The 127,747-nt window shown below is 34.5% G+C and overlaps 16 protein-coding genes across 30 annotated transcripts; 7 read left to right on the top strand and 9 right to left on the bottom strand.

Moving 5' to 3' along the window:
• Positions 1-7,441: 7,441 nt before the first annotated feature.
• LOC18055242 (DNA polymerase I B, chloroplastic/mitochondrial) lies at positions 7,442-16,524 on the top strand. Of its 3 annotated transcripts, XM_006452180.2 has the most exons (12): positions 7,442-7,791; positions 8,279-9,446; positions 9,641-9,832; positions 10,610-11,316; positions 12,040-12,454; positions 13,248-13,343; positions 13,826-13,918; positions 13,991-14,176; positions 14,357-14,449; positions 14,545-14,757; positions 14,834-14,923; positions 15,990-16,524. In XM_006452180.2, the coding sequence occupies exons 1-12, from the start codon at positions 7,712-7,714 to the stop codon at positions 16,149-16,151; spliced, it is 3,495 nt and encodes a 1,164-aa protein (XP_006452243.1). In that variant the 5' UTR covers positions 7,442-7,711; the 3' UTR covers positions 16,152-16,524. The 3 variants fall into 3 exon arrangements, with proteins under 3 accessions (XP_006452243.1, XP_024033138.1, XP_024033139.1); XM_024177370.1 differs by lacking the exon at positions 14,357-14,449; XM_024177371.1 differs by lacking the exons at positions 14,357-14,449; positions 14,545-14,757; positions 14,834-14,923; positions 15,990-16,524 and adding an exon at positions 14,252-14,350.
• Positions 16,525-16,861: 337 nt separating this feature from the next.
• Positions 16,862-21,865, bottom strand: LOC18055240 (microtubule-associated protein TORTIFOLIA1). The gene is made up of 6 exons (XM_024177982.1): positions 20,752-21,865; positions 20,334-20,525; positions 19,779-19,878; positions 19,085-19,704; positions 18,122-18,997; positions 16,862-17,213 (listed from the first exon to the last, which is right to left on the bottom strand). The coding sequence occupies exons 1-6, from the start codon at positions 21,454-21,456 to the stop codon at positions 17,016-17,018; spliced, it is 2,691 nt and encodes an 896-aa protein (XP_024033750.1). The 5' UTR covers positions 21,457-21,865; the 3' UTR covers positions 16,862-17,015.
• A 4,293-nt stretch (positions 21,866-26,158) lies between these two features.
• Positions 26,159-28,568, top strand: LOC18055241. Its single transcript, XM_024192291.1, has 2 exons — positions 26,159-26,376; positions 27,333-28,568. Exon 2 carries the CDS (start codon positions 27,444-27,446, stop codon positions 27,921-27,923), a length of 480 nt encoding a protein of 159 aa, XP_024048059.1. The 5' UTR covers positions 26,159-26,376; positions 27,333-27,443; the 3' UTR covers positions 27,924-28,568.
• Positions 28,569-29,687: 1,119 nt separating this feature from the next.
• On the top strand, positions 29,688-31,149 carry LOC18055238 (protein LHCP TRANSLOCATION DEFECT). Its single transcript, XM_006452175.2, has 2 exons — positions 29,688-30,098; positions 30,645-31,149. Exons 1-2 carry the CDS (start codon positions 29,835-29,837, stop codon positions 30,900-30,902), a joined length of 522 nt encoding a protein of 173 aa, XP_006452238.1. The 5' UTR covers positions 29,688-29,834; the 3' UTR covers positions 30,903-31,149.
• Positions 31,150-37,619: 6,470 nt separating this feature from the next.
• On the bottom strand, positions 37,620-41,151 carry LOC18054300 (chloroplastic lipocalin). The gene is made up of 5 exons (XM_006452174.2): positions 40,463-41,151; positions 39,580-39,715; positions 38,917-39,156; positions 38,198-38,488; positions 37,620-38,034 (listed from the first exon to the last, which is right to left on the bottom strand). Exons 1-5 carry the CDS (start codon positions 40,540-40,542, stop codon positions 37,753-37,755), a joined length of 1,029 nt encoding a protein of 342 aa, XP_006452237.1. The 5' UTR covers positions 40,543-41,151; the 3' UTR covers positions 37,620-37,752.
• Positions 41,152-41,590: 439 nt separating this feature from the next.
• LOC18054299 lies at positions 41,591-46,771 on the bottom strand. Of its 7 annotated transcripts, none has more exons than XM_006452169.2 (9): positions 46,349-46,771; positions 44,293-44,471; positions 44,032-44,144; positions 43,720-43,798; positions 43,533-43,561; positions 43,122-43,215; positions 42,642-42,731; positions 42,351-42,540; positions 41,591-42,216 (listed from the first exon to the last, which is right to left on the bottom strand). In XM_006452169.2, the coding sequence occupies exons 2-9, from the start codon at positions 44,434-44,436 to the stop codon at positions 41,807-41,809; spliced, it is 1,149 nt and encodes a 382-aa protein (XP_006452232.1). In that variant the 5' UTR covers positions 44,437-44,471; positions 46,349-46,771; the 3' UTR covers positions 41,591-41,806. The 7 variants fall into 7 exon arrangements, with proteins under 7 accessions (XP_006452232.1, XP_006452234.1, XP_006452233.1 ...); XM_006452171.2 differs by having other exon boundaries at positions 46,345-46,749; XM_006452170.2 differs by having other exon boundaries at positions 44,293-44,468; positions 46,345-46,749.
• A 3,697-nt stretch (positions 46,772-50,468) lies between these two features.
• On the top strand, positions 50,469-53,131 carry LOC18054298 (septum-promoting GTP-binding protein 1). 3 transcript variants are annotated; one of them, XM_006452163.2, is made up of 6 exons: positions 50,469-51,111; positions 51,232-51,349; positions 51,452-51,548; positions 51,644-51,683; positions 52,092-52,175; positions 52,738-53,131. In XM_006452163.2, the coding sequence occupies exons 1-6, from the start codon at positions 50,761-50,763 to the stop codon at positions 52,900-52,902; spliced, it is 855 nt and encodes a 284-aa protein (XP_006452226.1). In that variant the 5' UTR covers positions 50,469-50,760; the 3' UTR covers positions 52,903-53,131. The 3 variants fall into 3 exon arrangements, with proteins under 3 accessions (XP_006452226.1, XP_024034290.1, XP_006452228.1); XM_024178522.1 differs by having other exon boundaries at positions 52,404-52,831; XM_006452165.2 differs by having other exon boundaries at positions 52,400-52,831.
• A 100-nt stretch (positions 53,132-53,231) lies between these two features.
• On the bottom strand, positions 53,232-55,072 carry LOC18054297 (putative F-box protein At3g29830). The gene is made up of 3 exons (XM_006452162.2): positions 54,128-55,072; positions 53,737-53,910; positions 53,232-53,625 (listed from the first exon to the last, which is right to left on the bottom strand). The coding sequence occupies exons 1-3, from the start codon at positions 55,043-55,045 to the stop codon at positions 53,326-53,328; spliced, it is 1,392 nt and encodes a 463-aa protein (XP_006452225.2). The 5' UTR covers positions 55,046-55,072; the 3' UTR covers positions 53,232-53,325.
• A 4,293-nt stretch (positions 55,073-59,365) lies between these two features.
• On the bottom strand, positions 59,366-67,078 carry LOC18054296 (FHA domain-containing protein DDL). Of its 4 annotated transcripts, none has more exons than XM_024178519.1 (11): positions 66,920-67,078; positions 64,811-65,792; positions 64,271-64,299; positions 62,454-62,523; positions 62,152-62,209; positions 61,450-61,542; positions 60,897-61,011; positions 60,764-60,811; positions 60,629-60,674; positions 60,474-60,544; positions 59,366-59,754 (listed from the first exon to the last, which is right to left on the bottom strand). In XM_024178519.1, exons 2-11 carry the CDS (start codon positions 65,762-65,764, stop codon positions 59,715-59,717), a joined length of 1,524 nt encoding a protein of 507 aa, XP_024034287.1. In that variant the 5' UTR covers positions 65,765-65,792; positions 66,920-67,078; the 3' UTR covers positions 59,366-59,714. The 4 variants fall into 4 exon arrangements, with proteins under 4 accessions (XP_024034287.1, XP_006452224.1, XP_024034289.1 ...); XM_006452161.2 differs by having other exon boundaries at positions 62,454-62,520; XM_024178521.1 differs by lacking the exon at positions 66,920-67,078 and adding an exon at positions 66,509-66,730.
• Positions 67,079-71,315: 4,237 nt separating this feature from the next.
• On the top strand, positions 71,316-73,190 carry LOC112095739. Its single transcript, XM_024177850.1, has 5 exons — positions 71,316-71,665; positions 71,966-72,197; positions 72,321-72,489; positions 72,604-72,797; positions 72,945-73,190. The coding sequence occupies exons 1-5, from the start codon at positions 71,316-71,318 to the stop codon at positions 73,188-73,190; spliced, it is 1,191 nt and encodes a 396-aa protein (XP_024033618.1).
• Positions 73,191-77,681: 4,491 nt separating this feature from the next.
• On the top strand, positions 77,682-81,056 carry LOC18054295 (tryptophan synthase beta chain 1). Of its 2 annotated transcripts, XM_024177969.1 has the most exons (6): positions 77,682-78,310; positions 78,382-78,738; positions 78,900-79,342; positions 79,439-79,533; positions 80,042-80,219; positions 80,941-81,056. In XM_024177969.1, exons 1-5 carry the CDS (start codon positions 77,984-77,986, stop codon positions 80,215-80,217), a joined length of 1,398 nt encoding a protein of 465 aa, XP_024033737.1. In that variant the 5' UTR covers positions 77,682-77,983; the 3' UTR covers positions 80,218-80,219; positions 80,941-81,056. The 2 variants fall into 2 exon arrangements, with proteins under 2 accessions (XP_024033737.1, XP_006452223.1); XM_006452160.2 differs by lacking the exon at positions 80,941-81,056 and having other exon boundaries at positions 80,042-80,387.
• Positions 81,057-82,299: 1,243 nt separating this feature from the next.
• On the bottom strand, positions 82,300-86,661 carry LOC18054294 (glucose-6-phosphate/phosphate translocator 2, chloroplastic). Its single transcript, XM_006452159.2, has 5 exons — positions 85,855-86,661; positions 85,210-85,435; positions 84,426-84,648; positions 83,512-83,725; positions 82,300-82,627 (listed from the first exon to the last, which is right to left on the bottom strand). The coding sequence occupies exons 1-5, from the start codon at positions 86,353-86,355 to the stop codon at positions 82,616-82,618; spliced, it is 1,176 nt and encodes a 391-aa protein (XP_006452222.1). The 5' UTR covers positions 86,356-86,661; the 3' UTR covers positions 82,300-82,615.
• A 3,604-nt stretch (positions 86,662-90,265) lies between these two features.
• On the top strand, positions 90,266-100,495 carry LOC112095738 (aspartic proteinase CDR1-like). Its single transcript, XM_024177848.1, has 3 exons — positions 90,266-91,244; positions 97,872-98,069; positions 100,098-100,495. Exons 1-3 carry the CDS (start codon positions 90,266-90,268, stop codon positions 100,493-100,495), a joined length of 1,575 nt encoding a protein of 524 aa, XP_024033616.1.
• Positions 100,496-114,996: 14,501 nt separating this feature from the next.
• Positions 114,997-116,397, bottom strand: LOC112095737 (putative disease resistance protein At3g14460). The gene is made up of 2 exons (XM_024177847.1): positions 115,715-116,397; positions 114,997-115,588 (listed from the first exon to the last, which is right to left on the bottom strand). The coding sequence occupies exons 1-2, from the start codon at positions 116,395-116,397 to the stop codon at positions 114,997-114,999; spliced, it is 1,275 nt and encodes a 424-aa protein (XP_024033615.1).
• A 5,738-nt stretch (positions 116,398-122,135) lies between these two features.
• Positions 122,136-123,275, bottom strand: LOC112095736 (putative disease resistance protein RGA3). Its single transcript, XM_024177846.1, has one exon. It carries the CDS (start codon positions 123,273-123,275, stop codon positions 122,136-122,138), a length of 1,140 nt encoding a protein of 379 aa, XP_024033614.1.
• A 2,033-nt stretch (positions 123,276-125,308) lies between these two features.
• On the bottom strand, positions 125,309-126,792 carry LOC18054292 (aspartic proteinase nepenthesin-1). The gene has a single exon (XM_006452157.2). The coding sequence runs from the start codon at positions 126,720-126,722 to the stop codon at positions 125,379-125,381; it is 1,344 nt and encodes a 447-aa protein (XP_006452220.1). The 5' UTR covers positions 126,723-126,792; the 3' UTR covers positions 125,309-125,378.
• Positions 126,793-127,747: the final 955 nt, after the last annotated feature.

The raw sequence follows: 127,747 nt of genomic DNA, 5'->3' as shown, positions 1-127,747 counted from the left end.
TTTTCGTTTTCTATCATTTTACGTGTAACTTTTCCTAATTAGTTTTTATGCATCATTTTCCCCATTTCTGCATGCATATTTTCCCTTTCATGTTTAGAATAGGTTGGGGGGTAGAATGTTGTTTACAAAAAAAACAAAATTAAAAAATTTGATTTGTTTTGGATGACATGATAATTTCAAATTTTAGTATTTGTATTATCTTTGGTCTTAAGTGATGTTACGCTATGTTTGCTACTTTACATGTTGATGTCGGAGACAAATGTGAGTTGCTTGAAGGAATGAACATGTCATAATAAGTACCAAGTGAGTTTTTGAGCTTATCATTTTTCTTGGAGAGTAACCCTTTTGCTCATTCTTTATACAGCTTAACAGTTTATTATTGTATACACGATCTCTAGATTTCTTTTGAGTTAACCCTTAATAAAAATAAAAATAAAAAAAAAGAAAAAAAAGTGTGTTGCTACATTTGGAGGCCCATCTAACTAGTAGATATGGAAGGTTATTTAGAGCTCTAAAAGACGATGGAAAGGCCATCTTTGATCCGTTTGAGCCTTTCTAGCCACCCCTTTTATTAAATATCCATAGTTAACCCTTTTGAGCCTTTAAAAAAAATATATATTTTCTTTGTCAACTTATCATCTTGACCCACTCCGATTTGGAGTATTACCCAATATCTTATAAGTTACATCACCTATTTATGTTTGAGAAAATGTAAATAATTATGTTGTTCAGTGAAGTTATAGCAAAAAAAAAAAAAACAACAAAACAAAAGTTGTTGTTTCAAAAGAATAAAAATAACAATAATAGGTGAAATCCACCTTGCAACTTCCAAAAAAAAAAAAAATTCTCTGCATTTTTCTCAAACATACACTTTGTTTTCCTTATTTCCTTTCTTTGTTAACCATATCCCTAGCCTACGTTACGTCCAAATAAAAGTCCTTCTTGATTTTAGGGAACTATAGTTTGAAGTAGAAGCTAGTTATATGGGCTAAAAAAATGTAGTGATGCATAATAAAAAAAAAAGATAAATAAATTGGGTTGACTAGCAATTTTGTTTGACTTGAGATCGTATTATTTCTAAGCTGAGGGCATATTTATTTCATCTTGGTGAGAGCATGTGATATCACTTCTTTATTATTTTCTCTCTCAATTACCATTCATTGGAGTGACTATTTTTATTGGTTTTAATTTCTTTGTGAGAGTGTCACTACTTCCAGTGAGATTTTGGGGTTTGACATGTCATTCTTGAAAGTAGCTATGACAAAGTCTACTGGGCTGATTCATGTGGATGGTTGATGTGGGTGTGATGTTGCTTTAGACTGGAGATAATGCTTATACTTTTATTTGATTGCTATCATTAATCTGACGGAATAAATACGGGTGTTTCTATTAAAAAAAAAAAAACAATATTTTGAATTTGAATTTTGTTTTCGCTTTATTTGCTAGGGACTAGCAATAAGCTGGTTGGGGGGTGTGTTGAGTGTTAAAAAATGCATATTTATAAAGGAGAAAACCGTCATTTTACATTTCAAGTCTTACTAACAATCCTTACTTTTATGTATTTAACCTTCTTGTGATTTAATTACATGTGTTTTATTTTAATTAAGTATTTTATGTATTTTAGGGGCATTATAGTCATTTCACAATAAATGAGAGATCAGACGGCAAAACGGACATCACTTTTGAACTCAGGACAGTCGAAAACCTTAGGAGGAGCATAAAAGGAAAAATGGCACTATTCATATGTACGGTACTATTCACGTGTACGGTACAAACTACGTTACTGTTCACAACACTGTTCACATAGACGGATCGATGACGTGGCATTGACCGATGATGTGGCATTGACTGATGAGGTGTCACGATCCTGTTGGGCTAAAATTCTTATGTACTGTTGATGGTGACGTGGCAGCATATCAGTGGATGAAAAATCTCGCGTACGGTACATGCATCACACAGGATTATTTTCAACCAAACCGCGTTACTGTTCATCCGAGTCAAACCGCGTTACTGTTCATCCGAGTCAAACCGCGTTACTGTTCATCCGAGTCAAACCGTGTTACTGTTCATCCGCGTGGTCAAACCGTGGACTGTTGACTGATGACGTGGCACAATCCTGAGCGTCCAAACTGTTTTTAATCCGATGGCCATGATTTACTCCACGTATCTATAAAAAGGGGGTCTCCCCCCCCTAATTTGATATCTCTGAATCCATTTTTGGGATCCATTTTATGTAATTTCTTCTCCATCTTGTATTTTCTTCGTATTTTAATAAATTCCCATTTTACCCCTAGTTCAACTATGAGTGGCTAATTTTCTTTCAAGCTTGGGTTGAAGGTGAAGTCTCAACATGTGTCATGGGCTTAATTTGGTAAATTTATTTTCTCTTCCCCTCTAAATTTTGTGGATGTTTTGACTTCTCATCGACAAATAATAATAGTCTTGTCTAGATACCGCCTTGGTTACACCGGTTCTCTAGTATAAGGTTATTATTATTTGGCACGATAAGCCCTTAGCACCATATTGATTAGAGCGTGGTCCATGAGGTGTGGATTCCCCCCTCATGATTTAATTGGCATTAATACGGATTATTTAGCCCATGATGCATGTTGATACGGATCCAGATACCCAAGTACGTCATTTCAATAGAATTATCTTCAATTTATTCTCGCCATTGCAATTCCAATTTTAGAATTTATTCTCGCCATTTTAATTTAAGTTTTAGCATATACCAAATCATTTCCACCATAAATCCAACAACCCATTTACAAAATTAATTCTATACACAATTAAAATCCACCTCCTCGTGGGATCGACACTCGTCACCATAGATCTATACTACAATAGATTCGTGCGCTTGCGAGTACATTAAAATTTGCACAACAGCGAGCCTAGCAGAAGCTAAAGCTTAGTAATACGAAGGAACGCAGTCCCCATACTGTCACTACGCAAGTAAACATCAACACCGGGGGGAGGGGGAGGGGCAGGGGCAGGGTGAATTTTTATAATATTGTCAAATGAGTTAAAAATTCATTGTCCAAAGTATTTGTCACCAAGAAAGTAAAAAATGAACTACCTTATAAAAGGTTTGTACTAAGGCTATGTCTGATTTAAAGAAAGGGGAGGAGAAGGTGAGCTTATGGTTGTTTGCGAGGGGTTGGAGCTCGCTACTCAACGTGGGTACTCTGCACTTGAGGTAGAATCAAACCCAACCACGGTGGTTTCTTGAATTCACTCCCAGGGCCTTGTTCGTTAGGATTATATTTACTTCTTACGTTGGGTGTGCCCTTTGATATCTTCCTTTCACATTGTGATTAGACATGTGCTTCGGGAGGCTACATCTGCTGCTGATTTTTTGGCCAATTGGGCTTACTCTCACCGGGTTAGCCGACATTTCTTGTGTGCTCAGGATCTACATGCGGGCTTATCTGGCATTCTTCATTTAGATGCGCAAACTTTCCCTCATGTCAGACGATAGGATTGTTGATTTATTGTTTCAATAGATGGTGTATTTTCTGTTTTATTTTTATGTATTTACATCTTCTTTGTGAGGTTTTCGGTTCTGTTACCCTCTTAATGTAATTACTTTTTTATTGATTTATCTGATAGGTAGGAGTCCTGCCTAACCCCCCACCTCTTTGGTGGTTATTAATTAAAAAAAAGGGGGGGAAGAGAAGGAAAAGAGTGGAATAAAGGAGTAGAGGAGGATAATGAAATTAAATTTCATTATTTAATTTGACATAAAATTGAATAGGAAAAATAATTACAATTTTTTTCTTTGGACAAATTTATCCTTTACCTTAAATACTAAACTCTCTATAAATACTAAATTATCTATATTAATAATGAAATACAATTTAATATCAATGCCAAATTTTTTTAATGTTAAAAAGTCCTTATATATATATATATATATGTATGTATGTATGTATGTATGTATGTATGTATGTATGTATGTATAATATCAATCCCTGACTTGATTAAAGTCAAAGATTAGCTAAAAGACAAAAAAATTAAATTTTAATATATTATATAACAAAATACAGTGCATTGGAGTCTGTGTTTATTTCGTCTTTTAACTAATCCCTTACTTTATTAAAGTCAGGAATCCCTGATTGGAAAATTACTATATATATATATATAAAACGTCGGTCCGGCAGAGTTCCAGCGACGGTCTAATAGAGTTTTGGCTATGGTCCCGCAGATATCGGGCGACTATATGGCGACGGTCTGTCAGAGTTCCGACAATGGTTAATTTATATTTTTATATTTTCATATTAAATAAATAAATAAACAAGTTTATTTATTTTGCTAAGTTTCTTAAATCATTCATTAAATTTAATTAAATAAACAAGTTAAAAAATTAAATGATAATGAAAATTAAATTCTTATATATTTTACCCAATCAAACAATGAAAATAAAAATAGAAATTAAATTATTTTCTTTTCCTCTATTCTCTCCTCCCAACTAAACACCACCAAAGAACTTGCAGTGGCAGCAATATGAGTCTGCAAGAAGAAGCTGGAACAAGGCCAAGATGAGCGATGTCGTAACCGCAATAGAGTATTTAGCTCACAAAAAAAGAAACAATAAAGAAATTACAACTACAACAAAGCATGATGGTGCGAGGGATGGCAAAAGTTTTCAAATAAGAAGAAGAATGCAAATGGATACTGTAATTGGCTTACAATCCTCTCGTAGTCTCTCCTATTTTTTTTTTAAATCTAATGAAAAAATTGGTTTAATTATAAATACAATGAAAAAAGTTTGTTCAATTGTTAGTATCAAAATTTAAAATTCAATTTTACCTATTTTTTTCACTAATAAGAAAGATTAAAAAAAAAACACTTAAAAAACAAATCGTTGTCCACTGCAATGATATTGTTTCAAGGTACATGTTTTCCACATTTTTGGGGATTTTTATTTATAAATCAGTCCCCATTACTATTAATTTAATAATCTTTAGTTTATTTATGGTTTTAGTTTGCTGGGAATTTTCTTGTGGTTCTGTTTGTTTAATGTAGCAGAAGAGCAACGACAGAGCCACAAGTTGAGCTAAAGATCATAATCAACAATGAAATCTTGATTAAGCTTTTTTTATGTTTATTTTGTTCAATTTATTTTTTCCAATTTTTCCATTTAAATTTTTTAAAATTATTTTTATTTCCTACATCAGATGTACCCCTTTTTTTTTTGTCCCAATAACTTCAACAAGTATTTTCAAATAGTTTCTACAATATTATGATTCTATTGTTCCACCAAATTGATGTTGGAATCATATGTCAAATCCTTAAGGCAAGGCATGATATCGAATATTGAAGAACAACCAAGGTTTTACTCAATGTACACTAATCTAGTATTAAGAAAACTTCAAATTAATAATGTGTATTATTTAATGTAATTATTCAATAAAATATATATTAATTGGTAAAATTTATTCTTTAAATTTTATTCACATTATTCACCAATCAAGCAGGTGTTTACTTTAAATTATGCAGTATTTGGGAAAAAATGTAATTAGTAACAATAATATATGCTAATTAGGTTGTGCAATCATTAAAAACTTCTCGAGGTAATGAAAATGTTTGAAATTTGGTTATGTTTGAATTTTATTCACATAAACATTTTAGAAGGAAATTTTTTTGCAAGACAAGCGTACCATTTTAATATGTTGAGATGGTGCAACCAACTAATAATGAAGCGCCAAAATAAAAAACTTATTGATTCTTTGATGAAATCACTACTAAGATTTGTGTGTTAAATATCTAAAGTTTGAAAATTTATGATTTTAAAATCTGACTTGTTTGTTTTTCTTATTTTATATATGAATTTTAAATAGATACCACTTAATAGTAAAAGTTAAATAACTTAACTTTAATTTATTTTAAATTTTAAACAATGCAAACACATCACCTCAGACAAAACTTTAATAAATCACGAAGGGATTTGATTTCCGTTTAAATACTTTTTTTTGGTTAAAAAGTGGGATTTATTATAAAAATTTTAAAAAATTAATAGAGAATCTGAAAAACTACACGGCCACACATGACAATTACCCACGTGGCAAAGTCGACGTCAATCACTGTATAAAATGTTTGTTCTCTTGTGCGTACTTTTTAGTAACCTCCCCTGAGGTATGATCTATTTGCAATTAGATGGAAAAAGTCATTTTATTGATTAAAATCCTCTTGTCGTCTGTTAAATTTTTTGTTGACCATCACTTAACTGAGAAAGTATCATAACGCCCTTAGATACAATGAAGGCCTGACTTGAGAGAGAAATCTTTGTAAAAGTGCATATGAAACAATTTAGGGGAAAAAAAAAAGCAAAATTCATACCAATACATAATAATAAATGATCATGATACTTTTAAGCTCCATTAAATATAGATTTTCAAATGAAACTTATTTAAGTAGAACTATTGTTAGTAAAACTTTTACAAATAGAGTGTTTTTTAAATATTTTTTAATTATTTAGTTGTCAATAAGAGCATTTAATAAAAGGTTTAAAATTATTTTAATAAATAAATTTTTAAAAAATTATTTTATAAAATAAATGAAATAAAATTATCAATGAACAAAGGATCTTTTAAACATTTTAATATTTAAATAAACTTCTACTCTAAAAGCCTAAAATTTGAGCTTTTGCAGATAGAAGTAAAATAACTTATTTAATTTTTAAAAATTCTATTTGAAAAATTTAAATACAAAAATAAATTTGAAAAGAGCTTATGAAATTAAATAATTACTTATGACTATTAAATAAGCCATATAAACAAAAAAATAGTTTCTTTAGATCCACTAGAAAAACCAAATCCAAAAATACTTTATGTCTATAGACAGTGACTTTTGCAATCAAAATGTGTTTAACAAAATTGATAGTCTTTTAACGAGCCATTCTTTATTTGTTGACTTACCATTGCATTTAATTTGATGTGAGAATTAGAAACATGATATTTCTTTATTTTTCATTTTTTTGTTTTAATTTTACCTCAAAAGTGACAGTTTTTGGCTTAGATTTTATCAAGAAAGAGCAAAGAGATGTAAACAGTCTATTTATTTAACAATTTTTATAAATAAATTAAGACAAAAAGTATTAACGTATTGAATTTAACCTGATATTTATTATGATTATATAATATTACTATACTAAGGGTCTAAGAATTTAATTTAAACTTAGTCTCAAACAAATAATAACTTATTATAATTATGAATGATTACATACGCAAAACTTGAGTATTTCACTTTGTCAAGTATTTCTATGATTTTACTCTTAACCAGTTAACAAATGTCGAACTTCAAAATTTTGCAGAGGGTTTTAAAAAATAAACAATGCTTGACATCTATTTTGCAAATACGCCATACCTGAACGGCTATTTTCAAAAATTACCCAAAAGCAAAAAATTGAAAAATAAAATAAAAAAGTAATAATAAAGGCGCCAGTGCAACGAAGGGTTTTAGCTGTAACCATTGTCGCTGGCTCGTCAAGTAGTGCCGACTGCTGAGTTCTGACCGTTGATGGCCACACTCGGTATTTCAGCTACAGAAACAGACACAGACCCGCCACACTCTTAAACCCCACCCTCAAAATCCCACCTTTATTACTGTTCTGCCCCCTCTTAAACCCTTCAAAACGGCTCTTACAAGCACAAGCACCGCTGGCAACAAGCTGCTGTTTAGCAGAACAAAAGTTGGGAACTTGATAACGGTCATGGGAGTCTCCACGAATCTCACCACCAGAAAGTGGTCTCCTTGCTCCTCTCCTAATGTCCCTCTCACTTCTTTTAAAAGGTTCGGTTCAATTCTTTTATATATATATAATTTTGGCTCTAATTTGTTATGTTATGAAATTATTTGTTGTGTTTTTGTGCTGTTTATTGCTTTTGCTTTCTGAGTTTTTAGGGTTATTTGATACCCACTTACAGTTTTGCTTTGTTCAATTGGAGAAGTTAAAGAGATTGTATTTTTGCGTGCATAGCTTTTGCTATCTGGGTTTTGACTTTTGAAGATTATGTAACATCCACAGTTTATTTATGTTAACTGGGTTTTGGTTTGCCATATTGTTGCTATTTGTGATTCTGATATGTTATGTTGTGAATGTCATCCTGTACTGATGTTCAGCTTTCAGCGGATTTTAGCTGTGCATACAGTTCTAAATTCTTATTGGCGCTGTTTGAGATGTTTCCCTTTCTTACTTGGCATGAAGCAAGTTGTATATTATCATGGTTGCTTGACCTTCTGCTGCCTTTGATATTATTTCCATTGAAAAAAATTTCAGGAGAGAAGGCTGCATAACCAACACTACCTTTCCCAACATTATGATGTCAAGTAGTTTTCCCCGATTTTATAGTTCTTTTAACAATGCTAGGAGATTTCCCATTAAAAAATATGCTTATAGACTTTCGGTGGGTGCTTCGTCAGCTAAGATGGTCCCTTTCTGCCAAGATCTCAACAGTTTTGAAGGAAACTACTCCTCGAAAGGAACTTTTGATCTGCCAAAAATAGATGAAAAAAGAGAAAAACTAAACGGAAAACAATTTCTGGAGTTTGCATCCTACTATCGTCCTAATCCTTCCATTTTCAGCAATGAAACATTTTCTGCAAAAAATACCATCCACAGTTCGAGAGGGTGGATGACAGAAACGACCAGACTGCATGTAATGAAAGAAGTAGAATCTTGTCAAACAAATACAGAGAGCTTGAGAGATGAGAAGGAAGATGCAAAAGCTCAAGATAGAAAAAGAGCTGCCATTTCTACTGTTATCAACATACTGGAGTCCAAGCACAACAGATCATTTACTTCATCAAAGACTGAGTGCTTGCAAGACAGTAGTTTCTATTCTCCAATCACGAGTTCTAAGCAACAACATTATTTTCAGAAATTTAACCAGCAGAAGAAGCCCATCATTAAGGGACTAGCAGATCTCAGAAATGGTGCAGTAGGTGGTCATCCTAAGAATCATCCTGGATCTGTGATGGCTGTTACTAAACAAGTTACTGGCAGTGAAGAAAAAAGCGAAGACTTTGTGAATGATCAAATACCCTTGGACAAGAAGACTAATATGGAGTGCTTGCGATATGAAAAGGAAGTTGCAGAATATCAAGAGAGAAAAGGAGCCACTGTTTTGACAGTTCCCAACTTGTCAGATTTCAGGAACTCAGAGATTGAGTGCTTTGAAGATGGTAGTTCCTATTCACCTCCTCCAAAACTAGTTGGTTCTAAGCGAAGTAATCAAAAGAATCCTAAGAATGATGCTGCAGAAGGTACTGGCCAGAACAAAAAGGCTTTAGAAAATGAAAATAGTGAAAAAATTGAGATTCTTCGCAGTAAACTTGCTAGCTTCTACAGCAATGTTATGGTTGTTGATAATGTTTCTGCCGCAAAGAAGGTTGTATGGATGCTTACAAACAAATATAAGCATCTTGTCCATGCATGTGATACTGAGGTACTTTGTTCTTTTCTTCTTCTAGTTGAAATTGGTACTTTTTTTTTTTTGGTTGGCAGGTAATGAGTGATGTACTTAGTTGCCTTCTTTTTTACTTCTTCCTTGCATGTCTTCCTGTATAGAAGCACACATTTTACTCAATGTAGATACCCTAGTTTTGTGCATACAGGAATCTAATTATAGCATATTTATAGGTGGCCAAAATTGATGTGAAGCAAGAGACACCTGTTGATCATGGAAAAGTGATATGCTTCAGTATTTATTCTGGACCAGAAGCAGATTTTGGAAATGGGAAGTCCTGCATCTGGGTTGATCTTCTTGATGGTGGTGGCAGGGACATTTTGAATGAATTTGCTCCATTTTTTGAGGATCCATCCATCAAAAAGGTGAACCCTTCCTCCCCCTTCACCACGTCTTTTTCTTGTTTATAGTCCTTTTCATATACACGCTTTTTTTTAATTACAATAATTATCATCTGGTTAGCAGTATGGAGAAATGGGTTGGCGGATATTTCTTTGATAATCTGCACCAGTCATTATGTGATTGGTGCACGGTTCAAGCATTGGACTTGCAACTGGTTATGCGCTTTAGTAAATTTCTGGATAACTGATTTTTCACATATTATGGTTTAATTAGATGGAGTTTTATTGTCATTGCTTTGCAGTGACAGGTTTAAGATTTAGGGTGACTGCCTACGCTGTGCATTTTCTCCTCAAGTTTTGTTGCTCTTTTCCAATTTAAGCTAGGGTTCCCATTGCTGTCTACTGGGTTACAAGTTTGCCTCTACATCTATGCTATGTTCTCCTACCCATGTGGTACAGTTCATAGATTTGATGAAACCTAAAACTCCAATTTCCCCTTAGATAGCTATTTATGTTAGTTGAGGAAAATATGTTGTAAGCCAATCAAAGAAAGGAAATACTCTTCTCAGTTGCAGAGCTGTTTCCTCTCTCTGTGCTTTCTCTCTCTCTCTCTCTTTTTATGGTGGATTTCTAGCTGTTTCCACCTTCTATAGACGTAACTGATCCAATTTCCTTTACTTAGCTAAACAAACTGCTTTACTCCGTATTAGTTTACTTGGATCACAAAAAAGAAAAAAAAAATTATGTCGTCTGCTTTTTCATATGATCTTATATTAACAGAGTCAGCTATCATTTGTGTAGGTTTGGCATAACTATAGCTTTGATAACCATGTCCTTGAGAACTATGGGCTTAAGGTTTCTGGTTTTCATGCTGACACAATGCATATGGCACGGCTTTGGGATTCATCGAGACGCACAGAGGGTGGGTACAGTCTTGAAGCACTTACAGGTGATCGGAAAGTCATGTCTGAGGATAAGAAAGCTTATCAGAAAGACATGTCTAAGGACAACACAGATGAGGGTTTCATGGGCAAAATATCAATGAAAGATATCTTTGGCAGGAGAAAGTTGAAAAAGGATGGATCTGCTGGCAAAATAAGCACCATTGCTCCTGTTGAAGAGCTTCAAAGAGAGGAGCGAGAGTTGTGGATCTCTTATTCTGCATTTGATTCAATAAACACACTGAAGCTTTATAAGAGCTTGAAAAAAAAGCTTTTAGAAATGTCATGGAAACTTGATGGGAAACCAGTTCCAGGAAAATCCATGTTTGACTTTTATCAGGAATACTGGCAACCATTCGGTGAGATTCTAGTTAAAATGGAAACTGAGGGGATGTTGGTGGATCGAGAATATCTTTCTGAGATTGAGAAGGTGGCCAGAGCAGAGCAAGAAGCTGCCGTTAACAGGTTCCGAAAATGGGCATCTAAGCATTGTCCTGATGCTAAGTATATGAACGTGGGAAGTGACACACAACTGCGCCAGCTTTTATTTGGTGGCAAGCCTAACAGGTATTAAACTAATAATTCCAGTATGGGTGCAAAAATAGGTTTGGTTTAACTGTTGTAGATGATAATTATGTTTTGTTGCATTGTATTATGAAAATGATTACTGTTGAAGAAGTAAAATGTTTTTGCTTATAGCCTTATACAGTTGCAAAATATTTAGTTGAATATTGCAAATGAAATGCATTTTAGGTCCGTTCCTTGAAGAAATCCGGTAAACATCAAAACCATACTTTGACTCTGACTGCTTATCAGCTCAAAATCTCCTTCCAATTAAGAATTGGTGTCTTTGATACCAGAGAAGACTCATTGAGGGATGATATCCTTTGATTTATCCTGAGATTTACATACTATAATATGTTCCGAGTAATTGAGGCTTAGAGTATTGTAATGAATTCTGGAATGCCCTTAAAAAGGTTTTCTTTCAGACTAGAAAGTTGTTCCAAATTCACTGATTTATTATAGCTGAAGGATTTACGTGTCTTACAGGCTTTGAAAATTGTGTTGCCATATTTTCTTAATTTCCAATTTTCAATAGGCTTCTATAGATAGACAGCATTTAGTTGACTTTTATGTTGGTTGGAAAGCGAAACTATCATGTCTGCACAAGCTCTGCGTGGGGAATAGGATTTTTTTTTCTTTTAACTGGAAAAAAGGTCAGTTTATATGACTTCAAGAATGGGGCTGAGGAAAGGTTTGGATTCCTAATGTGTTTATTTCTTATTTTAGCAAGGATGACTCAGAGAGTCTTCCAACTGAGAGAATTTTCAAAGTTCCCAACACTGAAGGAGTGATTGCAGAAGGCAAGAAGACTCCCTCAAAATTTCGCAATATCACGTTGCGCAGCATTGGCGTTGATCTGCCAACTGAGATATACACGGCCACTGGTTGGCCCTCTGTTGGTGGAGACGCTTTAAAGACCTTAGCTAGGAACATTTCTGCAGAGTATGATTGTGTGGATGGGGCTCATGACTTGGATGATTCTGGATGTACAGAAGAGACAGAATACAAGGGTGCAGTTGCATCAAATAACAAGATATTTGCAACAGAGCAGGAGGCAAGGGAAGCTTGTGATGCCATTTCTGCTTTATGTGAAGTTTGCTCTATTGACTCCTTGATATCCAACTTCATCCTTCCCTTGCAGGTGATTTCTATTGCCTTATTTTACCAGTTTTGCATGCTGATCTTCCATATTACTGTAAGAACAATTTGCATGTAGTTTATATGTGGTACCTGTGTGCTGTTTTTATGTGTACCACTGTACTTCAATATTTTGTCTGCTATTTGCCTATAAATAATAATAATATAATAATTAGGATATATAAACATGAAAGCTTTGAATCCTTAACTATGACCTGTATTTGATTATGAAATGATGCATATTTATCTTGCAGATTTCCTCTCTTATTTTTGATATTCTATGGTCAGGCAACAATATTTCATGGTTCTGATATATGATGTCAGTTAGTCTTTATAGTACTAAAACTATTCTTTATTGCTTACTTAGTGGACAACTGGTCCACTCTCTTTTTTAATTTTTCTTCATTAATACACTTTGAGTTTCATGTTAAAAAAAAGAAAAAGAAAAAAGTCTATATAGCAGGAGCTCTCAATACTGCAGCCTTTTTATTGGAAATCTTATCTTTTACTTGCTTCTTATCCATTTTTTCTTCATTGTTCTCTGGTTTAGCTTGCTAGCGTATTTCCTAGATACTAGATACTATCTCATGAATTATAAGAATCGGTCTGTCAGAGCACTTGCATGGTTTGAAATCAAAACCTTTCATTTGAAGCATTTAACTATCAGATCTCAAGAAGGATAAAACCTGGATTTTCGAGAGGCAATCCTCTTTTCTTTCAATAAGATCGACTCCTCTCTTAATTGATTTAAATATTCATTTCTTTTCTTTGTTTTTCCTTAATCTTTTCTACTGCAGGGGAGTAATGTTTCAGGCAAGAATGGACGTGTTCATTGTTCGTTAAATATCAACACAGAAACTGGGCGCTTGTCAGCAAGGAGGCCAAATTTGCAGGTCAATTTTTCTCTGTCATTCATAAATCTGAATAAATTTAATCTCAAAAATTATTTCTAAATGTGTGTGTAACTGCTCCCGTGGTTAGAGCTTTAGCACAGAAGATATTAAGGGTTGCAATTTTTGAATGATCCACAATTGCTTTTGGTGCTCGTCATTTTATAACTCAAGCAAAGCATATTTACTTCTTAAGCTAATTAAAGCTCCCCTTAGCCCTTTACTTCGTATAGCTTGCAAATCTAAGTGCATCCCTATGTTAAAATCCTATGGGATTGAGTAATTCCAATTTTCAACCGCAAAAGCATCCCTGTTTCCTTAAAATTGTGTTCACAGCATGTGGAACTGGAGTCTGGATTGAATTCTTTAGTGGTCATATTTATGACATTTGAAGACAATAAAATGAGATTATGTGAATTCATCATATTTTTTCCCTAACATGACAGAGATTATTGATTATTAATGTTTTTTCACTCTCAAATCAGAATCAACCTGCTTTGGAGAAGGACCGGTATAAGATCCGTCAGGCATTCATAGCTGCACCTGGAAATTCTCTTATTGTTGCTGATTACGGGCAGGTAAATTGATTGAGTTATGAGCTTTTTTTATGGAATTTAATTTGTTATGTTAAATTTCTATTCATGTTACAGCTGGAACTTAGGATTCTTGCACATCTCGCCAATTGTAAGAGCATGTTGGATGCCTTCAAAGCTGGTGGAGATTTCCATTCAAGGACTGCAATGAATATGTATCAGCATATACGTAATGCTGTTGAAACAGGGCAAGTGCTGCTTGAATGGCATGGTGAAGATAAACCCCCTGTTCCATTATTGAAGGTAATCTTCAGAATCTTCTTATAATGTGGTATGAAGCAGAACAAGTAAATTAGTTTCGTGATTCCCATTTGGCAGAACAAGTAATCAGTTAGTACTTGCTACAATCTTCTGTTTAGCAAAGTAGTGAGAAATAATTGATTATGGTAGCTGGTTCCAACTGAATTGCAAACTTTGTGTCAGGATGCCTTTGCTTCTGAAAGAAGAAAAGCTAAGATGCTTAACTTTTCTATTGCGTATGGAAAAACTCCTGTGGGCCTTGCTCGGGATTGGAAGGTGTGGTTGCCTGCTTGACCTAAATGAGTAGCTCTCACTGTTCAAATAATTAAGTTGATCCACTAATGTATGGTGGCTGGTATCTCTATTCTCAGGTTTCTGTGGAGGAAGCGAAGAAAACAGTTGATCTCTGGTATAATGAAAGACAAGAAGTTCTTACTTGGCAAGAAGCTCGAAAAAAAGAATCCCGCATAGATAATCATGTTCATACATTGCTAGGAAGGGCTCGGAGATTCCCTGCAATAAAGTCTCTCACACGTTCTCAAAGAAATCATATTGAAAGGGCTGCTATTAATACACCAGTGCAGGTTTTTTCTTTTCCATCCTGCACTTCTAAGTTTTATTCTCTCTTCTTTCTCACACAGACTTGGGCAATTGTCACAGGGTAGCGCTGCTGATGTTGCCATGTGTGCCATGTTAGAAATATCAAAGAATGCACGTTTGAAAGAACTTGGATGGAAATTGCTTTTACAGGTTTTGTTCTTCTCATTTAGTTTCTTTCAATCATTGTCATTGTATCTTGCCAGGGAATTGTATTAGCAAATGCAATGCATCCCATGTTTGGTAAATCTTCAAGGCTGCATTATGATGTACTATAATGCCTGCCAGATCAAACATGAGGAACTATTCGTCACCCACTTGCAAAAGACTTAACCAAAGATAATTTAACAATAAAAAACACCACCGACCAGAATCTGCAGTACAATTCCTCCAGAAACCAAAATTGCTAAGAAAGCTAGTTTCCCAGTGTGCAGGCAAGCACGCATATAACCCGGTAAGTCTGCCATCACCCCACTAGCCTTGCAGCATACAAGGGGGCAGCTGCAATGAATACGTTATCAACACACACATATACAAGCAAAGATCTTTAGGTTAGAAGTGAGAACAAAACTGAGAAGAGAGAAATAGGCAGATCAAGTAGATGTAGAGAACACAACAATGATTGTAATTGAAATATTTTAGGTTCATTCAAAAAACTATAAAGATATAAATAAATGAATTACTAGAAATAGCATTACAAATTCACAATCCCCTCAATGCAGCTCTGTTCACATTATGGTGTATTGTAATTCACTATAAAATACACCATAATGTGAAAAAGAAGATTTACCAAACATGGGACTCTGGTTTGCATATTGCAGTTGTTGTCTTGGCGTGAAAGAGGACTTCCCTCTTGAGTAATGGGAAGCGGGCTATCCCCGAGAATGCTCGTTCGACTTTGTTTCTGTAATTTCAAATTCACATATATAAAATCTTATCTTCCATTGTTTTCTCACTGCTATCATCTCCGGTTTAACCGTGATCTGCTTCCAACAAATTGGTAAAGCTGATTTTAAAACCGTAGTCTACATAGCAGTGCAAAGACAAAGATAGAAAATTTTCAGCTTCATATGCTCCCATTTGAGTCTATTAAACTCATGTCTTGTCTTGGTCTGACGTGCTCCTGGAATTCTTACGTGTTCATTTCCTTCGACTTTCGCTTTTGAATGGACTCAGTTATGAATATTATTGCAAAAACTGATTACTGTCTGGAAAGCAGGTTCATGATGAAGTAATCTTAGAAGGTCCAAGCGAGTCGGCTGAAGTTGCAAGGGCCATAGTTGTCGAATGCATGTCCAAACCCTTCAATGGGAAGAATAATCTTAGAGTTGACCTATCTGTTGATGCTAAGTGTGCTCAAAACTGGTATTCTGCAAAATAGATGATTCATTTGAGGAAAAGACTGGATTTTGGCTGAAAGGCGTAGATTTCTATACTGATGCAATAAGTGCATCCGATTCCCTAAATTTTACTGCTTAGGGAATCACTGCTAACGTATGGAGTTCATGTGAAATTTCTTCCCTATTGATGAATCACGGCAGCCAGTTTGGCCAAGGCGGGTGTGCCATGGAGTGTGCTCTAATGCTTTTACGGCACCTAAGAACTGTAACCAAGATGAGGGTGTGTAAAGAATTGTACCAAGTGTATAGTAGATTTTTGGAATTTCTGGAGTGTTGCCGTATGAAGGCTAGTGAAATGGTATTCTGTAAATTTTCACATCCAATGCAAGTGCAGCTTTGATTATTTTACATTCCATTCTACTACATTTTCCATTACTGATAATATGGCTACTATCAGTAACTAAATCATAATAAAATACATGTCGCTGTCTGAGCTAGTGCAGTATTCCGATGACCTCGTACGAAGTTTCATCGTGTGCCATAACTGCAACTTTTTTTACAATACTGCAAAATGATATCAGCCAATCACTGGCTTGAAGAATGTGCAGAAATAAAAATGGAATGGTGTCTGAGAATGCATAAATTCATTGTATCCCATTCTCCCTATGTTTACCATACATGCCATTCAGGTGGGTCGTATGAAAATAAATTAAGTATATACCAAAAATGAAGCACTATGAAACAATTGATGTATTGATGCAAGATGCCAAACTCTGTCTTTGTATCATAGGAATGTTCATTTAGCATCGGTGTAAAATACAGGATGGGCAGAGCAGCAGAGGAAGCAAACCAATCAAAAGTTTGGCATACAAAATACAGAAATCACCAATAGGCCTTTTAGCTAACTACTTATCAAACTGTTGCAGTTCAATTTCCCAGGCTGAGGCTAGTTGCAGCAAAAGCTGGTCAGGTGCCGGACCTTCCCAATCTTCAGGTGGGTCCATTGTCGTAGAAGCTTCATGTAAATTTAGCAAGAGCTCCTTCTTCAATTCCATTGGAATGCCCAAGACGTGAGGTCCATTTTCCAGCACAAGTTCAACCAACTGAAGTACACAGCCAAAGGAAAAAAAATAAATAAATAAATAAAACTGTCAATAAATATTGTGGGAGTACAACACAATAATTTGAAATCTGGTATCCTGTTCAGTAAATCAGCCAGAAAGGAGAGTGAATAAGAAGAGGTCACAGTATCCTATTATATTACATAGTCAGCCAGTAAAGCCCCTATACCAAAGTTATTGGAGGAGTAACAATCAACTGCAAACTGAAGCTGATTTGAAACCTGGTTACTGATTTAACTATTAAGGTCGGGCTCATGTGATTTGAACCACGAGTATCTCTCTATTTTTTCATTTTAAAATATTTTACATGAATGGGAGGTACATACAAGAGCTATTTTCATTTTAAAATATTTTACATGAATGGGAGGTACATACAATAGCTATGGCTTTGTCAAAGGACACCACAGAGTCCACTAACACTTTTAAAACTGCAGCCTCCATTTATAAAATTGAAACCAGAAGGGACGTCACAGATCATATTCAAAAAGTGAAATATCCATGATTTCTAACAACAATTTTTTGCTTCAAATGCACATGCCATCTAGGTGACACTCATTGCGAGCAACGTTTGTGATTGTAATCAGTCCATTTTTAGTGTCTAGCCAAGAAAGAGAACATGTGTGCAGTAGTGATACCATTTAAATGCTACCCTCTCCTCTTTGCCAAAACAGAATCAAGTGGATTCTAAAATATTTAAAAAGAACCTAAAGCCCCTACAAAATCTTGGTTTATAAAAATCCTTGCATCCATAATTTACGTATTCCTGCCCATGCTCAATTAATCCAGATTCCAATGATTAAGATTTGGAAGGTCACGAAGTGCGTATAAGATGTAAAAATCTCCAAAATGAGCAGCTTAAAAGAAACTGAATAGTAAGAAAAGCTTCATACCTGCTGAATCCAAGACAGACAAATGTCGAACAAATTCTGCTCTAGTAGAAACTGCCCAATAGCATGCAAGACCTCATTTGCTACCTCATTTGAGAGTTGGTCAACAACAGGTCCCGATCTGTCCATTAGCTTCACAAGTAAGAAATCATCCCCTGTAGACACAACTTCAGCATAAGCTGTATCCAAATCACCCACTTGAATGGCATCCATTGCATTAGTCCAAGAAGTCCAGATTGGGTCCCTCTCTTGCCCAACATTGTCATCACCCATGGCTTCTGCAGTTAATTCGGGGATAGCAACCCTGGCAGACCGAGATGTTCCACAGTCTTCCCCAGCCACCCGAATGGCTTCCAGGGTAGCTTCATCCTTTGATGCTTGCCAGACACTTCTGGCAGAAGGCCCCTCACCGAGCCTGACAGGTCCAGTCCCCTTATCCCATGCTCTCCTGCCACCAACCTGATCATTATCATGTTCTGATTTAGGTGATCTGCTATCCACAGGACCACCACCTGGAGCTCTCCTAGAACCAAGCTGTCCATTTCTGGAAGCACCATATGCAGTAAAATCCCAAGCATCAGACATGTCAGATCTCCAAGAAGGGCCCCTACCCCTGGTACTTGCAGCCACTCCATCAGATTGGGCAAATCTTTCTCCAAATGGAGTCCGCCCATTATACTTGGTACCGGAGTATTCAGCAAAACCATTATACTTGCCTAACGACCTATTATTTGATCCTTCAAACCCCATTGCGAAATTACTACCTCTCCTACCAGATGATATTGACAAATCCCGTGCCATGTCCTCAACAACTCTCTCAAGACCCCTAACCCTGTTCTCCAGAGTTACCATACTATCATGAGACCCGCCCATGAAATCCTGCAATATAGGATAAGCATCTTACAATTCAAATCAATAATAAAAGCATGTCAAGGAGCCATTTTCTTTTGAGAAATTCAAAAATACCTGCAGCATATTCATGAGATGAGCTTGTTGTCTCTCCAACTGCATTAACTGCCTCTGGATAGCCAACCAATTACCTTTGTTGTTAATAAAAGATCCTTCAGCTTGGCTATCAGTCTTAGAGAAACCAGCACGATTTCCAGATAACTCCCTTTCAACATCAGATGCCCTCATTCTTGGGTCTTTTCCATTTCCACCAGCAGTGCCTCTGTCAATGCTACGATGTTTATTATTAAGAGAAACGGAGAAGTCATCTGTCTGGCTGTTTCCCATGCGATTTGATCTTCCTTTTAAATCCAAATCACTTGGGTCTGATTCTTCCTCATTGTTTGAGTTTGAAGAGTTGAGACATCTACGAGGAACAACTACTTCAACTGGCAAATCACCTGAACCCCTTGACAAATTCTGGAAAAATTCTGGGTTTAGCTCTTTGTCAGACAAGGCAGGTGCTTTCTTCTTCAAAATCACAACTGCTTTCTCTGAAATGTTTCCAGCTTTTCCTTTGGTAAGAGACGCTGAAGCAGGGGAAGAACCATTGAATGGACCCTTGGCTGACAGCTCAGCTCTTTTGTCACTAGGATTCGAATTCTTCAGGTCCTCACCTGGTTCAGGGGCTTTGCCATCTGGAACTTACAAAGAGATTCTGTGAGAGTGAAAAAATATTACATTTTGGACAGAAATACAGCTAACATCTTACCAGGAGAAGATTTCTGGTCATCTGATCCCACATCCACTTTTCCTGCAATCTTCTTCCACAATTGCAGTGCCTCATTCATACTATCTCTGACAGGTTTTATCTGAAAAACCATTAATAGATTATCAATTCAACATGACAAATAGCCCCCAAGACAACTACCCACTCAACACAAACCTAGTTTCAAATTTCTTGGATTACTCACAAATTACAAATCAATTTTTTAGAACAGCTGCAAAGAGCATGACATGCAAGTGTCAAGGACAGTTTCTGGACCAGTTGAGAGAAGCCAAGCAGTCAAAAGTTTCCTTTCACTACATATAGATTTGTTAGTTTTCCAAAACATGCCTAGTATGGCTTGTTAAATTCTTTGCTCATTGAAATATATAACCTAGTATGGACATTCTATCAAGAGGATATGTATGTTCAGTAGAATTATTTATAATTCCTAACAAATGATCCAACATATTCCAGTTCTTTTCCACCAAACATGATCCCACCAAATATTGACTACTGGCTAGACCAGGTATGTCCATGCAGACAGAACCAAAAAGCTACCTTGTCAAATCGGCAAGCCTCAAGCACTGTCAGTGTAGAAGTGGCTCCATCTATAACCAAATTGCTTGAATGCAATGCTAAGGCACTTAATGCATCAGCTGCTGCCTTACGTGTTGCCCAATCCGTACTCCCAAGACATTCATGAATACTTTGTAGTAATGGTTCCAAGCTCTGAGGTGCAATTGCTCCTACCTGCAACAAGTGAACACATTGTCACATACCCAGAACTTACTCTCTTCTCATATCAAATCTTAAACTGTATAAAGTTTTACTAGCTAATTCATTCTCTTGCTGCCTCCAGGCTAGCTAAACTGCACAACTATCAGGCAAAATGCCACACAACAAACCAACCAAATAAAAAATGTGCACTGCCGGTAAATGTAAATTGCCAAAATTAACAACCAAACTATGTACAAACCAGAGACAAACTCCCAACAACAGGCAAAAGAGAAGCCTTGGCCATGAAATTTTGATTGCTCAACAATTTACAAATCCTAGCACACAGCTTCTGAAACGCCACAACAGGTGGGTCGGAGGCACATTCCACCATCTTAGCCATACACATTGCAGCACCAGATTGCACCCCTTTGTTCTGCTCCATCATTGCCTCAAACAAAGGCTTAACAAACAAGCCCACGACGGTTCCATTATTCTCCTCCTTGCCATTCAAATACAGTTTAGACAACGAGCCAATCGCATCGCGACACGCCTCCTTCATCCCAGAATCACTATCTTTCAATCTCTTAACAATGTGGGATATAATTTTAGTAACATGAGTGGATGTCAACTCAGAGTGAAGCTCACACACAAGAGCCAGAAGCCTCACAGACTCTTTCTTCACAGCGGGTTTGGGGTCGTTAGAGGATTCGTAGAGGCAATTCAACAGCATGGGGAGAGACTCTTGAGAGAGAGTTTGAATGGTCTTCTCAAGATCTTCAATGGCGATTTGGTGGGTGTCGCGATCGGCTAGTTTTGACAAAGATGTGAGGATTTTTTGCTTCATTTCAACCATGGCCAAGTGGGAAGACAAAGAAGACGATCTTGAAGAATTTGCCGACGAACTTTGCTGGCCTTGGCTTGTCGGTTTTGCGGGTTTTGTAAACTTATTCGGTTGTGAACTCATTGTGGCTTATTATCGAACGGATGGACGGCACAAAATCGATTTTTACAAAGATTTAGACACACACATTGATGATAAAGAGATTGAAGAGCGAAAATAAAATGGGTTTTGTTAATAAATAATGAATGTCAATACTGCACTGAGAAGAATTGAACTTTCACATGATCAGAAGGAGGGAAAGTTGAGAGATGATGAAAATGTGAAGAGATGGAGTGAGAGCTAAGGCTTGCCGCTTGCTTGTTGGTGTGTGATGAGTGTGGGGTTCATGCATCAATTGAATGAAGAAACCAAATATTTTGAGATCTGTTACTGTTACTTACTGCTGTTGTTTACCCAGGTGAAGCGAACACGATAGTCTTTTCAAAACCAGATAGATCTGTAATTTCACCTTTCTTTCTTTCTTTCTTTCTTTTTTTTCCCCCAAAAAAAAAATTAAATACTACTTTTAGTTTTAGGTGATGGGGTAATAACATCAGGGATCTTATACTTTTTACTTTTCCAGAAATAATTATAGATTGTCGCCGTTTATATCACATAAGTCCCTTGCTCGGTTGCTCCTGATACAACTTTTAATCCTTATCATCTTTAAATTATAAACAATAAGGGATTTAGTTGTTATTATCTGAAAAAGAAATTTGCTTTTCATGCGAAATTGTGAATTTGCAAATTAACGAAGGCTAGCGGTAATTTTTCTTTTTTCAAATTTTGGAAAGGAAAAAATATATGTGGAGTATTGCATGAGTCTTAACGACTTATTATTATTATTAAACGGGAAGTGGATTTGAAATTTAAAATTTGTGTATCGTCTTAAAAAATTTTAAAAACTGAAAAATGTAGAGCCTATAATAAAGTATGAGTTTGATCAAGCGATAGCAACCGTTAACTTTATTACTTAATATGTACGGTCGAGATCTTACAAGTTTGTGAAATTTCAATTATTATAAGAGTTCTGCTATTTGCCTCGGGTCAAACTCTGGAAACTAAATCAAAACGACGCTGTTTTAATTTCTTCATGAAACACTACCGTTTCACTCTAGCAAAAGCTCTCCTCTTCGTTCTTCGTTTTTGTCTTCTCCTCTTCGTTTTCATCTTCCCCTCTTCGTTTCACCAGGAAAATTTGCCATTCATTTTGTCCTCTTCGTTTTCTATCTCATTTTTGTTGTCAAGTTTGTATTAAATTTTCTTTTCGAATTTTTGTCTCATTTTCAATAACGAAAATATTTGAGTAATTCGAAATGAGGATAATAGATGATTGATTGTATTTATATGTCCTATAAATTTGGTACAACAGCCCAAAAAAAAAAAAAGCACTGAGCTTGGAATTGTGATGGTACTTTTCCAGTTTAGCTGATCCCACTATTGGGAATGTATGACGTTTGTTGCTTTTATTTTTCTGAACATTCTGTGCTTTAGAATTGGCGGTAGATTAAGCATATTAGTCGTAAATTTGGCATGCAGCTCGTTTAAAGGGACTCGATTCGTAACTTAGCTTGTGCAAATGCCGAAACTTGTCTTATGTCAGTAAATATTAACAGCTGCTGAAAAATCGAAGAGAAAGAGCTTAAACAGCTGCTGAAAAATCGAAGAGGAAGAACTTAAATAGGTGCGCTGAAAAATCGAAGAGGAAGAGCTAAGAGTAACTGTTTCTCTGCATAGCGTAGATGTTTCTCTGAGTTTTTTTCTGCTTTAGTTTGTTTTGTTTTTACTAACTCAAACGACTATGTTTCATGCAAGTAAAAAAAAAAATAAAATCAAAACCACGTCATTTTAAAATAATTCGGAGTTTGATCCGGAAAAAGTAGCATTTTCTTTATTATAAAAGGTAGGACCCCTTTCTTATTTCTTTACATCACTCAATGAATTAGAATAATCAAGAGTCTTAGGTGTTTGTTGGTGGGAATTATTCATTCATGGGTTCTTGTGTTTGTTAACATTTTTGCATGATTTATGGGAAGATTGTTGGTTAAGTGTTATTGTTGCAATGATTGATTCCACCCTTCCTGATTTCTTGCAGATTTGGTTTTAGGAAAATGGAATCCACGTTCAGGACCCTCTAAAATTTAAAATAAAAAAAAATCTTTTTTTTCTGGAAATTCGTCAAATTAATTTATCATTCTTGGTATTGTATGTGAAGTCAAAGATACATCCCAAAAATTTCTGTCATTTTTTTTTTTCAAGACAATACTGGTAAAAAAGAATCATGTAGTTATAGGTCTACCTAAAATAAACTCAAGTATAGTTAGCCATTTTTTTTTTATTTCTTAATATGAGATTATTGAGCTAGGCATTGGAAACTCTCTGAACACCTCACTCTCTTTTTCTGTTGAGCAATCAAACTAACCCACCATCCTCCTCAGGCTCTTAACCATCACTTTTCCCTTTATATTATGAAGAGTTTTAAGCCCAAAACATCACTTTTCCCTTGTATTAAGGGTTCCCTTGAGCAGTCCCAAAACATCACTTTTCCCTTATATTAAGGGTTCCCTTGAGCAGTCTACGACATAACAAGTATGACAATAAAAGACTTGAGGCTATAAGTTTCATCTTGTTAAAATATTCAAAATTTGACCCAAAAAAAAAAAAAAAAAAAAGTTATATCTAGTTCAATCAAAGTCCTTGTCTTTGCCGAACAAGTCAAGCCCCGCGCACGTACACAAGACCCATTTGGATGAGAATTGAGTTTTAGACATGTCGAAGATTTATAAATTGATCTTTATATTTAGACTTTACTGCATCAACCTTCCCTCTTCTGAACTTGTTACTGCTCTACAATTCGATCTATTTGGGTGAGACTTGCAATGATACTTCGAAATACATATCAGTACAAATATGTAATGTCCAAACCTTCGAACTTTGACTAAGACCCTATTCGGAATTACTTTTGAGAGTCTTAAAAAATAATTTTAAAAAACTAAAAATTAATTTTAGTGTTTAATAAATTTTTTTAAAAATAAATAAATCACTCTTGGTAAAATCATCCAATCCTATAGCAGATTTTACAAAACAAAAAGGAGTAGGTTTTCAATGTTTAATTTTAATACAATTCTATATATATCCTCATATATATTATAAAAATCTAAAATTATCTTTATTAATCAGAAAATAAAATCATTAAAGTTAAAAAGATTATTAATATTACTAATTATATTGAGATAAAAAATAAAAATAAAATTAATAATATAAAATATTTATTGTAGCTATCAATTATTATAATATTTTATGCACATGTTTATAAATGTGTAAATAAATTTTATTCAACATCATGTCTAATTTAGTCATTTATATTCTTACATTAGTTTTAATAGTAAGATTTACACAATACGTTTGACTGTTTTTAAAATTTATATCACTTTTAAAATAAATTTTATCAAATGTTTAACTAATTTTCTTTACAACTGATTATTTTGATAATAAAATTGACAATAATTATTTTAAAAACTATAATTTTACTAAACTGACCCTAAGCAAATTAGCTAGTCAAATAACGTAAGTTTAGTCCATGCGTTGAGAAGCCAAGACTTATCAGTACTTATAATTTGAATAAATTTCGAATCACACTTTTTAGCACGTAGATGTTCTGCCACAAAAAGTCTTCATTATGTGCACCGACAATAATTGTAAAACTATTTTTACGAAACGGGGATCACGTTATTGCCAATATTTCTTATTTTCATCTATTATTTTCTCTGTCAACCCAACTTGAAAATATTAAGGATCAGTTTAGTAATGTTATAGTTTTTTAAATAATTATTGTTAGTTATGTCGTAAAAATAATCAATTCTGAAGAAAATCAAATAAAAATTTGGTAAAATTTAGTTTTAAAAATGTTATAAATTTTAAAAACAGTCATATATATTCAGTAAATCTTATTATTTTACTGTTGTAAGAATATAAATGATTGAATTAGACATAATATAGAATAAAATTTATTTACACATTTATAAATATGTATATATAATATCTTTTGTTGTATATAATAATTGATAATTAAATTAAATATTTTATATTATTAGTGTTATTGTTTATTTTGTTATCTCAATATAATTGATAATAATAAAAATAATATCCTCAAAATCAATAATTTTATTTTACAACTGATAAGGATAATTTTGGATTTTATAATATATATAAAATTATATTAAATATAAAACTTATTCTCAAAATTAGATTTTGAAAATTTACTATTCCTCTGCTTTTTAAAATCTAGTGTAAAATTGGGTGATCTTACAAAAAATAATTTATAAAAAAAAAATTATCAAACACCAAAATTAATTTTTACCTTTTGAGCCTCTGACAAAATAATTCCAAATGGATCCGAAATGTATTGGGTGTTGATTTTTTTTAGATGGAAGTTCATTTTTTTTCTCCTACTATATGCTTTTTGCATTTGCGGTCATTTAAAATTTAAATATTAATACGGTCATTTAAAATTTGTATATTAATAAGAAGTAAAGGTTGATGGTTAGTGAATGAGATTGAATTTTTTTTAAATGTTGTTATTGTTATTATTATTTAATCTTTACCCTGGACGTAATATTAGCATCAAGAGAAAAATAAAATAAAATTCTTAAAAGACTTAATGAAAGCTACCAGCAAATGCCTGGGGGTTATTGTTAATGACTTTCACTGCACCATGATTGGTGTGCCTTGACTGGTCTAACACATTATATAATACACACGGTACAAACAGACAGGAATTTGTAACTTTAGATTACATATGTTCTTGAAGTTGTCATTATCTAATCTCACATGTGAAGATTTTTAGACTTTTTGGATACTGTAGAAGTAGTCTGAGATCTCACTCACAAAATGAAAAAAGAGTGGGTGAGCTACTAGCAAATAGCTTTCATTTGCTTCTGTCATCTTCATCAAACAAGCTGAGCTGCTCAAGTTTAATGATAGTGGTCTTGATTGTTGTATTGGGTATGCTTTAAAATCTTTATCTTTATGGTCTGCTTCAATTTTTGTTGTTCGGTTATGCTGTATTTGTATGATTGATGGCATGTTTATGAGTTTTTGGTTGTTGAAAGCTTTAAGAAGATGCTCTCTTTTTTTTGTTGTTGAGGTTTTTGGGCTTTTGGGTATTTGATGCCAGTTTATATCTTGTTTTCTTTGTGCATATATCCAACTTTTCCTTAATTTATAACTTAAGTTTTGATTGAATGGTATTTTCTTGTTGTCCTTTGACCTGGGATTTTCCCCCCTTTATTATTAAAGAAATTGAAAGTTTGCTCTGATGCAAAATTTGAGGTTTTATTCAGACAAAATGGTTGACTCGCATTCCCAGTTGCAACCTAGATTTCATTTAGTGCTTGGAAACTTGAAGAACATTTATAAAGACAATTTTGACCTTGACTTAATTGATTTGTTTATCTGGAAGTTGAAAGTGTTAATGATCCTATTCCCGGTCAAGTTGCTGTGAATTAAACAGGTCTTTGCTGGAGTTCATTTGCAAGCTGCAGTTATTCGACTAGAATGTTCTTCTTTGTATGTTAAAATCTTACGCATTTCAGTCTAGACATGTTTTTCCTGTTTCTACCAGTTTTGAAGTCATTATTCTGAGTTTTTTCATTCTGCCTTTTCCAGGAAATCTATCAGTCTTTAGGGTAATTGCATGTTCTTTTGCTTTTTTTGCCTTAATGCAGGACTTGCACTTTCTTACTATATACTTAAGCTGTGTTAGTTAGAATACATGCTTATGGAAAATCAACGGGGAATTATCCGGCTTTTCTTTCAATATGCAGCTTTATACTTTGCCAGTGTAATTATATCATTTTTTGGGGAAAAAAAATAACTTTAATCTTAAGAATATGAGCTACATTTCAACCAGAAAATACAACTCAAATCTACATGCATTGGGTGGTGTTATTGCTTTGCAGGATTTTAATTGCTTTCGTCTGCAATCTTTCTCCAAGCGAGCATTGAGGGCAAAGAACTTCATCTTTTGGAAGATCTCTTCTTAGACTTCTGATTGAAACTTGTGGAGAAACATGGTTCATACACTAGAAACTATCAAGAGCGGTGGAGGATCCATCAAAGTTGGCACCACTGGAACGATCAGTTCCCTGATGACTAGGGAACTGGAATCCATTAAACCTGCACCTCGGACGCCTCAAACACCACCTGTTTCAGTTGCTTGTGGTGCTACCGGTGCTAAAAAATTACAACCTAGAAAATCATTAGATGAAGCTAGTACAAGCAGCAGCAGCAACAATACTACTCGCAAAAGCCATGAAGTTGTTCAGAAAACAAAAGGCTACGATAAAAGTACTCATCGGGTCCCAATGCTAGGGTCTGATAATAAAATGCCGGATAGAACAGCTAACGGGCAGAAAACCAACAAGAAAGGACCTAAAATTGTTGAAATTGTGGACATAAGATGCGGGCAACCAGATAGAGCATGGGCTAATCCTATAACAAATAAACTCAAGAAGCTTGGATTCTCAAAGCTATCTGAGAGTATTATCTAAGCCCGCAGCTTCTTCATATCAGATTTCAGATTCCTGTAACTGAAACCTGAAATCCCAATTGGCTGACTCTTATCCAGGACTTCCACCATTGAACATATGCTTGGCAACCTGTTGCCTCTTCTCTTTTTCTTCTTTTGGGTTGTTGTCACAGATGTAGCAGTTGGTCCACAGTGACTACTAGATGAAGCCATCTCTGTAACATGAGTTTGAGGCCTGTGTGAGCCATCTTGGCAGCGTAATTCAAGCTGGCTAAAGTACTCAATTTCTTTCATTATGAGGGATCCGACAGTGCCTCTAGTGCCTACTTCTACAGGAGTGTGTGCAGGTGCAGCCATGTTTTCAGGAACTTCAGTGGTGAAGTTGCTGGATTTATACATGTTCTGTTTGTTTTTAGTGAAAGAAGATTGTAGATGAAGAGTGGGAAGCTTCTGGGTCTAGTGATGGTGGGGAAGTTGCATCGAGTCTGGATCACTTGGTCATTGGCCTTATTATACATAGTGTTTTCACATGAATTCTTTACCTCATGTTCTTTATCCAGAGCTAGTTGGATGTTTGGATAGTGACATGTATACAGTCATTGTATTCATGTGCCTGCAGTTAAAAACATTTAAAATTTCTAACAAGATATGTGCCTTTTTAATTACACAATGTCATTTGTCTAGATACATATTTAGGTGAACATTTAAGTTGTGATATCAACAAGTTCAATCACAATTGGTGATAAGTTAAGCGAAGATGGTTGCATATGTCAGATTTTAAAAGAAGGATGAGCTCATTCATGACCATTTTAAGTAAGCTGTTATTTTCCTATTTGTGCCTTCAATGGCAAGGGAAAAAAAATGAAAAAGGAAGAGGGTAGGGTTGAATTTTGGCGAAGCAACTTGATGGCTTTACGGTAATGGGCACAGTTTGGTGATGATTTACTTTCAGGGTTCATGGGAAAAATATGATTTGAAGCCTTCATACTTGACCGATCAACAATGTGAAAAGATTCAATTCCTGGGCTCTTACTACAGTAGTACAGTTGAGTGGTAAGGCAAGAGTAAATGTAAATAAAGAACCACCTCCCAGTTTTGTTGAAACTTAAAAGCCCTTTGTCCCATTGCAGCTGTACATCAGTAATGGATGTTATCGTATTGAGTCGATCATAAAATCTGTAGAGGTAACTGGTAAGTGATAATAGCAGTATTAAAAGAGGAATGTGATCTAGCCGTCGCGCACGTGTGGCGAGCTTTCATTGGATGTGCTGGCCCTATAGCAAAGATCCTCCAATAGAAACTCATCACGCATGCCGTCGCGTACCATAGCATATGCAACAGGCATGCAACGGCATACACTAGATCAGGCTTCTTAAAGAGATCAGAGATCAGAGAAGTGTCTTCTATCTCCCAATTAAAAATGTTACGAGAACCCGAAAAAAATAAAATAAAAACAAACGAATGTGAGAGTGAGTTAGAGTCCATTTGGGAGTGTGGTGCCCAGCTACTAAAGTGTTTGATAACACTTGTAGCTGGATTTTGGTAGCTTAACAAAAAAAATTTTTCAACTTTTATTCCAAAGTTATAGTTTTTACTCTACAGCAGCTGCAGTTTAAAAGTTACAGCACCTCACTCCCAAACACACCTTTAGTGTTAGTGAAGCAAAGTTGGGCTTGGTTCAATGAACTGTTGTGGTGATATGTTTAGCCCAGCCCAATATAATCTGATCTGTGTCGTTGATAAGTAGCGGCAAATTAAAACAGCCTGATCAACGGTCCATATCATATTTCCCAATTGATCTTGTGAATACAAGTCACACCATATTTATCATTATTTTTCTCTTACACTGCACTTTGCACACGTGTAAACAGAAACTGAAGTGATAAGCCAGCTTCATATGGTTTCAAAGTTGCAGAGATAAAAATTTTGAGTTATGGCTTCAATCCCGTGCATTACGGCCAGCATACACTTTGTTTCAAAACCTTCGAATTCTCAATCTTCTTGCACAAAGTTCAGTTCCCAGTTTCTGGGTACTAAAAATAATCTGAAATGTTTCAGACCCTCTAGAATAGGACCCTCGAATGGGTCCAGAGCTCAGTGCTGGTTCAAGTTTGGTAAAAATGGTGTTGATGCTGAAAATGCAGGGATTTATGGTAGCCAAAAAAGGGATGATTTTGATAGAGATGATGTCGAGCAGGTTCTATCTCTCACTCTCACTCTCCATTCGCGTGTAGATTTGATGCCTTTATTTATAGATTAAATTTCTTTATTGTGGAATTTTTTTTTTTTTTTTTTGGCCTTGAAATGTTTAGATGTAAGATGTGTGAATAAATTATGTAGTTTTGGTTAGTTTAAATTGATGGGATGCTTTATTTGACATTTACAAGGGTGTGGTATGACAAAATTTAACAAAATGTGGATGTCTGCAGCAGAAAAGAACAAGAATATAAAGTTTTACGTTCTTAATTGTGACCTGAAGTTGGAATTTGTAGTAGAATTGCCACTCCCTGAAGAATTACCATATGTACTTGCCATAAAGGTAGCATAATGGTTATAAACTTACCTAATTATGCTTGGCTAAACTGATTTTTGCTCATTATGATTTAATTGTTCAACCAAACTATTGTATGAATGAAAAGGTCTTAGACTGCTTTTGTTGGAAGTAAAGAAAATACGATATCAATTAGGATCGTAGAAAGGTTTTCTTTTTGTCGACTACTGAAGAAGCTGTATTGTCTTATAGTACTTCAACTACATGGGGATGCTTGCTGTTGAGGGTACATATGATAAGATGGAGGCTCTTCTGAGCCAGAACATCCATCCCGTTGACATCTTACTGATGCTGGCTGCCTCGGAAGGTGACAAGCCGAAAATTGAAGAGCTGTTGAGAGCTGGAGCTAGCTATACCGTCAAGGATGCAGATGGAAGGACTGCTCTTGAAAGAGCTCCAAGTGAAGAAATCAAGGACCTCATTCTTAATTTTTCAGTACAGAAGGCGTGACCTTACTCATTCTGATCATTATGATTCTAGTTTTTATATTTGGAAATATTGCTGCCCACATGTAATATGCAAATTTGACAATGTACGATTGTTGGTAAGTTCATGAGGTCATTAGTCATCTTTATGGACATTATTTGTCTATCCAATCATGCCCAGCCAAAGCTATTTCATAGTAGTAATTTCAGATAATATGTATTGGCATCATGTATCAAGAAAATGAATTGATCACTTTTGTGTTGGATGAAAATGATGGACCTGATTGAGTGTGTTTCTTTTGTACTCGAGGAAATTCTAAAGTATTTTAGGACCCTATTCCTCTCCCTGTTCTTGATTTGCTTGATTCTTGTAATATTTTGTTTGGCACAAGAAGGTCCATGTTCTTGCTTTGCTTCATTCACTGCTCATACTACATCTCAAACTCACACACAAACTACTGTTTTGCTTAAACCATGAAAAATTCTTAGCTTCTCTTCTCTACTAAAATAATGCACTGTTATGGTGACGCCAAGTTGAATGGATAGAATAAAAAGAACATTTTGATTTACTGAGCTATATTTTAAGAGCATAATCATTAGTAGCATAATAATTTAGCCACAAGTTCTTTTATACAAACCGACACGACATCATATGAGTTGTTGAATGAAAATTTTACTTGGCACATATGATTTAGTGTTAGTATTTGATATTTTATTTAACTAAAAATAAAATGTGATAGCAAATCATACATGAGATTGTCGCTCTAATATTACACTTATTGTTAATACTTTGGAGGATTGTCGTAACAAGAATTAAATTAGAAAGTTTATCTATGTGGAGTTTTCAATAAATTACTATCTGATTCATTCAGTAATGCATTTACAATTAGCATAATTCATGACGTCATCTTGCAAATTCAATTATTTATCAAAATCATGTTAACTTCATTTTGGATGCAGCTAAATCACGCCAAACCCATTTAATGGGTGACGAAAAAACACAAAAATTTTACTTGTACACTTTTTTTTTTTTTTTAAAGTTTGGCCATCAATCGGAGTAAATACGCTTGCGTTGCCAACGATTTTAGTCGGTCACCTCAAAGAAATTCCCACATTATTGTTACACAATATCACTTAGGAATGCTCCATTGTCATTTGACCAGAGGTTTAATTTTATTAATAATCCAAACTGTGTAAATTTAACAGAGTCACTTGTTTCTAGTGAGAAAGAGAGATAGAGAGAAGAGTGATTGAACTTGATCAATTGAGACAGTAACATGGACTTATCGCGGTTAAGTACTTAATAAGGATGTATATGAAATCAAGATGAAGGCGTTTGATGAAACTAATGAAGTGTTTGATGAATTGCCTTAGAGAAAAAGCTTGACGCCAAATGAAATATTATTTGCCCTTCAAATAGAGCTGCCGTGAACGCTTTCATGTACTATCATTTCTCTCATGCTTTCCTCTTCCACAAGGCATTTTCAGAATACATTGTGCAAAATGACAATCATTCAACTAATTATACAACAATTATTTCAACTCTATATATACCGTATGATTTTAAATGAAATTTCTGATATTGTAAGAGTATTCTCATTACTTCTTTAATAGACACGTATTTATCATCTAACCCGTAAACATATATTAAATAGGAGGAAGCTTGATAGATGCCATATTTACCACTTATATCCATACTAGTTCTTAATCACCTCTTTCTTCCCTCCCATTAAGAGATATCAAAATTAATTGTGAAAATAAAGGCAAAATAGTCATTTAAGTTGTGATATTTTAGAATTTAAATTAACCAATTTATTAAGATTAAAAGAAAATAAAAAAATATAAGCACTCTTGTGGTAATTATATAGGACTAATCATTTCATATTCTCTTTAATTTTGGTATTAAAGTACTTAAAAATATCATAAAATCTTCTTAAAAAAAGGGTAGAATAGTAAATGAAAAAAAATGTTAACTTTATATATTATCTTTTAACGAGAGGGATTACAAAAGTAATTAAAAATCTAGTAGGGATACAAATGATAAATATGACATCTATGAGAGCTTAAACATGCATTGTCCTTATATTAAATGTATAACATCATTCTTTTTGATATAGTTAAATATGCAAAATCTCTTCGAATGAAACTAATATGTATACAATTTTTTTTAATTTAAATGTATAAAATAGAGTTTTTTATAAATTGTTAATTTTGATTGTTTTATCATTTCATATATAAAAAAAAAAAAACAAATTGACTATTTCACATATCAATTTACCTGCGGATAGTGGGCAATAAAAACGAACACCTTCCTTACAAGTGCCAAAAAAAAAAAATAATCATAATAAATAAATAAAACAATCATGATTTTCCAATTTTCGACTAGTTCTTATTATTACATTATTTTTGTTTATCTTCTTTTCTTTTCTTTAGGTAATTATTTTTACAGTTTTCTTTCAAACTCTACTGAATTATTTTTAGGTAATTATCACAATGGTCCCAAATACTTTGAGTGTTGGAAACTCAGCCTGTTGGCTCAGTTTTGTACGTCTCCTTGGGAAGGTTTTGTCAGTTTCAAGTGCACAAATGGATGAAATTATAGCTGGTATCCGCAACAGTGTCGTCAGATATTTGTAGGTGACAAGAGGTGATACTTCTGGGTTTAAAGATGGCCGTGCTGATGATCGGGGCATTGTGGTGCCTTGGTGTGACCAACTGAGGGTGTTGTTGTTGGGGACAATCAATTTTAATTTTTTTTTAAAAAACTTTTTAGGATCGCTCTCGTACAATATATAGGAATTTGTAATCTAAAAATTGTATCTTAAAAATTTGATTTGACTTTTTTCGTTGAAGTAATTTAAACTTACAGATCACGATCTGTCACCACTACTTCTGTTAGATCACAATCCACCACCAAATAATTTTCTAGATTGTGACTCAGGTTTAATCTGCACTTAACGTGTGGGCGCCTTTATCACCACTAAAGCAACTAACAAGAAAAAAATTCTCTCAAAATTAGAGAGAAAAATCTTTTTCTCAGAATTTTACATGGAGCATCCAATTAAATAATATATTTAGGCTTTTAACTCAAATAACTAGTTATCTTACTTATTAATCTAGTAGTAGCACAGTCAATTAAATGAGCTAACCTGGGGATGATTTGAGAACATACAATAGTGGCTACAATAATTAGGCTTGTAATTAAATTAGCCTAATTATTTAATTCTAAATCTACTCCACTAAAAGATTAGAATTGACCTCCATAATTGTATGCTCGAATAATAATTCATCCCAAGCCACATTGATTTCTTTATTGTACAATCATTTGTACAACATCATTAATTAAATCGATATCTTAACTGTTCAATCAATTTAATTACATCTTATTCCTTGATACTTACTCGTTTTCTCTAATGATCATTTTCAACATACTAAATATGCTGATACACTCTAGCCAGGGAATTCTATGATCAAGTGCCGAAAACTCATCAAAAGTTGTGTTGTACAAATTCTATATTGTTAATCTATAACTCCAATACTCATAATTGATCCCACCAAGATACTGAGTAATCTTGACTGCAAGTTTGTGTCGTGCCCATTGGTAACTCAAATGGAATGACAATTACCATCATGAAATCATAATTAACTCAAGTTTAAAATTACAGTAAAATCAATATCTATGAGATTTAATAAGTTGGACAGTTATTACAAAATTAATTAAATCTCATATGTAATATGTTCAATGTAGTCGTACTATATCAATAAATTCATACATGATTAAGACAAATCATTCAATGAATTCATTACAGTCTATACTCAAATAAAGTGCTCAATTTTATTTATCAACTGCGAACTAAATTTATTTAATCATAAGATAACTTGTATTTATGTCTTCTATGAATCTACATGGTGATCACATAAATACATATAATATGATTAAATAGACTTGAATCAAAATATTAATGTAATTAAGATATTTGAATAAAATACCTCATTTATTTTATTAATCAAAAAAATTATTTATTACAATTAAATAAATATATATGCTTTTAAAGAGCATATTTTTCCAACAGTTATGCCATGCTTCTGTTGGGGGATTTTGGACTCTTTGTGGCTTAAATTCAACTATCGAAAGTCTTTATGCTGGTGTCCCAATGCTTACTTTTCCCAATGCTTTTAAGATATCGAAAGTCTTTGTATTTATGTCTTCTATGAATCTACATGGTGATCACATAAATACATATAATATGATTAAATAGACTTGAATCAAAATATTAATGTAATTAAGATATTTGAATAAAATACCTCATTTATTTTATTAATCAAAAAAATTATTTATTACAATTAAATAAATATATATGCTTTTAAAGAGCATATTTTTCCAACAGTTATGCCATGCTTCTGTTGGGGGATTTTGGACTCTTTGTGGCTTAAATTCAACTATCGAAAGTCTTTATGCTGGTGTCCCAATGCTTACTTTTCCCAATGCTTTTAAGATATCGAAAGTCTTTGTATTTATGTCTTCTATGAATCTACATGGTGATCACATAAATACATATAATATGATTAAATAGACTTGAATCAAAATATTAATGTAATTAAGATATTTGAATAAAATACCTCATTTATTTTATTAATCAAAAAAATTATTTATTACAATTAAATAAATATATATACTTTTAAAGAGCATATTTTTCCAACAGTTATGCCATGCTTCTATTGGGGGATTTTGGACTCTTTGTGGCTTAAATTCAACTATGGAAAGTCTTTATGCTGGTGTCCCAATGCTTACTTTTCCGATATTCTGGGATCAAGTTCCAAATAGTAAGCAAATTGTACAAGATTGGAAGACTGGATGGAGAGTAAAGAAACCTGAGATAGCAAGTGAAAGTTTGGTGACAAGAGATGAAATTACAGAGCTTGTGAAAATGTTTATGGATTTGAATAGTTATGAGAGGAAAGATATGAGTAAAAGGGCCAGAGAAGTTCAAGAGATTTGTCGAGAAGCAGTTGCAGAAAATGGATGCTGAATGAACAAACAATATGGATCAATATTACTCTTCAAAAAAAAAAAATATGGATCAATATTATTGCTTCAAAATGAACAGATTCATTCTCATCCTTTTATTTTAGTTTTCTCCGATATCTTTATTAAACCTCCGATTCTGAGTATTGTGTAAGGGTATGGGACATCCAAGTTATTAGAACATTTAATTCTCATACATGTATTTAACAAATGAAGTCATGTTTTCATCATTCAGTATAGTTAAATCATGCCAAATTTCTCCAACCGCAGGTAGGTGATCACATATATATTTTGAATACACACACACATTTATAGTATTTTCTGTTAAATAATATTAAACTTCTAAGAATTATCCTAATATTTTTATCTCAAGTGTAGGGATGGCAAAATCCTCCACGGGTTTGGGGCCCCATGGAGCCCCACCCCAAATGAGAAAAATTTTGAATAATTTTTGGGGAATGGGGTGGGGAGTGGGGGAAAAATAATCCCAAAATTCTTAATGGGGTGGGGTTTGGTTTTGTACTCCCCACCCCACCCCCACCCCAATCCCCATTAAATATAAATATATTTTTAATTCTTGTTTAATAATTTTAATTTTATCAATTATAATGTCAATTAATATTTTTTTTAAAATTTTTATGCAATATAAACAAGATATGAACAAAAGAAAATCTTATAATATTTTTCAACTCTGAAACATTGTTATATTTTCTTTTCTCTTTTAAGGTGATACACTCTTTAAATATTTTTCACTTTTAATATCATTTTAAGATATTGTTTTAAACTTTTAGATTTTTTTTAAAATAATTTAAATACTTTATAATATGATGATGATTTTATTTTAAGTCTATAATTTTTAACTTACTAAAATAATATATTTATACATATTATAAAATAGATAAATGGGGAATGGGGTGGGGATGGGGAAATCATTCCCCACATGAGGATTCTTCATCCCCACCCCACTAAATTTATTAGGGAATAGGGTGGGGAATGGAGGCAAAAATTTCTAATTGGGTGGGGAATGGGGTAGGCTTCCCCACCCCCACCCCATCCCATTGCCATCATTGCTCAAGTGATGATGTGTCAAATATTTATTAAATGATATATTTATTAACTTATAAAATTACTTATTAATCCAGTCTATTTGCCAAGGATGAATAACATATTTGGAATCATGAAATTGGGATACTAGTACTAGTGGGAAAGATTGGAATCACTATTCTTTATGTATTGGCTCTTATAACTTCAACCACTTTACATATCACTCCCAAACCCCAACAAAAAACCTTTTGCCTCCAAGAGGTTATGTTACGATTACTTGATGACCCCTTACTGAATTTGGCATGCCTATGTTCACAATGTAACAATTTCATTGCACTGAAACAACTCTCTTAGGCTGTTGTATTCAGTTAATCATGGATTTCATGATGAGGCATTTTGTGTGTTCATGATGAATTTGGCAATCTATTACACAATATTCAACAGTCAAAGGGAACTGGAGAGGGGCAATTTTAATATTTAGGAGTGCTCCATCTTCATAATCAAGTTATGAGTGAATTTCATTTGTCCTCACATTTAGTTAGTCACAATCCAAAATGTCTATGGCTTAAGAACAGAGGAGAGAGCCAGAGAGCCCCGTTAACTTATTAAATTCAGACTAGATAATTAAGTGATCGACGGTGTAAGGATTAAGCAAAATGATACAACTATTCCTGAAAGTGCAGAGTTCTATTCATTTAAAAATAATAAGAGATATGCGGTTATATAATTTTATACATTGCCTTATCAGGACATTTTCAGTAAGTTATTATGAAGTGCAGAAAGTGCATTAACGTTATAAGTTTAATTACTTCTTAAAATAGAGCTCGAGAAGCTTCTTCAAAGTGTCTAATACACTTGTAAATGGATTTAATGCAAGAGGAGACTTCAGTTCTAGGTCAGGGAACTGGTTTGTAAGAGCCTGTTGCATTCCGGACATCGACATCATCGCAGCTAGCTGACTATTAGAAATCACTTCACAGTCTTGTGGAGTGTCCTTGATTTTGTTGGGATCATAGCCGAAATTCGCCAAGTAACTTTTATATTTCTCTATGAATTCTGGTCCCGGAGTAGGTGTCCTTGAGTATATCTGAAATGTTGATGCCAAAGAATAAACATTAACATTGGAAATCTAAAATGGCAATGGTAGTACCATTCTTTAACTACCTAATATATAATTAGCCGATTAGTTTTGGCCAAGTTTGAAAAAAGATACAAATATTGCACCATTGTCATCTCAAATGTCCAGTTACCTGAATAAAACTTTTATCTTTTGCTCCCGAAACAAGAGCAAAGTTGTCATAATCGGTAGCAATCACATCATAGGGCTCCTTTGGAATAAATGGCAGTGTAGGAAACCTAAGGTAACACTTTCCCTTAATCATCTCTTGCTTTTCCAGATCAGTCACATTCTTCTCCAATTCTTCCTCCGGAAGGCATTGAACATTTCCCCTTATACCAGTAATATATCCATCAGGGCCCCCATGAACACAAAAGGTATCAACCTGGATAGCGGGTTTTTCCTTATCAAATGTATACACACCCTGCATATTGATATATGAAAATATGTTAGCATTTAGATTTTTGAAGGGATAAAGTTGTGACAAAAAGAACATATATTGAACAGAAATGAGACACATTAACTCAGGTTTGTATCCATGAAAGAATCACTTCTATGCATCCTCCATTATTTATGGCCCTTCAAATCATTTTCTATGTACAGAATGATTCAAATGTTTGCCAGATGGAGTAGCCACAAGCTTTAAATATCTTATGGGACATGCAAGAACCTATCATGCTTACATATAGCCTCCTGCAAAAGTTTCATCAATCTGAAATGCAGATGAGGCTAACTGTAAAGCATGATATGGAGGAAGATATTAGGTCCCCTATCTGCTGGTGAAGCAGTTACACACAAAATGATTACAATATCTACATTACAGTCAACACAATTCCTACCTCTATCATTTACCTGAGTGCAGTGACAATCTTCTTGTCCTTGTCCAGCAAATCCACGTTTCAGTGAAGCTACTTCAAACCACCTTCCAGAATATCTGACAGGGTCAAAATCCTTAGCTGTCATACCTCTCATCATCATTAGCATTCCACTTCTTTCATCAGACCCTAGCTCAATTGGAAGAGTCGGCATACTATCTGTAGCACTTGCAAGCTGGCAGATATTATGGAAATGTGGCAAATCTGCCGCAACAACCTTCCAAGCAAGACGAGGATAATTGTTATAAACATCTAATGCTGATCCAATAAAAATAAGTTTATATCACCGTGGTTATTGTATTTACAGGCTCCAGCAAATCAAGAGGAACTCAACAGGAACTTAATATACATTCTTAATGAAATCAACCTGACTAGAACGGGTAGAATTCTGAATTTCCTCTGTTACGCAATAATTTGGGTAGTGATAAATGGTTGTTCTTTGAATAGAAGCTCACAAGAAAATGTATACCAAGTGATTAGAACCATATCTTATCCATGTTCTGTGCATAAAGAGATGATGTTGATGAAAATTTGATTTATACATTCAGCATGGTGATCAAGTTCTGTCTGAAGTAAAGAAACTCGCACATGATGTGAAAATCAGTTAACAGTGTGTATTCTATTAATCAAATCAACTAACCTGGTTTGTTTGAGAAAGAAATATTATGGAGGCAGCAAGCCCCGATAACAAATGCCTCGTTACATGACCTGTAACCATCTTATTCGAGATAGGGTTGTCAAAGGAGCATTTATACACCTTTTTCCTTGGATTTCCCCTAGACAGGCGGAACAACAAAATAATTTAGTAGAAATTCCGTGTAGGAGATTACAAAATTGTACATCTTCCATGGACAACGAAATGCTAAATAGCCAAACTTGATGGAAAATAAATTCTGATAGTTTCACTTTGGTCTTTCAGAGCTACATTACGACAGCCAAACATCAGTCTTGAGTTATTCGATCTCAAAAGTGAATATTTAGATACTGATGACCAATGCTCAGAAAAAGGGTTCAACCTTTTGAGTCTGGTAAACAATTTAAATCCATCTAAAAGGGTATCCTCTAAAGTTCATTGTGCTCAACTAATTGCAACCTAAGGGACTGAAAATCATCTCATGATTGTAAAAATAGATAATAATATCAATAAGTGCTTCCCTTGATGTGATGAGAAGCATCTAAAAAAAGCATGAATTTCAGAATTAAGCCCATAAGACCGAACAGGTCCTTCTACATTTTGCACATTCAGTGAACATCGACACCCAAATGCACTAAAAAACTCAAAGAACAACTCTTAACCAACTTTATCTTATTATTTTCATAATCATGTTCTCAAAGTGCCCTCATAGCCACTGGCACGAAAGAAAAGTTTGGAACGCAAATTCAATCAAAACCCAATTCATCAAAAATTGCTAAAAAATTTTTATTTAAAAATAAAATAAAATAAAGCAGCAGCAGCAGCTGCAGAAGCTACAGAATAATCTTAGCTTAATAAATGAGGAGAAAAAAAAAAGTAAAAGAAATACCTATAGATAGAGTTGGCAAAAGGAGGAGAAGGGCAACATTGAAGGAGAGCAGGTGATGTTTGATGTATGACATTTACCATTTCTGCTCAATTCTTTGATTTCTTCTTCTTTTCTTCAATCTCTCGCTACTTTTAAGCTGTCACTGTTTTTGACTCACCAAGTCAGTGATCCAGTTCAGTTTCTGCTTCCCAAATTTTGTTTGTATCACTTCCTCAAAATTCTATCCCAAAATTACATTGTAATTTGACCGAAATATCCTTGTGTGAATTACAGAAAACTCTTATACGAAGCAAAATGTTGAGCCCTTTTCGCAGATTCTACTTTCGAATACCTTTAAAAATGTACATATATAATATTCGTGTCATTTTTTAGATAAAGATATTTCTATTTCTTTTCCTACTTAAGTACTTCTGAATTCACTTCAAAGTGCATGTTGGAGCTTGGTGGCTAAATTTTGGCTGAAAGCCTGAAAAGTCCATTCAACTAAAAATTTTGTTGCCAAACAATCCTACGGGTTTAAGGATGACAAAATCTGGACTTGAGTTGAGCCCAGATGCAAGCCTAATAGAGGAAAAAAATAAGAGCCGGACTTAGAATGAGCCCATTATAGGCCATTATATGCCCATTATGGGCGTAGGCTGCACTTAAGTTGAGCTTAAGCTTTCATTTATTTTTTTAAATTATTGTAAACTTAAAATAAATTAATAGTTATCAATTTACTATAATCAACAGCAAATTAAAAAAACATATTTCTAAATAAAATAATAAATTAAAAATTAAAACAAATAAAAATTTAAAAATTTAAAAATTTAATATTAAATTCTCTAATTCAAACATTCCCTTAATTAATTAACACTTTAATTAATTAACACTTTAAAAAGAGGTTAATATTATAATTTTAAATTTTTTTAGTTTATTATTAATATATAAATTAAGAATTTAATTTTTTTTCCATTATTTTTCAAATTTAATTTTTTATTTTAATTTCTAACTCTTTTTTTTTAAAAAAAAATAGATGACTTGAGACTAACCCAAGCTTTTTATCTAGTCCTTATCTACGCTCTTTATGTGGAGGCTCGGACTAAAAACCCGTGGAAATGAACCAGACCAGCTCAAGGCTTTTTTCCATCCTAAAAAATTTCTTTCTTTCAACTCAAGGTCGACTTACAAGTACAATCGGTTGAATTTCATCCCCTGTTTATGAGTTAGTGAGACCAGAAACAAGCACAAAACTTTAGGATGAAGACACTTCCTATCAGCTGATCTAGGATTTCTCTCTTCAATCCATTTTTATCTGCACCTAGTGTAATAAATGTAATAAATAAGAAAAAGGATGAAAAATAATCAGAAGAGACTATCTTTCAGGTTTCCACCAGTGAGTAGATTGTAAAATTCATCTTCCCCATCATCGCTTTTCTTTTCAGGTTCTTTAATTTGCAAATCCAATGTATCTGATGTTGCTGGTGCAGGTCTTTTGACTGAGACAAATGCCACTTTCCTCGTGCCGGAATGGGCTTTTAAAAGTTTTGAGCTCGGGGAAGGGCATGAGGTTGAAAGCAAGCTACTTTCCTGGGCAATCTTTTGGCCAGGGGCTGTTGATGTGCCTGAAATTTCTCCTACTTTCATTCCGCCGTCAACCTGGTTTACATCATCGCTCTGAATGGAAGGGCTTGCTAACAAATTGGTCTTGTCGTCAGTGATCTTAATGGGACCTTCTCTGTCAGCATCTGCCTTCTCAGGAGCAAATTCATCATCTAAAATTGACATATGATGAGACTGACAAGTTAGAAGGAAGAAATAACACCAGAATCACATAAATCAGCAGGGAAGCAGACGTATGAAACATAACACAGGAACACAGCGAGTTAAGAGTAACGAACATTCTTACCCCCAAGAAAAGATTCAATACTCTGGTACCGTACAGCAGAATCTCTAATAGGAAGATCGTTTTCCCAATCCCCCTCTTTACTTTTCTTCTCACTCGTATGAGACCTTTCAAGCAACTCAAACTTATCTGTGTTCCATACACATTCTAGGGTAATGTATTCCTCATTTACTGGATAGAACTCCCTGTAAACCTGCATTAATGTCAGGAAAAAGGATAAGATGAGAGCATATATGAAAAAGGCATCAGTAGACAGCTTTCACTGTAAATGCAAATTTTAAAAGTCAGACTAACCTCAATTCCTTCCTCATTTATTTTTACAGAATGCTTCTTTTGGGAAAGAGAAGAAACTATGTTGAATACTGACACAACATCCAGTAATATCTGCAAGGGGGGGAAAAAGGTAAAAACAAGTTCTCTAATTATAAGTGGAATCCAGTATGCTAGACTTAGACTGCCCGACTGTTGGGCATTAACTTAGGAGAAGCTATACCAAAACTTGAGATCACCGACAGACAATTATATTGTCACAAATGTCACGATATTTTTAGCCTAGGAAAGAGCGGGTTTATAAATATCATATGACTATGTATATTGTCCCAAGATGAAAGACAGTTAGTATCATGGTCTAAATGCAACATCAATGTAGTCTCCATATTCATGCCAAAATCTGCATAAATCCTTTTTATGTAAATCTCCAATGCTAACTTGCCTTGACACTACAACAAAAATTTCAAATACAACTAGATTTTAGAAAAATGAACTGGAACTTACTTGTTGAACCAAAACACGAAGCCGCGCAAGCAGAGCCAAAATCGTCAGAGAAAATCCCATAAAAAATGAACGAGCAAGCAAAGTAGATACCTCACTGTAAATTGGTTAAAGGTTGAAACTAAAAAGAAGCAACAAGAAAACCTTAAAAGTAAAACTACGAAAATGCACAGCACTAGGAACAAAGTAATGAAATAGTGCTTATAATGTATCAGTTGCTTAGTGTCAAGATGGATACAGGAAACAGATAATCAAGTTCCAACTTGCCAATAAAACTAGTGCTTGTAATGTATCAGTTGCTTAGTGTCAAGATGGATACAGGAAACAGATAATCAAGTTCCAACTTATCTTTTATTAGTAATCAATTTCAACAACTATGTAGTCAAAAGCTAAAACATATCTAATAAAGGATACGTAGCTGCCTTGAGCATTGGCTCAACCATCTGCAACAGAAACAACACATATATGATTACATAACAATACAATAAATACAAGGGAAGACATATGGCCTTGCTCTTATAAAACCAATACATACAAGGATGTCGGTTAGTTTGATGAGAAAGAAATAAAAGTGATGAAAATGAGAAAGGAGAAATACTACCTGTGACAGTAAGCGTGCAGCTCCTAAAAGTCGCTCCAAAAAATTATGTTTCCCATCATCACATTTTCTCCTCTTCAAACTGCCACAGAATAACTACTAAAAGTAAGCACCTGAACATCATATCCGCATGAACAAATATATATCCTTTACTCTGAATCCAAATACACTAACTAAAAAACTCACAAGTCAATAATCCACTTTTCACTCTATTCTAAGCAACGTGCACTTCAGATTCAGATGTTTGCAAATATGCATAAAAGGGCTTGTATAAGGTACTGAAAACCAAATGTATATGTTGCAGAGAAACATTACCTTTCCAAAAGATGCACTTTCAGCTTAGGTCTTTTTCCTGTTATCACTTGAAAGCAAGAACCCAATAACTCTTCCAACTTAGCTAACTGCAAAAGTCTCAAATCCCTCCTAACCTAACACCCAAACTGTAATAAGCTACAGAGGCCCAGCAAGAATATATACACATTAAGCTCGTAAAAAGCACTGCAGTTTTTCAATTTGTATAGAATTTAACATAATCCAGCAAAACTATTATGGTAGTAACAACAAGTAAGAGCTAACCTTGAGTAGATATTGAAAATAAGAGGATCTTCGGTGCTGGTTCTTGTTTTTGTAAACAAGTCTTTCAAAAATGCCACGTTCTGCTTGAAGCTGTCCTAACAAAGACTTGAGCTTCTCCTCAAGATCTTCACTTTTTAAATCCATAAAATACCTTTTTCAACTTTTGTGCAGAAACCCTTCTAACATTTAGAAATTGGAAATAATCAGCAATCAATCACACAAAAATACCTATCTACCAGTTAAACATAATCAGCTCACTAAGCCATTCCTTCAAACACAAAGTACGCAAAACCTATCTACCAGTAAAACATCAAATGCAAGCTAAATAAGCAACACAAAGTACAGAGTTAAGTTTATATTTATGCAATAAACAAGAATTTGAGGCAGCATTATCTCATCGTCGTTGAGAGCTGAATCTGATAACGACCAACGAGTCGGCGGTGAGCAGTTGCAGCTGGCTTTTGTTCTCTCAGAAAAAGAAGAAAATTATAATGAAAAGATATAAGAAGATAGTAAAAACTGCAAATAGTGATGGCAATGGGGCGGGTTTGGAGCGGCGATCATGATACCCGAACCCAAACACCCCCCATACTCTATTTTTTAATTGGGGATGGTTCGGGGATGTCCCCGATAATCCTTGAATTGAGCGGGGATTAAAACAGGGACCCGATCCCCATTTAAATTTCAAACATATTATATGATTATTTATATCTAAAAGAGCATTAAGAAAATTATCAGACCAAAATGACAAATGAACAAGGCATCAAAATCAATGTAAATTAGATTAGCAACAAAAATAACCTATTTATTTATCTAATTTAAGTGAAATTGGAATTAAGCAACCATCAAAACTACAATAAAACAGCGTATGATTTACAAGACAATATCAGAAAGTGATCTCGATGCAACAATCTGAAATCCAAACACCGAAAATCAACTCCGAGTTCATCTTCTAAAACTCCAATTCATTCATGCAATACCTAATGTTTACTCTCGTTTCGTACAGAATTATAACAGCATTAAATTACCAAAAATAAAAAATTAGAAATAAATAAACGTAGAAACAGCAGAAACTGTGTAATTTAATATTAACAGTTTCGTTAATCAATATCACAAAATCGCTTACCGAAAGCTGTAAACTAAAAATGTTTTATGAGAGTGATGAGATAAAGATGAAAAATAGCACAAGCGAAAACCTTTAGGGGCAGGAGGAGGTGAGGGCATATAGTAACCGACTGGCGCGGCTGAGTGTTGGTGAGTGACAACGAACGGTGGCCGCTGACGGGGCTGTTAGTGCCGAAGAACAGCGGCGGCTGACGGGCTGTTAGGGTTTCCAGATTTCTTTTTGGGTATTAGAGCATTGGATAATAATATTTATTTCGGGTCGGATTCCGGGTCGCAAAAAATCCCGAAATCTGAACGCGAATTTTTGTTTTTTTTATTTTTGGGTACGGGCGAATCCCTGAAATGGAAACGAATTTATTTTCTAGATTTTTCGAGAGCTCGTACCCGATCCGAATTAATCGGAGGCCCTCGAAGGTCCACAGGTTCAGAGGCAGGGGTGGGTAAATCGGATTTCGGTTCAGGTTGTTTGGGTTTTGGTTTGGGTCACAACCAATTAGAGTGGGAGAATTGAACCCAATTGGGTTGAAAATTCTAACCCAAGTCGAACCGAACCGATTGGTTCGGGTTCACAATTCGGGTGAAATTCGGGTTAAACATTTTATGCTTCCTTCCCATGTGACATCTGCAACAATTTTTATCCAACTAAAACAGACCAGGCAAAGCTCACCAGACGTGTGGCATTAGAAAAAAGATTAAGTCTATTTCTTATCCGTGAATAATAAATAATTAAATGAAGTTCTCGCTTTTTCAGAAAAAGCTCCAATCTAAGCCACTCTATGCTGTGAAAGACATGCATCAATCAATAATATTTAATACATTGTGCTTCATGACAAACCAATCGAGAACATGAACCAGGAACATGCGGCCATTGTTTATAATAATAATAAAAAATTAATAACAATAATAAAAAAATGAAAAGTTACGTACTTACTGCAAAGATGGATTGGAAACAGTTGGAGGCGATGGCAGAGACGGAAGCGACAGCAGCTGGATCGAAAGCGAACGGGCGGCGGAGTGAAAGTGAGTCAGTCGTGAGGTGAATGAGCCGGAGCACGGACGTCGGCTGGACGTCTGTGGGCTGCGCTGCTGTTGTGGAAGAAGATGAGAAGAGGGGGATTAGATTACGAAGGCTTAGGCGGTTAGTTTAAGGATCTTGAAAATTGAGCGTGCGTGAGTGAGTGGTGTGAGAGAGATTTAAGGTCCAACCCGATCGGGTTTTAAATTTGATTCGGGTTACCGATCGGGTTCTAATTTTTAACCCGGATTTATATGTTAATCCGATTCGAACGCCCACGCCTGCGGGTACTGCTGCCATCACTAAGTCTACAATTCCTTTTTTCTCCCTTAGATTTTAATGATTTATTAACAGAGATTAATGTCAGCCACCTGTATGTTATTTATATATTTTTTTCCCATGGGCCTGAAGGCAGATAGTTCTCCACTTCTCGTGCAAGTAACACCCAAGGCCGAAGCAGTTAAGTTTTGTTTAATTAAAGGAAGAGTGGTGATTATGGGTGGGAAAAATTGGGTTTGGATCAATTCAATCGAATTTTAAATTAATCAGGTTGAAAAAAAAGTCATTCTGAACTCGATTTGAATTTTGGAGCGGATCAAATTAGATCATATTCAGATCGGATTGAATCGAATCTATAATTTTAATTGAGTATGATCAAATAAAATTTAGATAAAAGATGTATGACAGTTGGAGTTGCGTCATATTGTGCCAGCGCATCACAAACTCGCGATGGCTTTTAGTTTAGATCAAGTTTATAAATTCTCATCTCTAATATGTTTTAGTTTCTCTTCAATCATCTTCTTTGTTGCTTGTCTTCTTTAAAAACAAACTCCAATTGTTTTTTTTAGTTTCTTAAAATTTCAAAGCACACTAAACATACACAAGTTTACAGTCTTCACTCTCCTAAAGAGAAAATCTTAATTTGATCAATAAAATTGTGGAAATTAACTTCATCTGTGCAAATAGTCAAAGGTCAATCGTAGAGAAAGCCATCGAAATCCTCAGAGAAAGTCATTGGAGTCCTTTCTTTCTCACTGAATCATCATGAACCTTAACTCTCGACTTCGTAATTCCTATGGCAGCAATAAAGGAGGAAGAATTTTGATAATAAATATAGTTACAAGACAGAATATGCAAAATTAACTAATTTGTGTTTCAATCTTTTTTTCACACATACAAGTTTCCTAGTTAAAGAAAGAATTATCTAAATAGGGTGAACACAAGATTATATGTATTGATTAAGAAGGGGTTTTATAAGAGTTGCCAATTGCGCCACTCTTAAAAGAATCATACGGTCATGAAACTCGGTTCTGATCTGCCACGGGAAAGCTAAATCAACTAGATTTTCGTAGCCACACAATTGTAACCAGAGATTTGAGAACAATTAAAATATTTGACCATTTCGTTTGCTGCACCGACGTGGTTTTATCTTATGTTATTATGACGCGCGGTCCTTGTCGAGTTCCAAAAGCCATCAAATCATCCCATGGAGAGCAATAGAAACTTGGCAACTTGCTTCGTTCCCTCGTCATTTTCACTAGCCTCTAGTCATAAAAGAAACTATATTTCATTTATCCAATATTTTTTATAAGTATTTTTAAATGTTTTCTAACGATAACCCATCATTTTCCTCTTGATTTGAAAGCCATGTTTTTCTATCAAATTTACAATTTATTAATATTTTTTATCAACAAATGTACTATTCATGCACATGCTAGTAAAATGTATTTTATCTTCCTCTTTTTTTCGTACGTAAGAAAAGAGGGATATATATTACAATTTAATCGTGGATGGTGATTCTGAAAATGATGTTTTTTTAATTTTAGATGATTTCATTAATAGGGCTGGTTGAAAATTGGGGCTGTCCCCACTTGGCCAATTTGTTCTTAGTAAAGAGTAGAAATGACAAACACAAATTGAATTACGAGAACGATGAATGGGTGCATATGATTTTGATGGGCAGCAAAACTCTCTTCCTAGTAACTTCTTCTCAAAGGAGGACCCATCGCTCAGTCATTGAGTCAATCACACAATTAGCAAGCTTCTTCTTTTTTTCACTTTCTTTAATTTGATGGCTCAAACACGTGTGCGTGTGTTAATTAACCCATCAAATTAAAGTTTGGCACGGAAATTGAAAATAAAATAAAATATAATATAAGGTTATAATATAAAATAAAGAAAGCAGACCTAATCCATACTTGGTTCGTGTGTTCAACAATATAAAGTTGATTTTTTTATTTGATGATTATGGATAGTATCAACTAATTGAGCATTTAAGGCAATTGCATATTGCATAACTAGATAAGATTAAGTTATGAATATCTTAATCACGACATGTTTGGTAAGGCCCTTTTTCATATTATACCACCCAACTCCACTAGACCCAAATAAGGTATAACTAAAAAAGTATAGTTTAGTAGTATATTTTGTAAACTTTGTTTGGTGGTTTTAGTATACATGTCCACCCTTGGTGGCTTGACCCCATCCCACCAAATGTCTAGTAGTTAAAAATAATATTTCAATAATTATTAAGGGATAAGGACACCCCTCCTATCCCTATTTTATAATAATAATAAATGCTTAACACTAATTTTCTTTTTTTTAAAAAAAAAAACTATCATTACATTAGAAGTGTAACTATTACTACATTTGGTTATCAGTCATAAATATTAAAAGTAAAATTCATATAATTTGGAGTTGGGTGATTTCCAAAAAAAAAAAAAAAACTGAACCGGTTGGGATTGATTTGTTTCTAAATTTGTTTTATTTTGATTAGATTTTTTTAAATTCTATCAATTCAATTAGTGTCTTAAAAAATGAACTAAAGTGAGAAAAAAAAAAAACAAAATAATTTGAACCCAATCCAAAATTCTATTACTAAAGGAAATGGCAGGCTTTCTATGTAGCATGCTCCCTTTCCCCTATTAAAAAAAAAAAAGTGAACTTCATTTCATTGGGAATTTGAACAAACACTACGAAATATGACTATGAGTGCATCTAATTATTAGCATCTCTTGGTGAAGAGAAAAAGATAATAATATATGGTATAGGTTGATTGAAGGTGAAGATTCAATGCCAAGAAGCCAAGTAATCGAAAGCTTCTTTTGATATTCTTTTATTTTATTTTATTTTATTTATTTAGTTTGTCCACTCTTTGTAAATTTTGGAAAGTTAAAAAGGGTGTATGGGTCATTATGATGGTAGTGTATGCAGCTTTTGCTTTATTCCAAAAGATTTATTAGCATCACTTGATCTAGATCAACCAATAAGAAGATGCCACTTTTCTTCTGGTTCATGTCATTGATCATGCTAACCCCCCCATGTCATTTTTAATTTCTTTGCTTTTGTTTTATTAATTGGGTAGGACTGAAATTTCAATATTCATTTGCATATAAAACCAAATAAAGGGGGAAAAAAAATTGGCTGATTAGTCAATTGCCTCCATCAAAAGATCATTGGTCACTTTTGGAAAGTTTGTAAAGTAATATTTGTTGGCTATCAAATTATTATGACAAATTGGTACTTCAAAGAGAGAAAGACATTTGGTAGCACACAAAAGAAGCAAATCTCCACTTGGGCAAATTGTTTGTCAAGAAGTAATTATGAATTTAGTGACCTAACCTTTTATTTTTTTTTTATCTTCATTAGTTAATATATATCCATAAACACTCTTTGACGTATAAGAAAAATTGACCATTTTAATGCATTTTATAATTTTTCTCCCCTTAATCATGAGATTATTTTCAACCAATAAACATATAATTAACAATTTTATACCTATAATTGTTCAATTAATTAATTATGACACCCACACCGTAGTTTATTATCATAAACACGGGCATCACAATTATTATTATTATGAGCATCAAATTTTTTTATATTCTTATCTTAAAGACACCTCACAAGATGCTTATGCACTGTAGATAGCGACAAACTTTGATCTTTTTAACAAGCTTCTACCCCTTTAACAAGTGTATTTCCCAAAATACCCCTGTACCAAAATATATGAAAACTAAACCCATTTCCCTTTTCCCAGTTCCCACAGCACACGGTCCTTAAAACCAGAACATTGGATTGGACTCCAGAAATTGACCCAAATGCCCATGCTACGTGCTACCCGAGAGACGCCGGCAATTTGGACCTTTTCGGTATCCTAAATCAAATTAAAAAAACCGGTCAACCGTTAGGACACGGTCACCTTTCAACAACAGAAGCTGAAGTCTTATTAGTTTAGTTCTTTGGTCTGTCTCAAAATCAAAATATAAACCATTTTTTTTTTAATTTTTTAAAGAAACTATGATGCTGCTGCCGCTGCAACAGCAACAATAATGGTCAAAATAATCCATGAAGCTACTGAAAACATGACTCAGCTTTGCAGAAGAGTTGTTCATGTGAATATTAGACGGAGTTTGTTTGATAGAGTGTCGATTTTCCGGAGGTTCTTTCGGTTTATTTGGGAGAGGATTCTTGTTTGTTCGATTGGGAAGCAGCCGGCAGTTAGGTACCAGAAGTTGACCCGCCGGTCGTCGTCGGAGTCTTCTCCGGCGCCGGATACTATGGAGGCCGGCCTTGTGGAGCTTTCCAGGACGTTTAGTAGTGGGTATGATACGGATTCGGACTTGGTTTCTTTGAAGATCAGTTTGTTGGGTGATTGCCAAATTGGCAAAACAAGCTTCGTGGTTAGTACTTTTATCAATCTTTTTCTATGCTTAATTATATGATTTCTTTTTCTTTCTTTTTTTTTTTTGCAACAAATTTGCTGAAGTTAATTCAATTAATTTTTTTTTATTTTTTCAAAGGTCAAGTATGTGGGAAATGAGCAAGAAAGAAGCTTGCAAATGGCAGGATTGAATCTGATAAATAAAACTTTGATGGTTCAAGGTGCCAGAATTGCTTTTAGCATCTGGGATGTTGGAGGTATGTTACAGAAATCTTGTTAAATTTCTCTTTTTTTTCTGTTTCTTTTCTTATAAATGGTTTTTTAATTTACATTTTCTTGCTGCAAATTTGTTTTTGCAGGAGATAGCAGGTCATTTGATCATGTTCCAATTGCTTGTAAAGATGCAGTAGCAATTTTATTCATGTTTGATCTTACTAGCAGATGCACCCTTAACAGGTTTGATCATAATCAATGATTAAAATTTTATTACTAGTTGGACAAAATGATCACTTTGTTAATGGAAAGAGTGAATGCTTTTGCTGATTTTGCAGTATTGTTGGGTGGTACAGTGAAGCCAGAAAGTGGAACCAGGTAACAAAACAGAGTCTTTTCTTTCACATAATTATTAGCTAATTGTTCATTGCTTGCCAATAATATGCATTTTGAGAATGAGAGTACTCTGTTCATGAAACAGGGAAATAAGATTGAATTGATCTAGTAATTGGTCAATCATTATTAGGTTTCACGTCAGACTCAAAATTCAGGCTCCACCATTAAAGAGAATTGATATCAAAATCCAGGATGGTTTGGAAACTTTTAAAATCTCACCAAAATTTCTTTTTTGGAGTGGAGCCTCAAAACTCGTGATGTGGGCTGAACCCGTTTTCTCGTTAATGAGCTTTTAATTAGGTGTCTTTTTATGAGTAGTCAATGCTCTTCTTCTTCTTCTTCATCTACTTTCTTCAATAAATTTACTTAATTTATTTTAATAATATGCAGACAGCGATTCCCATATTGATAGGGACCAAATTTGATGATTTTGTGAGACTCCCACCAGATTTGCAATGGACTATTGCAACTCAGGTAAAATCTTGAACCTCTTAACGCATAACTAAGATAAAAATTATTCTTCTGTTTCGAACCCACTGCTTAACAGTATCCTTTAGTATATTTATTGCCAAAAAAGGGAGTTTTCTAGTGCCCTTGTGCTGGAAGAAAGAAAAAGACAGTGAAATGCTTGTCAATTTATATAAAATCCCAATTATTAATAGTTAAGTTGATCAATTTTGAGCTTAATTGTGCCATAGACAGATTGACATGTGAATTTGAAGAATGTCTTGGAGGACTTGGAGACTTGGAGTCTTTGACAATTCTGGAATAAATTGACATCTGTGACATCTTTTTCTCTCTCTCTCACCGCGTTATAAGATAAGCAGCAACACAGAGGGGCCACGTGTTCATTAAAGTTTAAACTTAGAATTCATACAATTTCACTTACTTTTGAAACTTTCTCTAAAGAGAGCATAAAATTTATCGTATGCTTTTAGAGAATTATGATGTGGTTCCCTTCTATTTGTGGGTATCTGACGTTCAAATCTCTATTTTGAAGTGCTAAGAATGTGACAATTTGTACAACTTTGTGCAGGCGAGGGCATATGCAAAGGCAATGAAAGCAACCCTTTTCTTCTCAAGTGCTACGCACAACATAAATGTCAACAAAATTTTCAAGTTCATAATGGCCAAGCTTTTTAACTTGCCGTGGACGGTAAAGAGAAACTTGACTATAGGAGAGCCGATTATCGACTTCTGAAAATTCACTTCACAGTGATGATTTTTCTTCATTTTCTTGTACATACCCAGAAAGAGAGAAAATGAAAAAGGCAAAAGATAGCAGCAAGTCAATATTTTCCGAGAAAATTAACTCCATAGCCCACCTAGGTGTCCTTTTTTAAATATTCTGTCCTTGTTTCGGCATGGAATCAGATGCCACATGGGTGCATGAGTGCCACAAGGAATTAATATATGATTTCAGTTGATTCTTCGTGCATTTCAAAAGTTTAACATCAACGGTACCAGGAAACATTTACATTTGTGTAAGGGCAAACAATCCAATCACATTCCACTGCACCAACAAATTCCATTACTGTGTAGAAACTAGTATTTGTATGTCAATTATTTGAATCAAGCAGACCTATATGATTAGTAACATCAGGACAAAATGGAACAGGCCCTCTTAATATATTGATATGCTCAGGTTAACCGAGGCTCGTTTGAACTGTTGCATGCGTTGAGCTCTTCCCAGATATGTTTCCCTGTTTGCACCATTTTCATCTACTTCATCCGAAAGATAGAGATTCAATTCTTGCAAGACGTTTCCAAAGAATATCAGATAGTTTAGAAAGCGTGCTTCGGTCATCGTTCCCTTGAAACCTCTCACATTAACAACTCTAAGACTTGAAGTGACGCACGGATAGAGTACAATGTTCTTAGTCCAGCATTTTTCAGGGTCCAATTCAAATGGAGGTCTGTAATTCTGCAGACAAACCGAAGAAGAAACAAAATGTCTCATTGAGATCAAGAAGTACTGCTAAAATTAAGAAAACATTAAAAGCAATTTTTTACCATTAGTGTAACTTTTACTTACAGGAAAGCGTCTGCCAGGACCAATGTTGATTGTAAGAGTTTGTAGCGAAGGGCAACTCTTGAGCATGAAGTTGATTCCATAATACTCATGTGGGTGCATGCCTGCATTCAGAATCAGATGCTTTACCTCCAGTGGAACTGTCATACCGAATGGCTCCTCCGCATGAGGAATCACCTAAAATTCATAAGCAAAGAGTTTCATGTAAATCCCAAATATATAGCTTCTTGACTCTTAAACAAATTCATTTAGTATGACGTGGCCATATCAAAGTGCTTTTAAATTTTCCATTTGCGTGCATTGTTAAAGCCAGAATTGATCATCATAGGCAACAAATTCAGAAATGAGAACGGGAAAAGGCACTTGAACAGATTAGACGGACTCAAGATGATACCTGAAGCAAGAAACTGCACACGGTTAAAACTCTAACAATTTCAAGCTGTCGTAAGAGCTCATATAGAAATTCACCAATTTCTTCATCAAAATCCGGTTGTAATGCAAAGTCAAGTTCTACCTCAGTCAGGAAGTTCTGTCTTTCGACACGAAACATACCCTCCGTCCCAGAATATTTCCAGAACCTTAAGTTTGGTGCCGCAATCTCATACCTATATTGGTTGAAATCGCATTTATCAATGACCAATCTTTTAAGCCTTAAATTAGGCACAGTGATATCAAGGTACTCTATTTCCCAACATTTTTTCAAACTCAAACTCTCCAAGAATGGGCACTGCACCAACAATTCTCTGATTGATTGCACACTTAGTTGAATCCAGCCCAAAGACAGTTCCTTTAGTGCAATGAAGTTGTTGAATCGAGAAGCATTGATATTGCAAGAGAACAACTCCAAAGATTCAAGACCCACGTGGCCGTAAACATGCATGGGCAAATCAAACACTGCTTCATGATTTTCCGAACCATGTTCTGGCCACAAAGGATCATGAAAATCAAGGGCTAACTCCTTCACGTCACGCGCAATTGCGAAAGAGATACAGTTCTGCACAAGAAAGTTCACAGGCCTCGAAATCACAAGGCGGAATGTTTTAACAATGGTTGCGTTGTATTGTCCAATCCATTGATGAACAAAATTTATGAAGTGACTCCTGTGCAACTGTTTGGTTTCTTCGTTGTCATCATCTCTAACGAAGAAGCTTTCAAGAAACTCAATCTTTTTCGTTGAAAGCCAAATGTGGCGCCATCGTCGTGACAAAATGCTTGTTCTTGCTGCTTCTTTGAAGGGCAAGTAAGAGATAATCACGGTGACTAAATCGTTCGTTAACTTGGAGAACATGTCCACGTCGTCGTTATCTGCCATGATGAAGGATTAATGTGTTTTTCTTTCTTTTTCTTTCTTTGGGAAACTTATGCAAGAATCAGTGGCTGTGTGTGTGTGTTTTTTTTTTTTTTATATATATGGGAATAGTTACTGGAGAAGCAAATTACTTGTTGTGATGTTTCCATAAACGATCGTGACGGTTGGGTTTTCGGCGGTTAGTAATGATGACAAATTAATCATTGGTGACTGTTCGATTGACAACTAAAAGCATCACGAATTTCCCCCAGGCATCCCTGTCCGTCCATCAAATCTAATTCAGATCCAACGGCTCCAAAAATCTCTCCCAGCAGCTACAAGGGTGACAAAACAGGGGAAAACACGTCACTGAAAAAGGGTGAGTTTCCTTTCACGGCATCGTGTTGTATGATTTTTGTTTATAAAATTAGGGACGACTAAAAGTTGTTTGATGGTTGTTGTATTTGATGCGTTAATGTGAGAATTTTGGTGGGTTTGATGCTCGATAGATGGTGTGCATATATTGGCAAAATAGCAGTAACTTTTGTTGATTTAGCTTATAATGTACTGCTAAAAATTAAATTCAGCAACATGAACAGAGGATAAGCGTTCATGTGGACGCATTCTAGCATGGACTTTGATGCTTATAACAAGTTTGGATATTAGGTGAGGAGGGATTGCTAAGAGTAGAACGAGAAATGGATAATCCAGTTAATGTTTTCAACACGTGTATTTAGATTTCTTGTAGACCTAAAATTTCTTGTAGACCTAAAAACAATTGCGTAATCACCTGCAGCTGCAGAAGGCACCCAATGATCATCAGAAGAAACGATCTACACATTGTAACCGAGTAGCTTCTCGGACTTGGCACAAGAAATCTTAGCTGTGATGGCCTCAACATCATTAAAACTAATCCCAAGTTGTCCTAATTGAGCACTAATGATTCACTACATAAGTTGAATTATACATAACACGTGCATTAGATGAACGTAACTCTTGCTCCTCTTATAGCCCAAAAATCTGTCTATTGAGATCGCTGGTCCTGCGGCTGGACAGCCAATTCCAGAATTGCTTGGCAGAGTTCTAGTTTTGATCTTCTGTTTCTATAGCAGCATGCCGCTCTTTAAAGATGGTGCCCAAATTGAGCAAGTCAGAGCTTGTTTCAGGAAACACACCATCGCAGGTGAGGCCGCGAGAGACATAAAGCCTGGCAATTTTGATGGAGGAGTCGATGAATGATACGATCTCTTAATATTTTATTATTTATTTATTATTATTATTATTTTTTGTTGCAGTTTTTGTCTAATTAGTCAAATGTAGTGGGACATTACTTTGTGGAGTCATGGTCTAAGTTATGGAGCACGATATGGGAACAAGCTTTAGTGTTTGCTATTTTTCGGATTTGTAAATCTAAGATAAGTTGCATTTGAAAAGCCTCAAATTGCTGAAAAAGAGTGTCACGACTATTAATTATTTTGACAATTTTGTAAGTTGTATTTTGGAGTTTATTGATTTTTCGAATAACTAATACTTGGTCTTGGAGGTTCATATTTCCTTAAATTAATCTATATTTCTTGTGAATTCTTTCTATTTTGTTCAAGTCACCATTACAAGCATTTGCAACTGTAACAATGAAAGACTTCTGGTAGAAGAATTGGTGACCACTGAACACAAAATCAAATAGTTTTTTGTGAAGTTGGAGAATTGTTTTTCATCCGAAGGTGATAATAAAGATGGCTTGCAGGAGGTGGAATTGATCATTTCTAAAGAAAAGCAAATTCGGTGAATGAAGAAAGTAGAATTTATGCCGCCGAAACTCAGGACGCTGTCGTCGGGATATCAGAAACTGGCCCTAATAAACGATTCTGATTTTGCAAAAGTAAAATAGGAGGGCGATATAAATTTATGTACCTAGAGTTCCAAATAGGCCCTAAATTGAAATCATTCAAAAGAAAAAAAAATATAGTATTCTTTCTTATTTCTTACTCCTAGCTATCTCATAAACATAACGCATGCTTTTTATTATTTCGTGGATGAAAACTTACTTTTATTAGTTTTTTTTTTAATGTGTTGCAATTCTATACCTATATTTACAATTAAAATTTTATTGAGATTCGCCTAAATCAATTTTTTTTATTTTTTATAACACAGCTCAAAATTTTACCATCACTAATTTTAGAAAAATATATTTGTAAAACGAATAAATTAGAGAAAGAAAAATATATTTCAATCGAAGTATTATATAATTAGAAGGAGAAGGAGAAAGGCTAGGACTAGCCACTAGCCATTTTTTATTACTTAATTAAATTATATAAGCTTTTTAATGTTATTGCTCTATGATACTTTTGTTCATGATAACATTATTTAATTCTAAGTAGAAGTTCAGATTCAATTAAGAGTTGTAATATTTGATTTCTCATTATATCTCACTAGTCCCTACTTATCACTTATTTTATCTTTATATGAAATGACTTAAAATGGTAAATAGTTTTTAAGTGTACCCACACGATAATTTTTATTAATTTATAATTTAACAATTTTTTTCTTAAATCCTAATTTTTTTTAAAAAATTATTATCTCTTCTCAAATATTGTATACTCTCTACTCTTGTAATCATAGAAGAAATTATTTTACAATACTCAAATTGTTTTTTATGGTTACGACAATGGTGGATGAAACTTTTTTTAAAAAGAAAAAGAAAAAAGAGAAAGATTATAGTGATCCATAAAAAAAAAATTTTTGAAATTGATTTTATAAGTTTTATGTGGTGGATGCTTAGAAAAAAATATAATAAGGATAAATTCAAGATTAAGTAGAGTACGTAAAGAGATAAAAGATTAGCCTAAAATTTTTAATGAGTTTAAATGAAAAATAAAGGATGATGAGATATAATGAAAGGATCAAATATCACTATTCTTCAATTAAACCACCATCATGTATGTATTAGACCGACCAACCAACCAACCCACCGACGTAAACAATTCAACTATGCTATTATTTAATTGATCATCAATGAAATCTCTAACTTGAAAAGCATTAATTAATTGCTTAAAAGTTTAGAGTAATAATTGGAAAATTAACTAAAAGCTTCACACCATCATCAATCATGATACTAACCGAACTCACTAACCGGAAGAAAGCGTGGCCAACAATTAAAATACTACGATGCTTTTTGCTCCACAAATTCTTAATGCAATAATAATAATAATAATGGACATGCTTGCTTGCTCATTCTATGTAGTGCCCTCACTAGGTTGGTGATTTTTTTTTGTCTAGGTCGTGTGTGTGTGCGTGTATAAAAGAAAATTATTATCATTATTAAAATTTACAAAACTACCACCACGTGTATATATAAAAACTACCATTCAATATTAAAAATAAGCTTCCCAATTCTTTATTTTCATTTTTGCCTTTTCTTCTTCATGACTTTCGCCGCCAATAACTAATAAAAACCAAATACTAGTGGTCACTCCACCGCCCAGTCATTTTCACCCTTTTTTTTTGTAAAGTTATTCTCCTAATAAAAATGAGAAACTTGTATTTTATTATTCAATTATCAAACTTTATTGATTATTGCTTAACTTATTATTATTTTTTAAAATTTTCATACCCGGTTAGAGGTTGTGATGATTAGAGAATTAGAGATCGAAATGTATAAAACTCACATGAATTCTCTGCCTCTTAGGCAATAAATTTGTAGTAAATGGCTCGTGTTGTTTGAGAAATTTGAGGAAGAAATTTGGCTCGTGTTATTAAGGGAAATTTTCCTCTACAAATTGAGCTACCTCAAATTGTGTTATTGAGTTCCCAATTAGTTAAATTTATTGCTATTATTTTTAACAAATAATATTTTTTTCAAATTAAAAAGATGAATAAATTTTAATTTTTTTTTAATTTACTTAAGCATGCTAATTAAGTACTTTGGATCATTTTAATATGTTTAAAATTCTAAAGATGTCCCATGACATGAACATTGAACAATAACCGTCTTCCTACCTCAGTAGTGTCTTTTTAATATTTAAATATTTGTGTTCATTTGGTATTATGGTCCAACTTTTGAGTAAATAGATACTATAAATTTTAGACAAGATCCTCTTCTAGCAATTTTTTTTTTTCTTTTCTCCTAACCTCTCCTAATTAAATCAATGGCCGAGAATAAGCTTTGAATTTCAATATTGATAGTTAAACCAATTTTTTCACTTTATTTACAATTAAACCATCACTAAATTTGGAGAGGAGAGGAGAGGATAGAAGGGGAAGAAGGAAAAAAAAAAAAAAAAAAAAAAACTAAAAGAAGATCCTAATCCCCAGATTTTTCATTGTCCAAGTATGGGATAAAATCAGTTTTGCTCTGAAATCACAAACAACAAGATATAATACTGTAATTTTTAAGTTACAATTGCTCAACTAGCAAAATACTAAACAGGCGGCATGCTTATCAATCCAAGCATGAATACTATTAAAATTAACTATACTCGTTTAAAGTGATAATTTCTATGAATATGTGTACAGGAAAAGTGCATGATAATACACTAACATAAATTATCAAACATGGTTTGCTTCTACAGAAAGCCTTTCGGATCATGATGGGAACAGCCCGGAAAGATAACATCTCCCGACTCTTGTTGCGCTATTAAGTTCTTCTAAGAAAAAATCAGGAACCTCCTTCATGCAGAAAGTCCCCTGATGCCAATCAATCATTCGAGTTCTCATGCAATAATACATACTCGCGGCTGCAAAATTCCACATAAAAATGTTTTTAAAAAAGGAAGGTTAGAAGCACTAGAGGAAAATACAAGGAAAGCAAACGAGTTCCCCACAAGTATTAGACTTAATTTTGACTATGAATGCTTCATCCATATTGTATTGCTGTAGATCCAAGAAAACGAACAAAGGCCAGGGGCCAATCATCTTTCAGACCCTGAAAACCGAAATTCCAGAGCCTGAAAGATGATGGACCAAGGGAAATAATCTGTAGTCTTTTCTTTTAAGAACCCATCCTATGCTATGAAGCAGAATACAACTAGGCCTCATCTAATTACCAGAATATTCAGATAGTTATTGACTGGCTAAACTAGACTAAAACATGATCAAAGTACATGAATGGAAAAAACAAAAAGGCCACTTTCCATAGGGAAAAGGGAAAAGAAGGCAGAAGGAGTGGGCAGGTGCAGCTTCTGCTTTTTGTATCCAATGTTTACAACATCAGGCAAAGCAAATGAATGCTTTAATAGAAGGGAGCTTCCAATTTTAATTAGATGCATGAGCATGTTATGACATCATGATCCATGCAAATGGAAAGCACATTAAAAATTAACAACAATTTACCTTAATACAATCAAACAAATGGTATCTTTTCAAAAACTTCATTATCATTGCAGCACAAAGAAGAATATTATATTAAACCAAAAGCAAATTTAAAGCCTGCGATGAATATTGATCAGTGCCCTACCTGCTATTACCGAACTTAATGGTGTCTTTTTCAAAGAGCTCATAATAACGTTGAGGTTCAATTGGATTATCCTGCAAATGCAAAATAAAATGTCAGATAAAAGTTATTGCAAACACAGATTAATAAATGGAAATTAAGTATTAAGATGATTTTACATTAAGGTAAGTCTTATTTGTGCTTCCAAGGTCCATTATGTAAGGCCTGAAAGTGAAAACATAGGCAAATAGATATTAAATCTAAAAACAGTATCTTCAAACTCATCATGTATACATTCTTCAGATTGCTCCTACCTTACTTCCTTAGATAACATACCATCAGGTTGCTCCTTCTCCACTTGCCTGGAAAACAGAATCAACATATTATATAATGTCGCAGAACATCAATAACCACATAAACTGCAAATCATGCAAATCACAGATCTACCGGAATTGAATGACAGCATGTTGTTTGCTGCAAGATGGATGATCCGTCGGAATGTCTGCTACCCTTCTTTCCCTCCCAAAAAGGTAACAACTTTGACGATGTATGTAAAGAGGTTCTGTCAATGAGAGCAGACATCTTAGAAACACAACGATATCAGATGAACAGATTGCAAGCTTTCTTCAATAATCAGGAATTATATTCACACATTACAAACAGGAAAAGGTACAGGATGCTTCTCCCTATCCACCCAATCATATCAGCATGGTTTTTGACCAACTCAACCTAACAAGACAAGATTCAGCCTTGTTAGTGACAGCATAAATTTTTGACTTACTATATTATTTTAAAAGTTTCTGGGTCAATTGTTTCAATAAACTTCTAAGTTTTTCCTTTGAAATAACAAGCAAATATCATCAAGCTCCATACACATATAGGAGACTCAATAAAAAGAATTCATCTCTCTCACTAAGATCTCTCTCCCCCCCTCTCTCTCTGAGCTCCACAGACAAAGGACAAATAATAAACTTTAACATGTGCATGAAAAATTGTATACCTTTTAACATTTCACCAGCCTTAAAAACATAAAGTCTCCATCTTACACTAGGTTTCCGAGCATCTGGGGGTTCATTGAAAAGTAACGTCACACCTGGCAGAGTAACATCCGTGTGGCAGAGTGAGATTAGAACAGAGAAATTCATATATATGTATCGATCATTTAAGATATTCTTCCTACTTTTTATTATTATTATTATTATTATTTTAATAAGAAAAACAAAAGCAAGTATATGTAATGGTGTAAAGGATACAACTAATTAAACAAATATGAGTAAGAGCTTGGCCCCCACAGACTATCTCGGCCTTTGTTAAGAAACAACCATGCAGGACAATTCCTGCCAATAGTACGTTGAGGCGAAATTCTAGAGGAGCTTTCACAAGGCCAAAAACAAAAGTGCCAGATGACCTGTCACTACCTAACAGCTACTCTCTGCACGCATCTTGTCTAAAGAAGAAATTGTGAGAAGTAATTTTGAAGACAAATAGAATTTGAAAAACATGGAAGTACTTCATCAAATAACAACCAAACGCGAGCAGATGAGTAAGTTTACGACAGGCAATTGGGCAAGATTAGGGTAATAAGGAAGCTGTCTTGAAAAAGCCTTGATGCATGCTAAGATTATAAAAGAGAGTCCCTCCAAGATAAAGCAACCAAGGTGGACAGATTTCTCATATAAAAATAAAGGCAGGAGGATTTCACCTCGAAATCTATTCGTTTCAGCAGCAAGCTTTCCAGAGAGCTCGAATGAAGGTTTTTGCTGCAAGTTTGGAAGACAATGAAATCAACAGTAATAAGTTACAGCAGATAAACATTTATCACAGAAATAATGTACAACACCTTAATGCTCGGAGATCAAAGTAGAAAAGAGAAATTATCATTAATTCACAAGTAGCTCCCAAGTTACAAAAAAAAAATTGGCCAAATAAATGAACAAATAACTGCCAGCAAAAAAGAGAAAGAACTAAGTAAACGAAAAGGCCAGCCAATAAAGCTACAACCACCTTTTCTTTTGCTTGCAGGGCCTCCTCAGCAGCCTTCATTTGAGCCACTGAATCAATATCATCATTCCTGCTAAAGATGTAGGCATCATCCCATCAAAAACTACAGCAATGCTATTAGCATCAAAATCAGTCTATTATATTTTTCAACAATGAAAAGCAGATTTAGAGGATTTTTGTCCACTTATATGGCGAGACCATGCATTATAAAGAGGTATCATGCACATTTAAAATATCTTACTGTAGTCTAAATAAGCATAATCTGATCATTAGACCCTAAAGCAAATGGAAACATCATTGAAGTTTTACTGAAGATCTTTTTCTCAGGGATTCCTGCAAAGATACCTTCCCTCAATCTTCTATTTCAGAGTGATTCTTTTCAATTTCCTTTTGGTTTCTTTTGGTTGATTTATCTTGTATATAAGTTATAAGTTCCATTATAAGTTCGATCTTGTCGCAGCATTACTTCACTAAAGTTCCAGGCACATAAAGTCACCTGATTTTCCAATTTTCCCATCCAACTTTTATATTCAGGATATCTCAGTAATTTCAATTGGATAAAATGTGCATAACAATGAGGCTTTAAAGTGTCAACACGAAGGAGTCAATTCCGAGAAAACATAAAAAAATCACATAACAGCTGACATTACACACATTATGCTCTCTGTCAATCTTATCTCCATACTTCTAGAAAATTACAACATGTTATAAGTTTATAAAAAATTACAAATCAACCAGAGCACATTGTATCACTACTAGGAAATTAAGGGTGTTTGGCACACCGTATTGCATTAGGGTGCATTGCATTAAGTTGTAATGCAATGATGTAGCATGGACTGTAATATATAAAATAGTATTATTTTATATTAATGTTAAAATATAATTTAAATCTATTAATATTTTAGGATTTGATTATTACTATTTGAAATTAACTATTAAATAATTATTTTTTTATATTATTTTTTACAAGTTAACAATGATTTAACAATATAATATTATTAAATAAGAAAATATAACAATATTAAGTTATATTATTAATATAATTATATTATAATACAACTTATTTCTATATATTAGATATTATAATATAGTATAATATATAATTATATCATATAATATAATATAAATTATATAAATTTATTTTTATTTATTAAATAATAAATGATTAATAAAATTAATGTACTTATTACGTATTTAAAGTAAATAATTAAAATATTTTATGTAATGAAAGTAAAATAGTGTATTATCATTTATTTATTAAATATTTAGGTTTATTACTATCTTTATATTATTATTTAAATTAAATTTTTTATTTTAGATGTAAACATAAATTAATATTTAATAAATTTAAAAATTTACTATAATTTATTAAATAATAAAAGTTCAATGATTTTATATAAAAATGAACAGTATTTTAATACAATACAGCCTAAACCCTACCCTCCAATAGGTTTATTTTATACAACTTTCAACGTACAAGCCACTTTTTTAATGCAATACAATGCAACCATAAATTACAGCCAAACATGGGTTAGCATAAGAAGAGTATTTTAATGCAATGAAATCTAGTGTAAAGCAAGCTGCCAGATGCACCCTAAGTTATTAGATTTATGCAAAATTATTCCTTTCAATGATACAAGTTACTCATCTTACTTTCAACCCCCAAATACAATGAAATACTATGCTAAAGATCTGTTAGAAATAATTATTTTAGAGTCACTAAAATGCCAAAAAGGGCAACAAGCACAATTTACAACTAGAAGATGCAGCATCACTCAATAAAAGCATAAGAGAAGTTCAGAGTTCAAGAAGCAGCTCACCTGTATTCAGCTCCTCCGGAGTTCATTACCTGAAAAAAAGAAAAAATGACTAAGTCAGACACTTTTACTTGTGCATGATAGCAATATCATCTACTAATATTATTCTTTAAAGAATACATTCATTTAAAACATTTGTTTTCTCTAATTTAAAGAAGAGTCCCCCAGCAAGAAAGCCAAAAACTCGATACAATTATCCTGATGCAAATCTGACGTAGACTCAAAGGTTCATTAACACATTGATTTCTAGACATAAAAATATTATTGAAACTGCTAGGAGGAAACTGAATACACAGACCAATCACCGAGTACTGCTATTGTTATGTATATTTCTTACTCAAGCTTATAAGCAAAATCTTGCATTAATATCTACTTTTACATTTTCACTCCCAGAGTACAGGTTAGATGCATTAAATTAGGGTAGAAACACAGGGCATCTGCCAGTTACGTGCATAAGATCCCAGAGTAACAGTTTTCCAAAATACAAACATATGCTATTTTGAAGCTAAAAAGGCTTAGAAAGTGATGGATATCACCAGACACCTCGTGACGAGCCCAAGAACCATCAGCTGATTGAGGAGATCTATGCCTGCTCCTAGGGGGTCGATCCAATGGAGAAGTAGATCGATCACGTCTTGATCTGGAAGACTGGTTACTGGCCTCATTTCTTCCCAACTTCCTGCCCTCTCTGTCACCCTCAAAATCCCTTTCACGTCTTTCCTTTCTTTCACTCCCAGTTTCCCTCTCCGAAACCCTTTCTCTATGTATATCTTTATCACTTGCTCTACTATGATCGTTTTCACGTTCTCTCTCTGTCACTTTCGCATCTGCTCTCCTCAAACGTTTTGTATGTGGCGAAGGAGACCGAGAAACAGGTAAGTGGGCTTCCTTATCACTTGTCCTGCTGTGATTTCTCTCATGCTCTTTCTCCGTCAGTTTATCAGCATCTTTCTCAGCATGGGCTCTCCTCAACCTTTTTGTACGAGGAGAAGGAGATCGTGAAACAGGAGAGCGTGTCCTTTCCCCAAGCTTTCCCTTACCATTTTCCCTACCATTATTTCTCTCATGATCCCTCTCAGTCACCCTTTCAGCATCTCCTTCATCACGGGCTCTTGCCAGCCGTCTTGTACGTGGAGAAGGAGAGGATGATTTGCCAATATGCGTTCCCCTGTCACTTTTCCTACTATGATTTCTCTCCTGTTCCCTCTCTGTCACTTTCCCCAGCTCTCTTTCATCTCGGGATCTCATTAACCGTCTCGTACGTGGAGAGGGTGAACGAGAAACCGGAGACTGTGACTGTGCACGCTTTGGAGATTTAGCACGACTAGAATGTCGCTCTTTCTCTCTTGCTGGAGAGCTTCCGCGATGCGAGCTTCTGTGCAGCACAGGTGATCTTTCTCTTCGAGAAGGGCTCTTCCTAGACAGACTCCTCCTACGAGAAGACCCTCCTTGATCCCTAACAGGGGATTCTGAATGATTGCTTAAATTTCGTCCCATTCTGACCTTTCAAGTCAGCTTATCAAAACTAAAATGAGAATTCAAGGCACAAGCACCATTAGGTTTCATCAAAATAAAGAAAAGGGTAAGCAAAATTTAGAAAAATTATGCCAAAACATATTACTACAGCAGCAATAACATAACTTTTCAACACAAATGAAGAACTCACCTCAACTATCAAACTTAAAACCCTAGCAAATAAAATTACCATGATCCCCTTATAAAATCAGGGATGGAGAATGAGACGGGGACCCAATCCACAGAAATTTTTTTTTTTTGTTTTTTTAAAAAAGGGACATTCCAAGCTATGATCAAATTATCAAAATGAAAATTACAATTCTTTGCAGATCTAATAAACTTGCGAACAAAATAAGGCAAGAAAAATTTCTTAATGTAATTTTCTTGTTGCTTTCTAAATCTGCTCCAGTTTCAATGTTTCATTAATTGTATGTGTGTTCAAGCACTAGTTTCACAGAATTGAACATCACATTACGACAGTGAAAGGGTGCGTTTTGGGTGTTCAAATAATTGAAAAAAGCGTGGACTGAAACCTAGTGGATGGAGCAACATGTGAACTTGCAATGGAGGTAAGAAATCTTGTGAAACATCAAATCACTAGAAACAGAAAAGAAAAGCAAGAAATCGCAATAATATTTCCTTCTAAATAATCAAATCCTACACAATTTCGTACTAATTCTTTTTTTTTAGAAAAAGCCAATTCATTTCCATCGTCTTCTCACCGACCTAACAAAACTTCTCTTTATTACTGGTAAAAGCAAGAGTAAAGCCAAAGCAAAGGGGGAGCGGCGAACTTGGCTGTGCAGTGAGAAGCGAGCGGCTGGATTGCACAGCCTTTTCTATTTTGCTTCCTCTCAATACTCTCGTCCCTCTCTTTCTCTAAGAGATTCGCTACCGCCGATTTTATAGTATCTTAACGGCAGCCCCAGACATCCCCAATTATATAAAAAGGAATATAAAAAAATTCTTAATTTATTTTCGAAATTAGCATATGCCGGCACATTATTGCTAGTAATGACTGAACTATTATTAATCGCAGAAACAAAACCCTACCTAAACCCTTGAAATAGAAATTAGCACTCAATGCAATGCATTTTAATTAGTTTTTTTTACATCTAAAAGAAAATTCTTGCTTACCAGAAATTGTTGAAATGCTCGTATGTGTTTGCGTGATGTTTGTGGCGAAGTGGCGGTGGTGACTGGTGGGAGCGATTATTGATTGGGAACTGGGCGTTTTGTTTTTGTTGAGTTATTTGGGGGAATTGCGTGGCATACACCTCATTTCCCCAAATCACCCAAAATATGAATTAAATTAGAAAATAAAATCGCGTTCACGCAGTTTTAAAAAGAAATTTAATATATATATTTTTTTATTTTACACTTAATTAAACTAATAAAAAATATAAATTAATTTTTTTTAAGATGAGGTAGCCTTATAAAAAATAAAAAAGCTATTAACCAGTAATACAAATAAAGAAGCAACACAAGATAAAGAATAAAATGAGAGAATATATTATAGAATGATTTTATTCATTCCAATTGTATTTGTACAAAAACAAAAAGATGATCTCTCTTTTTATAGTTATATAATCACTCCACGAAATTAATAAAAAGTTATGAATCATAATTCCTTGTGACATAGTGGGAGTTATAAGGAAACTAAAGGTTGCTAATGGGAGATAGTGGAGAGACTATGAGATACATATTATGAACATCTACATTTATTTTAATAAATTCATAACACTCCTCCTTGGATGTTCATTATAAAGAATATGTCTCATTAAAATCTTTACATAATTGTTATTATGTAATAACAATCAAATTAATTATAAGAAGATGAAAAACCAAATCTAAAAGAAAATTTCTCTATTTATTAGATAATAGAGAATATACAAAGATGAGAAATGGTGATGCCACATCACTTCCTCAAGTCCTAACTTTATATATATATTAGAAAATAGAACCGCGCTTCACGCAGCTTTGAAAAAAAATTAGTATTATCTTTTTTTTTTTACTTTACACTTGATGAAACTGATAAAAAATATGAATTGATTTTTTTTTAAGATGAGGCAGCCTTATAAAAAAAAAAGAAGCTATTAGCCAGCAATACAAATAAAGAAGTAACGCAAGATAAAGAATAAAATGAGAGAATATATTCTAGAGTGATTTTATTCATTCCAATTGTGTGTGTACAAAACAAAAAGATGAGCTCTCATTTTATAGTTACATAATCACTCCATGAAATTAATGAAAAATTATGGATCATAATTCATTGTGAGATAGTGGGAGTTATAGGGAAGCTAAAGGTTGCTAATGGAAGATAGTAGGGAGACTAAGAGATATATGTTATGAACATCTACATTTATTTTAATAAATTCATAACACTCCCCTTGGATGTTCATTACAAAGAATATGCCTCAATAAAATCTTTATATAATTGTTATTGTGTAATAACAATCAAATTAACTATGAGAAGATGAAAAACCAAATCTAAAAGAAAATTTCTCTATTTATTAGATAATAGAGAATATACAAAGATGAGAAATGGTGATGCCACATCACCTCCTCAAGTCCCAGCTTTATGTAGATATATAGATATATAGATTATTACACCCTTTAGTATTACACACACACACACACACACACACACACATATATATATATATATATATATATATATATATATATATATATATATTCTTAAAAGATTAGAAATATATGAAAATATCCCTCCATTAAATCTGAGTCAAGTAAACTACTTCAATTAAACCCCTCAATAATTCTCAACTTTTTTCATATAAGTCTAGCAACGAGTTGAGGATACTAGATTTTAATTGAACCACGATGATTAAGTTCCCTAAAAAATTTGTCAACCTTTTTAATCAAGTCGGATAAAGAATTTAGTATAATGGACCTTAATTAAACCACGGCCAATTGAGTCTCCTGAAAAAAAATTTGACTTTTTTTAATGAGGTTAGGAAACGAATTGAGTACACTTGACTTCATTTGAACCATAACCAATTAATGGTGCATTTGGGGCGCTGCTCTTCACCCTATATTTTAGGAGTAAATATTCCTAGAATATAGCATGGGGAGCAGCTACGCTACCAAATGCACGCTAAGTCTCCTAAAAATTCTCAATTTCTTTATGGAAATTAGGTAAAGAGTTGAGTATACTCGACGTCAATTGAACCATAACCAATTAAGTCTTCTAAAAAAAATCTCAACTTTTTTTATGAGCTCGGGCAACGAGTTGCGTATATTCAACTTCTAATGAACTACAACCAATTAAGCCCTTGAAAAATTATCGACCTTTTCATGAAAGTGGGGTAATTCTAATAAGTGCATATTTTTCATCTATTTTGTTATTAATTTCTCCATTTTTTCCTTGTCTTGATCTTAACTATTCTAGTTATTTTAGTTAATTTTTAATTTAGTAAATTATATTTTATGTGTTAATTTTTATCTTAGTTTTTTTATTTTGTTATTTTAGGTATACTCTGAGATTAAAGAGAAATTTAAATCGGAATATTTAAGAAGAAATCTGCTTGAAGGAATTAGAAAAGAGAAATAATTAGAGATTTTTAGAAACCAAGAAAACCGAAGCCAACAAAATTAATTCATGCATATTCAGAAGAGTATGACCATCACGTGGAGATTAAAGAGGGAATTGAATTTAATTCAATTTGGTGGCTTCATTTAATTGGAATCAAGAATCTTAAAGGGTAATTACATGTGCAAGCATTAAGGTGGCGTTGGCTTGCTCAATGGTTAATATGGGAAGCAAATTGAACAAAAAAGGAAATGGCTATATCTCATGCACGTGAATTGCCTAAAAAATTGGTAGACAAAGCATTGGAAATAAAGAATTGAAATGGCATGTGCATGGAAATTAAAGAAAGCAAATATTTTGCATGGCTTTAAATGGCAAGCAGCCAAGCACGTTATGGCATGGGCAGTTTTGGTTTTGGATTTAATTCTTTCAATGCAAGAATTTAAAAGCCGCAATTGAAGCATTATAAAAGGATCAAGCGGAAGCAACACAAAAGGGATATTCGGCAGCCACACATACAAAACAATTTGCAGCCGCAAAGGACAAAAAAAAAAATTATATGTGCAGCCGAAGGGAATTGAAGAAAAAGGCAGCAGTTTGAATTAATCTCCATGATTGGTTTGATCAATTCTCTTATTCCCAATTTAATTTTGTTAGGCTAGATTTTCTATTTAGTTGATGGTGAATTCAAAACTCCAAACATGTCATATGATTAATTTTTAATTTCTATCATTCAATTTATTTAATTGAGACTGTTTATGTTCTTCTATAATTAATGTTTATGATTTTATTCTCGTCTTGTTTGAGTGGCCAATTAGATAGGACTTGAATAAATTCTATTGCTAGATTAAAATTCTTGATCCGTAATTGTCTTGATATTTTAATCATTAGTAGCAGATTGGAATCAATAATTTGAATCAATGATTTCGATTGGAGAACATAACCTAGGTTAAAATTTCTTTATTTCTTGCTATTTAGTTAAAAATTCAAAAACTCTCCTTTTATTTATAATTGGCATTTTCTTTAGTTAGATTAATTTATATTAATTATTTCTATTATTATTATTTTATTTTAAGTCTTGCTTTAGAGTTGATAATAAATATAACTAGCATAGTATCTGTGGGATCGATCCTTACTCGTTCTATACTAATTATTTATAGTAGTAGTAAGATTTTAAATTTGGTGCACTCAACGACACTACCAAAGTTTTGGCGCCGTTGCCGGGGATTAACTTCTAGTTTGTTTATTATCACTCGTTTTTTTTAATAATTTTATTGTTATTTGTTTATTTTATTTTAATTAGTTATTTTATGTTCTATATTTAGATTTTCATGAGCATAGAGGACATTCGATTGAAACTCGAACAACTTATAGCAACCTATTATATTCAGAACCTGATTTTGCCATCCACATTCCACTCCCGAAGACAGAGCCAGGCAACCCAGAACCTGAACTAATGGCTCAGAACAACAACCGAACACTTAAAAAGTTGGCAGCTCCTAACTTAGACTAGCAACCCTTATGCATTGAGAATCCAAACCCTCAGGTAAACTTTGAACTCAAATTTGGGATGATTCACCTTTTTCCTACTTTTCATGGTCTTGCAGGAGAGGACCCAAATAAGCACTTGAAAGAGTTCCATGTGGTATGCTCCACAACGAAACCAGCCGAAGTTTCTGAAGAGCAAGTGAAGTTAATGGCCTTCTCATTCTCTTTGGCAGATTCAGCCAAGGAATGGTTGTATTATCTTCCTTCCGGTACTGTCGCTATATGAATGAGATGTGTCGGCTATTTTTTGAGAAATATTTCCTAGCATCAAAAGCTGGCAGCATTCGAAAAGAAATTTGTGAAATCCGACAGTATAATGGAGAGTCGCTCTACGACTACTAGGAACGATTCAAAAAGCTATGTGCCAGCTGACCCCACCATCAGATAAGTGATCCACTCCTTATTCAATACTTCTATGAGGGTCTACTGCCTATGGATAATAGTATGATTGATGCCGCTAGTGGAGGAGCACTCGTGGATAAGACACCAGAAGCAGCCCGAAATCTCATTGCTAATATGACTGCTAATTCCCAACAGTTCAACACTAGGAACGATCTACTACCACCACCTAAGAGAGTCAATGAGGTAAGTACTACTTTCCTCGAACAACAAGTTTCAAATCTTACCTCTTTGGTGCAACAATTAGCCCTAGGGCAACATGTGAGACCATGTGGCGTCTGTTTCATGGTCGAGCATACGACTGATATGTTCCCTACTCTCCAAGAGGGTTCACATGAGCAAGCTAATGCAGTTGAGGGGTTCCTAGGCCAACCAAGACAAAGGTAGGAGCCCTATTCTAATTTTTACAATGACGGGTGGAAGGATCACCCTAATTTTAGGTATGAGAACCAACAATAAGGCATTTCTAATATGGCACCGTCTCGACCATTAGGCTACCCCCAACAACGGATGCAACAACCTTACCAAGTTCGGCAACCTCCACCTTCTCAAAATCAAGGTACGTCTTTGGGAGATCTTGTAAAAGCTCTCGCTACTAACTCTATGCAGTTCCAACAGAATACTTAGACACAACTCTAACATTTAGATAATCAAATTAGCCAACTGGCCATATTTATGAGTAGGATAGAGGCTAGAACTTCAAGAAAGCTACATTTTCAACTAAAAATTAATTCAAAGGAGAATGCTAGTGCTATGTCTCTTAGAAGCGGAAAGCAGTTGGAACCATTATTAGCTAAGCCATCAAAAGTGTCCACAACATCATCGCACTCTGTGACTAATCCCTCCCCCGAGTCTTTTCCTTTAGCAAGGAAAGACGATTCCCACTCTACATTACCAGTCGACCCATCTGGCCGGGTAAGTACCCCCTCACCTCGAATTAAGACCCTTTCCATTCCTCTATTATTTCCTAGTATGTTTAAACAATCCAAGAAAAAGGAGTAAGAAAAAGAGATCCTTGAGACCATTCGTAAAATATAGGTAAATATTTCTCTACTTGATGCTGTTAAACAAGTGCCGCGTTATGCAAAATTTTTGAAAGAATTATGTAGCAACAAGCGAAAGTTTAGTGGTAATGAAAAGGTAAGTGTAGGAGAGAATGTTTATGCTGTACTTCAAAGAAAACTTCCTTCTAAGTGCAAAGATCCATGTACTTTTACTATCCCCTACACTATTGGCAATACTAGATTCGAAAGATATATGCTAGATTTAGGGGCCTCAATTAATGTTATGCCACATTCGATTTATAATTCCTTGAATTTAGGTCCAATAGAAGAAACTTGTATAATTATTCAATTGGCTGATAGATCTAATGCTTACCCCAAAGGGGTTGTGGAAGATGTTCTTGTACAGGTTAATGAATTGGTTTTTCCAGCTGATTTTTATATCCTTGAAATGGAGGATGAGTCATCGCCCAATCCCACTCTTATTCTATTGGGGCGACCATTCCTTAAGACAGTCTGAACCAAGATTGATGTTCATGATGAAACCCTCACAATGAAATTCGATGGTGAAGTGATCCACTTCAATATCTTTGAGGCAATGAGGTATCATAGTGATGTACATTCTGTCTTTGCCATAGATGATATTAATACTTTAGTGTAGGATTTCTTTGATTTATCCGGTAATGATAGTTTTGAAATTGCCATACGTAAATATCTTACAAAAGATGATTCTAAGGAACAGGAAAATTTGATAAAGTTAGATGATGAGGTAGAGGAAGCTATGGCGATCTTAGATAAAGCAATATCATTACGCACCAATGGGTATAATGGCAAGCACGTTATGGCATGGGCGGTTTTGGCTTTGAATTTAATTCTTTCCATGCAAGGATTTAAAAGCCGCAATTGAAGCATTATAAAAGGATCAAACAGAAGCAACACAAAAGGGATATTCGGCAGCTACACATACAAAACAATTTGCTACTGCAAAGGACAAGAAAAAAAATTACATGTGCAGCCGAAGGGAATTGAAGAAAAAGGCAGCTGTTTGAATTAATCTTCATGATTGGTTTGATCAATTTTCTTATTCCCAATTTAATTATGTTAGGCTATATTTTCTATTTGGTTGAGAGTGAATTCAAAACCCCAAACATGTCATATGATTAATTTTTAATTTCTATCATTCAATTTATTTAATTGAGATTGTTTATGTTCTTCTATAATTAATGTTTATGATTTTATTCTCGTCTTGTTTGAGTAGCCAATTAGATAGGACTTGAATAAATTCTATTGCTAGATTAAAATTTTTGATCCGTAATTGGCTTGATATTTTAATTATTAGTAGCAGGTTGGAATCAATGATTTCAATTGGAAAACATAACCTAGGTTAAATAATATGAGCTTGTGTGTTTATTGCATAGATCAACATAATATCTTTCTCTGTTTAATGCTTCTGTTATCTTAAATTTAAATAGCTTGTTTTAAATTATTTAATGGTTAGAGATTAGGTGAAGAGCTTGTTTTGCCTAACGACACACTAAAGAAAGATTGAGACTAACTGAGCTTGTTGTTATCTATGGTTGATAGTTTCAATATAAATTGATGATAGAATTGATATATTATGTGCATGTTTGATGGTGGCGAATGATCTTTTAACAAAAGTTTTTATCATTATTATTTTTTTCTCCTTTAATTAGAGTTTTTATTAAATTTTTGTTTTCATAGTTTAATTTCTTTATTTCTTGCTATTTAGTTAAAAATTCAAAAACTCTCCTTTTATTTATAATTGGCATTTTCTTTAGTTAGATTAATTTATATTAATTATTTCTATTATTATTTTATTTTAAGTCTTGCTTTAGAGTTGATAATAAATATAGCTAGCATAGTCTCTGTGGGATCGATCCTTACTTGTTTTATACTAATAGTAAGGTTTAATATTTGGTGCACTCAATGACACTACCAAATTCTCGACTTCATTTGTATCAGTAAATAATCATTTTTCAAGATATATCATAACCATAAAAATAATAATACATGCAACAATCATAAATCATCCAACAAACATTAAATACAATGTTATCTCATAACAACTAGCACAATCATTATCATGCAATTTCAGTACGAAAAATTCTTATACAATGACTTAGGACAGTCTTTCACTTGTTCGAAGCACTCAAGTCCTAACCCAAAAACTCCAAGACTTATTAAGAACAACATACCATCTATTATCCTCCATCAAATCTTATATAGACAAATAATTTTGAATTTAATACATGTTTAAACAACAATAAATAAATAAATAAAGCATGAATTAATAACAACACAAAAATGAATACAAAGAATTGAGACACTTACATATAAATCTAAATCAAGGCCTCTCCCTAGGTAATGGCATCGGCTCCTACTCGACGTGTTCAAGAAACTTAAAATTAATACTTAGCTTATTCAATAGACATACCCTACTTATTTATAAACTTACTTGATTTATACTCAACTTGTTTAGAGACTCATTCCACTAATTACTTGAATTATTTTATACCACTTGTCTAATTACCTCACTTATACTTTTGTTGGAGAAAAATCAAGTTTTTTAAATTTTTATAAAATCTTTTAAGATCGTCCTCATATAATATATAAGAATTTGTAATCTAAAAATCGTACCTTGAAAATCCGATTTGGTTTTTTCTGCTGAAGTGATTTAGGCTCCTAGATCACGATCCGCCGCCACCACTCCTGTTAGATCACGATCCGTCACCACCACGCTTGTAGATCACGAACTGTCACTAATGATCTTCCAGGTTATGACTCAGGTTCGATCTGCACTTGACGTGTGGGTGCCTTTATTACTACCAAAGCAACTAGCACGAGAAAATTTTTCTCTCAACAATAGAGAGAAAAATATTTTTCTCTGATCTGTATAAAGTGGCTGCTCTCTCTCTCTTTAGAGAAAATAAGCATTTTTATATCTCCTTTTAGTGAAAACCCTAGGCTCCAAATAATGAAAATAAAAACTCACGGTACTTGCTTTTTCTATAGGGGACCCACCTTATAAAATAACATAAGACCCTTTACACACAAGCTAATTAAATAGAGCCTCCCACTAAATGATATATTTAGGCTTTTAACCCAAATAGTTAGTTATCTTACTTATTAATCCAATAATGGTGCAGTCAATTAAATAAGCTAACCCGGGGATCATTTGGGAATATACAATAGTAGCTATAATAATTAGGCTTGTAATTAAACTAGCCCAATTATTTAATTCCAAATCTACTCCACTAAAAGATTGGAACTGACCTCCATAATTGTATGCTCGAATAATAATTCGTTGCAAGCCACATTGATTTCTTTATTGCACAATCTTTTGTACCACATCATTAATTAAATCGATATCTCAACTGTCCAATTAATTTAATTACATCTTGTTCCTTGATTCTTACTGGTTTTCTCTAATGATCATTTTCAACATACTAAATATGTTGACACACTCTGGCAAGAGAATTCTATGATCAAGTGCCGAAAACCCATCAAAAGATGTGTTGTACAAATTTTATATTGTCAATCTATAACTCCAATAATCATAATTGCTCCCACAAAAATACCGGGTAATCTTGACTACAAGTATGTGTTGTGCCCATTGGTAACTCAAATGGAATAACAATTACAATCATGAAATTATAATTAACTCAAGATTAAGATTACAATAAGATCAATGGTTATGAGATTTAATAAGTTTGACAGTCATTTTAAGGTTAATTAAATCTCATATGTGATCCAGCTCAATGTAGTCAAACTACATCAGTAAATTCATACATGATTAAGACAAATCATTCAATGAATTTACTACAGTCTAAATATAAACAGAGCGCCCAACTCTATTTATCAATTGCGAACTTAATTTATTTAATCATAAGATAACTTGTATTTATGTCTTCTGTGAATTCATATGATGATAACATAAATACATATAATATGATTAAACAGGCCTTATTCAAAATATTTATGCAGTTGAAAATATCTTCAATTTTTTATTAATCAGAAAATAAATTAATATGTTTTAAAAGAGCATATAATCCCAACAACTTTACCATTAGGCTAACTATTACTTGACATATTTTTTGACTTCCTACCCAACTTACATCTTAACTTGCTTTACTAGCTCCAATTTTTGCTAGACTAGATACTTGACTTACTTGAATTATTTAATTGACTTCTTACATGACTATATATTTGACTTAATCAACTCATTTACTTCATGTTTTGCTTGACTAAATACTCGACTTACCCAATTTCGTACTCGACTTCTTCCTAGAATCATTTTTCAAATCATCCAAAAATTTAAATGAATATTTTGGTCTTCAATTCATGCAATTGTGTGTGTATGTGTGCAAGCACTAAAACAAATAATCTACTCTTACAAACTCATGAACTATTAGTAATTATACTTATAATATAATAGAACCAAACTTTAAGCATACAAAATGTTTAAATTTCAAACATACATTATCCACCACTTGATAATGCATCCACTTTTAAGTTTTTGAAGTATTCATATTTATCAAAAAACTTTATATTTGAGGTAAGAGGAGAATATTGTGAGTAGGAAGAAAACCATGAGAGAAGAAGAATTGTGAGGTGTGAAAAAGTGTTTGAAATGACGAGGTAAGGAACTGTAGGCATATAACCACTAGGGCTTGGCCCAGTGGCTAGAACCACTCCCGCACAAGTGTGACGGAAGTGGTTGCAGACGCGTTGCAAGGGTTTAATTTAAATATCCTTCCTCAAGTACTAAAACAAATAATTTACTATTACAAACTCATAAATTATTAGTAAATATACTTATAATAAAATCAAATCAAACTTTAAGCATACAAAATGTTTAAATTTCAAACATACTTTATCCACCACTTGATAATGCAACTACTTTTAAGTTCTTTGAAATATTTATGTTCATAAAAAACCTTTGTATTGGAGGTACGATGAGAAATGGTGAGAGGGGAGAAAACCATGAGAGAGAGGAAGAATTGTGAGGTGTGAGAAAGTATTTGAAATGTTGAGGTAAGGAAATGTAGTCAGATGAATTTTTAAGGGTATAGCGCTTGAAACGACGAAGTGAAGAAATTTAGGCAGATAGATTTTTAAGGGTATTTTTCACTTTTCCCTCATCCTTAGGGCATAGGTACATTATCGGGGCATAAATTTGGTATCTTGGGGCGAATGGGTATATGTACAAAAAAAAAAACCCGAGTTATTTTAGGCTGGAGATTAGAAAGACGAGGGGATTATGGGCGATCTGTTATTTGAAGTACCTTTAAGGGTATTCCTGAAATCTGAAAAATGAATGTAGTGCTAAAATTATCAGAATTTGTTTCCTGGGTCAAAACTGAAATATTCCCAAAACTATTTCCACTAGCAGTCTCTTTTGAATATTTGTGCTAGAGTAAAGGAATCTCTTTACCAAAATAGCAAGAAAATCAAAACCCGAACGAAGTACATAAAACAATCAGGCAATCTGCAGTGAGAGCAACCGTCGATGGAAAAGTCGTTTTTGGCGACCCCAGGGACAAACCGAGACAAACAAAATCGGCTCGGGTTATAATGCGCCACGTCACCCATCGGTCAATAAATAAATGAATAAAGTAACCCAGAGCACCGTTTCCGTTTAAATGAAAGCTCCATATCCCTAATCTCAACAAACCTCTAATGGCCGTCGCCACAGGTTCAAGCTCCTGTTGCAAACTCGCAAAGCCCTGCGCTTTCACGACATCGAATTCCTCGCAGTCGCCCTTCAAGTTGAAGAAATTTACAGCCAGCCCAGCCAAATCGACGTCCATTCGCTGTACCATTGCGAGAGACCCGGTCGTTTCCATGGAGGCCAAGAAGGAGTCCGACCCTGCTCCGTGGCAGAGACCTGATGTGTTTGGCCGGTTCGGTAGGTTCGGCGGGAAGTTCGTCCCTGAGACGCTAATGTACGCGCTTTCTGAGCTGGAATCCGCACTTCATAAACTCGCCGACGACCGAGATTTTCAGGTTCGTACTGAGGGTACTTCTGTAATTTCAGTGCTTTCGCCGGTGCTAATTAAACACTTGTGTGGTCGCAGGAGGAACTTTCGGGGATTTTGAGAGACTATGTCGGCAGGGAGACCCCGCTTTATTTTGCTGAGCGGCTTACGGAGCACTACAGGCGGCCTAACGGGGGAGGGCCGCACATATACCTCAAGAGGGAGGACCTCAACCACACTGGGGCCCACAAGATCAACAATGCTGTTGGCCAAGCTCTGCTCGCCAAGCGTTTGGGTAAGACCCGGATCATCGCTGAAACAGGCGCCGGTCAGCACGGAGTTGCGACGGCTACTGTCTGCGCGCGGTTTGGTTTGCAGTGTATCGTCTACATGGGTGCCCAGGACATGGAAAGGCAGGCACTTAATGTGTTCAGAATGCGGCTTCTTGGTGCCGAGGTTTGTGCACTGAACTTGAACTTATTTTTGGTAATGATTTGCAATTACATAAGCAATCTTTATTGTTGAGTTATATGTATCCAGGGTATTATAGCCATTTTTAGCATATAGCATTCATATGGTGCTGACAATATGAATGAATCACGTTGTTTATGCTTTAGGTTAGAGCGGTCCATTCTGGGACAGCCACGCTGAAGGATGCTACATCAGAAGCTATACGGGACTGGGTGACTAATGTGGAAACTACCCATTACATTCTGGGATCTGTTGCCGGGCCTCATCCGTACCCCATGATGGTCAGAGATTTCCATGCTGTGATTGGAAAAGAAACAAGAAGACAAGCATTGGAGAAATGGGGTGGGAAACCAGATGTGCTGATTGCATGCGTTGGTGGTGGTTCAAATGCCATGGGTCTCTTCCACGAATTTGTTAATGACAAGGATGTTAGGTTGATTGGTGTGGAGGCAGCAGGTTTTGGTCTAGACAGTGGCAAACATGCTGCTACCTTGTCCAAAGGAGAAGTTGGGGTGTTGCATGGTGCTTTGAGCTATTTGTTGCAGGATGAAGATGGGCAAATAATTGAGCCACACTCCATTAGTGCAGGGTAAGACTTGATTCTATTTTTCCTTTTCAGTCATTAATTTTTCTGTGGCTCACTTTGGTAATCAATTTTGTATGAATCTGTTCTGCTGGCATGCAGCTTAGATTACCCTGGAGTTGGACCTGAGCATAGTTTTCTGAAAGATGAAGGGCGTGCTGAGTACTATAATGTCACAGATGATGAAGCATTGGAAGGTATGAAATTATATTTGATATTACCGTTTAAGCTTCTCAGCAGACATGGTGGGTTATGGTTACTTGTTAATTGTCTGCTTAAATTAATTGTTCGTTGATATATTACTTGGTTTTTTTTCGAATGTGGTGCTGTACTTCTTTTATAGAATTATTGACTTACAAACCTCTTACAGTGAGAAATTTACTAGTTGTTAATTTAGTTGCTTGAAACTTTGTAGTTTTAATCAATGAGGCCAAGGAAATTAATCAATCAGTAGAATCATCTAATGTGCACCCTTCATTTTTCAATGGATTGGCCTGCTTCTCTGTTTTTGTCTTTATTTTTTTTCCCTGTTTGATTAATTTTCCAGTTCTCCGCAGCCTATTCGTCTTTCATTGTTCACCATCTAATGCTTTTGTTAAATTTGATCTCCATTTTACTGTCTATTGATGTAAGTAGTCATAATGTACACAAAATTTGGAGTTTGTAACATTTTTAATATGTGTTTTGTTCCCTTTTTTTGTCTAGCTTTCAAGAGGTCATCACGGCTAGAGGGTATAATCCCAGCTTTGGAGACTGCTCATGCATTGGCTTATTTGGAGAAGCTATGCCCAACTCTGGCTGATGGTACTAAGGTTGTGGTTAACTTCAGTGGCAGAGGTGACAAGGATGTCCAGACAGCGATCAAATATTTGCAAGTTTGATGGTAATGCTTGTAACCCACAATATATGATTCATTTACTGAAAACAAATAAATGGGTTGCTTGAGCTTCTGTTTTTGAATTTTGTATCATTAGTTATTTCAGAGATGTGAGAACCATCTTATGTAATTTGAGTTAAAACTTTATATATTACATCTATTGCTCTTTTTTTTTTTTTTTTCCCTTTTCATCCGGAGGTCGGCTAATACATACCAATCCTGTAGTAGTTTTCTGTATCTCTTGAGAATGTTTTGAGTATATACTAGATTATGAAAGTCCTGACTCGGAGCTTTTTGGAGGTAAAGGCTCTTTCTATGAAGATATCACCAGTGATATTTCCATCCCACATTTAGTGAAATTACTCGTGCTTATTATGATAATTTATGGTGAAGCCCTTGTTTTTTTGCATGTCAAATTCAAATGTATCAACAATTTGCATGACCAATGGGTTAAATCTTCTCCAATTTCTTATGCTTTCGCTTAGATCGCATGTTTTTGTGGACATTTAGGTATTCTCACATTGACCAATGAAAAAAAAAAAAAAGGGTATTCTCACATTGAAAAGGGTAAAATAATCAAATTAACCTCATTTTTGACGCAATTGCAGAGGGTCAAGTATGATTTAATTGATTCAATATTCAAACTAATAATGATTTAATTCTATCGGGAAAAAAAGTATGATTAAATTGACTGATAGTTCAAACTAATTATCTAATTGACTTTTAGGAAACTAGAGGGCATAATCTCGGATCATGAAGATACTACGATGACATCAGCAGTGACATTTCCAGCCCACATTTTGTGAAATTACTCTTCTTATTATGATAATTCAAGGTGAAGTCCTTGTTTTTTTTCGTGTAAAATTCAAATAAATCAACAATTTGCATGAGAAGTCAGTTAAATCTTCTCTATTTCTTTTTTCCGCGCTTAGATCGCATGTTTTTGTGGACAAATTGGTATTATCACCGTTGAAAAGTGTAAAAATAATCAAATTAACCTTCTCTTGAGGTAATTGCAAAGGTCAAGAATGATTTAATTGACTGATCGTTCAAACTAATTATCTAATTGAATTTTTAGGAGACGAGAGGGCATAATCTCGGATCATGAAGATATTGGGTTGATCTAAAAGGTTTCTTTCAAGTTGCTTGGTTTAAGTTTGGACTTTGGATAAAAAGATGAAGCACGATTCCGCCCTACCATCATTATCAGTATAAGGATAAAATATTATTTTAATGTACTTCCTCCATGAAGAGCCACATAATAAAAGGGTTAGAAAGGATTCTTTAAATAAAATTGATTCTCTCTCTCTCTCTCTTTTAATATTGAAGAGTAATTTTTCTCTCTTCAAGTAATATTATATTATTTTTTATATTATTAATATTATTATTATTGAAGAGAAAGAAGTATTATAACTATATTATTAAAAAAAAAAGAGGATAGTTAAATTTGATAAGAGAAGAATTTGATTAAAATAATATAAACTTATTTATATTTGATTAGTCTTTTGAAATATAATTTTTTTCACTACCCTATTTGTCACATAAGTAAATAAGAATATAAAGAGGCTTTTCCAAATACTTATGCTCCAATAACACAAACTATAGAAAGATTATCAGAATTATAAGTAGCAGAAGCTCCAAACAGCCGCCCATTGAGAGCATGAGCGGAAACCCCCTTCAATATTGAGTGAGGATAAAAATTATAAGTTGTATCTTAATAGATTTGATTTAAGATAATCCGAGTAAATTTTTTAATTGTAATATACTAAAAAAGAAGCAGCTCCAAATATAGATCACAATTCATTTCACGAACCCTAAGGATACCTAGGTTTCTGAATTTTGTTTTGGGCTTTGTGTCGTTTATGACCAAGTCTATTGGGGCAAAGCAAGTGCCCCTTCAATGCACGCAGAGAGACATATCTATCAATGAGACTCCCGCGCAGCTGATGAGCTAGCAATGGAGTCAATGGTCTAAACTTTTACAATGATGCACCCACCGGCTTTCATCTCTTCCAATGGTCGTTTAATGTAGCCCGAGGCACATTCGCAGATTCCACTTTCCAATAGAAAACATCTAAACAAGAAATGCAAAAGAAATCACATTGTCCGCATCGTTGTTATTTCTCCCTCTTGAAACAGATAAGGTCTTTAGACATAATGCTTGTCTGTTGGGAAATTTTCCCCCCTCAACTTCATTAAATATTAAAAAAACACAAAAAACTGCCTAACTGCCCGTATAATGTTGCTTATAGTCACCCATTATTATTTTTATTATTTTTATCTACAGCAAGACACCCCTGCTGGTCCATCTGAACAAAATCCAGCTTGCATGGATCCTGAAAGACAGCTCTCTCATCATCTATGTTACACGATGAATCTTAACTTGTTCAACCCAAGCATTCTCACTGCTTTGCCTGTATAAAAAGAAAACAAATGGTTAGATGAATATTATAGCAACCCACTTGGATAAAACAACTGCATCTTAATTAACATCCACATATAGCTTTATCTTATTATAAAAGGGCTAAAAAATATTCTTAAAAAATTCCATTGCTTCTGCCTTCAGGTGCAGTAATCGCCCAACACCAATAAAATTGAACGATGGGAAAAAGTTGGTTGTGTTGTTCAAGATTATATCACTGATAGATCAGTATCACAATGTTGTCCAAGATTATGTCACTGATAGATCAAAATCACATTAACACTAAATGAAGTCAACCATCAAATAATATCTAACAGCCGTTCCAAGCCCACCTTTGGTGCCTAAAATTGGACCATACTCCTGCATTCTGTCAAACAAATATACCAAACACTATGGCTGCAGAACTACTTTCAGGTCTAACACACGGTATCACCTAACAACCATCGAATATGCAACACTTCTAAGTATATTGATGGATAAACTAGCTGCCACAATGGTTGCAATAAATTCTGTTGTGTAGCCCACTATGCCATCTTTTGTCTCAACTGGATTGACGATATTTCCAAAAAGTGATGATAATTCTGCTTTGGTAGCAACGTTTTACTATGTTATGTTCAGTTAGTGACATACCTTATCCTATCTAAGTATCCTCCAAAGTAAGGAGAGGCTTTTTAGTCTTTTTCTGTTAGCATCCTTGATGTACAAACAAAAGAAGTGAAAGAGTTTAATAAAGCAAAAATTGTCAGCATCTCCAGAGAAAGTCAGATTCTTTGAACCCAAACCAAGTCATAAGGGCACACCACTCTTTTAAAACATACAGCCATCGGTGAGGTATAAACAACCATACTTAAGATGTAAAAAGCACAGGTAATTTACCTGGGAATATAAGAACGTTCCGAGGATGGCGATTGCAGCTCCAAGAGCGTTGATGGGTTGGACAGGTGTGTGGAAGATTATGATTGAGGAGACTATGACAGATATACGTTTCATTGTATTTCCAATGCTAAACGTCAAGGGAGAGATCTCGTCCAAGGACATGTAAGACACCTGATTGTAGAGATGATAGAAAATACTTTGTGCTGCCACCCACCTATCAAGTGAAAAATGACAGCCACACAATTATTTCTTTGGTAGAAGACAAGAAAGAAAGAAAAGATCATTATAACAAAAATTATAAGTTCGTTCAACAATCAATCAAAGCCAAATAAAAAGGAAATGTTAGGCATCGTATATTAGACTTGTCAAAATGTGCCGCGCAGCAAAGTTAAAGACTACCAAAGGCAAATGTGAAGAATGACTGATCATCAGTCATAACTAAATAGCTAATAAAAATCTTATGACCGAGCACAAAAGTTTACACCAAGATGTTAATCGCACCATAGAGCAGGAACACCACATTAAGAGGACAAGTATGCCAAACTATAAGATGAATGCTAGACACCCACAAAGTCTTCCCAGTACATCATTATTTTCCCAGTGAACATGTATTAGAAAAAGATCAGGTAACAACAAGCAGCATACTACTTAAAGCACTAGGAAATTATTTTGATGTCAATCCTCTCATAGGGTAACTCAACATGATTTGATCCAATACAATACTTTAGAGATCAATTCACATAGGGTAATCAAAGAAGATATCAGGCTTCCAAGTTATTTGATCCTGGTAATAAAAACATGCCATAAAAATTAAATTTACCATGTGCCTACCACATCAAAACAACTACATGTAGACAAATTAAGGGCAACCAAAAACAACACAAAGAAAATCAGAGTCTGCAGTTTCCGGTTACCATATGAACTGCGGTCCATTTTGAGACATGGCTGTTTTATATCCTGCAGCCCACAATTGTGGTCCCTCCACAGCTATTGCAAAAGGTGTGAGGATTAAAAGAGACAAAATTGATAGACAGGCATAGTAGTTCATCCCGCTGACAGACTTTCCCTTCATACCCTTCTTTGAAAATATGTTCCGGAACACAAATGCCAAGTTTGATATCATGGCCCCCATAAAACCTACAATTGGCAGCCAACAACCAAGTTCAGCTTAAAAAAAAAAAAAAAAATTCCCTAAAACCCAAACGATTAAAGCTATGTATCCAAATAACCTTCTCCAATTACAGAAATTTCCCAATAGACCAAACCCATGTGACTCAACCAGCAAGAATTCATGATAGCCATAAAATGATAAACTCTAAAGAGTGGGGTGGCAATGACAGCTTAGCTTCAAAGGCTGAAATAGCAGTAAATTCAAATTTTGGTTTCACAATTGCTTATTCTTTAAATTTTATTTATTTTCTATGTATAAATGCAAGTGAATTCAACATGTGACATGCATAAATTGCATCAAATAATTGACAAACTGCCTTCCATTATACATAATCATGCTACAGTCCTCATCTTCCCAAGTCCCAAATGGTATAATTGCCAGATTAATAATTTAGTTCATATCTTAAATTGAAGTAATGGACAAAGAATTATATAAGAACCATTGATACCAAGTTTACCAGACAACAAGAAAATATATCATATACATTGCTATTTCAGTTTCCAGAAATAAAGGAAAATTCTGATTACCAATCATGTTGAAGTTTAGCTCAGTCACAGCAGCAAGAGCACAACCACCAATGATTGGAACAAGGGACATATAAACCGGCAAAGGGAAGGTCTCCCCCAGAAGAAACCTTGAAACCAAAACACTGAAAGCAGGCTCTCCACTCTTAATGATGTGAGTGAATGAAACTGCAACCTTGGACATACTCACTGTAGCAGCCACATGCCCAATTGTATGTGCCACAGCAACCTATACGCCACAAAATTAACAACATACACCAAATTAACTGCAAATAAAATCTAAATAATAGACCTCTTATTTAAAAGGAAAAAAAAAAAGAAAGGAAAAAAAAGGCGCATGGTCGCATAAAAGAAGGAAAATAATTTAAACGAATTTAATACAGCAGATATTTTCATTACTGGGACCAAGAGAAAATAAAAGCTGTAAATCTAAAAATTAGAAATTTTAACTTGTTTTTCCTGAAAATCAAAATCTAAAACAACATAAAACATTTTTCTTGCTTTCACTTTCTCAGAAACCAAACAAACTTGTACTTATCATCGAAACCAGCACAAACCCTAAAAACCAAAAACATCATTTTCTCAAAATTTCCTCACTTTTCTCACAAACCAAAAAAAACAACCCACAAAACCCATCACAGTACTTACAGGAAACAAAGTCTTCCAGAACTCAAGATCAGTATTTGGGGGCTCAGCAATTCTGGTAGCCCATGAAATCAGCATCATCAACGACCCGCAAGCCAGGGACAGAGTTGAAGTCAGCCAAGGATAGGGATACGCATTCAAGACTTTCTTGTTGTATATATTAAACACAACATTCAAAGCCCACCAAGTCGCAAAATATATACCGATCTTGACCTTCTGCGCCGCCGCTGATTTCGCTTCTTCCCTTTCAATCGGCTGAGACTGTTCCGCCTCATAAGCCTTGCATTTTATCAGGGATTTCTGAACTCTCACAGGCTCGAAGCATGAAACGTTCGAGATATGCAGAGGCCTAGACAATGAAAACTCAGATTTGGAACTGCTGTCCACTTGTAATGGTGGCAGAAACAGAGATCGCTGTGTTGGTGAAAGCAATCTCTTTCGAAAAATTGAATCCGACCCATTGATCGTTGCTGTTGGTACAGTGGCTTTGATAGAAGAAATCATTTTGACAATTCGCAAAAGATCACAAGACCAAAAACCAAAACCAAAACTTTCACAATGATGAGAAGAAAGACGGGATTTTTATATAAAAAAAATGATTGTTTATTATTTTAATTTTTTAGTGGTTTTTTTTTTTTCTCTCCGTTGGAGAAGACAAGAACAAGAAGAGATTTCGCTTCGAAATCTACTAAATAAAAATTGAATTTTTACTCTGAAACCTCAGTCCAAAATCACGATGAAGCGATCATGTGATTTGTACGCATTAAAGTTTTTTTTTTTTTTGCTTTCATCAACTTTCCGTATTCCAAAAGGTTCTTATGTGAGAGAAGGTGAGTTGGGGAAAGTTGGTGGACAATGGGCTTGACTCCCGCGTGGAGAAGCGTCGGTACACCCGACTTCCAAGTTGCCATTCATTACGTGACACGTGTAGGGCTCGCGGGTCAACAACGGTCTCATATAATTAAAGTCCTCAACCACCCGTAATTTTTTTTTTAAAACTTTTTGAAAAAAAAATCAAAGTGTTTCCATCAAAATTGCGGCATGATCCGCATTCCGTGCGAGAAAATTAACTGAATTTCAAAAATTAAGCTTTAGTTTTTTTTTTCCTCCTTATTTCCGTCCCTTTTTAGATCTTGTTTTGTTATAGCAGTTGTTGACCAGCATCATCTTTTTTCTAATTTTTCATTTTCTTTTTTATCACATTTTAATATGAAATATTAATGTTATGAGAGTAAAATCTCACATAAAAAAAAAAAATTATAACCCACATGGGTATAATCAAGTAATTTTTAATCAGCTATAATATGGGTTTTCGTGATAAAATTATAAAATGTTTTGTCAGGTAAAAGGTTTAAAGAATGATCAAAGATTAATGCTTGGGGTTGGTGGATTGATTGTTGAGGGGACCGGTTGAGTTTCTTATTAAATAGGGAAGAAGCATATACAGTTTTTTTTTATTAATAATAAATAAGAGTTTCATTAATATTTAAGATTTTAAAAAATATTTTAATTAAAATTTTTGAAGTAAAAAATTATTTTTTCTTTTTAATATTATCGAGTGTTTTTTTAAATTTATATTTTATCACATTTTATTAAAGAAATAATATTAACTTATATTTATTTAAAAAGTTTTTTGAAAGTAGAGGTCACACCTCTCACTAATATATAAATTTTTTAATTATTCTCAATTTTCAATATACCTTCATAATCTATGCAGTACTGTGAATGTATAAATCGAGACTATGAATTTAGAATTAAATATTGTTAGTGTTGTTTAAATCGATGATAGGTCAATGACTCTTCGATAACACCAAATTATAATATATAGAAGTGTAACAATTTCAATATAAATAAATAAATGAAACGTTTATTAATAAGGAAGGCCATTTTCTGCAAAGTCTTGAGAATGATCGGCCAATAGAATTGCGGTCCTTTTACAATTTGTTTTATTTTATTATATTAAAAAGCAGGTTTATTTATTTTAATTTAAAAAGAATCATTACTTACACCACTTTTATATTGTATAAATTCCCAAGCTAATTACACCAAGCAAAGTGTTCGTACAAGAGTTTAGATCAATTATTTATTCCTGGCCGCCTTTTACTCGCCAACCACTGAATAATTAAAGAAAATGTGATTTTTTTTTTCTATATAAAAAAAGTACAAGATGCGGAATCTTAATCAAAATCGAATATTTAATGGTTCATTTTTGACTTGATCATGAAACCCGTGGCATATTCCATTCTTCTCCCACAGCATATTAACTTCGATCCATCCATCCATCCGTGCATAGGTCACGTGACAAGACGCAAAGATTAAATGAATGAAATATGGTGGTTTATTTTATTTTATTTGCAAATAGAATTAGAACACATAAATGTAACAAGCAATTTAAAATCCCAACCAATTTAATTTGTATTCCTCTCTTCACGGTTGACAAAAAAAAACACAAATTCTAGTTTTTTATTTTTATTTTTCATAAGACAAAAAATGATCAACTAGGCTTGGGGTTTCGAATGAAAAATCCTCCGAACCAAACTATAAGTTAAAGAACCCATAAAACAACTTTGACCAAACAAAACATGATTCATCTAATCCACAACTTAAGACACATGCCTAACTTGGGAAACATAACTAGAAGCTGCCCATTTTTGAATATCGTTACGACCTAGAAAATTTCTTTTCCCACCATCGTTAACTCAAATAGACTCAACTTCAACCATAATTTTGAGAAAATTAGTGTTATGAGGATTCAATTTAGTAATTCTAATTCAATATAGTTTAACAGATTCACCTTAAAAATTGAAGTTCTTACATGGATTCAATGGAAGAGAGTAATTGCACATCTCTTTATTTTTGCATATTTGATGAGAGCATAAGATCCACTTCATCTCACGGTGTCATGAGTCATGACTAGATTTTTAATCTATCTATAGTACTTAATTTTAATCTGAAAATTTGTATATGCGACTATACACTGAACGTTAATAACCTTTAATTATTTAATACTAACACTAAAGTATGTGGCCTCATGGTAGACTGGTCGATCCCTTTATTACTTTTCAGAGATTATACAAATTAGAGTTCTAAACTCTAATTGGAACAAAGTTCCAAATGTGGTAGTTAACTTATCCTAAAATATCTTACAACAAACCTCTTTTTAGCTAAATCTGTTTTTCTCTGCCTCATTGTAGTGTCATTAATTATTATCTTAAGCTACGTTTGGCACGTAAGATTTAATCGGATTGATAATAAAAATAGGATTAAACTATGTTGGATTGAATTAGACTGAATTATATATAGTGTTGTCCTATGTTTGGTAGGATATATGATTAATATCGGATTAGATTATGTTAAATTAAATATAAGTGAAGTTAAATAATAGTTAATTGGAACAATTAAATTTATTTAAATTATATGTTTTATATGATGTATATTTTGCCTATTAAATAAAATATTATGAAAATGATTAAATATAAAATTAATTATTTATCAATTGTTAATATTTTATATAATATTCAAATGATAAATGGGATGTTTCCTAATAATTTGTTACTACATATAATATACTATTAATTAATTATTTTAATATTAAATATTAATACAAATAAATAAATGAAAGTAAGATGTCATAGGTAAAATAAAAATAAAAATACATAAATATTTATGGAATCGTGAATAAAATTAATTAATTAATTAATTGATTGATTAATTAATTAAAAACAGTACATAAACAAACAAATAAAAACAAATCATAAAAGAACTAACAGCAAAAGGAAAAAACTTATTTTAAGTACTAATTTTCTTTTCCCCTTGCGGTAGCAGGTAAAATAAGCGTCATTTATCACAATTTGATTAATTACGGGTAGAAAGCATTCAAATAATTTCCCCTCTTTTATTAGTTTACCAATTCACTTAATTCATAAAATTAATTCTTCATTTGTACACAGTCGAACTTGATCCTTGGGTAACTAGATTTTTTATTAACCACTGTCCATTATCCAAAAGTGATTTGATGTAAGGTTGCACCTTAATTTTTTTAATCAGTAATTAATGATAATCAAATTTTTTTATTTATGTAATTTTCCTCCTTAGTATAGCAGATTTTATATATTAATGATAATCAATAAAACTTAGTTCTGCAGAATATATAAATTGTTAGTTAATATAGATATGTATAGTGGGGTAATCTCCTTTCTATTTTTCGCCTAAGACTACAACCTAATTACAAAAGCAGTGATGGAGAGAGGTAAGCCATATATGGTGTGCAAAGCAAGGATTTTCAAACTGTGAGTTGTGAAATTTATGAGTTACCATGTTTAGCAAAACATCTCTCTGCAACTTCATAAATTATGCTTTTGAAACTAGTATTTATAAGTGTAACAGCAGCTAGCTCCCATGAAGCCATAAGAAAATGGTTAGAATGAGAACTTATCCAGCAGCCACAGTACTCTTTCTCTTCTTCCTTACATTTTCCCGACTCCTCCATTTCATTTCTTCAAAACCAACTGGACTGAGCTTTAGGCTCATTCCCAGAGACTCTCCCGAATCTCCCTTATATCCTGGAAACCTCACGGGACTCGAAAGAATTGAAAGAATGATAAAATTCTCCGACGTTAGAGCTGCATATTTGGAATCGTCTTCTACTCCGAGTGCAACAGTAGACGCTGAGAGAATTGTTTTCACATTACTTCGCGAGGGATTCTATTATATCGTGCAGGTTGGAATTGGATCCCCGCCTTTAAATGTATTCTTGTTAATGGACACCGGAGGAGGCCTAATCTGGACACAGTGCCAGCCTTGCAAGAATTGCTACAGACAACAATTTCCCATTTATAATTCAGTAGCATCTTCTACTTACAGAAAGCTTCCTTGCGATCACCCTCTTTGTCAAGGCGATAATAACCTTTACAAATGTGTGGATCAGCAATGCGTCTATAGTGTTGGCTATGGCGGTGGAGGCACTACAAAAGGCGTTGCATCCTTTGAGTCATTCAGGTTTGCCACTGATTCCTCCAGTGCCACGACTGTTGATAATATAATTTTTGGTTGCTCGAACGATAACCAAAATATTCAGTTTGCCAGTAGAGGAGTGATTTCAGGAATTTTGGGACTAAGCTCCTCACCAGATTCAATAGTGATGCAATTGAGTGATGTAGTTGACAAACGGTTCTCATATTGTTTGGTCCCCTTCACAGATGCACTGATGGCCCCGAGCATTGTGAAATTCGGAAACGATATTCCTCCACTTTCAGGAACTGTTCAAGCCACAACGTTTGTGCCACCGCCAGGATCCTTTTACTATCACTTGAGCTTGATAGATATAAGTGTTGGAACACGCCGGTTAGGGTTTGCACCGGATACCTTTAGAGTTAGGCCAGATGGCCAAGGCGGTTGCTGTTGGGGAAAAATTAGGTTTTTAAATTTTTATTAAACCTTTTGAAGATCGCTCTCATATAATATATAAGAATACGTAATCCAGAAATCGTACCTTGAAAATCCGATTTGGCTTTTTCCGTTGAAATGATTTAGGCTCCTAGATCACGATCCGCCGCCACCACTCCTGTTAGATCACGATCCGTCACCACCACGCTTGCTAGATCACGAACTGTCACCAATGATCTTCCAGGTTATGACTCAGGTTCGATCTGCACTTGACGTGTGGGCGCCTTTATCACTACCAAAGTAACTAGCACGAGAAAATTTTTCTCTCAACAATGGAGAAAAAAATCTTATTCTCTGATCTGTATAAAGTGGCTTCTCCTATTTTCTTTTGGGAAAAATAAGCCTTTTATATCACCCTTTAGTGAAAACCCTAGGCTCCAAATAATGCTCTAAATAAAATTCACGTTATTTTCTTTTTCAATAGGGGACCCACCTTGTAAAATAACATAAGGCCCCTTATACAAAAGTTAATTAAATGGAGCCTCTCACTAAATGATATATTTAGGCTTTTGACCCAAATAGCTAGTTATCTTACTTATTAGTCCAGTAGTGGTGCAGTCAATTAAATGAGCTAACCCGGGGATCATTTGGGAACATACAATAGTGGCTACAATAATTAGGCCTGTAATTAAACTAGCCTAATTATTTAATTCCAAATCTACTCCACTAAAAGATTGGAACTGACTTCCATAATTGTATGCTCGAATAATAATTCGTCCCAAGCCACATTGATTTCTTTACTGCACAATCATTTGTACCACATCGTTAATTAAATTGATATCTCAACTGTCCAATCAATTTAATAACATCTTATTCCTTGATCCTTACTGGTTTTCTCTAATGATCATTTTCAACATACTAAATATGTTGACACACTCTGGCCAGAGAATTCTATGATCAAGTGCCGAAAACCTATCAAGAGATGTGTTGTACAAATTCTATATTGTTAATCCATAACTCCAATACTCATAATTGCTCCCACCAAGATACCGGGTAATCTTGACCACAAGGATGTGTCGTGCCCATTGGTAACTCAAATGAAATAACAATCACAATCATGAAATCATAATTAACTCAAGATTAAGATTACAGTAAAATCAACGCCTATGAGATTTAATAAGTCTGACAGTTATTACAAAGTTAATTAAATCTCATATGTGATCCTGTTCAATGTAGTCGTACTACATCAATAAATTCATACATGATTAAGACAAATCATTCAATGAATTTATTACAGTCTATACCTAAATAAAGTGCCCAACTTTATTTATCAACTGCGAACTAAATTTATTTAATCATAAGATAACTTGTATTTATGTCTTCTGTGAATCCACATGGTGATCACATAAATACATATAATATGATTAAATGGACTTTAATACAAATATTAATGCAATTAAGATATTTGAATAAAATACCTCATTTATTTTATTAATCAGAAAAATTGTTTATTACAATTAAATAAACACATATGCTTTTAAAGAGCATATTTTCCCAACAATCTCCCACTAGCTCTCAAAGCATATCTGGCATATTGCACATGCTCTAGGGCTCTAAGTGCAGGTTATAAAGGTTTCCCACTAATGGCCATTGTAATAAGATCTGCCATTTAGCATCTAATGCCATTTGGGGTACTGTCATATAACCTTTCTACACTATTCCTTTATAAGATGATACTTCCTTTCAATATGTTTTGTTTCTTGTGGTTCCTTGGTTCCTTAGATTGAGCTACCGCACCACCATTATCACAAAATAGTTTAAGGGGTGCAATTACAACAAGTACCACCTCAAGATTTCGTAGGAACTTGCAGAGCCATATAGCTTCTTTTGCAGCTTCAGATGTAGCCACATATTCAGCTTTAGTTGTTGAGTCTGTGATACAAGATTGTTTCACACTCATCCAACTAGTAGCTCCACTTCCCAATGTAAACACATAGCCGGAAGTTGATTTTCTAAAATCCTTATCTGACAAAAAATCAGAATTAGTATAACCCACTAAAATAAGTTCATCACCAGAATACACAAGCATATAATTTTAAGTTCTTTTCAGATACTTCATTATATGCTTGACCGCAGTCCAGTGTTCAGGTCCAGGATTAGATTGATATCTACTAACCATCCCTACCGCAAAACAGATGTCTGGCCTAGTGCAAAGCATGGCATTCATGAGACTTCCCACAGCTTCTGCATAGGGAACTCGTCTCATTCTCTCTATCTCTTCAGATGTTTTAGGTGATTGATCCTTAGAGAATGTAATTCCATGTCTGAATGGTAATAAACCAGTCTTGAAATTTTCCATACTAAATCTAGCCAATATCTTATCGATATAGACCGCTTGAGACAAGGCTAAAGTTTTATTCTTCCGGTCTCATAGTAACTTGATACCAAGAATATAACTTGTCTCTCCCAGGTCTTTCATATCAAATTGTTTTGCTAACCAAATCTTTATTGTAGTCAATACTCCTATATCGTTTCCAATCAGGAGAATATTGTCTACACAAAGAACTAGGAAGGCTACAAATTTTCCCTGAATTTTCTTGTACACACATGGTTCATCAATGTTCTGAATGAATCCAAGTGATTTAATCGCTTGATCAAATCTGATGTTCCATGACTGGATGCTTGCTTCAATCCATAAATAGATCTCTGCAACTTACATACCATGTGTTCTTGGCCTTTTTTGTATAAATCCATCTGGTTGCTGCATGTAGATGTTTTCTTCAAGATGCCTGTTAAGAAAGACAGTCTTGACATCCATTTGCCAAATTTCATAATCTAGCACTGCAGCAATGGAGAGCATAATCCTGATGGATTTAAGCATAGCAACCGGAGAAAAGGTTTCCTCATAATTGATTCCTTCTTTCTGAGTAAACCCTTCGGCTACTAATCTTGCTTTAAATGTTTCCACCCTTCCGTCTACTCCTCTTTTTCTCTTGTAGATCCACTTGCACCCTATAGGTTTTACCCCATTTGGTGCCTCTACAAGTTCCCAGACTTTATTGGAATACATAGATTCCATTTCTTGATTCATGACCTTTTTCAAAATTCAACATCTCTATCTATTAGAGTTTCGTTGTAACTAGTAGGATCTTGTACATGTTTATTTGAGATAGCCGTATAGGTTTCTCCCAAAAACATGCATCTCGCAGGTAACCTAGTTACCCTCCCACTACGACGAGGTTCTAAAAGTGATGATTGTTCAAGGATAATCCTGTTCTGATCAGCTGGTTGTTGCTGTTCTTCCTGTTCTATAACAGGTGTTGAAAGCTGAGCATCAACCTGATCTCTTTTGTTTCTCTAGTTTTACCTTACTCTTAGGTTATAAGTCATTATATAGTCTTCCTCAAAGAAAGTAAAGAATATTTCTATAAATACATTCCTATCTTGAGGACTATAATTCAGACTTTCCCTTATTCCTTTAAGATACCTAAAACATGCAAGCTTCTGAACACGAATCCATCTTGTCTATCTCTGATTCTAGTAGAAATACTAGTAAACTCCAAATACGAATGTGTCTCAAACCATGTTTGTGACTTTTTCATAATTTCTTGGAGTAGTAGACACCGAGATAGATGAAACTAAGTTCAATAAACTTTGTAGTTTCAAATTCTAGTATCTAGAATCAAAAAGGTAAATGATAAACCACTTAGTATATATCTTGTCTTATCCAAAAGAATTTTGTTTCTCCATTTAATTACACTATTGTATCATAGTGTTCATTGACAACCAGATAGTGCTTGAATTCTCCATATTCTTTGTTTCGATCATATCGAAGTTCTTTTATGTTCCTGTCTAATTGCTTCTGTCTTATCCACGTACTCTTTGAATTTCAAAAGCAATGGAATCATGACGCACTTTAGACAAACATAAATAAAATGAATATTCATCAACAAGATTGATAGAATACTCATAACCTCTTATAACATGTAAACTGATTAGTCCGTATACATTTGTATGCGCTAAATCATCAAATACAATATTATGCTTTTAGCTCAAAAAGAGCATCCTTGTCATATTACTTTTCTAAATAAGATTTATAGAGTTACAATGATCAATCTTAATAGGCCAACAAGTCTATCATTAATCATTTTCTTAAAATCTTATTATAGTTTATATGACTTAGGCATAAATATCAGAGGTGATTTTTGGTTAGAAGAAACATTTCTTTTCTTAGATAAATGCATATACTTTTTATCATTATATCTTACTTTGAATAGATCAATGTACTTCTATGATATAAATTGTCTTTATAAATAACCAAAATAAGTAATAAACAGAGGATCCATAAATAACAGTGTACTCCTGTTTATTAAAACAAGCCACCGAAATTAAATTCCTTTAATATAAAGACAAATATCAAAACTAAAGTCTTGTAAAATTGATCTAGTCTTTCAATTGATATAAACTAGCATGTCCTCAACTGCTGTTTGATGTTTTCTTCACTTAATCTCTTGGTTTCCTGAAAACCAAATAAATGAATTACAAATAAAATTAGTTATCTCAGAATTCATTATTGTATGAATCAATAGAAATCTGAACTAATTAGGAAGCTTAAAGATTTCCTATACCTGATTTTAATAATCTTAGGACAATCTTTCTTCTAGTGACCCTTCTGTCCACATTTGTAACACTTGCCTTTTGGCTTGCCACTTCTTTTAGTGGACAGTTTGCTGATCCCAACTCTTGCTTGCTCATTCTTGTCTTTCGACTTAAGCCTTGAAGGGAATCCTTTTTCAGAAAGTTTTCTGCTATGATAAAATTCTTCTATAGCATGTAGTTCGTGCATTAATTCAATTAAGGTCATATCTTTATTGTTTAAGATATAGCTGACCTTAAACTCTTTGAATGTATCAGGTAAAGATTCAATCACCATGTTAATCTTTGATTTATCATTGATTTGAACACCATGAATCTCTACCTCATTCAAATAGTCCATCATTTTGAGGACATGATCACGAACTTTTGTGCCCTCTTCCATCTTAGTATCTGTGATACGTTTTAATGCTGCTTCTCTGGCAAAATGGGTATTTTGCCCAAACATCTGATGAAGACTAGCCATTATTTCAGTGGCTGTTTCCATGCTCCGATATTTCTTATGCAGTTCCACAGAAATCGAAGCCAATATATAGCGCTTAGCCATTTTGTTAGCTTCGCACTATTTCTCATAAGGCTCCCTCTGATTTCTATAATCGTATAAAGATGGTTCAGGAGGGCAAGGCTGGGTCAACACATATTTGCTTCCCTTAGCAGTGAGAATATTAAATAGATTGCGTTTCCAATCTAAATAATTTTCGCCAGTGAGTTCATTTTTAACAAGGATAATTAATAATGGGTTGATGGAAGACATTTTCTGAAAAACAAAACAAAATAAACATGCATAAATACTTTGAAACAATATTCACAATAAATGACAAAAATGCAAAAAACCATAAATGCATTTTAATTTATTGTAACGATAATCTAGTACCGCTTTGACAAGCTATCCGTTGGGGAAGTCATGTCTACACTTACTAGACCCAATTATCCATTAGATTATTTACTTTCATGTAAAGACATGATAAATAATTATCGTTATCTTTTTGGGCCTAAATTTGTTAACAGAGCTTCGTTGGGAAGGTTAATAACAAACTTTAGTTGAGTGTATAACCATTGTTTCAATCTACGTATTTTTCATATCAATAGTCACCGTTGGGGTGAACAATCGATTGAAAAATATTTCAATTTTATCTTTGAAGTTCATCAAATAAAATATCTAATATATATACCCTCCGTAGGGAGCATCACCGTATCATGAAGTCGAGGTATATATATAATTTTATTATTGAACTAACAATGGAGCCCGTGGGAAAATTATCTTGAATTTTCCCTCTCCCACTCAATATTTTAAAATTGGTTTTTCCTTTTTAAAACATACATATTGTTAATTGCATGCTTCCTATAATATTATCTAGATGATATCAAATATTATTAAGCATGTGCAAATTTCAAACAATAAAATGAAATTCATAATTAATGAATGATATGTATCATTATGCATAGAGTGGCACTACCTATTCTATATGACATGTTATCATGGCATGTTATCATCCAAAACATAACATATAGAAAAACAATTAAATAATCTTAATTCATGGCTTTCCTAATAATGAAAAATACATTAACCTAAGCCTAATCTTCATTGGGCTTCTTGTCAATGTCCATCTTCCATAATCTTGTCTTTGTTAATGGACTAGGGGAAATTAGGCTTTTAAATTTATAATTGGTCCAATTTTTAATTTTAAAAAGAAATAAATAAATAAATAGTTTTATTATTATTTTTTTTTATTAAAATAAAACTTTTGGACCAAAAATAAATTTAATGTATTTAATTTTGTCTATGCATTTTTAATCCATTAAGCCCAATTGAAATTGGGCCTAAAACTAGGATTCATTAAACCCAAAACTGTTTTTGGATTTAAATGCAAAATATTAAAAACCTTTCTACCCAAATGAAAAATTATGGAACCATAGGGACCTCAATGATAAAAACCATTGAAACCCTAAATCCATCTTTTTCCCTTTCCTTTCTTCCCCAGCCGCCACCAGCACAAAGGGCAGCGACTGTTCACGCATCTCCGACGCCGATTTGACCATCACCGCCACGCCGGGAAGCCTCGAAACGACGCCCTCTGCCAGCCGCAAACGTCAGCAAGCTTCCAGCCTCCGCGCGCAAGATTCCAGCCTCCGCGCGCTTGCTGCTGGCCTCGCTCGTGTGCGTGCTGCTGGCAGCGTTGGTTCCAGCTGCAGCACATGCAGCGCGCGCTGCTGGCCTTGCTGGCCGCGCGCGCTGCTTGCTGCGCACAGCGTAGCGCATGCCGCTGGCCATTGCTGGCCGCGCGCGCTGCCGCAGCGTGCCCTGGTTTGTTGCCGCTGTCAGAATTTCCGGCCTCCGTCGCTTTGATCTGCCATCCGTGATTGATTTACAAATTTCCTAGGCCAATTTTGGCTTACAAAAATTCTATAACAGTAAAATAAATCAAGAGGGAAACATGGTGATAAAAAACCACCCCTCTTGTTACAGATCCAAAGAAAAAATACAACAGAAAATCTAACCATGAATTAAGACAAACCAAAACATACTTTATTCATATATTAAACAATTAATATATATCTAAATAAATTGTGCCACTCTAATACATAAATTTCAAGAATGATTTCATACGAAATTCTTATATATTAATATGAGATGGCTCTGATACCAATTGTTGGGGAAAAATTAGGTTTTTAAATTTTTATTAAACCTTTTGAAGATCGCTCTCATATAATATATAAGAATACGTAATCCAGAAATCGTACCTTGAAAATCCGATTTGGCTTTTTCCGTTGAAATGATTTAGGCTCCTAGATCACGATCCGCCGCCACCACTCCTGTTAGATCACGATCCGTCACCACCACGCTTGCTAGATCACGAACTGTCACCAATGATCTTCCAGGTTATGACTCAGGTTCAATCTGCACTTGACGTGTGGGCGCCTTTATCACTACCAAAGTAACTAGCACGAGAAAATTTTTCTCTCAACAATGGAGAAAAAAATCTTATTCTCTGATCTGTATAAAGTGGCTTCTCCTATTTTCTTTTGGGAAAAATAAGCCTTTTATATCACCCTTTAGTGAAAACCCTAGGCTCCAAATAATGCTCTAAATAAAATTCACGTTATTTTCTTTTTCAATAGGGGACCCACCTTGTAAAATAACATAAGGCCCCTTATACAAAAGTTAATTAAATGGAGCCTCTCACTAAATGATATATTTAGGCTTTTGACCCAAATAGCTAGTTATCTTACTTATTAGTCCAGTAGTGGTGCAGTCAATTAAATGAGCTAACCCGGGGATCATTTGGGAACATACAATAGTGGCTACAATAATTAGGCCTGTAATTAAACTAGCCTAATTATTTAATTCCAAATCTACTCCACTAAAAGATTGGAACTGACTTCCATAATTGTATGCTCGAATAATAATTCGTCCCAAGCCACATTGATTTCTTTACTGCACAATCATTTGTACCACATCGTTAATTAAATTGATATCTCAACTGTCCAATCAATTTAATAACATCTTATTCCTTGATCCTTACTGGTTTTCTCTAATGATCATTTTCAACATACTAAATATGTTGACACACTCTGGCCAGAGAATTCTATGATCAAGTGCCGAAAACCTATCAAGAGATGTGTTGTACAAATTCTATATTGTTAATCCATAACTCCAATACTCATAATTGCTCCCACCAAGATACCGGGTAATCTTGACCACAAGGATGTGTCGTGCCCATTGGTAACTCAAATGAAATAACAATCACAATCATGAAATCATAATTAACTCAAGATTAAGATTACAGTAAAATCAACGCCTATGAGATTTAATAAGTCTGACAGTTATTACAAAGTTAATTAAATCTCATATGTGATCCTGTTCAATGTAGTCGTACTACATCAATAAATTCATACATGATTAAGACAAATCATTCAATGAATTTATTACAGTCTATACCTAAATAAAGTGCCCAACTTTATTTATCAACTGCGAACTAAATTTATTTAATCATAAGATAACTTGTATTTATGTCTTCTGTGAATCCACATGGTGATCACATAAATACATATAATATGATTAAATGGACTTTAATACAAATATTAATGCAATTAAGATATTTGAATAAAATACCTCATTTATTTTATTAATCAGAAAAATTGTTTATTACAATTAAATAAACACATATGCTTTTAAAGAGCATATTTTCCCAACAGTTGCATTATAGACTCAGGAGTTATAATCCCTAAAATAGACCAAACTACGGTTGGCCGCAATGCTTACAGGGCTGTGATGGGAGCGTTTCAGAATTATTACGATGCCTTGAAGCTTGAGAGAATAGGCAGGGTTCCTGAAGGATTACAGCTTTGTTACACGAACCCACCAGGCTTTAATAATTTTGCATCGTTCACCTACCATTTCGATGGAGCTTCATACGATATAGAAGGGAAATTTGTGAATCTCTTCAACGTTGATCAAGGATACTTCTGCGTTGCATTGCAACCAGGTAATGGAAGAACAATCTTGGGAGCCTGGCATCAGCAGAACAAGCGCCTTATTTATAATAGCAGGATAAACGCTCTCCAGTTTTATACGGATACTTGTTCCAATGATACTCCTCCATGATTTAGTTCTTAATTAATTTGCCATCTGTTTGCTTCTCTTTTACCGTGTTCAAGACGATGATAATAATATTGAATAAAGTATCTCATTAATGTGTGTCTTTGGAGATACATGCATGTTTGCGAATCTAACAGCACGATCACATTATTCATTATCTTTCTCTTTTTGATGCTATTGGTGTGAATTATAAAAATTCCTTTAGGGTAATCTTTTACTTCAGTCCCTGTTGTTCGTAGAAAGATATTCAGAGACCGAGTTTTATAATGTATCATCAAGTCCTTCTATATAAGTTTAAATTTGGTTCGTTCAAGTCTTTGACTGAATTTCATGATTAAAGATTATTATATGTTTAGTGTACGAGACAGGTATGTGTCATAAGTAACAAAACCTTTTCTGGTAAATATTAAATTATACATAATGGTAAGCTACATCATGGAGAGTTTAGTAATACAAAACTTTCATAAAATATGAATATTCAAATTATTTTTCAAGTCCAAAAAGCTCCACCGGAACATGAATATAATTATAGTAGTGATTATCATCAGTTGCTTGGCCATCCATAGACACGAGCATGTGGCAAATAAGGGCCCAATGTATTACCATTGCATGTCAGCATCAAGAAAGAGCAGGGAGTGTATCTCTGCATACCGGCGCCATTGTGGGAGAAGCTAAAATATCTGCTGTCCCTTCCCTTTCCATTACTGAAATCTGAAGGGCCTCTGGGCCTATTTCCCATCTCCAACGGGAGAATTGAACTCCTTATACAGTCAATTTTTAATGGGCTTGTAGCCCAATCCGATGACAGATATGCCACTATAGTATCCCACATCGTACTATTAAACAAATAAATTAGAGTATATAATTCACTATGCGCTGGCGATTGGGCGGGTGGTTGTATTGTGTGACCCGCCCTTGACAAACCTACTTGCCGTGCGAGTTCCGCAGGCTTCACCGGAAGGGTAACTGGGCCCACATTCAACCACCCCTTTTTTTTTTTTTTCTTAGATGTTTTTGATGGGCTGGAGCCCAATTCTCCCCTCCATTAAAACGCTATCTAAGAGTGGAGCGAGCCATTATTGAAATCTGATGGGCATCTGGGCCTATTTCGCGGTCCCAGCGGGAGGACCAAAGAAATTGATTGTTTGTCATTTTTCAAATAAGTAAATCTGTTTGTTGCAAATAGAAAAGTATTGTATGATAATTATGAGATAAAAAAACCTGCCAAATTATCTAATTGACAAATAAAGGAATATTCAAAATTATCATATCTTATATTTCAAACATTATCAAGCTAAACTAGTTGAAAAGACTAAGGTTTTATTTGGTATATATTTTTAAATAGAGCTTTTAATAAAAAGAAAAAGTTAGTTACTCGGTTGTCAATGATAATTTTTATTAAAAATTATAAAATTATTTTAATAGATGATTTTTTTAAATTACATGAAAGAAATGAAATAAGATTGTCAAATAAATAAATAATATTTTAAATATTTAACATTTTAAAAAAGATTTTCAACCACTGCTCCCAAAATCTAAAATTTGAGTTTTTACTAGTAGAGACAAAATAGTTTATTTAATTTTCAAAAAGCTCTACTAAAAAATAATCAAATAATAACGAAAAAATTGAATATAATTTATGAGATTAAATAAGCACTTGCGACCATTAGATAAGCCATACGAAACAGACATCTAGATAAAGTCATGATTTTTCAAATTTAGAATAATGAAATAAACTTTCAATCAACAGTCGAATTTTTAAAAAGAAGATGAATAACATAAAAGAAAAATATTCAAACGCAGTAATTTTTTTTTTTTCCATATTTTTACTCCATGATGGTCACGATTTTAGGCATCTTCGTACTTCATAATTCGGCTATTTATGATACTTGCCATATGAGAACGCAATAATAGTTTTCATTTCAGTCCATGATATATAGTCATGAATCTTGCCGTATCTTTGTTTTAAAAATGGCTACGATACTTGCCATGGATGTGAATGCAAAAACAGTCTTGATTTCGACCATATACATTTGATTGAGAAGGATCTTAAATCTGATTTTGATCATGATATTTAGCGGTCAATATTGATTCCTATGGTCATCATCTTATTCCTAAAAAAAAATTCCTACGGTCAATAGTGTACAACACACGTACGAGACAAAATCTGCCAAATTTAGTTACCAAATGAAGAAGTATTTATTCAAAATTATTAAACGCGTATACAAAGAATCATCACCGAATGCTTAAATGCAGAAACGTGTATATTTGTTCCAATGATACTCCTCCATGATTCAGTTCTTAATTAATTTGCCATCTGTTGGTTACTTTTTTACCGTGATCTAGACTATGATAATAATATTGAATAAAGTATCTCATTAGTGTGTGTCTTCGGAGATCCATACATGTTTGCGAAACTAACCGCATGACCATATTAATAATTTTCTTTCTCTTTTTGATGTTATTGGTGTGAATTCTAAAATTCCTTTAGGTGATGTTTGGTTTGAAGAAATGAGAGAAGATGAGAGAAGAGGAAAGTGGAGGAAAAGAGAGAAAAAAAGAGGAGAGAAGAGTGAAAAACTTTTCTAATGTTTGATTTGTTACATAACTATATAAAGAAATCTCTAATTTTTTATTTAGACAATTTTAACCTTAATAAGTGTTAAGTTTTCAATATTTATCATGAACATAATTTAAAAATTAAACAGTAAATGTTAGAGAGAGTCCAGTCACAAGAGAGAAAGGGGTCAACCCGAACCTGAGAACCCGATCCGGTAGCCTTTTCTGATTCTCGCCGCATCACCGACAATGGAAGGTATTGATCGGAACCTCAGGAGCCAGCCATCATTTCTCATCCATCACTGCCACTTCCATTTCCGACCATACATAGCCACCAACAACTACCAAATCGCCACCGATCAATCGAATATGTGGAAGTTAAAAAGTTTCTAAAATTTTTTAATCGAATTTGAACAACATACAACCATTTTTTTGATCTCGACGATGATGCAGATGTTGATCGTTGATTGGCAAGTTGAATGTAGTGGCGGTAAGTAACACGCGCCAGTTAGGGCTGGGCATTTTTGGGTTCGGATTGGGTTCGGGTCAACCCGATCGGATTTTGGGTTGATCAGATTGTTGAAAATTTCATCCAAACTTAATTCGAACTCTTAACCCGATCCGAATTTAGTTCAGATCGGATTGAGTCAAAATCTCGGGTTAAATTCCGTTTGGCTTGGGTTTGGATAATATAAGGTTCGGATCCAAAAATTACTAATTTAACAATGCATATTACACATATTATTAACTAATGAAGTAATTACCAATTTAATATATAATATATTACCAAATACAGTTAGACACATTACAAGTTTACAACTAATAAACTATATATATATACATATATACCATTGAATTGGAAGCTGCAAATTTCTAAAGGGAAATTCGGGTTCGGGTTGCCACTTTCCGGGTCCAGAGGAACTTGGTGATAGGGAGGCATGGAGCAGTAGATCTGTAGGCAGTAGCAACAGATTTGTAGGTAGAAGCAACAGATCCAGTTGGCGTCGGCGGTGGTGATTGCGGGTAGAATGGGTTTGCTGCATTTGGTGGTGCCACAACCACTTTCTTGAGTTTCTTCTCCAATGTGTGCATGTGTCCAACCGTGTGTGTGTGTCACTATTCTATTTTTGTCTTCTTGACTCTTGAGAGTTGAGACTTGAGAGAGAGATGAGAGATGAGAACTGAAGTACTGGACTTGAGAGTTGAGAGAGACGAGAGATGAGAACTCTTGTGTTTTGACTTTTGAGTTTTGAGTGGCTAAGATTGGTGTGACTGTGTGAATGAGTGCGTGATGTGTGTATACGCGTGTGTTGTGTGGTGTGTGAGTCAGTGAATGTTGTTACTTTTTTTTTTTTTAGCCAACCCGATCGGGTTTCGGATCGGATCAAGTTTGATCTGATCGGGTTGACAAAAAATCACTCGATCGAGTATTATCCTCCATCCAATCCGATCCTAACCTAATTTTTTTCAAATCGGATCGGGTCAGATCAGATAAAATGCCCACCCCCAACACCAATGACACCGGTGACAGCTAGGGATGGCAAAATAACCCGGATCCGGCTCGGACCCGTACGAACCCGGATAATCCGGACCGGGTTCAACCCGCACCGGATATAAAAAAATCCGGAATCCGGAAGCAATTTAATAAACCCGGATGTATCCGGGTCCGGATCCGGAATAGGCCAACCCGCATATCCGGAACCCGGACCCGGATGTCTTTATTCTTAATATTATATTTTTAATTTTTTAAAAATATAAATAGAAAAGCAAAAAGTCAAAAAAGAGGAAACCCTAGTTTGCAGTGACGGCTTCAATCTCATTCACTCACTCAAAGTTACACTCCCCCATACATTTGCCTATCTTCTTCTTCTTCTTCTTACAAAGCTTCCTTCTCTCTCTCTCTTTTCACTTTTGTTTTGTCCAAAAAAGGAAAAAAATGTCAGAAAAATCAAGCCGCCATCAAAGGAGGCCATCGCAAGGCGTGTTCATCAACTTTGATGGTCTCTCATCGCCCATCTCCGATAATGTTGCTGGCGCCCCTGATTAGCTTCAGGCTCAGCCATCCGATGACCACCAGATTCGTGCCCTTCTCCCTCCGTCGTCGGCGCCGACGCCGGGAAGTGTAATCGTAAAAGATGATGGCAAAGAGAAACCCAGGGACGTGAAGAAGTTGTGTTCTTTTGCTTGCTTATTTGTTGTAGTAGTTGGATTCTATAATTGCATTGCTTCACATTCTGCTGCTTTTGCTTTTTTGGGTGAAATTGCTATGCGACTGTACCATTTTTCCCATTGTATCCATGGCCTTAAGAGAAGTGGAAAAGGAAAATTCATATAGGTATCCGGGTTTGAAACCCGGAATCCGGAAACCCGGATTTTTCCAGGTTGAACCCGTACCGGACCCGGAGTGAAAAAACCGGGTTTTAATCCGGGTCCGGGAGAAAGAAAATGGTGTCCGGGTCCGGAACCGGGAAGGCTAAACCCGGACCCGGACCCGGATTTTGCCATCCCTAGTGACAGCGACAGTCCTACGATTCGGTGACTGTTAATTTAATATTTAATATTTTCATATTAAATTAATAAATAAATTTATTTTATTAAGCTTTTTAAATCATTATTTAAATTTAATTAATTTAAAATTAGCCATAATGTTGAATTGATAAAATCACATTATAAATAATAATTATGTGATTACATTAAACAAGTTAAAAAGTTGAAGGGGTATTTTTGGAAGCTTTGGTTTCCAACATAAGGGGAATTTGAATTCTTCACTCCTTGGTGTGAAATTCAAATTCTATATTATAACGGATATTAAATTCTAATAGAAATTAAATTCTTATAAATTATGTCAAACCAAACAACGAAAATATAAAAAAAAATTCAAATTACTTTTCTCTTCTCCATCCTCTCATTCCAACCAAACACAACCTTAGGGTAATTTTTATTTCAGTCTCTATTTGTAGAAAGGTATTCAGAGACATGGTTTTATAATGTGTCATTAAGTCCTTCTTTATAAGTTTAAATTTAGTTCATTCAAGTGTTTGACTGAATTTCACGATTAAAAATTTAACAGAAAAATTATTAAGATTTAAAGAAAGATTATTGTAAGTTTAGTGTACGAGACATGTATGTGTGATAAGTAACAAAACCTTTTTTTGGTATATATTAAATTATACATAATGGTAAGCTACATCATGGAGAGTTTAGTAATACAAAAATTTCATAAAATATGAATGGTCAAATTATTTTTCAAGTACAAAAAGCTCCACCCGAACATGAATAGAATTATAATAGTGATTATCATCAGTTGCTTGGCCATCCATAGACACGAGCATGTGGCAAATAAGTTTCTCTTCTCTATCTTGAGTAATTAGTGAGTGAGAGAATTGGGTGTATCGGAGCGTTGGGCTGTGAGACAAAATATTTCAATATTTGTATACTTCACATCACTAGTGAAATATTTTTCTTCTGTCTTCACCCATGAATGTAGGTTAAAAGCCGAACCACGTAATTTCTGGTGTCCTTTGTGTGTGCTTGTTCTTTTTTTTCTTCCAATTTCATTTTAGTTGTGGTCCGCTTCACTCACCAATTTTCTAACGGTGGTATCAGAGCTACTTCTTGTATTTTTCGGAGTTGAGGTACTGTTCACGTATACGGTACTGTTTACGTGAAATAGTGGGAGCTGATTCTAGCAAAGATAATTTGTGGTGAAGAATGATGACGGTAAAATACGAAATTGGGAAGTTCAACGGAAATAATTTCTCGTTGTGGAAAATGAAAATGAAAGTTATATTGAGGAAAAATAATTGCTTTGCAGCAATTGGAGAAAGGCTCATAGAGATAACTGATAACAAGTGAAACGAGATAGACGGCAACGCCATTGCTGATCTACACTTGACACTTGTAGTTGAGGTGTTATTTAGTGTGGTAAAAAAAAGACAACAAAGGAAATATGAGATACTCTCACAAAATTGTACGAGGCCAAGTCGCTACACAATAAGTTATTTTTAAAGAGGAGACTCTATACTCTTCGAATGACGAAATGTACATTAATGACCGACCACATCAACACCTTGAAGACTCTATTTTCATAACTTACAACGTTGGGTCATAAAATAGAGAGTAATGAATGTGCGGAGCTTATATTTCAAAGTCTACCAGATTTGTATTATTAACTCATTATCAATCTGACGAATAACAACCCAGTGGATAGTTTAGTTTTCAATAATGTTGCAGCCTCCGTATTAAATGAGGAAAGCAGACAGAAAAATAAAGAAGACAAACAAGCAAGTTCGGAGTAAGCAGAAACACTATAGGTGATGAGAGGGAGATCAACAAAATGTGGCTCTAATGGGAATCACAATCATGGTAGATCAAAATCAAGAAGTAAAAAGAATGTTAAATGCTACAATTGTGGTAAGAAATGACACTTCAAGAAAAAGTGTTGGAACAACAAAAGAGAAGAGAGGGTAAATATCCTGAGTCCTCAAATGCTCAAGGGTATGTAGCAAGTACCTCGGATGATGGTAAAATTCTCTACATGGAGGCAATAACTATTTCAAAAGGCAGAAAATGTCTATCAGAAGTATGACTTATAGACTTAGGAGTTACCTGACACATGACCTCTCAGAGAAAATGATTCTACACATATGAACCTATCTTAGGAGGATCTATATACATGGGTGATGATCATGCTTTAGGGATCGCTGGTATTGGTACTATAAAAATAAAAATGTTTGATGGTACTATTCATATAATTGAAGAGGTACAACATGTCAAAGGGTTGAAGAAGAATATATTATTTTTAGAACAAATAGATAATCTTGGGTGTAAAACCCATGTTGAAAATATGATTATGAAAATTGTTAAAGGTGTGCTTGTATTAATGAAGGTAGAAAAGATCGGTACTAATCTATTTAGGCTTAAAGGAGAAATATTACAGGAAGCTGATGCGTGTGTTGCGTCAAATGCAGAAGGGTCAACGATGATATGGTATCTCAAACTTGGCCACATATCGGAACAAGGTTTGAAGATTCTCTTTGAGCGAAAATTACTTCCAGGGCTCAAATCGACAAACTTACCGTTTTGTGAGCATTGTGTTATGAGTAAGCAGTATAGATTAAAGTTCAGCAGATTTATTGCCAGAAGTAAATGCATCTTAGATTTGGTTCATTATGATGTTTGGGAATCACCAGACATATCTATGGGAGGTGCAAAGTACATGGTGACTTTCATTGATAATTATTCTAGGAGATGTTAGATGTATCCAATCAAGAAAAAGTCAGACGTGTTTTCAGTATTGAAGGAATACAAAGCGGAAGTAGAACTTGAATCTGACAAAAGAATAAAGTACTTGAGGATAAATAATGGTGAAGAGTGTATAGATGACGGGTTTCTTGCTTTCTATAAGTAAGAATGTATTCAGAGGCAGTTCACAGTAGTATACACTTCTCAATAAAATGGAGCCGCAGAGCAGATGAATAAGACTCTTACATAAATGATAAGAGCTATGTTGAAGACTGTTAGTCTATCTAACTCATTTTGGGTAGAAGCAGTCAAAACTGATTGTTATATTAAATTGATCGCCATCTACAACAATTGAGTTGAAGACACCGATGGAGATGTGGATTGGAAAGCCAGCTAATTGCTCCTACCTATATGCATTTGGATGTCCTGTGTACGTAATGTACAATGCCAAAAAAAAAAGCAAAATTAAATCCAAAATCTAGAATATGTATCTTCTTGTGATATGCTGATGGAGTAAAAGGGTATCGTTTGTGGGACCCCACTGCTTACAAGATTGCCATCAATAAAGATGTTATTTTTTTAGAAGATCAACTGCAAAAAAGATATGACAATGATAGCACTGTAAAAGAAAAATCAGAGACTGTATCGGTATATGTGAAAAATAATCTAAAAAAACTGAAGCAGCACCAGAGTGCGAGGAACAAAAACCAGTTGAGTCCAAGGCTTCAGAAGTTCGTCGGTCAACTCGTGAGAGACGTCTGCTAGCGTGTCACTCAAAGTATGTCATAGAGATCAATGTTGCATACTGTCTTCTATCAGAGGACGGAGAGCCATCAATTTTTCATGAAATATTAAACAGCTTAGATGTTAATTTGTGAATGACAGCAATGTAGGAAAAAATTAAAGCTTTACACAAGAATAAGACATGAACTTGTACCACTACCACATAAAAGAAAATACATTGGTAACAAATGAGTCTACAAGATCAAACGTGATGGCAATGACCAAGTGAAGCGGTATCGTGCAAGATTGATGGTGAAAGGGTTTGCTCAGAAAGAAGGTATTGACTTCAATGATATATTTTCTCCGGTAGTTCGACTCATTACAGTCAGAGTAATCTTGGCGATGTGTGCTACATTTGACTTACATATAAAGCAGTTAGATGTGAAAACTGCATTTCTTCACGGAAAACTTGAAGAAGAAATTTATATGCTCCAACCATAAGGTTTTGCTGAAATATGAAAGAAGAACTTGGTTTGCAAGTTAAATAAATCTTTATACGGTCTCAAACAAGCGCTAAGGTGTTGGTATAAGAGATTTGATTCCTTCATCATAAGCCTTGGATACAACAGACTCAGTTCAGACCACTATGCATATTACAAGAGGTTTGAAGATAATGATTTCATCATTTTACTATTGTATGTGGATGGCATGTTGGTAGTAGGCTCTAACAAAGATCGAGTCCAAGAATTAAAGATACAATTGGCTAGGAAGTTTGAAATGAAGGACTTGGGACCAATAAACTAAATTCTAGGGATGCAAATTCACCAAGATAGAAATAACATGAAGAATTGACTTTCTCAAAAGAATTACTTGAAGAAAATCTTGCGGCGCTTCAATATGCAAGATTGTAAGCCAACTTCTACCCCACTTTCTGTTAATTTCAAGTTATCCTCAAGTATGTGTCCTAGTAATGAAGTATAAAGGAAGGAGATGTTTCGAGTACCGTATGCATCAGCAGTGAGAAGTTTAATATTTGCGATGATTTGTACAAGACCAGACATTGCACAAACAGTGGGAACAATTAGTCGATATATGGCGAATCCTGGTGGAGAGTATTGGAAAGCTGTAAAGAGGATTCTGAGGTATATCAGAGGAATCTCAGATGTTGCATTATGTTATGGAGGATCATAATTTACTGTCAGGGGCTATTTGGATTCAGATTTTGCAGGAGATCTTAATAAAAGGAAATCCACTACTGGTTATGTGTTTACGCTTGCAGGAGGAGGTGTAAGCTAAGTTTCAAAACTACAGACCGTTGTGGCCTTATCGACGACAGAAGCAGAATACATGACAACTATACAAGCTTGCAAGGAAGCTATTTGGATACAAAGGTTAATGGAGGAGCTCGGGCACAAACAAGAAAAAATTTATGTGTTTTGTGACAGTCAAAGTGCCTTGCACATTCCAAGGAATCCAGCCTTTCATTCCAGGACAAAATACATAAGAGTTCAGTACCACTTTGTTCAAGAATTAGTGGAAGACGGAAGTATGAATTTACAGAAAATCCATACGAAGAAGAACCTAACAGATGTTATGACCATGCCAATCAATACTGATAAGTTTGTATGGAATATATCTTCTTATGGTCTAGCAGAGATGTAAGCAGTATGACAATGGCGAAACAAAAAGGATGGTGTGGAGATTTGATTGAGAATTAATCAATCACCAAGTGAGAGAATGTCAAAAATAGCTGCTGCAAATCTAGAAGCCAACCGTTCTAGAAGCAGCCCATTTTTAATGCTAACATTTGTTGAAGAAGTAAGAAGAATTTGGCAGCAGTAATTTTGGAATGAAGAAAAGGAAGAAGATGGAAGAAGCAGAAAAGGTGCCGCCTAAGGAAAAAATAATAATTTAATAGCCAATTTTGGCTATAAATATAGACGCTCCCTCCTTATTTTATTCATTCCATTATCTTTAAGTTTTTCGTATCTACTTTTTAAAGAGAAAGAGTTGGTGAGAGTATTTTTTAAGAGTTTTAGCAAACTCTTGAGTAATTAGTGAGTGAGAGAATTGGGTGTATTGGGGTATTGGGTTGTGAGACAAAATATTTCAATATCTGTATACTCCACATTACTAGTAAAATATTTTCTTTCTGTATTCGCCCGTGGACGTATGCTAAAAGTTAAACCACGTAATTTCTGATGTCCTTTGTGTGTGCTTGTTCTTCATTTTTTTTCTAATTTCATTTTAACTGTGACCCTGATTCACCCACCAATTTTCTAACATATTTTAGACTGGCAAATCATTCCAAAAAAGTGCTCTTCGTATCGTATTTGTCTTTATTTTATTTGTTTGTGAAAAGGGCATTCTTATTAAAAGAAAGAAAATGTGAAACTCTTCCAACTTTATGAACTACAATTCCAAAACCTAAACCTTACTAAAGGCTCCGCCCTTAACTACAATTCCTAGAGATATGTTGAATCTTGAAGTCATGGTTGGGTATAATTAATCGTTGTATTTATCTTTATTTTGGAATATAATTTTATCTCTTCTCACCATGAAAAATGAAGGTAGTTTCTTCTTGATAGATATGTGTATTTTCCACTGTAATTTTTGAATATATATATATGTGTGTGTGTGTATGTAACTATCCCCACTGAGTTTAACCTTTTAATAAAATTACTTTTAAAGTTTAACCATAGTTTATATTTCTTCCAATAATATTTCGATTTGTCCCTATAGGTTTTAAATAAAATGCAAAAATTAGAAAAAAACTTACATTTTCATTATATTCTAAAAAATTTGTTCACATGAGATAGAAAGAGGAGGCTTAATATCACACACTCTGTTGAATCAAATAGCAAAGTATAAGGAGGCTAACTTGGCCCAGGGTAGCTGTAGAAAACTTTCTAAAAGGACTTACAAAACTTTCTAAGAGTCCTTTTTTAGAAGAGAAGTATTAGAATCGATACTTAAAATTAGAACAATCTTAGAGATTTTAATATTTAAATCATAACTTAATTTTTAATATTATATCACTCATTTATTGAGTAATGAATATAAAATTATTTATTATTTTATTATACCATCTAATTGATCAATGTCACACAATTAAGATTTAAATATTAAGATACCTCACATTATTCTTAAAGTTATTATTTTAACCCTCACATTATTTTTTAAAATAATTATTTAAACCCATTATGAGAATAAGTAATTCTGTTTCATTTATAAACGATTTATCCCTTTTTTGCACTCAGTATATATGCGCTCTACCTAACCATTCTCTATAAATTAAAAAATAAATAAATTATCTGCTATCAATTCTTTCAGTAATTAAATTTTTCCATAAACAATGAAAGCAATATAAACAACTTTATTTTGTAATTTTGCACTTCATCAATTTGGAAGTTTCCTAGTTTTCAAGTAACTAACTTCGAATTTTAAAATTAAAATGATAGGAATACATTTGTTTTGCGAGGATAATACTATCCATACCTATTCAATAATTAAAATCAAATATATGTCAATATCCAACTGAATTAATCTCTTTCAATAAACCTAGCTCACAATTGATTAAATAAATTGTATATTTTGAAACGATAAATACCCTTTAATTTAATGTAAAATTATCCCATAATTCTTGGAAAATGTCAAAATTAAGGATAACTTTACTCAATGTGAGCTTATCATATAATATTTACCATCTCACATGCATGCCTATATAAAGGCTAGCTAGCTGCCTTGCTAGTTGCTTATTTTAATCAGTTAGTGATTGATCTAGTTCTGAATATTATTATATCTCAGCAGCCAGCAATGAAAGTTGCAAAAGCTATTATCATTTTGGCTTTGGTTGGTTGTTGTTTCAGTCAAGTGCTAGCAAATACCGACGAAGCAGCTGCAGCATCAAACTTAGCTAATTATTATGGCCACGATCTGCAGCATCAAACTCCCTCCGAAACCAGCTGCTGCAGTACAGCACCCTTATTCTAACACTAAAGCTTGATGATCATCTTTAATTCGTCCCATATTTAATGTTTATTTCTGTTTTGATAACAATAATAACTTGCATGCAGATGCAGTCAACAGCTTGTTGGATAGGTTTAAATGTCGACAAAATTAATAATGTTATTTCCTCTTCTGTTTGATTTAGATGTAATGATCATCCATTAAGTAATTAGAGATGTTATTACGTACTTTTTGTTTGGTTAATTATTCAATTTTTTTTTCATTTTTAATATTATGCGTTTTTTCTTAATTATACGCATAATCACTACACATTGCAATTGTTAATTAAGCATCTTTCCTCCCAATTATTAAAAGTAAGCAAGCCTACGTCCACACATGGTGATGTTGGTGTCCACTATATCTGTGTTGTATAACTCTAATATACAAGCAAGTTGAGATAACCTTAATAATCTCAAGCCTTAAATCAATTACAAGAGTTTTTCCTCACATAGGAGCTCCCTTTTCTCTCCAAACGCCCTTAATGGCGAGAAACAAGCGTCCCCTCAAAATGTATGTGAGGCAATGCCTTACAATGCAACATAAAATGAAAAATCTGTTGGAGACTTTGATTAATCAAATAACTAATCACAAGAACAATTAAACAACACAAATTATGCCACTTCGACCTTGGTCGGAGTGGTGGGCTGCTGCCCTCACAATGCTTGTGAGGGCAGCAGTTCAAGCCCCCACAAAAGCATTTGTGGGGGTAACGTGCTTATTGCTTAATATTTCAAAAATAATACGAGTGGAGTATGAACATCCCTTCTCTATGAGAGATTATTTGTTTGGGCATGTACTTCACAGAATTCAATGTAATAATATAAGTTCCAATCATACATTTCTGATTGTAAATATCAGTGTAATATATCTACTATAATAGCAGTTGTAAATATCTGTGTAATGCAGTAATCTGATGATTAATCAGTATTCAAAAAAAAAAACAACAAATTATATTTTATAAATTGAGAAGATTTCTTTCTTACTCGATTCCTGAACTGAGTACATGAGAGGTATTTTTATACAAGAGATAGCTTAACACAAACCACAAAGTGTTAAATACACAAAAAATTATAATCCACACACAACTCAACACACACACACACCCTGTTATTGCATCCCATGTGTTATTGCACCCTATGGAAAGTTAATCTCGACATCTTTGAACAAAAATTTGAAACTTCTGGACATCAATGATGAATTACACAATACTCAATTTTTCTGCACAATACTCAATTTTTCTATGATTTGAGCCTTAAATGGATTGGATCAAAGATTATAATCCAACAAAATCAATTCCATGTTCAGGACGTGTATGTCAATTATCATTGAGCGCGCCACATGAATTCCTGCTCAAATAGTCAAATTCAGTTAAAAACCTCAATATCATCATCATGCCCAACAAATCAGCTTGACATGTGTATCAGAATGAAAAATCACACTCACAGTGGTTTAGCTAACCAATTTGAATTCTCTCAGGCACCATCATTATCCTCTGATCGGTTTTCATGATTATCTTGTCTTCTTGCTCTTGGCTTGAAATTATACATCACAAAAGAATATTAGTTTTCTGAAAATGGAAATTCATGGTTAAAATAATTAGATGACTCGTAAGACTAACATGATATATCCAGTGAAGATAGCAAAACTATTATTCTCACCAGTACTCGTAAAAATAATTGCTTGAGAGTCAAGACAACCATATATCCAACTTTTGTCGAGCAGATTAGGCATAAACTTCTGCTGGCTTGTGCCTGCAAGAAGGTAAGATTAAACTAATGTCATTATTTTTTTTTTCTACATCATGATTGGATTAGCTAGCTAGAAATAACAATCACCATACGCATGTAAATTACAACTTAATTAATTACCAGCGGGGCCATGGTAATTGTAGCGGGTTTTTGAGAATTCCTCAAGAGTACTCAAGAGCCTTCTAATCAATAGTGATGTTGCGAATGTGGGATATCTTATGCCAGTCATCTCCTGTATTGTTTTTGTAAGTTAGGACATCCCCAGATCTCCAATTTCTGCAGTGTTGTCGTCTGAAGAAGGTGATCGGGCAGTGCTCTTAGTGTAGGGCAACGAGCAATACACAAGGAAGAAAGACGTGGCATGATTTCCCCCTTTATTGTATCTCCGTAGTCCCACTCTTTCAGTACATACATATCCCAAAACTGAATCGTTTTCAATTTGGGAAAAGCCACGACAGAGGAGGAGGCACGGCCATGATCACTTTCTACTCCCAAAAATTCATCACCTACTCTTTTCACGCTGCCCATTGAGTAGAAATACAGTTGCTCAAGAGATGGCAATTTTCCCAAAGGAGGCAAGTGCTCGCAATTTATGCAGTGGCTGAGAGTTAAAATCCTTAAATCGGTCAATGACATCATCCAATGGGGGTGCACATTGTTGCCTCTGTATTGATGTATCCCTAAATGCTTTAGATTTGGAGGTGGCTGTAAAGCTTCAAGAACTTCTTCGTCCTTCTTTCTCTTCCTTTCTTCATTACCATGACCAAAATAAAGAAGCAAATCAATGAGGTTTTTCTTGTTCTCAAGCTCTGAACTCCTGGCCTCACCCACATCGCCCAGATCACCAAGCCCATATATATATCAATATCTAAGGAGATTAAGGTTTCTCAGAGATTCAAGTCCACATGCTTTGCTACCAACAACACCTCTACCAACTACAAACTTTTCTACTCTCCGCAGACTGGTCAGTCTCTCAATTCCTGCTGGCAAGTATCTTAACGATTCAGTGCCGCGATTTAGTAAGTACATCAGGTTTATCAACTTTCCAAACCCTTGAGGTAATTCTTTCAGATCTTGACAACTTTCAACATTCAAAAGCTGTAGATTATATAACTCACATAACGTCTCCGGAAGTTTTTCTATCTTCAAACGGGACAAATTAAGGTATCTCAAATGCACTAATTTTTCTATATTTTTTGGAATTTCTTTTATGAAACCGTTCCACGACCACATTTGAAACATAGCAAAATCTAATGCCCTTAAACATGTTAATTCATCGAATAACTGGGGTAGGACCTCAGTAAGCCAAAATTCATCATCGCCATTATCATCAATTAAGAGGCTACGCAATCTTTTAACAGAACAAAAGGAGATAGGGAATGGAGCCCCTTTACCAAGCTTTACCATTAAATGACGAACATTCTGCCCTAAAGAGTCTATAAATGGTTCTTCACGACCATCTATTTCTACCGTAAAACACTCGTTCTTACTTAAAAATTGGGCAAAATCATGTACTATATCATGCATCTTGCAAGATAAGATTTCATCATCATCATTTTTCACAAATTCCTGAAAGAAGGAGCGTCTAGCTATGATGTCAAAACACTCTTTACCGATGATATCCATCTCTTTATTTGGTCTTTGACTAAAGTAATCTTGAGCCATTCACAATTGAATTAATTTCTCTTTATTTATTGTGTAGTCTTTTGGAAAGACAGCACAATATGAGAAACATCGTTTTATTATAGAAGGCAAATCATTGTAACTCAACAATAAAGAAGCCAAAAGACCTCTCTCAATCTCTTCTAGTTCCCACATCTCACCCTCAAAAATATTTTGCCACTCTTGTTCAGTACCTTTAGACCGCAAGAGACTCCCAATTGTCTTTATAGCTAAAGGTAAGCCCTTACACTTGTCAAATAAGGTGGCCATCTAGATGAAGCAGCCATCTAGATGGTCAGTATAATGTTGTTCAAAGAAAAAGAATGGTTGGCACTTGGTTTTGAATTCTGGATGCCGTAAGCTTGAGGTTTTGGCCACTTGTTTTTTGATTTTTGAGGCAAAGCTTTGCCTATAAATACAAGCTCTCACCTAGAGCTTGTATCAAATTCCATTGAGAGAAACATTGCTTTCTTGAGTGTTGAGAGTTTATTCAAGAGTTTAATAAACTCTTGAGTGTCTAGTGAGTGAGAGATTGGGTGTATTGGGGTTTTGGGTAGTGAGCTAAAATATTACAATACTTGTAATCCTTAGTTCACTAGTGAATTATTTTCCTTCTGTTTTCGCCCGTGAACGTAGGCTAAAAGCCGAACCACGTAATTTCTGGTGTCCTCTATTGTGCTTGTTCTTTATATTTTCTACCAATTTTACTTTAGCTGCGGTCCTGCTGCACCCACCAATTTCCTAACAGTGGTATCAGAGCTATTAGTTGTATTTTTGGAGTCGGGAACTGTTCACGTAAGGGGTACTATTCACGTATACGGCACTGTACCCGTATACGACACTATTCACGTATACTGTACTGTTCACGTATACGGATTTGTTTATATATACGGTACTGTTCACGTATACGGTACTATTCACGTATACGGTACTATTCACGTGAAACAGTGGAAGCGATCCAAGAATTTTCCGGTGCAAAGCAGGGAATAGTAGTGTGAGAAAAGCAACTGTGGTTTTGTACATGTCTAGGAAAGTTCTGTCACAAAGGCGATAAGAGCTTAAGGAGTCTAGGTTTTAAGTGGGACCATTGTGACCCCTCCAGTCTTTCCTGGGAACTTTCCTGGTGTGCATTCTCACACATACTCACAACTATTCAAGGTGGTATACTAGCATGTGTGCAGTATTTATCAACAAAATGGCGGCAAAGTATGAAATTGAGAAGTTTAACGGAAATAATTTTTCGTTGTGGAAAATGAAGATGAAAGCTGTATTGAGGAAAAATAATTGTTTGGCAGCAATTGGAAAAAGGCCCATGGAGATAACTGATGACAAGTGGAACGAGGTAGACGGTAACGCCATTTCTGATCTACACTTGGCACTTGCGGATGGAGTATTATCTAGTGTGGCAGAGAAAAATACGGCGAAGGAAATATGGGATACTCTCACAAAATTGTATGAGGCCAAGTCACTACACAACAAAATCTTCTTGAAGAGAAAACTCTATACTTTTCGAATGGCAGAATCTACAATGGTGACCGACCACATCAACACATTGAAGACTCTATTTTTCACAACTCACAATGTTGGGTCATAATATAGAGGAAAATGAACGTGCAGAGCTTCTACTTCAAAGTCTACCAGATTCGTATGATCAACTCATCATCAACCTGACGAACAACAATCCAGTGGAGAGTCTAGTTTTCGACGATGTTGCAGCCTCCGTATTAAATGAGGAGAGCAGGCAAAAAAATAAGGAAAACAGACAAGCAAGTTCGCAGCAAGCGGAGGCGCTATCGGTGACGAGAGGGAGATCAACGGAACGTGGCCCCAGTGGGAGTCAAAATCAGGGTAGATCAAAATCTAGAAGTAAGAAGAATGTTAAATGCTACAACTGTGGCAAGAAAGGGCACGTCAAGAAAGAATGTTGGAGTAACCAGAAGAGAAGAGAGGGCAAAGAATCTGAGTCATCAAATGCTCAGGGGTGTGTAGCAAGTACCTCGGATGATGGCGAAATTCTCTACAGTGAGGCAACAACTGTTTCAGAAGGCAGAAAACGACTTTCTGATGTCTGGCTTATAGACTCAGGAGCTACCTGGCACATGACCTCTAGGAGAGAATGGTTCCACACATATGAACCTATCTCAAGAGGATCTGTATATATGGGTAACGATCATGCCTTGGAGATCGCTGGTATTGGTACTATCAAAATAAAAATGTTTGATGGTACAATTCGCACAATTGGGGAGGTACGACATGTTAACGGCCTGAAGAAAAATCTATTATCTTTGGGACAAATAGACAATCATGGGTGCAAAACTCATGTGGAGAATGGAATTATGAAGATCGTTAAAGGAGCGCTTGTATTGATGGAGGCAGAAAAGATCGGTGCTAATCTATTCATGGTTAAAGGAGAAACACTACAGGAGGCTGATGCGTGTGTCGCATTAAATGGAGAAGAGTCAACGATGATGTGGCATCTTAAACTTGGCCACATGTCAGAACAAGGCTTGAAGATTCTCTCTGAGCGAAAATTACTTCCGGGGCTCAAATCGGTAAGTTTACCATTTTGCGAGCATTGTGTTACAAGTAAGCAACATAGATTAAAATTCAGTAGATCTATTGCTAGAAGTAAATGCATTCTAGACTTGATTCATCCTGATGTTTGGGAATCACCGGATATATCCATGGGAGGTGCAAAGTACATGGTGACTTTTATTGATGATTATTCCAGAAGATGTTGGGTGTATCTAATTAAGAAAAAGTCAGATGTATTTCCTGTGTTTAAAGAATACAAAGCGCAGGTGGAACTTGAATCTAGTAAAAAGATCAAGTTCTTGAGGACAGATAATGGTGGAGAGTATACAGACGGCGAGTTTCTTGCTTTCTGTAAGCAAGAAGGTATTCAGAGGCAGTTCACAGTGGCATACACTCCTCAACAATACGGAGTGGCAGAGCGGATAAACAGAACTCTTACAGAAAGAATAAGAGCTATGTTGAGGACTGCTGGTCTACCCAATTCATTCTGGGTAGAAGCAGCCAAAACTGCCTGTTATATAGTAAATCGGTCGCCATCTACAGCTATTGGGTTGAAGACGGCGATGGAGATGTGGACTGGAAAGCCAACTGATTATTCCTACCTACATGCATTTGGATGTCCTGTATACGTGATGTACAATGCCCAAGAAAGAACAAAGCTGGATCCAAAATCTAGACGATGTATCTTCTTGGGGTATGCTGATGGAGTAAAGGGGTATCGTCTGTGGGACCCCACTGCCCACAAGATCGTCATCAGCAGAGATGTTATTTTTGTAGAAAATCAATTGCAAATGAAAGATGGAGATGATGGCACTGTAAAAAAAAAGTCAGAGATTGTGCCGGTATATATAGAAAATAATCCAGAAGATTCATATTCTTCGAAAGCAGCACCAGAGCACGAAGAACAAGAACTAGTCGAGTTTGAGGCTCCAGAAGTTCGTCGGTCAACTCGTGAGAGACGACCGCCGGCGTGGCACTCGGAGTATGTCACAGAGATCAACGTTGCATACTGTCTTCTAACAGAGGATGGAGAGCCTTCAACTTTTCCATGAAAGCTTTTAAACAACTCAGATGTTGCTTTTGTGGGATGACAGCAATGCAGGAAAAAATTGAAGCTCTACACAAGACCAAGACATGGGAACTTGTACCCCTACCACACGAAAAAAAAGCCATTGGAACAAATGGGTCTACAAGATCAAACGTGATGGCATGATCAAGTGGAGCGGTATCGTGCGAGATTGGTGGTGAAAGGATATGCTCAGAAAGAAGGTATTGACTTCAACGAGATATTTTCTCCGGGGTTCGACTCACAACAGTCAGAGTAGTCTTGGCGATGTGTGCTACATTTGACTTACATCTTGAGCAGTTGAATGTGAAACTGCATTTCTTCATGGAGACTTGAGAGAATATATATATATGCTCCAACCAGAAGGTTTTGCAGAAAAAGGAAATGAGAACTTGGTTTGCAGGTTGAACAAATCTCTATACGGTCTCAAACAGGCGCCGAGGTGTTGGTATAAGAGATTTGATTCCTTCATCATGAGTCTTGGATACAACAGACTCAGTTCAGATCATTGTACATATTACAAGAGGTTTGAAGATAATGATTTCATCATTTTGCTGTTGTATGTGGATGACATGTTGGTAGCAGGTCCCAACAAAGATCGAATCCAAGAATTGAAGGCACAGTTGGCTAGGGAGTTTGAAATGAAGGACTTGAGACCAGCAAACAAGATTCTAGGGATGCAAATTCACCGAGACAGAAATAACAGGAAGATTTGACTCTCACAGAAGAATTACTTGAAGAAAATCTTGCGACGCTTCAACATGCAAGATTGTAAGTCAATTTCTACCCCACTTCCTGTTAATTTCAAATTATCCTCAAGTATGTGTCCTAGCAATGAAGCAGAGAGGAATGAGATGTCTCGAGTACCGTATGCATCAGCAGTGGGAAGTTTAATGTTCGCTATGATATGTACAAGACCGGACATTGCACAAGCAGTGGGAGCAGTCAGTCGATACATGGCGAATCCTGGTGGAGAGCATTGGATAGCTGTGAAGAGGATTCTGAGATACATCAGAGGAACCTCAGATGTTGCATTATGTTATGGAGGATCAGAGTTTACTGTCAGGGGCTATGTGGATTCAGATTTTGCAGGAGACCTTGATAAAAGGAAATCCACTACTAGTTATGTGTTTGCACTTGCGGGAGCAGCTGTAAGCTGGGTTTCGAAACTGCAGACCGTTGTGGCTTTATCTACAACAGAAGCAGAGTACATGGCAGCTACACAAGCTTGCAAGGAAGCTATTTGGATACAAAGGTTATTGGAGGAGCTCGGGCACGGACAAGAGAAAATTCCTGTGTTTTGTGACAGTCAAAGTGCCTTGCACATTGCAAGGAATCCAGCCTTTCATTCCAGGACAAAGCACATAGGAGTCCAGTATCACTTCGTTCGAGAAGTAGTGGAAGATGGAAGTGTGGATTTACAGCAAATCCATACCAAAGAGAACCTAGCAGATGTTTTGACCAAGCCGATAAATACTGATAAGTTTGTCTGGAGTAGATCCTCTTGTGGCCTAGCAGAAACGTAGGCAACATGATTATGGCGAAGCAGAAAGGATGGTGTGGAGATTGATTGATTCTCAATCTAATCTCCAAGTGGGAGAAATGTCAAATAAGGTGGCCATCTAGATGAAGCAGCCATCTAGATGGTCAGTATAATGTTGTTCAAAGAAAAAGAATGGTTGGCACTTGGTTTTGAATTCTGGATGCCGTAAGCTTGAGGTTTTGGCCACTTGTTTTTTGACTTTTGAGGCAAAGCTTTGCCTATAAATACAAGCTCTCACCTAGAGCTTGTATCAAATTCCATTAAGAGAAACATTGCTTTCTTGAGTGTTGAGAGTTTATTCAAGAGTTTAATAAACTCTTGAGTGTCTAGTGAGTGAGAGATTGGGTGTATTGGGGTTTTGGGGTTTTGGGTAGTGAGCTAAAATATTACAATACTTGTAATCCTTATTTCACTAGTGAATTATTTTCCTTCTGTTTTTGCCCGTGGACGTAGGCTAAAAGCCGAACCACGTAATTTCTGGTGTCCTCTATTGTGCTTGTTCTTTATTGTTGCTACCAATTTTACTTTAGCTGCGGTCCTGCTGCACCCACCAATTTCCTAACAACACTTGCCTACAATTTTTCGACCAATTTTTTCTAATCTTTCACGTTTCTCATTGGACCTATCAAAAAATGCTAACTTCTTAAACATAGACCAACATTCATTTTCAGACAATTGCTTGATTGAAATCATGTCAATTGATCTCATTATTTTGGCAACAGTTTCATTACGTGTTGTAATCAAAATTTTACTTCCTTTCAGACTGTACTTTAAACAATGGTACAATGGCTCCCATTTATTATATTCTTCATTCCACATGTCATCTAAGATGAGAAGAAATTTTTTTCCCGCAATACATTCTTGAACACATAGTATAAGAGATTGAAACTCGCTTAAATTAGAGGCAGAACCTGTTACAGCTTCAATGATCGCTCTAGCAATTCTGAACTCATCAAACGGCTTTGATACACAGACCCACATTCTCTTATCAAAATTTCTTACAACCTCATCATTGTTATAGGCAAGTTGAGCAAGAGTTGTTTTCCCAATACCTCCCAACCCAACAAGAGAGATGATAGGGAGGCCATTTTGTTCATGACTTTGCTCACGCAACAGCTTACTTATGAGTTCATTCTTCTCGTATTCTCTACCAAATATCTCGGATTCATCAACTACAGAGGTAGTTTGTACTCGCGGATCTGGTTTCTCAATGGTAGTACTCTTACTGACATTCACATCAAAATCAAACATGTCTTTCTGTCTGGCAATGTCATCAAGAGTTTCATTGATTTGTTTTATCTTGAGAGCAATGTCTCGAGATAAAACAAGTCGTTTGAAACCAAAGCAAGAAGTTGCAGGAAAGAAGGAACAACATACCTTCTTCTGTTGAGGAACGAGCGAATTTTCGTCGTTAAATCCCTGTATTTTCCGTTTCTGCCTTGCAGTGTTCCACTCATCCAACACATCTTCCATTTCACAAGATGCATCTTTGAGTTGATCAAGCCAGAGTCTGAAACCTTCCTCCTTCACTTGTCTTTGGTCTGCATCATTCAGCACAGCTTGAATGGCTCGAAGATTGCAGGTCAGCTTCTTCACTTCTTTGCCGGCACCCGTTACAAGCTTCATCTGTTCTTTTGACTCTTCAACGGCCATTGAAATCCGCTGCTCCAAAACTACAGATACGATCGCATCAACCATGCTGAAAAATAAGAGAAAATATTGTTGACTTGTTGCAAAAATATTGCTGAAAGAAATAAAAGAGCTATATTTGTGGTGATGATGCTGCCATTTTCTTTCAATAACTTATATTGCAAGCAAAAACCAATCACAGAATATTTTACTATTACAGCTTTTGCGAAAGGAATAAATTAAAAAAAGAAAAAGAAAAAATTCTTTGGTCCTATCGCAGCACTTCATGCGAATCAACTAAGAACAAGTTGCCTCAAAATATTTTAAAATTCCTGTCATGTCACCTTAATTATTTAAATCTTAAATGTAACGGTTCCTCAAAAGTGCGGATATATAAGTTAAATTATTTTAAAATTCCTGTCATGCCACCTTAGTTATTTAAATCTTACATGTAATGGTCCCTCAAAAGTGCTGATTTATAAGATACTTGTCATATTATTCGACTTCTAATCCTTTGAATTTATTTTTTTGAACATAGTTCTAATTCTCGAGTTGTGATCTCGATACCTATGTATATATGATGTGGCTTTGTTGTTATTCTTTTGTTAACATCACTTTTTCTTGTTGCACTTTGGTGGTAGTATTGAATCCTTTTTATTCTACAATTTCTTATGTAACATAAATTATTCTTTTGCTACAATGGAAGCTGTCACCAAGAGAGTTGAGTCAACTTAGATAAAATTAAGGTTTTTTAAATAATTATACGTGCGCAAAAGGTTAGCCAAAAAAAAAAAAAAAAGATTGTATACAATCAATAAAAGATTAAAAAAAATTAATTACACGATAAAAAAAAAGTTCACGACAAGACAATAATTTTATTCGTCTTTTATTCCTTTTGTATTAAAATTTTATTTGCAGTACATATGGTATTATTCAAGATATTTCAGTTGAGATTGACGTGAAACAGGGAGGTAAAAATGGCCTTGGGTACATGTTTAGATTGTGAAGAGATTTATATATATATACACACACATATATATATGATGCTGGATTTGAGGGATAAGGCAAGGCACATTATATCTCCTTACAAAATTAAAGAAACTCATAGACAAGCAAACTTTTAAAAGTCCGTCAAGATATTGTATAAAAAAAACTAATAATAAATTTTAGGTGGCTTCTTTAGGAGTTGTGGCAGTTAGGTATATGTAAACGTGTAAGATGAGAAATTTTAGAATATCTCTAAATTGCTATATTAGATACAACAAGTAAATAATATTACGGTATATATGTATTCATTTTAAAAAATCAGCATATAAGTAATATTTAAATAATATTCAACTACATATGTCGTATATATACTAATTAATTATATTATCTTTGATGTATTATAAAATTAATCATGTAAGGCACAATAGGTCACCACTAATTAGCAAGTACTTGGAACATATACATATTATTGGGAGTCGAGGTCATTTGGGCTTCATCTTTTTGCCACCGCATTAATTTTAATTTCCAGGGAATTTAATTACAATGGATACACTACGATGGAATTTTAGTCAAATCGAAATATAAATTAAAAATAAAAAAAATGAAATCAAAATAGTTATTCGTAACAGTGAATTCAACTTCTACCTGCATAAAATAAAACATAATAAATGCAACATTAGAAATAAAGAAAATAATAACGAAAGCAACGCATTCAACACAGTTAAAAAAAAAAAAGAAGAATAAGGTGAGATGAAATTAAATTAATTCGAATAGCCAAAATTCCTTTTTTGAAAAAAATAAAATAAAGTAAAAGGACAAGAGTAGGTATTAAAAATTTAAAATAATTTGGCCTGTGTTGGGTTGGTGGGTACCTGGCAATGAAAAATAAAATAAAGTAATATTAATTATAAACGAATGGAGATGGTTGCGAGCGAAAACGAGTGAATTGCAGTGGACGGTTAATAATTCGAGATGATTTTTGATATCATGGATTCATATCATAATCCAAATTAACCACTAATCTACTAGGAACCCAAGTTTTTGGTCCGTCCAGGCTCATAAATTTTGAGTAGGCTTTTCTTGGACGGTTGCTCGAGCATGAGTTTATTCAATAATTAAGAAAAAAAGACACAATTTTTATTGTGTATTATTAATTTGTTTTCATTTCTTCTAGTACACAGTAAGTTACTTCGGACCTTTACAAACCACCGGAGCAAATTGAAGCCGATTATTACCAACATCGTATATGACCAGAACATTTTGTTGATGAAAGGCTCCTATTATAGTTAATCTGTCATCCGGGAGCAGTGCAACGCAAAAGTACTTCTCTCCGGCAGTATTGAAAATATAAACATACTCCTTTGGCAGAGGCCAGTCAGCCCCTTTGAAATGCAAGGTCATTGAAGGATAGTCCGTAAAATTTGGATCTTGTCTGTAGCAAAGCTCAAAACCTGTGGCTGTTTGAACTCTTATGAGGTGGAATCGTTCAAAATAAGCCATAAATTGTTCCAGCACTTGCCTGTAAGGAGTTCGTTCCATGGACGTAAAAGCACTCCCAGAGTCCATAATGCAGCCCCCTAATCCTCTTTCAACGTCTCTAATCGCAAAAGTATTAGGAGGAAACATCATGCGATGTGTTCCGATGCTAACATCAATCAAATTCAGATAGTAATTAGAATATCCAGGTGCGTGTGGGGTGACAAATGGAGTTGATTGAATTGGTAGTCCACTCGTATCAACGTCTCCGAATGTCAGCGTGCTAGAAGCTAGAGGATAGACTAAACAGTACGAAAATTTATGATTGATATCACCTCCTATTTGACTTATTAAAGAAAGAGGAGACATGCTTAATCCTAAGATCCCAGAAATCCTATTATCTGGACCGAAAGGGAAGCCTTGGTTGTCATCTGAGCAGCCAAAGACTAAAAATTCAGGAATACTATCAGGAAAGAAAAAGAATAAATCTTCCGAAGCAATACCTTTGGTTGAGGCACCATTGGCATACCGCTCATCGTAGACACATACATCATTGACACAGCTGAATTCGCGATTATTTTCACACGACGGATCGTTACAAGGAAGTCTACCGTAGGTAGCGGATTGCCTTGGATCGTAAATTGGAAATGTTTGTGGGAAACAATTGATGCAAGGTTGGCATTGCGTCCAAATGAGGTCACTAGCAGTGTCCACTAATAAGGGCTCTTGTGTTATTGGCCTTCCGATTCCTATATTTACGAAATATAAGGAACTCTGTGTGTTCATAGTAATTGGAATAGTATCTGATGGGTTCAGTACTGATGAATTGAGAGTCGAAATCGACTTCAAATAGGAAGCCCTCCTTTTTGATTTTTCAACAAGTCCATGAAATTTTTGTGACTCGTTCAGGTTTTGTGGCTCTAGAGAGTCAACGGGGATGAGCTGTAACCTAATCAATCCATCAGATTTTGAAGCAGTGAAATGGGATTGGGAGAGAAGTGCAAGGCAACAAAAGAAAGTGAGGACCAGAAAAGATTGATGAATTTGAGACATTTTTTTCCAGGCGAAGCTTGTTTCTCTTGATGTAACATTAACATAGAATGAAGCTCTTTTTATAATGGTCCGCAGAAACATAATTGATTTCCAGGAAGTTATACGTTTGCTTCACATCACGTCCTTAATTATTTCTATATGTCTTCATTTTACAATATAGGCAAATCCATTCTAATAAGAGTTCTTTGCATCCTGATCCCATATATTTGTCTTTATTTTTAGAATGATTTTATTTCTTTTTACGCATCAAGATGCTTTTTTATGGACAGATATATGTAACTTCCCTCTATATTTGTTTGAAATTATATTGATATGTAACTACCTCCAGGAAGTCTATTTTTTGAGAAAAATATAGTTATTTTCCATCTCAATAAATTTTCGAGGTGCCCTCAAATGCTTTAACTGAAAAGACCAAAAAAAGAAAAAGAAAAAGAAATAGAACATAAATTACATTTTCAGCATCAAAGTTACTTTAAATGATAGATTAAAAACTTAAACAACAAATAAACTTTTTTAAGTAAATAAAAATTTCCCCACTTCTTCACAAAGTCTGCCACGGCGACTTGGGATAGCATGTGAAGCTTCAATTATTGGAGGTGATCAGGTTTCTTATGGGATAAAAGGCAATAGAATCAACAGATTTCCTTTTATTATTTTTTTCTTTGAATTCATCAAGACCTCCCATTAGCTGGCTGTTACTTATTCAAAGTCCTTAATTTTCTTTTGTTTAAAAGCCACCATTGAATATGCTGCTTAAATTGTATATGTTCATATACCTTCTTAAACATTGATTCTTTTTCACTGAAGACGGGATATCTTATTATCTTTATTTGGAACGAGGCTTGTTCCTTTTGTTTATAAAGCCACCATTTAATAGCATTATTTTCTATAATTTAACTCTTGAAGTTTATTTAAAAGCCAACATGGTAATAATCTTGTTTAAGTGATTCATTCTTTTTATTGAAGCGATTCATAATGCAAGCCACCATTTAAACTCAGTTTCTTAGGAGAATATCGATACTTTG

The sequence above is a fragment of the Citrus clementina genome, unplaced genomic scaffold, assembly GCF_000493195.1.
Source record: "Citrus clementina cultivar Clemenules unplaced genomic scaffold, Citrus_clementina_v1.0 scaffold_1, whole genome shotgun sequence".
NCBI classification, from domain to species: Eukaryota; Viridiplantae; Streptophyta; class Magnoliopsida; order Sapindales; family Rutaceae; genus Citrus; species Citrus x clementina.
Note: the sequence above shows the minus strand (reverse complement) of the source record. Positions and strands in the feature narration are given on the sequence as shown.

Excerpts from the sequence above, each read along its gene's own strand:
- LOC18055242 (XM_006452180.2), top strand. The coding sequence starts at position 7,712 with ATGGGAGTCTCCACGAATCTCACCACCAGAAAGTGGTCTCCTTGCTCC. Across the intron at positions 9,833-10,609 it reads AGGATCCATCCATCAAAAAG|GTTTGGCATAACTATAGCTT; the intron begins GTGAACCCTTCC and ends TCATTTGTGTAG. Across the intron at positions 13,919-13,990 it reads TTGTTGCTGATTACGGGCAG|CTGGAACTTAGGATTCTTGC; the intron begins GTAAATTGATTG and ends TTCATGTTACAG.
- LOC18055240 (XM_024177982.1), bottom strand. The coding sequence starts at position 21,456 with ATGAGTTCACAACCGAATAAGTTTACAAAACCCGCAAAACCGACAAGC. Across the intron at positions 20,526-20,751 it reads TTGTTGGGAGTTTGTCTCTG|GTAGGAGCAATTGCACCTCA; the intron begins GTTTGTACATAG and ends CACTTGTTGCAG. Across the intron at positions 17,214-18,121 it reads GTCTGTCTTGGATTCAGCAG|TTGGTTGAACTTGTGCTGGA; the intron begins GTATGAAGCTTT and ends TGTGTACTTCAG.
- LOC18055241 (XM_024192291.1), top strand. The coding sequence starts at position 27,444 with ATGGTTCATACACTAGAAACTATCAAGAGCGGTGGAGGATCCATCAAA.
- LOC18055238 (XM_006452175.2), top strand. The coding sequence starts at position 29,835 with ATGGCTTCAATCCCGTGCATTACGGCCAGCATACACTTTGTTTCAAAA. Across the intron at positions 30,099-30,644 it reads ATAGAGATGATGTCGAGCAG|TACTTCAACTACATGGGGAT; the intron begins GTTCTATCTCTC and ends ATTGTCTTATAG.
- LOC18054300 (XM_006452174.2), bottom strand. The coding sequence starts at position 40,542 with ATGGTAAATGTCATACATCAAACATCACCTGCTCTCCTTCAATGTTGC. Across the intron at positions 39,716-40,462 it reads TTTGCCAACTCTATCTATAG|GGGAAATCCAAGGAAAAAGG; the intron begins GTATTTCTTTTA and ends CCGCCTGTCTAG. Across the intron at positions 38,489-38,916 it reads AAGATTGTCACTGCACTCAG|GGTGTGTATACATTTGATAA; the intron begins GTAAATGATAGA and ends ATCAATATGCAG.
- LOC18054299 (XM_006452169.2), bottom strand. The coding sequence starts at position 44,436 with ATGGATTTAAAAAGTGAAGATCTTGAGGAGAAGCTCAAGTCTTTGTTA. Across the intron at positions 43,562-43,719 it reads CTGCACGCTTACTGTCACAG|ATGGTTGAGCCAATGCTCAA; the intron begins GTAGTATTTCTC and ends TTTCTGTTGCAG. Across the intron at positions 42,217-42,350 it reads TATTGAATCTTTTCTTGGGG|ATGATGAATTTGCTCCTGAG; the intron begins GTAAGAATGTTC and ends TGTCAATTTTAG.
- LOC18054298 (XM_006452163.2), top strand. The coding sequence starts at position 50,761 with ATGGTCAAAATAATCCATGAAGCTACTGAAAACATGACTCAGCTTTGC. Across the intron at positions 51,350-51,451 it reads TAGCATCTGGGATGTTGGAG|GAGATAGCAGGTCATTTGAT; the intron begins GTATGTTACAGA and ends TTGTTTTTGCAG. Across the intron at positions 51,549-51,643 it reads AGCAGATGCACCCTTAACAG|TATTGTTGGGTGGTACAGTG; the intron begins GTTTGATCATAA and ends CTGATTTTGCAG.
- LOC18054297 (XM_006452162.2), bottom strand. The coding sequence starts at position 55,045 with ATGGCAGATAACGACGACGTGGACATGTTCTCCAAGTTAACGAACGAT. Across the intron at positions 53,911-54,127 it reads TGTGCAGTTTCTTGCTTCAG|GTGATTCCTCATGCGGAGGA; the intron begins GTATCATCTTGA and ends TATGAATTTTAG. Across the intron at positions 53,626-53,736 it reads GTCCTGGCAGACGCTTTCCT|AATTACAGACCTCCATTTGA; the intron begins GTAAGTAAAAGT and ends GTTTGTCTGCAG.
- LOC18054296 (XM_024178519.1), bottom strand. The coding sequence starts at position 65,764 with ATGGGACGAAATTTAAGCAATCATTCAGAATCCCCTGTTAGGGATCAA. Across the intron at positions 61,012-61,449 it reads GGCTGGTGAAATGTTAAAAG|AACCTCTTTACATACATCGT; the intron begins GTATACAATTTT and ends TCTCATTGACAG. Across the intron at positions 59,755-60,473 it reads ATTAAGTTCGGTAATAGCAG|CCGCGAGTATGTATTATTGC; the intron begins GTAGGGCACTGA and ends GGAATTTTGCAG.
- LOC112095739 (XM_024177850.1), top strand. The coding sequence starts at position 71,316 with ATGGATAATAGTATGATTGATGCCGCTAGTGGAGGAGCACTCGTGGAT. Across the intron at positions 72,198-72,320 it reads CAGTCGACCCATCTGGCCGG|GTAAATATTTCTCTACTTGA; the intron begins GTAAGTACCCCC and ends CGTAAAATATAG. Across the intron at positions 72,798-72,944 it reads GGCGACCATTCCTTAAGACA|GATTTCTTTGATTTATCCGG; the intron begins GTCTGAACCAAG and ends ACTTTAGTGTAG.
- LOC18054295 (XM_024177969.1), top strand. The coding sequence starts at position 77,984 with ATGGCCGTCGCCACAGGTTCAAGCTCCTGTTGCAAACTCGCAAAGCCC. Across the intron at positions 79,343-79,438 it reads CCACACTCCATTAGTGCAGG|CTTAGATTACCCTGGAGTTG; the intron begins GTAAGACTTGAT and ends GCTGGCATGCAG. Across the intron at positions 79,534-80,041 it reads AGATGATGAAGCATTGGAAG|CTTTCAAGAGGTCATCACGG; the intron begins GTATGAAATTAT and ends TTTTTTGTCTAG.
- LOC18054294 (XM_006452159.2), bottom strand. The coding sequence starts at position 86,355 with ATGATTTCTTCTATCAAAGCCACTGTACCAACAGCAACGATCAATGGG. Across the intron at positions 84,649-85,209 it reads GCTAAACTTCAACATGATTG|GTTTTATGGGGGCCATGATA; the intron begins GTAATCAGAATT and ends TGCCAATTGTAG. Across the intron at positions 83,726-84,425 it reads AATGGACCGCAGTTCATATG|GTGGGTGGCAGCACAAAGTA; the intron begins GTAACCGGAAAC and ends TTCACTTGATAG.
- LOC112095738 (XM_024177848.1), top strand. The coding sequence starts at position 90,266 with ATGGTTAGAATGAGAACTTATCCAGCAGCCACAGTACTCTTTCTCTTC. Across the intron at positions 91,245-97,871 it reads TAGGCCAGATGGCCAAGGCG|CCGCCACCAGCACAAAGGGC; the intron begins GTTGCTGTTGGG and ends TTTCTTCCCCAG. Across the intron at positions 98,070-100,097 it reads GCGTGCTGCTGGCAGCGTTG|ACTCAGGAGTTATAATCCCT; the intron begins GTTCCAGCTGCA and ends GTTGCATTATAG.
- LOC112095737 (XM_024177847.1), bottom strand. The coding sequence starts at position 116,397 with ATGGATATCATCGGTAAAGAGTGTTTTGACATCATAGCTAGACGCTCC. Across the intron at positions 115,589-115,714 it reads AGTCTGCGGAGAGTAGAAAA|GAGTTCAGAGCTTGAGAACA; the intron begins GTTTGTAGTTGG and ends GGGTGAGGCCAG.
- LOC112095736 (XM_024177846.1), bottom strand. The coding sequence starts at position 123,275 with ATGGTTGATGCGATCGTATCTGTAGTTTTGGAGCAGCGGATTTCAATG.
- LOC18054292 (XM_006452157.2), bottom strand. The coding sequence starts at position 126,722 with ATGTCTCAAATTCATCAATCTTTTCTGGTCCTCACTTTCTTTTGTTGC.